Source organism: Electrophorus electricus, chromosome 1 (genome assembly GCF_013358815.1).
Source record: "Electrophorus electricus isolate fEleEle1 chromosome 1, fEleEle1.pri, whole genome shotgun sequence".
In the NCBI taxonomy this organism is placed as follows: domain Eukaryota; kingdom Metazoa; phylum Chordata; class Actinopteri; order Gymnotiformes; family Gymnotidae; genus Electrophorus; species Electrophorus electricus.
The window spans coordinates 3,797,293-3,919,188 of NC_049535.1; the positions used below are offsets into that span (position 1 = coordinate 3,797,293).

At 41.1% G+C, this 121,896-nt stretch overlaps 15 protein-coding genes and 3 long non-coding RNA genes across 22 annotated transcripts in view; 7 read left to right on the plus strand and 11 right to left on the minus strand.

The window, feature by feature from the left end:
• The window catches only part of sirt3 (sirtuin 3), a 3,181-nt gene extending 3,146 nt beyond the window's left edge, over nucleotides 1–35 (minus strand). The window contains exon 1 of one of the 2 annotated variants that reach the window (XM_035527310.1): nucleotides 13–35. The gene's annotated coding sequence lies outside the window, so the exon portion shown is untranslated. The other variant, XM_035527308.1, reaches the window with a different exon arrangement.
• A 417-nt stretch (nucleotides 36–452) lies between these two features.
• On the plus strand, nucleotides 453–6,761 carry LOC113578388 (26S proteasome non-ATPase regulatory subunit 13-like). Its single transcript, XM_027011601.2, has 13 exons — nucleotides 453–687; nucleotides 972–1,050; nucleotides 1,133–1,167; nucleotides 1,267–1,322; nucleotides 1,666–1,709; nucleotides 1,793–1,879; nucleotides 2,804–2,975; nucleotides 3,129–3,208; nucleotides 3,763–3,888; nucleotides 4,051–4,113; nucleotides 4,648–4,728; nucleotides 4,908–5,024; nucleotides 5,130–6,761. The coding sequence occupies exons 1-13, from the start codon at nucleotides 587–589 to the stop codon at nucleotides 5,223–5,225; spliced, it is 1,137 nt and encodes a 378-aa protein (XP_026867402.2). The 5' UTR covers nucleotides 453–586; the 3' UTR covers nucleotides 5,226–6,761.
• A 765-nt stretch (nucleotides 6,762–7,526) lies between these two features.
• Nucleotides 7,527–15,020, plus strand: si:ch211-146m13.3 (junctophilin-3). Its single transcript, XM_027012979.2, has 5 exons — nucleotides 7,527–8,788; nucleotides 10,550–11,312; nucleotides 11,525–11,649; nucleotides 11,779–13,106; nucleotides 13,409–15,020. Exons 1-5 carry the CDS (start codon nucleotides 8,407–8,409, stop codon nucleotides 13,487–13,489), a joined length of 2,679 nt encoding a protein of 892 aa, XP_026868780.2. The 5' UTR covers nucleotides 7,527–8,406; the 3' UTR covers nucleotides 13,490–15,020.
• A 796-nt stretch (nucleotides 15,021–15,816) lies between these two features.
• On the plus strand, nucleotides 15,817–20,960 carry LOC113578475 (zinc finger protein 319). Its single transcript, XM_027011741.2, has 2 exons — nucleotides 15,817–15,964; nucleotides 16,944–20,960. The coding sequence occupies exon 2, from the start codon at nucleotides 16,978–16,980 to the stop codon at nucleotides 18,748–18,750; it is 1,773 nt and encodes a 590-aa protein (XP_026867542.2). The 5' UTR covers nucleotides 15,817–15,964; nucleotides 16,944–16,977; the 3' UTR covers nucleotides 18,751–20,960.
• Nucleotides 20,961–21,201: 241 nt separating this feature from the next.
• On the plus strand, nucleotides 21,202–25,258 carry csnk2a2a (casein kinase 2, alpha prime polypeptide a). Its single transcript, XM_027011474.2, has 12 exons — nucleotides 21,202–22,283; nucleotides 22,397–22,508; nucleotides 22,586–22,687; nucleotides 22,905–22,955; nucleotides 23,108–23,167; nucleotides 23,264–23,347; nucleotides 23,467–23,577; nucleotides 23,684–23,785; nucleotides 23,890–23,990; nucleotides 24,196–24,344; nucleotides 24,569–24,660; nucleotides 24,750–25,258. The coding sequence occupies exons 1-11, from the start codon at nucleotides 22,174–22,176 to the stop codon at nucleotides 24,640–24,642; spliced, it is 1,056 nt and encodes a 351-aa protein (XP_026867275.1). The 5' UTR covers nucleotides 21,202–22,173; the 3' UTR covers nucleotides 24,643–24,660; nucleotides 24,750–25,258.
• A 386-nt stretch (nucleotides 25,259–25,644) lies between these two features.
• Nucleotides 25,645–31,719, minus strand: LOC113578290 (uncharacterized protein KIAA0895-like). The gene is made up of 7 exons (XM_027011460.2): nucleotides 31,540–31,719; nucleotides 29,782–30,586; nucleotides 29,552–29,695; nucleotides 29,326–29,458; nucleotides 27,412–27,717; nucleotides 27,219–27,316; nucleotides 25,645–27,139 (listed from the first exon to the last, which is right to left on the minus strand). The coding sequence occupies exons 2-7, from the start codon at nucleotides 30,547–30,549 to the stop codon at nucleotides 26,978–26,980; spliced, it is 1,611 nt and encodes a 536-aa protein (XP_026867261.2). The 5' UTR covers nucleotides 30,550–30,586; nucleotides 31,540–31,719; the 3' UTR covers nucleotides 25,645–26,977.
• Nucleotides 31,720–39,812: 8,093 nt separating this feature from the next.
• Nucleotides 39,813–41,538, minus strand: LOC113577983 (beta-1,3-galactosyltransferase 1-like). Its single transcript, XM_027010928.2, has 2 exons — nucleotides 41,504–41,538; nucleotides 39,813–40,944 (listed from the first exon to the last, which is right to left on the minus strand). The coding sequence occupies exons 1-2, from the start codon at nucleotides 41,536–41,538 to the stop codon at nucleotides 39,813–39,815; spliced, it is 1,167 nt and encodes a 388-aa protein (XP_026866729.2).
• Nucleotides 41,539–55,069: 13,531 nt separating this feature from the next.
• On the minus strand, nucleotides 55,070–58,177 carry LOC113578954 (potassium voltage-gated channel subfamily G member 4). Its single transcript, XM_027012527.2, has 3 exons — nucleotides 58,099–58,177; nucleotides 56,764–57,562; nucleotides 55,070–55,918 (listed from the first exon to the last, which is right to left on the minus strand). Exons 2-3 carry the CDS (start codon nucleotides 57,505–57,507, stop codon nucleotides 55,070–55,072), a joined length of 1,593 nt encoding a protein of 530 aa, XP_026868328.2. The 5' UTR covers nucleotides 57,508–57,562; nucleotides 58,099–58,177.
• A 9,137-nt stretch (nucleotides 58,178–67,314) lies between these two features.
• On the minus strand, nucleotides 67,315–69,215 carry LOC113577992 (beta-1,3-galactosyltransferase 1-like). The gene is given in 3 exon segments (XM_027010940.2): nucleotides 67,315–67,795; nucleotides 67,798–68,663; nucleotides 69,181–69,215. Coding segments are annotated over 3 exon segments (1,164 nt in total). The 3' UTR covers nucleotides 67,315–67,532.
• A 6,366-nt stretch (nucleotides 69,216–75,581) lies between these two features.
• LOC118242362 (sulfotransferase 2B1-like) lies at nucleotides 75,582–77,075 on the minus strand. The gene is made up of 5 exons (XM_035533144.1): nucleotides 77,061–77,075; nucleotides 76,589–76,694; nucleotides 76,399–76,496; nucleotides 76,037–76,221; nucleotides 75,582–75,771 (listed from the first exon to the last, which is right to left on the minus strand). The coding sequence occupies exons 1-5, from the start codon at nucleotides 77,073–77,075 to the stop codon at nucleotides 75,582–75,584; spliced, it is 594 nt and encodes a 197-aa protein (XP_035389037.1).
• Nucleotides 77,076–78,140: 1,065 nt separating this feature from the next.
• On the minus strand, nucleotides 78,141–84,929 carry dpep1 (dipeptidase 1). The gene is made up of 10 exons (XM_027011899.2): nucleotides 83,750–84,929; nucleotides 83,404–83,530; nucleotides 83,203–83,335; nucleotides 82,905–83,055; nucleotides 82,444–82,513; nucleotides 82,003–82,179; nucleotides 81,081–81,165; nucleotides 80,920–80,995; nucleotides 80,597–80,732; nucleotides 78,141–79,735 (listed from the first exon to the last, which is right to left on the minus strand). Exons 1-10 carry the CDS (start codon nucleotides 83,869–83,871, stop codon nucleotides 79,550–79,552), a joined length of 1,263 nt encoding a protein of 420 aa, XP_026867700.2. The 5' UTR covers nucleotides 83,872–84,929; the 3' UTR covers nucleotides 78,141–79,549.
• A 1,364-nt stretch (nucleotides 84,930–86,293) lies between these two features.
• Nucleotides 86,294–90,709, plus strand: sult5a1 (sulfotransferase family 5A, member 1). Its single transcript, XM_035531320.1, has 6 exons — nucleotides 86,294–87,243; nucleotides 87,482–87,690; nucleotides 89,279–89,405; nucleotides 89,493–89,590; nucleotides 89,767–89,947; nucleotides 90,256–90,709. The coding sequence occupies exons 1-6, from the start codon at nucleotides 87,105–87,107 to the stop codon at nucleotides 90,447–90,449; spliced, it is 948 nt and encodes a 315-aa protein (XP_035387213.1). The 5' UTR covers nucleotides 86,294–87,104; the 3' UTR covers nucleotides 90,450–90,709.
• LOC113577829 lies at nucleotides 89,914–93,494 on the minus strand. Of its 2 annotated transcripts, none has more exons than XR_004776649.1 (5): nucleotides 93,444–93,494; nucleotides 92,170–92,267; nucleotides 91,788–91,891; nucleotides 90,305–90,440; nucleotides 89,914–89,998 (listed from the first exon to the last, which is right to left on the minus strand). It is a non-coding gene; the product is annotated as an uncharacterized LOC113577829 (long non-coding RNA). The 2 variants fall into 2 exon arrangements; XR_004776647.1 differs by having other exon boundaries at nucleotides 93,280–93,475.
• A 669-nt stretch (nucleotides 93,495–94,163) lies between these two features.
• Nucleotides 94,164–96,862, minus strand: hp (haptoglobin). Its single transcript, XM_027010702.2, has 4 exons — nucleotides 96,733–96,862; nucleotides 96,150–96,211; nucleotides 95,261–95,532; nucleotides 94,164–94,766 (listed from the first exon to the last, which is right to left on the minus strand). The coding sequence occupies exons 1-4, from the start codon at nucleotides 96,738–96,740 to the stop codon at nucleotides 94,257–94,259; spliced, it is 852 nt and encodes a 283-aa protein (XP_026866503.2). The 5' UTR covers nucleotides 96,741–96,862; the 3' UTR covers nucleotides 94,164–94,256.
• Nucleotides 96,863–103,627: 6,765 nt separating this feature from the next.
• Nucleotides 103,628–107,952, plus strand: LOC113578591 (trace amine-associated receptor 13c-like). Of its 2 annotated transcripts, XM_027011951.2 has the most exons (3): nucleotides 103,628–103,717; nucleotides 106,302–106,654; nucleotides 107,069–107,952. In XM_027011951.2, the coding sequence occupies exons 2-3, from the start codon at nucleotides 106,396–106,398 to the stop codon at nucleotides 107,935–107,937; spliced, it is 1,128 nt and encodes a 375-aa protein (XP_026867752.2). In that variant the 5' UTR covers nucleotides 103,628–103,717; nucleotides 106,302–106,395; the 3' UTR covers nucleotides 107,938–107,952. The 2 variants fall into 2 exon arrangements, with proteins under 2 accessions (XP_026867752.2, XP_026867761.2); XM_027011960.2 differs by lacking the exon at nucleotides 103,628–103,717 and having other exon boundaries at nucleotides 106,090–106,654.
• A 303-nt stretch (nucleotides 107,953–108,255) lies between these two features.
• Nucleotides 108,256–112,757, minus strand: LOC113578600. The gene is made up of 4 exons (XR_003410776.2): nucleotides 112,500–112,757; nucleotides 111,970–112,042; nucleotides 109,573–109,669; nucleotides 108,256–108,337 (listed from the first exon to the last, which is right to left on the minus strand). It is a non-coding gene; the product is annotated as an uncharacterized LOC113578600 (long non-coding RNA).
• A 336-nt stretch (nucleotides 112,758–113,093) lies between these two features.
• LOC118242270 lies at nucleotides 113,094–115,702 on the plus strand. The gene is made up of 2 exons (XR_004776730.1): nucleotides 113,094–113,129; nucleotides 114,097–115,702. It is a non-coding gene; the product is annotated as an uncharacterized LOC118242270 (long non-coding RNA).
• On the minus strand, nucleotides 115,285–121,318 carry dhodh (dihydroorotate dehydrogenase). Of its 2 annotated transcripts, none has more exons than XM_027012557.2 (9): nucleotides 121,263–121,318; nucleotides 120,207–120,419; nucleotides 119,650–119,849; nucleotides 118,264–118,346; nucleotides 117,715–117,899; nucleotides 117,385–117,498; nucleotides 116,725–116,878; nucleotides 116,479–116,638; nucleotides 115,285–116,056 (listed from the first exon to the last, which is right to left on the minus strand). In XM_027012557.2, exons 1-9 carry the CDS (start codon nucleotides 121,278–121,280, stop codon nucleotides 115,921–115,923), a joined length of 1,263 nt encoding a protein of 420 aa, XP_026868358.2. In that variant the 5' UTR covers nucleotides 121,281–121,318; the 3' UTR covers nucleotides 115,285–115,920. The 2 variants fall into 2 exon arrangements, with proteins under 2 accessions (XP_026868358.2, XP_026868350.2); XM_027012549.2 differs by having other exon boundaries at nucleotides 117,715–117,902.
• Nucleotides 121,319–121,896: the final 578 nt, after the last annotated feature.

A 121,896-nucleotide genomic window follows, 5' to 3' on the forward strand; every position in this document is an offset into this window, starting at 1 on the left:
ATACTATCGTACGATATCGTAGTCGTTCCAGTGACGTAGACTGACGCAACACCGTAATAGCCTGTAAGTATTAAAAATGATCTAAGCAGGAATGTAGAGATTGCAACAGTTTCTTCCCCAATAAGCAAAAGGCTACGTGTTTCATCATCTATAAAGTTAAAAGCATGCAATTTAAATGTATACTAAGAAATAACCGTGTTTCGCTGTTGTATGTGTGCTACTATTATGATGCTTTAGGTAGAAAGAACAAATCTCGTTGAATGAAATACCGTGTTTTTTGGTATACTATACAATATAAACGGAAGTGGCGATTGATTTATACATTTTTTTATACATGTTATTTACTAAAAATCAAAAACAAATTAATAAAATGAGCCAGACAGTAATGTTAAAACCTACGGCTTTTCACGTCGAATCTGACGAGTGACTTTTATTTTCAAATTTAAGCTCCGCACCATGCCGGAAGTTGCTTGAGTGCTGCAGGATTCGTGTTACACGGACGGCGAGAAGTGTGTGTGTGCGGTGCCTAACGTTGCATGTCCTCTGCGCCAGCAGTACTGGCTAATTAATACAAGACGGATTCAAGATGAAAGACGTGCCAGGGTATCTCTGCTTTCAGCAAAGGAAAAGTTCCACCCCTGAAATGGCGGCAGAGTGGCATGCGCTTGAAGATTTGTACAACAAAAAGTAAGTTGCGTTATGTGCTGCCTGCCAGCTTATGTTACTTAACGTTAACCCTCTTTACACAAACGTGTCCTTCTTCATGGTTTAGCAGTTTGTATGGGTGGTTACTGGTCAACAGACTGTCCTCGTCCCGCCGTCTGAGGCTAATGGATGCAGAGGTTTTTTTTTTTGAGGGGGGATTGCATGTAACGTTGTGTTATGCATAGCTAAATACATTATGTTTAATTGAGGGGAAATGAGTTAAAATTCGGAGATCGTGTTGGCAGTATGGCATTTTTAATTCTCAGACTGTGGCATCAGTTGACTCTGAAGATGACGGAGTTTGTCAAGGACCCTTACTTTAAAAGTGGCGACAGCCTCATCCAGGTGAGTGGTAACCTGGTAGCTCCCGTGTGAGAGTCGTTTATGTTCACCATCATCTAATTCGCGGCCTTTTCTCTGTCTCCAGCTCTATGACAACTTTCTGAGTGATTTTGAGCACAGGTATACCAAATGTCTAATAGATTTAATATAGTGATTTTTAACAGTTTTTATTTGTCTGTTCAATTAATTGGTGGTGATAACCCCTGTTGGTGTTTCTAGGATCAATCCACTATCTCTGGTGGAAATTATTCTCTATGTTATCAGACAAATATCAGGTAAGTAACTATAATACACATGAGCCAACCATTTGTAAACCTTAAAGGGGACAAAGGGTGGTTATCGCAGTTGTTATTTTATTTTGTAGAGGTCCATATAATTTTTAAAGTGGAACCACAAATTACTGAGCAGCCGTAACAGGGCTCACAGGTTTTCTTGCTGCTTAAAAAACCCCGAAAACACCCCAGTCAGATTGTAGCATTCTATTCTAGTTTGAGATTGCTTTATTTTCCCAGAAAACTAAAATGAGATGGAGGCTAAATGAAATAGCGTCCACCAGAGTAATTGTAGCTATGCTATAACTGATCACCATGGCTCATTATAGACTTCATCTTCTGGCAGATCCGAATGATGCGATCACCTTTCTTGAGAAAACTAAAGAAAAGGTATGTGACAGACAAGATAAATTCTCACATGACTGTGGGATTTTCAGAGCGTTCCTGTTTCCTAAGTCCTATTGTGTAAACAGGTAAAGAGCAACGAGGAGGCTGTCATCTTGTGCAAAACATCTATAGGGAGTCTGAAATTAGAGATCAGTGACCTCGCTGCAACAAAGGTAAACTAACAAAGCTCAGAAACTCGTAGAATAATAAAATGAGTCCAGGTTGGTGAGTAAATCTGAATTTGGATGCATGCTTAAGGGTCCAACCATTAATGATGATTAATTTGTTCTAACTGCATTATCCCACATATATAGGACTTAATGTCAAAGCAGATGTTCAGATTTTATTAGGTCAATGACTGAAATATCTTATTGCTCTGTTGTTTTTATTCCACACTACTGCCTTTTTTTATGGGATTTTTTAACATATTGTTTTCTTGTCACCTTTATCTTTTCTGAGGCCTCGGTTGATTTTGCCAGCCTTGTGCCCTGATGACCAGAGGGGAATAGTAATCCTTTAACAGTATCTCATTATATTATATATTATTTTGGTAGGACACCTTAAAAACCATTTAAAAAAGCTTTTGGAATATTGAAAATGGCATTAAATGTTTCCAGTGAGGTCAATATGGGAATGTATATTTGTATTTTATCTGAGTAAATGTTGAATATATGAAAGGCAGTGTTTACCTTATTGTGACAACTCTTGCTGTCTTCTTTTTTGGATGTCTTAGTTTTTAAAATAGTACTAGTAGTGGTATTGGTTAACCTTTTGTCAAAATAATAATACTGATTATCAAAAGGGCACAGCAAGGGAAAACAAATACATGAAATTTTAGATTTTGGTCTTTTATTATTAAAAATTGTGCAATGATATTACACATCAATTTTTTTTTATCACCTATAGCATGTTAAGCATGGTTCTGTATGTATTTAATACATATCCTGTCATTGGGGAAATATTGCTCTGCATGTTTTGCATAGCCCTTTATTTACATTTCAGTTGGATGCATCCGGTGATGCTTTGCAGATAACATGATTTTGTAAATAAAATCCCTTTTCACAGTCGGTTATTGAATTAGATTTTGTGGTTTGCAGAAATTGATCGAGGAGGTTGAAGAGATGCTGAATAATCTGCCTGGTGTAACATCAGTTCATGGGCGCTTCTATGATTTGTCCAGCAAGTACTATCGGTTTGTTGGAGACCATGCGTTATACTACAAGGACGCCCTACGCTATCTTGGCTGTGTAGAAGTGAAAGATTTGTGTGGTATAATATGCAGTCTTTTTTTTTTTTTTTATATGTCTATATTTTGTTTGATGTTGATTTGTACATGAATATTTCAATTTCCCAGACTCTTGTCTTTTTGTGTTCTCCTTGCCCTCACAAAGTAAGGTGACTGATTTGTTTCTATGTTGTTAGAAACAGAGAAACAGGAGAGAGCCTTTACTCTGGGACTAGCAGGACTGCTAGGAGAGGGGGTTTACAATTTTGGAGAACTTGTAAGTCTCTTCTGCTTTCACAACACATCTGTTTTAGGCAGTATGTTTGGGGCAGTGGTAGCTCTGTGGTTAAGGTACTTGACTTGTAGTCAGATGGTTCCTGGTTCAAGCCCCGCAACTGCCAGGTTGCCACTGTTGGGCAACCCTCAATTGGTCAAGTTGTACTCAGTCATAATTGTAAGTCACTTTGGATAAGCGTCAGCTAAATGTAAATATTTGGAAGTTATCATACTGACTGGTATTGCAAATACTGTTATTTCAGAATGCCAATGCTCTTAGCAATAATGTGCTGTAAGCATCGTGACCAACCTCAACCATTTCCAAATGAATTTTTTGATGGTGTTGGTTCATTTATGGTATTCATAAAATTTAAATTATTGAACAATTTAGGTAAAAATTAAGGTCTTAATTGTGCCACATCAAGGGGTCATAAATGTAATTTTGATATATTGCTGGGCATATCGCAATATGCCATAATCCATATTGTGCAACCCTACTAAATGCCAAATCCTTTTGTTATATCAGTGTATAATGTAAGCATATTTCTTTATCAGCTGATGCACCCAGTTCTGGAGTCTTTGAGAAATACGGACAAGCAGTGGCTTATTGATACCCTCTATGCTTTTAATAGTGGCAATGTTGTCAAGTTCCAAGCCTTGAAGTCAGCCTGGGGCCAGCAGGTAAGGTTTCACATTCTCCAGAAGTTTGAAATGTTAAAAATGTACAGTGGTTATTTGGATCAACATTATAGGTGTACAGGCAAAGAGATCTTGTATTTTGTGGAGCTTGTCCAAATAGATTTTATCTCAAGTAACGGATGAGGACATATCTGTTCATTACAGCCAGATCTAGCAGCTCATGAGCCCAAACTGATGCAAAAGATCCAGCTGCTTTGTGTGATGGAGGCAAGTGTTTGTTCTTCAATTTCTTTTTTCTTTTTTTCGTAACATTCCCTGTTTTAAAGCCTAACACCAGCTAACTGCCTGCCTTTGTGCTGCTGTTTATTGCATAAAAACTGCTAGTAAAGGAATTCTAGAAAAAGCAGTGTTCAATCATTAAGCAAAATTAGTGGCAAATCATGGCATGGACTGGCAGAAATGTCTGAGAAGTGACTCACACTCCATTGCCTTTTATTCTTTATCCTGTCTCTTAAAAATTGTTCAAAAATACTTTGGTACTGTCAGAACTCAGGAAATGCTGACCTGTGCCCCAATAACTCTCCCAATAAAAATAAACGTTGACATCTTCCCATACTGTTAACAGCCATTGACAACAAATAAGAATGTTCTAGCTGGCCAGCTTCAACAACCATGTGCATTGTATAATCATGTTTCATGTTAGCTTCACAGTTAGCTGGTGCTAGAGTACCCTTTAATATGCTGGATATACTTCACAACTGAGTAAATCTATAACTTGCATAATTTCTTATTCTTCCTTAGATGACTTTTACACGACCTGCCAATAATAGACAGTTGACGTTCCAAGAAATAGCACAGAGTGCACATATCCCAGTGAATGAGGTGATCTGTGCTTTCATCTCAAATTCTGTCCATCAATTGATTTAGTATAATTTTACATACATATATGACCGTATGTAAACTGAGCATTGGCACTTAATCTAAATCACATTTAATCATCCTCTGTGTCCTCTCCCATAGTCCTACATATATTTTTAAGTTCACATTTTCCACATGTGCAGGTGGAACTGCTCGTGATGAAGGCGCTCTCTGTTGGCTTGATAAAGGGTAGCATCGATGAGGTGGACCAGACTGTTCACATGACATGGGTTCAGCCAAGAGTTCTGGATCTAATCCAGGTAGAACTTTTCATGACACTTACTAAGATTGCGGATCCGAATGCTTTCTCTGCTTTGCTAACATGTTTGAATGTGATGTGACTAAGCCGACTTTATTTCAATTAGATTAAAGGTATGAATGACCGTCTGGAATTGTGGTGCAAAGATGTGAAAAATATGGCAGTGTTGGTGGAGCAGCAAGCCCAGGACATCCTCACTTAGAGCAACTTGCCAGTCCTTCAGATCTTACATGTCTACCATTCCCTTTACTGTTTACCCAGTGTTTCATGATGTTTACAACTTACATTTTCAATGTGGAGTTACCTTTGTTTGTATTAATGACTGGTATCTGTTAATATAAGTTAATGTTTTGGGTTTTTTTGTTTTTTTTTCCACTGGTTTACTGTGCTGATTGATCTTTTGTGTTGTTTTGTTATTTTTTCCTAGAAGAAAATGACTTGAGATTCCTTTAATGTGTTTTGCCTTTTTTTTCATAAAACGGGTCCTCATATTTCACACAATATTTTGGGTTTAACCTGGATTAGAGAAGAAGCCATATTTATGATTTTTACTTTAAGTAAACAGCTACTTTGAAAACAGTTCTTTCACTACTTTCTAGTAGGGTTGACTGACTAAGATGACATGCATAATTTCACATATAAATATCTGAGAAGCATATATGCTGTATGTATTATAATGAACTGTTATGCCTATTTGAGGTCATTGGGTGAGTCAAAAGTGTACCTCCATGTACAGCTGTTGGGAAAATCTTGCATTTCTCAAGAGCTGTAAAGTGACATACTTCAAGGTCACACCATCTGCTCTATTATCATCTTTATTTTTCATTCACTGAGTTACAAAACTATGAAACAATGAAAACCGTTGGCATGGTGAATTAGGAATTTAACCTCAGCTGTGTATCCTACCAGTGTGGTGGTTAAAGTATGTTACAGGGCTGCAAAGTGAATTACTAAGTAAATCATATTTTTAAAATATTCATAATGTTACGTGCTGGGCTGCACATATAACAGCAGCTCTATTAGCTTAATATTTGTAAGCAGATTGTAATAATGAAACTACTACAGTTGAAACGTTTGCTGGATTCACATGTTTGCATGCAAATTTTAAATTGGTAACTTAACATATTAAACAATTTTAGCTGGTGAGCTTTAAGTTATTAAACCAACCTGCTTTAGTAGACGTAGGAGAGCAGAGAATTCTCTAAATGTGTAGAGATGCTTGCCAATCTAGGTGTGTATATTTTACTGTGTCTTCCTGGTGGTTGACATGTAATGTGTGAAAATTCTCAGCTACACAGATAAGATCTGACTAAAATGAAGAAAAGATGGTTTCCAAAGAGTAAACTTTTAGGTCTACTTTCACCTTCTACTATTAAAGCATTAGACCACACTAAAACCATGGCCCACCTAAACATTTCACCTCTAAGCTGTGAAAGTAGAAATCTTGTTGAGAAAAATATTTTTGTTTTCTGATTGTGGAACTAATGACAATACAGCTAATGTCACTCAGATAATTGCTGGAGAAATGTTTCTTCTGTGTTTGCTGTTTTGTTATTCAATGACCACATTTGTTTACATTACTCGCAGTGTACACAATACTTTCAACAACTCTCAAAGTTAGTTTTGTCAAGTTGGCACCTTAATTTAAAGCATTAAAGTTGTATCAACAAAGATAGTTATTCCAAAGAGGTGTACTCTGTACTATGATTAGAGGTAATAAATGTCTTAAGCAATGTCATGTTTATGGATTTCCTGGGAAAGACTAAAGAATGACATTTTGTCAGTTATGTCAGAGGTAGATGTCAGTCAATGTTTTGTTGGGGTTTTTTTTTTGGGGGGGGGGTGATCTTTAAAGCATTATAGCCTACCTGAATTGCTAAAACATCTCAGAATTTGCATTTTGTTTACCAGCAGACATAGAATATGTTTTTCTATATTTGTACATAGTATCTAAATGTACATTTTGGTTGATCTGTCTTTAATGTTTGCTATTGCAGGTTTCTAATTGTGGACATTGTGGGGTATTTTGTGAGTGTGTGTGCTTTGAGTGTCTGTGAAATCATCCTTAATTCAGTTTGACAGACATGTGATAATGTGATTAGTGAAGGTTGTAAATATACTTAATGGACAATTTCAATACATGGAATAAGCCAACAATAGCCAACATATTATCTTAAACAATAATATATCTACACAAAATAATTTATAGGGAAAAAAATGGGTGTTTTTATGAAGTATGAACCTTAATATTGTCACTTAATATATTGGCCTGCTTAAAACTAAATGTTAGAATCAAATTCACATGTTAATAGTGTAGATATATTAATTACCTTATTTTTTTAGGGTTAGTGTAGTTGGCAAATTAATATGTTTTGGCAGAGAGGTCAAAATGAATAGTGCATATGCGTGTAAGCTATGTAGCTGCAGATGGTGTCTCAGACTCTTTCCCTTTAAGAACGAGGACGAGGCGCATGAGTGGGGGAGGGTATTGGCTGGGGTGGAACGGTCCAGTAATGAGCACATTCTGAGCATCATATGGCTTAAGACAATACAAGATCCATTTCTTTATACATGTCTTTAAACCAAAAAGACAAAGGGGCTGGGAGGGAACCAGATCCTTCGCATTTTCTTATCTTTTCACCACAGTCTTCCGGGGAAGGAGCTTCACCTCTACATCACAGCGGGAGCGCAGAAAGGGAACAGAGAGGAGCAGAAGCACTGGGAAAATGCAGTGCCAGATAGGTCTTGTTAGGTGCATGACTGAGGAAATGCTGTATTTTTGTATTTAGAGCATGATTTAGACAGGAAACCTTGTTCTCTTCCACAGCTTTAGGCTCCTACTGGTCAACAATTACCCTCTGGTATATCATCATTTTTGTGTGCCGGTGCAGTACGTTGTTGGGGAGGGGGAGAGCGATGCAATGTCTGATTGAGTGTATCAATGCTGCTGCTGTGTGGGTCTGTGTGGCTGTGGGAGAAAAAAAAAATTGGGCCTTGTTTGCCTCCGGATCTCCACGCACGGAAAGCGGAGGACGGATGTGAGCTGCTGCCCAGCAGGGCCGTGTGGGGAGCAAGGGAGAAGCACACCATCTGCATGCTCGTGGGAAGAAGCAAGCATAATAAAGGCATCCATTACCCCAGGCCTGGCACTGACCGTGAGGAGCTATAACGCAGGAATGAGGGCCCGATGAGTTTGGTTGCTTCCCCTTATTTTGACTGGACTTTAAAGGAGCCTTCCCCCTTCTTCGCTTTATGCTGATGAGCTACTTGAAGGTTGGGAAGTGAAATCATTTTAGCATTTCTAATACTATCACAGTCTTCCTTTACTGCTATTTTCTGGGTTTCCTTGAGATTCTGAGGATTTGCCAAAACCTGTTACATGCATGTCCACTGGAGGCAGGTTTGACTTTGATGATGGGGGGTCGTACTGTGGAGGGTGGGAGCAGGGTAAGGCTCATGGCCGAGGGGTCTGCACAGGGCCTCAGGGCCAGGGGGAATATGCAGGGGCCTGGAGCCATGGGTTTGAGGTTCTTGGAGTGTATACATGGCCTAGTGGGAACAGTTACCAAGGAACCTGGGCACAGGGCAAGAGGCATGGAATTGGTGTGGAGACGAAAGGGAGGTGGAAGTACAAAGGGGAGTGGACACAAGGATTCAAAGGGCGCTATGGGAGGCTGGAGAGCACCAGCAGTGGGGCTCGTTATGAAGGAACTTGGAGCAACGGATTACAGGATGGTTATGGCTCTGAGACTTACTCTGATGGAGGTGAGAGTATTCCCACATCTATCACTGCTAGTTCTTTCATTCAGAATCTTTTGGAATTTCTGATACATCTCCACATATGTATAACGAAACTAAATTACTAGGGTGACAGTAAGTCAATCAAGTGAATTATTTTATGATGTCTATTTAAGTGGGCGTGTGGGTGGGTTGTGGGTGTATGTGTGTAAGGTAAAAAGTGCTATTGACAATTATGTAACACTGCAGTCTAAATTAGTATAGACTTGCTACATTTGTTAGTTTTTTTTAAATGATACACATTGTATGTTTACATCGACTCACTTTGACAGCCCAGTAAAAAGGACCTTAAAGTTAATTTTTGAAGCGATAAAAGCGCCACCATTACTACTACACCATGTCAGCCCATTTCTACAGCAACATCTACACAACCGACGCCTCTGTACAGTAAATTGCCATGGAAACCCAAAGGCAGCGGGTCATTGTGTCACCAGAGACTCTTGTGTTCTGAAATCTGATTGGATGTTTCCCATTTTGTGGTTTTGTATCTAATGTGTAACAATATCCGTTCATATATGAATGCGGAAAAACAATACTACGGCTCGGGTTACATTAGTACAAGACAGACGCACAGAAATGTTTTAATCTCACTGTTTTAAAATTATTTAAAATAATCCATATAACTACAGCTCGTTTACGTCTGAAAGCCCTAACAGAACACATTTATTGCTAGCGAGATTGCCGAAAACCAGGCACTCGATCGAATGTATTGAGATAGCAATACTAAAAAACGAAACAAGCAAAGTCTAACTGCCAATCAAATATGATAACAAATGTATTTATATCTTATTTTACCTACTGCAGGTTTAAACAAATGATTATACGAATGATGACTCGGTGCCAGATTGTCAGGTATCAAGCCATTGTTAAATTTCAGCACCATGGACAGTTACGCAGTGACAGTCACGGATTAACGTTAATTTGTGTAAGGAACCATGTGAGTTCGCCTTTGTTTAACGTAATTTTATTGTGTGGCTCTCGGTGCTTACTTATGGACTGATGACGGATGAATAACTAAGAAAAGGCTTGAAAAATCAATACCTAGAAATGCATGACATCGATTCTAAGGTACATCATTTGGTCTTACATCAGGTTCACAACTTTTGTTAGCAATCTTAATTCAAAAACAAATGTATGTACATTAGCTACGTGAAATTGCTACAGTAAACGAGAAAGAATTTTCTAATTGAGAATAATGGGAAAATGCCTGTACAAATTATAAATGATATTTTATTAGAATCTAATTTATTATTAAAATTGCAATGTTTTATTTTTTAAACACATCTCACACTGATCAGCAACACCACTGTTATATAGATAATGTATAAATTATATTATAAAGTTTCAGAACTGAATATATTTTAAGACTAAAATGCAGACTAAGGAGACTAAAGTGCTCAAATTAGAAAAACAGTTGTTGATTTTTTTTTTCTATAGCCCATCAAAGTATATTTTAAAACATGATTTTATTTATATATTTAGACAAGTTTTCAATTAATTTGTTTGGGAAGTTGTAAAAAAGCATCAGGCTACAGGTCATAGCCAATCCCAGTAGAAAAGAAATCGCATTCATTATTTCATGTGGAAGGTTTATAGCTATAAAATGTAATACATATACTTAGCACTCATATTTACTATCATACATACACACATAGTCTGTATGTGTTAGTACTAATACTTGGTGTGTTGTGACCAAGTTTGATTTTCTCTGTTCTGTCTTTCTGCAAGGCACATACCAGGGACAGTGGTTAAGTGGCATGCGACATGGCTATGGGGTGCGGCAGAGTGTGCCTTATGGCATGGCTGCAGTCATCTTTTCCCCTCTACGCACCTCCATAAACTCCCTGCGCTCGGAACACAGTGAGGGAGCCCCGACGCCTGAAGATGGCCCCGCCATGAGTGGGGCAGCTGGGAGCCCAGTGGGACGTGGAGGCTTCGTGCTTTGCGCCCAGAGTGATGTGGACAGGCAGAGAAAGCGGAAGGGCCGTTTCCGGCAGTCCATCCTGAGTGGCCTGAAGCTGCGGCGCTCTGAATCCAAGAGCTCCCTGGCTAGCCAGCTAAGCAAGCAGAGCTCCTTCTGCAGTGAGGCAGGCATGAGTACGGTAAGCTCGGCCGCATCCGACATCAACTCCAACGTCAGCCTAGGGGAGGCGGAGGCAGGAGGCAGTGTGGATGCCACAGTCACCGAGACGTACGTGGGGGAATGGAGGAACGACATGCGAGCAGGGTGGGGCGTCAGCCACCGCTCGGACGGGCTGCGCTATGAGGGCGAGTGGGTCGGGAACAAGCGGCACGGCTATGGCTGCACCACTTTCCCAGATGGGACCAAGGAGGAAGGCAAGTACAAGCAGAATGTTCTGGTGAGTGGCAAGCGGAAAAATCTAATACCTCTGCGCACCAGCAAAATCCGGGAGAAGGTGGACCGTGCTGTTGAGGCTGCTGAGAAGGCTGCGGAAATCGCTAGGCAGAAGTCCGAGATTGCATTGTCAAGGTAGGTCCAACACCTGACTCATCACGTTTTGATTTTAACTCTCAACTAAGCATACAGCTTCTAAAAACTCTAGCAACAACAAAGCTGTTGTATGTTCAATATTTGTATTAGCCAATTAGAACATGCTTAATAATACATAAAAAATAATATGTCATGCATAAAAAGGTAAATATTAAACTGGAGATAGTCTTTATTAATACCACTTGCTGCAGATCAAGCCATGCCCGTGGAAAAGCTGAGGCAGCAGAGGATGTTGCACTGAGGGCCCTGGAAGAGTGTCGTCTCGCCCGGATTATTGCCAAAGAACTCTCTCCCTCCTTCCATCATTATGGAAATGGTGAGAAAGACTCCACAAGACAAACACTTTCACTTACTGTATCTCTGGCTCAGTCTTAATTGTGAAGTATAGTAAGAATTTGCAGTTTAGAGAATTACTTACAAGTGATGTCTCCATGCCATTCACCAGGACTGGAGTGCCAGAGACCAAAGCGTCAGGAAAGAAAAGAGAAAGACATGGAAGTGATCTCCACTGGAACTGACAGCCCTGAGCTCTGCACACCAGACACAACTCCCCCAGCCCAGACCCCAGACCTGAGTCCTGCCCTGAGCAGCCCTTCCACACCACCCTGCAGCCCACCTTCTCACCGTGCCAGGAGCACCTGCTTCATGCGCCAGAGTGCCATGGATGAACAGGGAGGGGCTGAGATTCAGGTCTTGGTTGAAGGAAGAGGCTTGGACAATGGAAGAGGCAGCACCAACAGCTGGACTACTGACATGTATCCCAACAGGCGGGGGAGCAAGGGAGAAAGTAGCCGCTCCACCACTCCATCCCTGCTGGAGGAAGAGATCAGCCACATCAATGGACATGACCAAAACTCCTCCACTCACCACTCATGGGAGAATGGCTCTTCAAATCACAAGTCCAATGAGCGTGTCTCCTCAGATAAGGGATGGGATCATGTGCCACCCTGTCAAAAGCCCTGGAAGTATGCATCCTCAACTTACAAGTCCAGGGAACATACAGTCTCTAATCATAGAGAATGGGAACATATTCCATCCAGTCACAACTCTGTGGACCACAACTCTTCCAAGCTTAAACCACAGGTGCACACATATTCCAATCACAGGGCCTTGGGTCGTAATTTATCCAATCACAAAACCCATGATCATTCTTCCTCCAGTCACAGGCCAAAAGAATATATCTCCACACAGGCAAAACCACAAGACCGTGTATCTTCCCATTACAATCCTCGAGAGCATGTATCTTCCTATCGCAAGTCACACGAGCATGTCCACTCCCATCATAAACTAAATCAGTCCTTAAACAATCATACAGTTGGTGAATCAAGCTTGAATGACTACCAGCCACCAGAGCATGGAGTCAACAGCTCCACTTTGGGATGGACTGTTGAGAACTCTTCCCATTGGATCCCCTGCCACACAGAGCTGCCAGAGAAGGAGGACGAAAAGCTGGACGACTACCGGGTTGAAATGAGGTTCCAGCCCTTAGACTCCATTTCCCAGCAACACTTTGGCTCGGGCACAGAATGCCCGAGTCTCCAAGGGCACAATTCACAGAGACTGCGTCTGCGGAACCATGAAGGCAAAGAGTGGAGCCTGGCAGCCAGGGAAGGGTCCATGGACTCTGTGCAGATGCTGGACAGCCTGAATGTCGGGGTAGATTTGGAAGAGTGGCCTTTGCACAGGGACGTAACCCTTTCGCCCCCTTTAACATCTTCTCCGATCACGCTGGAACAGGATGGCGAGCATCTGAACCTGATCAAAACCAACTCAGTAAGTACACAGCCACAAATAGGGTTCTCTTTGTTTGCAGTTCTCCAAGGATGATAGATCTGCAGTAAGTGGAGTGATCTGCTGCTTATCATTGTGAACAGCTGCAAATGTACATAGATTAGCATTGTCATTCTTATTATACTGAGTACTCTTCAAAATAATGATCAGATTAAGAAAATAGAAGAAATTGCATGTGATTTGCAGTATGTTTTATTTTCACGGTCTCAGATGAATTATTTAAATGTTAAATATACCTTTAAGGATAACTAATTCTAAGTTATTTTTCCTGTTCCTTTTTGCAGGGCTCCAGCTCAGTCCTGGTTGTCATGGTGATTTTACTCAACATTGGTGTAGCCATTTTGTTTATTCATTTCTTTATTTAAACATAATGGCCTAGAGAATGTTACTAACAGCACTTACTATTAACAAAAAGTAAGATATGCACATGATGCACATTTAGCACCACTTCTTTATGTAAGGAACCCAGAATTTACGTTGGTCACACCCATGTACATTGGACAAGTCCATGTAAACTGTAAGCTTATTTTACGGTTCCATTAATTATATATTTCTATTATTATCCATTAGGTATCTTTGCTTACTTTTTCCTTATCCATAATAAAGGCCCATCCACAGTATTATTTAGGACTAAAAATAATATTGCACATATTTAGGTTTTAAAGATACAATATTTGCCTGATATAATTTGCCTCATATCTTTCAGCTCTTACAAAGCTATTTCTTTCCTTTTCACGGCACATCAGGCCTGATTCTTTTCTGAGCAGTAAGATCGTGTAGTTTAGTGAGATGGTCTTGTGGTCTTATGTACAATGATGTTGTAGCGCATGTGAGGTCTAGTGCAAAAGGCACTGATATGTAACTAGCCAGTCCAAGACTACACACCCCCACTAATATCCCAGGGTACAGCCCTACAAAAACGCTGCAATCGCTCATAAGTTTATGCATCTAAAACCTCTCATATCCATAACCAGATTTTGCATACTCTGTAAGTCAGAGGTAAGAGCTATCTTAAAGGGCTTCATCATGATATATTTTCATCAGAACCGAGACACACACATGCACAGTGAATGGGATAAGCTTGTAGCTGTCATGTTCACTGATATGATCCCCTTTAGCATTGTCACTGAATGTCAGCACAATTCCCTCAGTCGCTTAGTTTTACTTCACAGTATACACAAGTTCACTAGATATACACTACTATGCTGAACTCGCTACTAAAGAAAATAAGTTTCTTTGTAAAACACATCATACTTGCTATATGACATGAACCACAACAGAGGTACATCGGTGATTGAGTGTTATGCTCTGTAAAATTTGAGACTGTTACCTTTTGACCACTGCTTTCAATATATATATTCTGTATTACCGAATTAGTATCTTTTAACAGTCTGCAAGATATAATTGATAATGCTGAGTGCCTTTTTAATTAAAAAAAATCATCCCAGCAAGCAGGCTTTGTATAGGTGACAATGCATACAGAAGTCATACAAGGAGGCATGGAACAGTCTGTCTCTATCCCAACCCATGTTTGATCCGATTGAGTTGGCTTTCGAACACTGAGCCTGTGGAGATTTTTACAGCATGTTTGTTGGCCTGTTTTATTCTGCTGTTAATCTGTGTGAATTTCTGCCTGTCTCTCTGTCCAGCAACTTTAGGTGACAATAGGGACTGAAAGCAGTGTAAAAAAATGCCAGCTTACGTTACTCAGTGGGACCTGACTGAAATCGTCTAAATTAATGAATGATAAACTGCTACTGTATATTTTATACTACTCATCCAGTGACATCTTCATGTTGTGAAATCATTGCATGCCCGCGCATGCCTTTTCTTACGCAATGATTTATGAGGTTGTTTCCAAGTTATGTGGAAAAATTAATAAAATGTTTGAGGTTATGATATTCTCTGCTTTTTCTTAACAAAAAAGAGAGAGTAAGAAATAGAAAAACACAAAAAGGGCAAAATACAAACATCGTGGGCGAGTGTTTAAAACCGTGTAATGCGAGAAAAAAATGGAGCAGGTATATGATCAACGGATACTGAATATTTTTTTAGATTAGCTAATGATAGGCTATATCTGTAGAGTGTAGATTACTAAACAAAATTTAAAGAAACAACCGATCTACACCATAACAGTTTGTAACGGTTGTAGTTTATAGTTTTTTTTTTATTGCAACGCAATCGGTCATGACTAATAAATCACCAGATGTTGCTAAAATTGTCTAAATCTGTTACTAAAATAGTCTAATAGTGACTTGCTATGTCTCCCTCTATGGATATGCTGCTGTACTCCAGGACCGATGCTCTAATAGCTATAATAACAGGAGCGATGCCGTTCCACTGTCTGGACCCGCGGCACTGTGTGAAAGCGTGACTGTGAAACACTGAAGCGCCACGGAGAATTTAGGGTCCTGCTCAAATAAGCGTGTCATATTGCACATCGTTTCAATATTCCGATAAAAGGCACACATTATGTTTTTATTAAAAAAATAGCATATGATCGCTTCTGATTTCAAACGTTTTTTGTTTTAATTGAGCGAGACTTTTACTATTTTGAGTGGACTGTTTATGTCGGTTTTACGTAGACGCATGCAAAGCTCATATAAAAAACACGGTAATATCATTTAAAATATGAATTAGGATGTTTTTCTCTTGTTTTGAATCCGCCCATATTATCTGGGTGTCAGCCTTGTTCGGGGGGCTGGTCAATGAGGTCCGATGCGTCACATTTCTTTGGGCCTTCTAGATCCCACCGGCAGCGGATCGACTGCTTTCCCCCCCTCGACCAGAACCGTCTTGGGTTTTTTTTTTTGCGCCATTTGGATCGCTCCGAAAATAAGGTATTGAGTCGGACGCGACGAAAAACACGGCTAACGAAATGTTGCGACATCATATCCCTATATCGATGTACTGTGTCTGTCTAGCCACATAGTGAAGTGGGGAGCCCAGGGCTGGCGTCGCTCTGGGGCTTCTGCACGGCCTTTGGGACTCCTGCTAGCCAGAATACGCTCTTTGCGCCTCTCACCTATCGTACTTTGTGCAGTTTTGCATGCGCTAAGCGTTATTAGCGCTACCAGTCGGTTAAAACAAGGGCATTAGCCAAGCTAAGTGTGAAGGCTAGCAGCCGATGTACAATTGCTAGGCAGCTAGCTAAAGTTGGCGTTAAGAAACTGCGAAAATTGCTGATAAAACGCAAGTTTAACCAGCACTTTGCAGCCTGAGCCTAATTTTTGACTGTTTGTTGCATCGACCAAGCATTTGTTCTTCTGTGGAAAAGCCGAGGAGTGTGTAGATGTATTTTTTTCGGGTTTCACCTATTTCTGTTGGCTATAGTAGGCTAGCAGGCTTAAATCTGATCTGCGATTTCAGAGACCGTTTTAACCCTATAATAACATGACGTGAAATGGTAACCCATTATATTTTAGACATGGAAGATTGACTTCCTAACTACTGTACGCGATATAATCTTCACTGAAAACGCAAAAAGGGTCAATTTCTGTGCGCACACATTTGTCTTAACAGCTTAGTGCAATGTGTACGGTAAAGATCATTTAAAATTATCTAACATGCTATGCCAAACCAAGTGCATACTACAGAACAATGCACAGAAATATAATTTGAATAGTTTCAAGTAAGTTGACCCTATTTCTTTCTTGGCATGCACACCACCAAATTCCATATGCTGAGAAGTTCTGCCAGGCTGTTAATTTCATATGAACCTAGAGTGATAAAAAAAGAAAATTACATTCACAGGCCTTTCCATTACATTTCTGGTGAAATCCCCATAGTACAGCCCCCTTGTCGTTTATAATTGCCCAGGTCCCACTGTGCACTGTGAAAGCTGAATCCATACATGTACAGCGGAAGGATGACGGAGGCATGGCAGCAGCAGCATGCAGTGGCCCCTCCACCTGTTGCTCATCCCCTTCTTCAGGGAGCAGAAAATCCCCTGGGCAGCGCGGTGTATGGCATCGTCCTGCCGGCCGACCCCGCCTTGCAGCAATCCCAGCACAGCCAGCACGCCCAGCAACACCCGGTGCCGGCCCAGCAGCCCTCCCTGCAGGTGGGGAGCGAGGGTGGGCATAAGTGCGGAGCCTGTGGCCACGACATATCCCACCTGGCCAACCCACACGAGCATCAGTGCATGGTGAGCCAGGATCGCTCCTTTCAGTGCACCCAGTGTATGAAGATCTTCAATCAGGCCACTGACCTGCTAGAACACCAGTGCGTGCAGGTGGAACAGAAGCCCTTTGTGTGTGGCGTGTGCAAAATGGGATTCTCCCTTCTCACCTCTCTGGCACAGCACCACAACGAGCATGCGAATGGGAACAACCCCATGAAGTGCTCTATCTGCGAGAAAACCTACAGACCAGGGTCGTCGTCCTCTAACCCACAGCAGGCGTCCACTGGGGAGACCTCCAGCGGTGGGGCAGCCATGGGCTCCCCATCCTCCACTGCTTTTCAGGCCTCCGACAGGCCCTACAAGTGCTCGGTGTGCTCGAAGGCGTTTCGCCACCTGTCCGAGCTCTCTCGCCACGAGCGAGTGCACACAGGTGAGAAGCCCTACAAGTGCAACACGTGTGAAAAAAGCTTCAGCCAGGCGTCTCACCTGGCGCACCACCAGCGCACGCACAGTGCCGACCGCCCATACAAGTGTGCCGTGTGCGAGAAGACCTTCAAGCACCGGCAGCACCTGGTGCGTCACATGTACGCCCACTCGGGTGAGCACCTGTTCAAGTGCAACCTTTGCGAGCTGCACTTCAAGGAGTCATCCGAGCTGCTGCATCATCAGTGCCAGCCGGCCGGCGAGCGGCCCTTCCGCTGCACGGCTTGTGGCAAGAGCTTCAAGCGTCCGTCGGACCTGCGCCAGCACGAGCGCACGCACTCGGAAGAGCGCCCGTTCCAGTGCGAGGAGTGCCAGATGAGCTTCAAGCAGCAGTACGCACTCGTTCGCCACCGGCGCACGCACAAGAATCCCGCCGACCGCCCCTTTAAGTGCAACCAGTGCGACAAGGGCTTCCTGCAGCCCAGCCACCTCCTTTACCATCAGCATGTGCACGGCATTGAGAGCCTGTTCAAATGCGCCGCCTGCCAGAAGGGTTTCCGGCAGTCCGGGGAGCTGCTCCGGCACAAATGCGGCGAGTCCGGCTCCGGCTCCGGCGCTGCCGAGAAGCCGTACAAGTGCGACGTGTGCGGAAAGGGCTACAAAAAGTCATCAACACTGCAGCGGCACCAAAACTCCCACTGCACGGAAAAGCCATTGAAGTGTTCCCTGTGCGGCCGCCGCTTCCAGTCCTCGTCTGACTTTGTGCAGCACCGCTGCGATCCAGCTCGCGAGAAGCCCATGAAGTGCTCGGACTGCGAGAGGCGTTTCAAATACTCGTCCGAGCTCCAGAGACACCGGCGGGTGCACACGGGCGAGAAGCCATTTAAGTGCCCTACCTGTGACAAGGGGTTCAAGCAGCGTGAGCACCTTGCCAAACACGGCATAGTCCATTCACGTGAGGCCCAGTTTAAGTGTGTTTGGTGTGGGGAGTGCTTTGGAGAGCTGGGGGCCCTTCAGGAGCATACAGTTCAACACACCGCAGAAGGAGGGGGCTACCCAGTAGCCCCATGCATACAGTAGCAGCTTAAAACCTTGGGCTCTCTAGCTTCTTACCTCGTTAATGAAGCCACGAACGTATAGCGCAGACGTTAGAAGTATGACGCTCTTGATAGGATGCTAATTCTGCTCTAACGTATTTTGTTGCGTAATTATAAAGACAAGAAATAAAACCTGTGATAGGATTTTTAACGTTTCATTTTACAATAATACCAGTATTCCTTCTTCCAGCCAAGCCTTAAAAAGCTTAATCTGGATAGACTAAAAACAACAACAAAAAAAACTTGCCTCAGTAACCACAAAGCTGTACCACCTGAATGTTCAAGTCGATGTAATGGTTTGAACAAGTGTATTTCCATGTTTGTGGCACATATTTGTGATAAGGAGTCTTGCCTCTCATTTTGATGACACATTACATACTTGTGGGAGGTAGAGTAAAACAAAACATTTAAAAGGTATTAGAAGTCTTAACGTCAAATTCAAATAGGTCAAAAAGGCTAGTGATTCTGTTTAACCCTACTCTCTTTGGTATTTGAAATACAAAATATTCTGAAATATAAAAATAGGAAGAATTGTGTGCCCATGTGTGTGTTTGTTACCCTTTCAGTTTTTATTTCAGTATCACTGAACTTAATTCATTCACTGTGTCAGACATTTAGCACATCATAGTTCTGCTGTCATCTTCAAGGTTGACTACAAATACAAGGGACACTTGAGGATTTTTGAAATTGGATTTCACTGGCTGGAATAAATTATTGGGGCCTGTGATTGACAAATTGGTTGCCTTTTGATCCTGTGCAGTATATGTAAAACCTCATGCTTTTCACCAGCCATAGTACTTGTATATATTAAGGCTCAGTATAGTGACTGTAGGTATGTATCTGTAACGTATAACTCCTAATGCCTAACCCATGATGTAACAGGGTATGTGTATGCATGAATAGCCTAAAATTTGTATGTTAATATTTTATGTTGTAAACTGTCACCGGTGCATATTTTGTATGTTCTCTTATAGGCAAAAGAATTAGTTACTCTCGAGTATTGCAATCTATGTGATCAGCAAAGGTGATTTTTTTTTTCCCCCTGTAGTTACTATGGGAATTTAAACAATTACCAGTAACACATTTGCTGGTATGCTTACAGTTTACAGTAACACAGTGACTTACTTTTGCTTTTGACCTGCCTAGTAACAGCATGTCTGTCCTATTTGGATAAAACAAATAAACAGAAGGGGTTGTTACTGCTCAGTGATGCTCTAATATTCACAATACTGTTCAGAAATTGATGTTTTTGTAATTATATTACTTGAGTACAGTGGTAGAATTTAGTGTCTGTGTATTTGCACCATACTGTAAACTTTGTTTCATTGATCATCTCTGAGGACAGGGCTTACTTTATTATAGTGGATCTAGAATGATTACATTTATTATAAGACACAATGTTACATTTATTTGCCATATATTTGTGTGTGTGTGTGTGTGTGTGTGTGTGTGTGTGTGCGCGCGCGCGCACGTGCCTGCTTCCCGTGAGTTAATGGAACTAATCCCCCTGAATTGTCATGCCTTTGTAAAAGTCGCTGATGGGTAACATCCCATGATTTAATTAGCATCTTATTACTAAAATAGTCAACCAATATTAAAAGGATTCTAATGCATTTTGGTTGTATTAAGTAATACTACTGAGTACTTTGTGGTGTTATTTAATTATAAATCAACTAATGTGTAAATTTGGATAGAATTGCACCATAATGCATCAACAATTGTGCTGATCATAATTATTCATACAAAATGGCAGAAGACTCAAGCAGACAAGATGTCTGTAAAGACACATCTGATTTTAAAACATAATTATATATTACATTTTGTATTTGTTGATATCAGCAACTGCACCGTGGATGATCTAAAGAGGCTGCAGGCTTTTGCTCCAGCCCTTGAAAGCTCTGCCCCTTTCACTAATGACCACACCTCTCTAACCAAGAAAAGATCCCAAGTAATGAAGCCTTATATATTTAAATTGAATGTCATAGATATTAAAGCAGGATTACAACTTTCCCAACCCTACCCCAAGCCATCCTCTCATTATGTTTATTGCTTACACCCTCAATCAATCCGAAGTGACTGGCGTATGTAAATAACCCTATATGTAAAAAAGATCATAATCGTGCACAAATATCTTCACTCGTGTACCATCACATAAGGCTACATGACATTAACCAATAAATGTTTGTAAAGATAGATCTACGAGTCATTTTCTGTTCCTTTTTAATTTATGAGTATTTCGTCATTTTAACAAGACCGAAGAATCGCAAGACCATGTAGGAAACTCGTTCAATTTCATTATGCGTCCAGATTGCCTCGATGAATCTCGGCATACCTTTCGTTTGGAAAATAACTTTACCTGGAAGTGTATTGAGTACTTCCGGCGCCCTAATCTAACCCCAGATAGAAGGGGCTAAGCTAGCAAAGTAGTGAAGGGACCCCTACACCCCTCGGCAGAAGCACTGGGTTCCCCCCCTCCCCCCCAGGATTTTTGGTTAATATATTTTCTGTTAATAGACTCAGACCTCTTAGGTGCATTTCGGGTTGGTAATGACAAACTAGCCAATAAGGGGGCAATTTCTCGAAATGACAGTTTAGAATGAATGTCATCCTAATAGCGTTACACGAAAAAAAAACCCGTCGCTGAGGAATCGCGCTATCTAGCAAGCTAGCGTAGCTAGGCAACTGTGTTGTTGAATCTGGCTGGATAGTCCGCTATCTAGCTAGGTTCTCACTCTTATTACGAGCACTCATCGGTGTTAAATGCAGCTAGAAACCATTGACCAGTAGAGAAATCTGACCAGCCTGCTGGTCTGCGTTTATTGTCAAACGCCATTACAATTTCTTGCTAGCTAGCCGACTAGCCAGCAGTAGCTAACGGAATAACCAAACAGAGCAGATTTGAATTGATTCACCGTCGTCGTATTACGGTAAGATCTATTAATTTGCGTAAGCGTACAAGGCCGTCTCCGTTTAAATGAGAGAGCCAGCTACATATTAAGTTAATTAAGATAGCTAGCGCCACAGATGTTGCGTTTCATGTCAATTAGCTAGCGAGCTAGCTAGCTGTTAATCAAGCGTCTGTTTTTCACGTCACTGCATGGCGAGCTAATTAGCCAGCTATGCTTTCTCGCATTTTCATCAGATCTTACTGACTAGTGTTCTTACGCTGGCGTTCTGTCGGAAAACGAACAGTTTGCTTTTAATCAAACTGGGACAATCCTTAATCGTTGCACAGGCGTTGTGGTCATGGTCCCCGCTGCATTGCAGCCGTCTTTCGTTGGAGAAATCTGTCGCGAATTCCTATTCTGAAACATCTTGGTATAAGACCCCTCAAAAAAGACGCTCGGCTTCTCACTGCTGCTTTGGAAGTCTTGTAGTTAGTGGGGGAAAGGCAGATCAGTTTCCCATGCCCGCCATGCCTGGTCCGGTGGCCAGCAAAGCACGGGTGTATGTTGATGTCAACACTTTGAAGAGCAAGGATTACTGGGATTATGAAGCACATGTGCCTAGTTGGAGGTATTAAATGTGTTAATTTATCAAGTATTGGGGGTAAATCATTTGGGATGCTGCATCTGATTGAGACACACTCTCTCTCTCTCTCTCTCTCTCTCTCTCTCTCTCTCTTACAGTAACCAAGATGACTATCAGTTGGTGCGAAAGCTTGGAAGAGGAAAATACAGTGAAGTGTTTGAAGCCATCAATATTAATAGCAATGACAGGGTGGTAGTTAAAATACTCAAGGTGAGGTGTGAAGTGATGTGTGTACACACATGGAAATTTGCATATAGCTCCTTTTTCACCATGCCCTGACTTTTCAGCCTGTCAAGAAGAAAAAGATCAAGCGTGAGATCAAAATCCTGGAAAATTTAAGGGGTGGAACCAACATAATTCGCCTTGTGGACACAGTGAAGGATCCTGTGGTAGGTCCTGTGGTAGTTAATGTTCAGTACTCTTGAAACATGTCTAGAGCTATCTGGCATGTATGGGACTGAATGATTCCCTATGGCTAAGGCAAGATTTGCACAAGAATTCATCATCATATTCCAAATTTTAGATGCTTGCTATATTTATACTTGATTATACTGTAATAATTCATATCTTGATTGTTAATGAATATTATGTCTGTACTTCATGTAGTCTAGAACACCTGCCCTTGTCTTTGAGTGCATCAATAACACAGATTTCAAGGTAAAAGTACTACTATTATTAAAGAACTTTGAGATATCTCAACAGAATTGCAGTTCAACAGTAAATGTTGCCAGTATAAAGAACATCATAATATTTCTGGTGGAAGAAGATGTATTTGACTTAATTCTCATTGTCTTAATTCTTATTTTTAGGATCTGTACCAGAGATTAACAGATTTTGATATTCGTTTCTACTTGTATGAACTTCTAAGGGTATGAGCATACTATATCATTGGTTCTGTTTTTTCCCCACTTAACTCAAATTTAAATGAGGATTCTCTTACCTGTTTTGTTATGGTTTCTCTCTAGGCTCTGGATTACTCTCATAGCATGGGGATCATGCATCGGGATGTAAAGCCACATAATGTCATGATAGATCACCAGATGAGAAAGGTAACCGCTAATGTTGTTTCTAATATCTTCAGGCAGCTGATAGGAAGGAAATGGGTAACTTATGGATTCACTCACACACACACACACACACACACACAAAAATTACTTATGTGTTTTAGTTGCGTCTGATAGATTGGGGCCTTGCTGAGTTCTATCATCCAGCCCAGGAATATAATGTAAGGGTGGCCTCAAGATCTTACAAGGGACCAGAACTGCTGGTTGACTATCAGGTATAGTGTTTCAGCAGTACTAGACAAACATGTTTTTGTTGTTGTAATGGATACTTCAGTTATTTTGGCACAATGAGAAGTCTTGAATATCCCAAATGCTTTGTAGATGTATGACTACAGTTTAGATATGTGGAGCCTGGGCTGCATGCTGGCCAGTATGATCTTCCAGAAAGAGCCCTTCTTCCATGGCCAGGACAATTATGACCAAGTAAGAGCCACAAAATTGTGATATGCACTAGACATATAAACAAATGGTTGCTTTCTATAGATTGTACAAGTGGGCAATGACTGAACTATACATTGTTGCTCCAGCTTGTCCGCATTGCTAAGGTTCTCGGGACCGAAGAACTTTTCAGCTACCTTAATAAATATCACATCGAATTGGACACACGCTTCAAAGACCTGCTTGGACAGTGAGTTTTATTTAATGTACTGCATCTGAGGTGATTAGCGTTAGATGAAAGATTTGTGACATTCACAGAATCCTCAGTGAACAACACTGATACCAGTTAATACTGAATGTTATATCTGAGCATTTGTGTTTCATTGTGTTTCAGCAGTATAGGTTTAACACCCTTTTTTTTTTTTTTTTTCCCCCCAATTAAAAAAACTCTGCAGGCAAACGCGGAAGCGTTGGGAGCACTTTGTTCAGCCGGAGAATCAGCACTTGGTGAGCCCCGAAGCCCTGGACCTCTTGGACAAGCTTCTGCGTTACGACCATCAACAGAGACTGACTGCCCAGGAGGCTATGGAGCACCCCTACTTCTGTGAGTCTACCCACACTGTCTTCCATTTTCCATTGCTATGTCAGTCCCTCAAGTTTCTTGTGAATATTTAGCTTCTGTGCAGAATTCAAGCATAGGGTAATTATAAATATAGACAAGTATGTGGCTCTTGTCAGTGTTGCTAGAATGTGCTACAATTATTTTACTTCACACATCAAGTGAAAGGTGAGTCCAGTCTCATGGGGGTTGCATATGTCTGTGTGCAGATCCAGTGATGAACGGACAGTCTCTCTCAAACTCAGATGGCAGTCTGGCAATAAGCAGCTCAACCGCAACATGATGATCTAAAAGCTAAAAGGTAAAGACTGTTTGCAGCAGTGTGCTCATTTGAGGGAAGAAGTCACTGTGACCTTTGTAAACCTTAATTTCTTCTCCTCCTTCTTGCAGGAGAACCTTTTTACCTCAGTGTTTGGCAGAGCCCCTGCGTTTCAGGTGTAAAGCTTCACTATTGGAGCAAGAAGTCATTTAGTATCACATGTACAGAAGGGACACACAATGGGCTGGCCAAATCCCTCTCCTCCCCTCACCTTTCTTCACTTTGTATTAGTGCTGCTTGTTACAGTTACCCAAATACCAAAAACTGGTATTCGTTCTGTCCCCCTTGTCTCCTCTATAATGCTGTACATCTCTCAACAAAAAATAAGGAAAAAAGAGAAATATAAGATATTGTGGTTGGGAAAGAATGCCTGCTCTTTCCTCATGACTCTCAGGCTCCGTATGACTGATGTGGGCTCAGGATCCAGGTTGCATTATGTGCTGGAAGATTGTGTTGGTCAGTGACTTGCCCTGCTGAAATGTGCGCAGATTCTAAATTATAGTATTATTGGGTATGGAGGCTTTTCTGCAATCTATTGAAAAATATCATATATTAAACAAGAGATGATAATTTTTAACCAGTTTGATATGCGAGTGTGTATTTTTAACCTTTGTGTTTGCTGGTGTCATGGATGTTTCAAATATAAACAGTGACAGTTGTGCTGCTATTAAGGAACCAGCTGCTTCCTGGGGTCTAAATTAAGCCTAGCCCTTAACCTAAAAAAGCTTTTAATGGAGAAGCCCAAGTCATAAGTTACGGTAAGTCACGGCGTGACTGGGGTAGCCTAATCATTGCAAGTAATACTGAATACACTGGAAAGTTTGTAGGTAATTAGAATTAGCAAGTTGATTTAATATGTTAAGAGGGCTACAATGCTTTTAAGACCTTTTGAAGTTTTATGCCCATGATGGCACACCAAACCTAATTCACTTTATTCATAAACTCCAGAATTTAGGACGACAGTGGTGAAGTCTATACTATTTTAATAAATTGCAGAGTATTTTGAACATGAAATGTGCATTGTCCGTGCAGTACAGAGAAGATTACTATAGTAAGTTTAATATGTATTTTCAAGCATACAAATGGCCACTACAGATGAGTTCTCCACCCATCTAAGGCACATCCACATCACCTCCTCACATCTCTTCCTGAGTCCATCACACTTCCTTCTGAAATGTACAACACTGAGGAAGCTGCAGGCAATGGGCCAGATCTGGTTGGTTGTGTACAGGCATTGAGAGCAGAGGCTGCAGTGGTAACTGGCTTACATGAGCACTCACATCACATTAGCATGAGAAATGAAGTCCACCAAGGGTGCTCCAAAAAGAACAATCGCATCATCTGTCCATATTGAACTACAACCGGTGGCCTTTTCTATGTTGACATTTATATAAAATGGTGTCATTTAATAGGGTGAAAAGTCAATTGCACTTAGTGGTGTTTTTCCCCTCAATGACACGACCATGGTTCACAGCCACCATGGAACTTTTTGTTGAACATCCTTGGTGTCCTTTTGTAATACTACGGTGTACAACAATGTACTCCTTCAATGGAGATATAAAGCTAAAACCAAGAACATTCAGTTTTCATTATGAATACAAGAGTTAAATAAATAATAAATACTTGCATAAATACATATATACTGACAGTGGTTTAAAAAAAAAACTAGCAGTGTATTAAAACTTCATTACAGGAACTACATTAAATACAATGTTCATGTAGAGAACACAAGGGAAAGTGGGGTCAGTGATGGAGTGTGAATGGTACTTTAAGTAGCTCTGGCTTGGCTAGGAGCTTTCATTTAAATATGGAAATTGATTTATAATAAGTGCAGCCCTGCCAAAGCAATTAAGATACCTTTGAGCTTTCATTAGCCTCTAATTAATTGGCTACCATTATTATACAGTATTTTTGAGGATTCAACCATTTGACAAAGGTATACTGTTCTGAGAAGTTGACAATCTCAAATTGTAAACATAAATATTGTGGATGTGGTGGCACTTCAAGAAGCTTTAATAAAAACTGTTATCACTTCACTGATACCAACATGGTCAATCCATTGTAAAGACCTCTCCTTGGACATAACCACCAAGTGTGTACCAGCATGAAATGCTGTATATGTGAAATCTGATGGTGATACTGATAAAATCCAGGTGGAAATGAATCTTATTTTCTTTTTCTTTCGGACACTGGTGTCACTCCTGGAGTGATTCAGTTCGATTGTGATGGGCATATTTGTGAAAGGGAGGCAGATGTTCAAATCTGCCCACGTTCTCCGGCTGTCCGGCTGCCTGAATACTCAGGGAATTAATTCTTGCAGCTCTGCATCACTGAGCTCATTGACGGTGACAATGTGGTCGAGCTGCTGCCGGTACCGTTCCTCATCCCGCATGAAGTGAGGGATCCTTGTTCCACGGAGAATGGCATGGTGGCGAAGTCGCTCCACGTCTTCGTAAGACACCTGCAGGAAAGATTTCCTTCAGTCATAACTCTGTGCCATGTGTGCAGTGATACAATCAACTCCAATCAATAAAATGTACCTTTCCCAGTGAGGTTAGCATCTTGAAATCTATATTTGTCCTATGGCGTAGAATTCTTAGGATTCCATCAAGATAAACCTGATCTTTACTGAAGCAGCCTGTAGGTTAAATTATCAGTGCAACACCATTAAGACATAACACTCAGAAAAAGGTAAAGTGTCGAAAGTGTGATTGCTGTTCCATGTTTCTTCACCTGGTTTCGAGGTATCTGTTTGTCCCCGTTTGGCACGGAGGCAGTATTCCCAGCGTACAGCAGGGTCCTGGACGAAGCGAGCGATATGACTGAAGAGCTGGCTGAAACTCATCCTGGCTGCATGGTGCACGGTGTAGTACAGGAGGGCAGCTCGCCATAAGAACGGCTGTTTCCGCAACAGCACACTGTGCAGGCTGGCCAGGCCTTCCTCCGTTGGATTGGCTGGCCTCAGTTCAAACTGCTTTCTGCCAACAGCAGTGGCCCAAGGCTGCATGTTGTTGTTCACGCCTCGTATGTAATGTGTACCTGAGAGCGGGGATTTAAGCAGATCAGCAAGAATGTTGCAAGCTGCATCAGAAAGAAAGAAATCATCACAATGAACATGTATGTGTTCCTGTGTCTGAATCTAGAATTTACTAAAGCTTAGATTTAAACTAGACTGCCACATAACAGACAGCTGGGGACTGAGCATTCTCTGCTTCAGCTCCTAAAACATTCCCTAAGCCATCTGCTGCTCTGATACGATCACTACATTTAAAAACAGACCCAGACTGGCTTTCCATGACCAATTGTTCCCATAACCTTAATGACCCCCAGTTTAACTTGGTCTTAGAGTTTTTCCATTATTCTTATTGTTGTTATTATTATTATTATAAACATGAACAACAAGAATAACATAAATAACAACATCAGCTTTGTTCTTTGTAGGATGTCATTTTAGAAAACCTAGTATGCATTAAAACTAAATAGAAAGAAATAAGCAATGTAAAGTCAACAAAAAGCTAATTTTAGATAAAATTTGACCATTGGCTGGTTTACTGAATTGGCTAGAATAGATCTTTCATCTTATGACAACTATACATATTTTTTCTGTTTTGAATGCCTCTGCAAAACTCAATGAATGCCTTTTTACCCCAGAACTATGGACTTAGAACACAACTTAGAACATCAATTACAAAGATGAGAGAATGGTAGCAAGGACATGAAAGAGCATGAGACCTAGAAGGGGGGGGGCCAGGGAACTGGAGACTAACGAGGGGGGCCAGGGAACTGGAGACTAACGAGGGGGGCCAGGGAACTGGAGACTAACGAGGGGGGCCAGGGAACTGGAGACTAACGAGGGGGGCCCAGGGAACTGGAGACTAACGAGGGGGGCCCAGGGAACTGGAGACTAACGAGGGGGGCCAGGGAACTGGAGACTAACGAGGGGGGCCCAGGGAACTGGAGACTAACGAGGGGGGCCAGGGAACTGGAGACTAACGAGGGGGGCCAGGGAACTGGAGACTAACGAGGGGGGCCAGGGAACTGGAGACTAACGAGGGGGGCCCAGGGAACTGGAGACTAACGAGGTGGGCCAGGGAATTGGTGATTAATGAGGGGGGCAGGGAACTGGAAACTAATGCTCAACAGACACGTGGCCTTGCCTATGCCAAGTGACAACTGGAGGGGGGTTAACTTTTTCCCAGGGAAATATTTTGTAATATTTACAATTACAGATAAGAAGGATTTTTATTTATGTTTTGGTCACCCCCCCCCCCCCCAAAAAAAAGGTTTTTCACTTTTTTTGATGTATGCATTACAATAAGACATTAAAACAATTGTTATTCTGCAAAGACTACTGCAAAAGTAATTACAAAGACTGATAAATATCTCAGTATACTTAATATTCATTTGGAACAGGAAAAAAATGACAAACCATTTATACTCACCAGCCACCAGAATTGCATTATTTATTGTTATTTATGAACTAATGTATTATTTATTTAAAATACCTACTTTGTATATACTTACTGGTAACCTGTTTTATAGATGCATTTTTATAAGCAATAACAGACTGTTGTCCATCTTTTGGCACAAGAATCACGTAGATGGGAAGTTAGCAAGTTGTTTTACTGGAATAGTTAAAGTTCATACCAATCTCATGTCTTAGCATCCCTTCTAGCCAGTGTTGTCTTGCTCCAGACAAGTTGATTGTCAGAGTTGGCCTACAGCTCTCTACTGTCATAACAGCCTGGGACAGGAGCTCGTCAGAGAGACACACCACCACCTTGCAGGAGAACCCAACACCAGTCAAACAAAAGAATGGGATTACATAAGTCAGTCATTCAAGCACAACATGCAGAAAGAGAAGTATACACACCTCACCCACACAGCCCTCTTTCTGTAAGTACTTGCGTGCAGTTGCCCACACACGACTCTTTGGTAACACACTTCCTCCTGTAACTTCTTCAAAGTTCTCATAGTTGCCAAACCTTCTCAAAACACACTCCATAACACCAACTGCCTGGAAACAGGAATAAATATTGTATTGGATAAACTGAGCAGTACTATAGGGTGTTGATGACACTTGTGAGTCCTAAATAAACATACCTGGGTAAGAAAAAGGGCAGAGCCTTCATTGTACTTCTCCAGGACGCTGCTGGGCTCTGAGCAGGCATACTGAAACTGGGGCTCATATTTATAATCAGACTGGAAAAAGGTCTGACGTTCCTGCTCGAGGTTTATAGGGCGCAGGGCCACTAGCAGGCAGGGCCCACGCGGAGTAGAAGGTGTGGTTAGCGGTACAGCCCCGACACCTCTGGCAATATGTGGCAGGGACATAGCTGGTCGGATTCGTCCTCTGCCCCCTCGGGGGGTCGGTGTGGAGTTCATAGTGCAGGTGCTCTCGCTGCGGCGCATCCAACTTCCAGGGCCCAGGCTGGGGCTCGTCAGACTTCGCATGGGGGGCGACGGCGCCCCACAGCGCCATGGGGGCTGCAGCACCTTCCTTTCAGACTGTGGATTGGTCCGAGGGAGTTGAGGTTTGACCTCCAGGCTGAGGGGCCTCCGGAGCTCCGCCCTCTTTGCAGGTCCATCCAATGGCTCTGTTCCTCGGATGCTGCTCACAGCTGCAGCCTGGGCTCTGAGCTCCGCTGGCGTGCTGCAAGGCACGCCAGCGGAGGGGTGAATCTGCGGCCCATTGTAGAGCCGCCTTTCCCTCTGGGTGATGCTACTTGCTCTGGCTCTGGCCCTGGCCCTGGCCCGGACAGGTCTGAGCTTCTCCAAACTGGACTCCACCTCTTGAATGTCAGCACTGGTAGCTGCCATGCCCTCCCCATCAGCCTGCTCCATACAGTTCTCTCCCAGATCCAGGACCATTGCAGCAGTCGTTCCACAGTCAAGCGTTGCTGCACCCCTGCCCACAAAAGGATATATGCTACACCACTTCTGGACATTGATAAAAATGAATGAAATAACAGCTCAGTAGTGTTCCCTATGCTAGACCAGTGTTATTCAACCCCTTCCTTGGGAACCAGTATCGGACCCATATTTTTTGCTCTATTCCAGTTCCCAGTACAACTGGTTCAGGTATTCAGTGTTACAAATGGCTTGATTCAGATGTATTAGGATATAGCAAAAACGTGGGCTGTATAGTAATTCACCCTCTTAAAGCTTTAAAAGTACTTAAACAAAGTAATCTTAGTATTAGGTTTGTACAACTTGGTATAATTTGTGGAATTTTGTGGAATTTGTCCATTAATGAAAGCCTCCAAGACTACTGATGAAGGTCTATTAATTTGTGTTTGAATGCATCCCAAGAACTGTTGCATGCAGAGGCTCATGATACACTGTAGTTTGCTCACTTTCAGTGCTTTGAATCATCAATCATAATATTAATAATATTCATATATTATGCATTTAACAAAATAGTAAGTAGCAAGAGTTCGTTTAGTGGTACAGAGAACGGGCAAAGGAATGGGAATAAATTTTTAAATGAAACAATAGTTTTAATTTCTGGACATAAAAATCATTAAAATAAGTATGACCAAGAAAGATTTCGACGAAGAAACCGCTACGTTTTGAGTCACAATGCAATACCCTACTGTATAGAGTAACGGAGTCTGAACTATTGAATGAGTTTTCATTTGCATAAACCGCTCCCATATAGATAAGACAATGTTTTTAATAACCGCGGTAAGAATGAGTAGATAGTATGCTACCTGATTTCACAACACATGTATGACTGAAATAATCTCAGTACTTTAGAGTTTAACATGTAATGACACCTTGTCGAAACGGGATGAATAAAACATGCCACACAATGAGTAGAAATAACGTAACGTATTGTAAATGGGCTCTATCACATACCATGCAGCCTTTTCTTGGTGGGGCGAATAAACGGGCGTCAACGAGTGGTCGGTGTGTGTTTAATTCATGGTTACATTCCGCGAACACTCTCAAAAGCAGCGGCTAAACCTCCGGAACAGACAAGCGAGCAATTTGGGTTTGGGAGTGAGCGGAGCAAGAGAATGGCCAGGATCGCGTTGGAACAAATGACGCGCTGGCGCAGCCAAATGACAGAACCGCGCACGGACGTTCTCTCTGCGTAAGCACGCACTGTCCTGCTTTCTGCACGCACAGTCCTGTCCTGCTTTCTGCACGCGCAGTCCCTGTCCTGCTTTCTGCACGCGCAGTCCCTGTCCTGCTTTCTGTACGCGCAGTCCCTGTCCTGTTTTGTTTGTTTTTTTTTGCACGCACAGTTCCGTCCTTGCACGAATCAAAATGCATATATAAACGGACAACATGTGAGCTGGTTTGTCGTAATAAATGTAACATTCAGAAAATGCATTGCTCCATTGTTCACCCCTGTTCCCACACCCGTGTACTTATTCAGTTTCAGACTACAATAATATAATATATTGTACTGACTATAGTGTCAGTCGTCCCTGTTTAGTTTAGTGACTGGAGAACGTGAGACTAAGGGATTTAAATAAACGCCCCGCAAACAGATAATAATTAATAATGTTAAAAATAGTGAATGAACAGGTGCCCTGTCAACATCTTTCTCGTTTCATATGAAAATAACTCTCACCATGCAAACATAGTTTCACATTGAGTGCATGTCATTAAGACTTTACAATAACCGCCAATGCACTGGGACACAAAACTACCAGTTTAGAGCAGGTTTGCTTTACTGAATTATATATCAATACTTTTGTGAGAACTGATAAAAAGTGTAAATAAAGTAACAAACTCTTCCATAGACTACACAAATTAAAACAATGCAAAACATAATCCACAAATTATTATCTACACACATGGTATTTTTAGAAGTTGATCGAGATAAAGGAGAACAAGTAATGTTTAAAGTTATTAGGTATGAGGAATACTTTTAGCTTACTTTTAGAATGTGTGCAATGCTCTGTGGGTTTGTATTTGAATAACTTGGCGCGCACACACACACACACACACACACACACACACACACACACACACACTCTGGAAGGTTGCCAGTTCAAGTCCCACTACTGCCAAGTTGCCACTGTTGGGCCCCTGAGCAAGGCCCTTAACCCTCAAGATGTACTCATTCATAATTGTAAGTCACTTTGGATAAAAGCATCAGCTAATTGCTGTAAATGCATGCATGGACACACACATGTACAAATAGATGTTTGCACACACATATATACACAAAAAGAACCCTGATATTTCTTTTGTTATTTAACTTTTGTTTATATGTTAAACATGCTATGGTCATGCAAGTTCTGCATACTGCAAGTTGAGTTGAGTTTCCTTATAGACTTTCCTTATAGCAGGGACTTTCCTTATAGCAGGGACAGGGAACCAGGAAAGTGGGAACTGCAAAAGTCCTGCAAAATATACTCTTTTTTTCCCAAGCAATCATAGTTTCTTCACCATAGAGAAAGTGTGTGGGGATTTTCAGGATACCTGGCACAGGCACAGTGAAGCGGCTAAGCAGGAAATAGGGATTTTCTTTTTTTACTATTCAGTTTTGTCATTTCTACTTTTCAATGGAAAACTGTACACAATTTTCCCTGCACACAATGCTTGCTCAAACAGTTACTCCCAGTTCCCACTTCACCAGCGAATGCTTTGAAGACAGGTGTTCACGATATCCAGAGATTTTCCTACTTTAGCTTGGATGTACAGATTGCAGTTTCTTATAGTTTTAACTGCATGATGAATTGCATGATGCCATCATTTCATGAACATACTTAATATGTAAAAACCTCTACAATGCACTGCACCTCTCTGTGTTTAACATATATTAACACATAACATGTATAACAGTAACATATATACTGTTAGATTATCCTTTTATAAACCTTATTTTGTTTTATCTGCAAGCATCTGTTTCTATTCTGTAGCAACTGAGCATTGTGCTCTTAGAAAATCACTAGCTCTCAACTGACTTCCCAAGGAAAACACAGAAGATCCTTGGAGCAAAGTAATGTTACAGCAAAAGGTACGGCTTTACAATTAAAAAGTAATAGAGGAAGGGCCACTGGAAATATATATTTAATAGTATGCTCCTATCCACACACACACACACACACACACACACACACACACACACACACACACACACACACACACACACACACACATTTACTAAAACTTTAGTTTATTAAAGTGATGCTGCAGTACAATTTACCACAGGAATACTTAAATTAGGCAATAAAAATTACCCGGAATATTTTAGTAGTCTGGACAACATAATCCTTTTTACACTATTATTCTCCATGGTATCTACTAAAATGCTTAAAACAATACCACAAACTTCAAAATGCTATTTATTCATTGTGGAAAAGGTTTGTCATCAATTACGTAAATCATAATAAAATAATTTAAAATTGAAAAACATTGTAAGAAACCGATATAAAATCAGTTCTGAACTTAATGAAACATTTGAGACATTTGGTAAAACCATTATCATAATGCTGAACGTTGCTAGGCAAGGCAAGCGACGTTTATGGTAGTATAAGAATGTTAATGCTAAATAACAATGATGGTCTGGCTCTCAAAGTGTACAAAGAGAAATGTGAGTCTGACGATAACACCACAGAGTTTCAACCAGAAAGTGGCACATGCAGAAAAAGGATATACAGCATAGAGGAATTTCAGGCTATGCAAGTTAATACAAAGGTAAAGACAGATAAATTATAGAGTATAATAAATTGCATTCTGTTTAATGTATATCAGATTATGATATCAACGTGAGATCAGAAAAGGAATCAATAATTAACCCATCAAATTCTAATTTTAATACATTAATAAATCAAGATGTCACGAACGGCCACCCTCCTCACGTCCCTGACGTCACGGTTTCCCTGTCTTCCTGCACTCCCTTGTTCCATGCCTTAGTTTCGTTTTCTCCACCCCGTCTGTTCCTCTACTCCACTCCTTGTCTTAGTGTCCACTGTCCCCATGCTCACCTGTATCTGTTTAGTGTCTGATTGTCTTGCTTATTTAAGCCCTGTGGGTTGATCTTCTGGTTGTTGGTTATGGTGGTAAGTTATGGCTTTAAATTTGTTTATATTAATTGTCATTGCTTTCCTGTGTACTCCAGCTGTGTGTTAGATTACCCTTGGCACCCCTTAGCCTCTTTTTTTTTTTTTTACCCTTTGTTTCCTCATGAAAAACTGCCTCCTGCATTTTGCATTCTACCTCTTCTTCCTGCCTTGTTCCTGTTGGAAGTGTAACAACTGAGCCTTAAACCAAATATGCAGCAGGAGGACCTCTCGGTGCTATGTGTTCAGCCCAGGCACCCCCACACAATGGCTTGCTCTCAGATGGGGACATGGATTACATCAGGGCCCTGCTCATTATTCTTTGGGAGGGTGAACCATTGGCACTACCCTTGTGTATGGCAACACCCAGTGAGTAATGGGGAGGGTATGTCAATGGAACATATCATGCAATGCTGTAACTACCTTCAGCACCTGACCTGCCCTGATCTCCTCCTCCCCCCTGGAGTTTGTGAAGGTAGTGTTTTTGAGGACACTTCTCCAGGGTAAGGTGCTCAAGTGGGCCAACATTAATCCTCTAGCACAGGGTTCAGGAGACTATGATGTTGGAGGGTTTCTTCCAGTTGCCCTCTACATGATTTGCTCCTCCTAGTCCACCAACTGTGGCTGCCAAACTCCCCATCAGTCCCTGTTCTGGTCCCTGCTGAGAGGGATGCTGCCCGGCCAGTCTCTGCCTCTGGTGAGAGATGCTGCCTGGCCCGATCCTGTTCCTGATGCCTCTCAGCCCCTGGCATGAGAGGAGCTGCCTAGCTGGATCCAGCCCCTGTGTCTTGAGTGGCGCTGCTGAGCCTGATCCAGTTTCCGGCACAAGGGATGCTGCTACCCGGGCCAATCCAGCTCCCAGCGCGAGATGCAACCCATTCTGACAAGTCCTGGACCCTGGTGTGAGTGCCACTAATCATAAGCTTGTTCCTGGCCTATCCTTGCCACCCAGGAGGCCTCAATTTGTTCTTGTTCCCTGTGTCAGGTCTGTGCCTGTAGGTACACCTCTGGATCCCCCTGCAGTGCCACTGACCACTGTAGCCATGCCTCCAGACCCTGCAGCACCACTGAGCAGAACAAGCCCGTCTTCAGGCCTTCCGGATCTGCCGATGACTGACCGGTGCAGCTGTACCTCTGGACCTGCTGTCATTGACCACTGCAGCTACACTTCCAGACCCTGCAGTGCTGCTGAGCAGTGCAGCCCCCTCCACAGGTCTCCTGGACCCATTGCTGACCAGCGCAGCCATGCCTCTGGACCTGCTGACTGCCTTAGCTGTGCCTCTGGACCTCCGCAATGTTGCTGAATGCTGCAGCCATGCCTCAGGACCTCCTGCACTGATTGCTGTAGCCATGCCCTTGGGCCCGCTGCAGATGAATGTTGCATCACTGGACTCGGCTGTTCCTAGAATGGAGGCCATGCCAAGTCCCAGTGACATGTGCCAGGCCTGTCCCTGTGGTTTCTCCAAGACTCCCCTATACCCCTAATAGCTGCATCAGGTGTGCTCCCAAAGACCTCTAGAACTCCTTCAGTCACACATCACAGTAAGCCAATGACACTTAAAACCTCTTCGTCAGCCTCCTGGACCCCTGCAGTTCCTGCCACTTGGGGCTGGCACAGCCATCTCATTACTGTTCCCTTGTCTGCTTCTGTGTCTTCAGTTCCTGTGTTGCCTGCTCCTGGTTTTGTCCTTGTCCCTGTTCATGTGTCCATCCCTGTGTGCAGATTCTGTCCTGTTCCTGTGCCTCTCGTGGTTCATCCTGTTTGCCTCTACCCTTGTTCCAGTGCTTCTCCTTTCTTCTCCTAACTCTGTGCCCACCTCCTCTTCCAGCTGTGTTGCTGGTCCAACTCCTTTTCCCCATCCTACTTTGTCCCTCAATCTGTCCCTGAGTCCCATACATGCCTGTGGTCCTACCCCATCTCCTGTGGTTGTGATCCTGGCCTGACTTCTGCCTCTGTTTGCGCTGTCTTGTTGGCCCTGTCTCTGCCTAGTGTAACCCTTGTTTCCTGCCTGGTCTTTGACTTCCTGCCTCTGTTTCTACATCTGGTTCTTGTCCTGTTCTGGCCATTCCTTCTCCCAGGTTTGTCCATCTGTGCCTGCTCATGTCCTGTGTTCCACTCCTGTTCCTGTCCCAGCTCCCTGTCTTGTCCATTCTGTCAGCACCTTGTCCTGTTTGTCAACAGGGTGTGTGACAAATGGCCACCCTCCTCACATCCCTGATAGTTTCCCTGTCTTCCTGCACTCCTCAATATCACTCCTTGTTTTAGCTTCCACTGTCTTATTTAAGCCCTGGTTGTTGGTTGTGGCAAGTTGGCTGTCAGGTTTGCCTTATGCTTGTTTTATTGTTGCTTTCCTGTGTACTCAGCCATATTTACCCTTGGCACCCCTTAGCCTTTTTTTTTTTTTTTTTTTTTTTTTTTTTTTTTTTTTAAACCCTTCCTGTTTCCTCATGAGTCTGCCTCCTGCATTTTGCATTCTGCCTTGTTCCTGTTGGAAGTGTAACAGTAGGCTGCTTTAAATATTAGCTGAAAATTTGTCAGCACATCTTTAAACTACTGAATTGAAAGAATGAATAGTCATTTGGGTAAGGACTTGTTTACTGTTTTGTACATTGTAATGTGGCAATGTTAACATGGCATCATGGCAGAGCTTGCATTCAGTAGATTGGTAGCATTGGAAAAAGTCTAGATGCAGTTTACAAAAATTGCACAAACCCTACACTAACCACAGAAGTGTAAATTTATAATCCTGTTCAAAAATTACCATATACCTGAGAAATCAGAGTATAAAAGTTTTACACAGTAAAAAGTAACAACATGCATAAAAACAAAGCATAGGCCTAAATGTCTCTACAAAGAGGACAGTTCAAGCATGATTGAGTGGGTGAGACTGTCTTGCATCACAGTGAGAGGAAGATCTTTCAGTGTTGTGCTGAGGCATAAGTATCTTGTGAAGAGCAAGCACATCAACATTTCTATTCAGAAGGGTGGGATCACAAATACTTTAAATACACAGAACACTTGACATGGCTGAGCTGAGAATGAAGAGGTGATTTGACAATGACTGGGCCCTTTCATGACCAAGAGATTTCACTTTGACTTAATTTTCAAAACTCAGTTTCAGTGTGGGTGATTTGGTGTGGACTAAGTTAAGAATACACTTCAGTAGTCCCATCCATCTACTTATCACTAAGGGAAAATGTAAAGAGCTGGAGGAGCTTTCTTGTGGGATTAAATAGGACTGTAATCAAGACAGAGGTGTGTAAGGTTAGGCTTAATAGACTGGTGATTGGCCTCCAGCTAGGGTTGTGCAATGATTGAATGGGTATGTGTCGCTGGCTGTTAACCAAAACTTCAACATCAAAGCCACTGCACATCAAAGTGTTAACTGAGAAAATGGGTCTGAAAACATTCTGGTGGGCAAAGGCATGAAGATGCATTCATGCACATCATTATTATCTTAAATTCTATGAGGATTTTACATCACTATTTCAGGTTTTTCAGAACTGGAATTATAATCATAAATTGTGTTGAGAAGGCATGCGAAACACCTTAATGTCACTGATCCTTTCAAGTACAACTATCCAGTTGTACCTGTTTTAGGCATTAGGTGTTTTGCTAAAAGCTTTCACAAATAGGGTATATTTGGTTGAATTCTTTTTTTTGCAGTATAGATTCAAAATCAATTTAAGATTGATAATGTTTTAATATTTTAGTCAAATACCATAACACTTCATATGGAGCTGGTGGTAGAGGGATGATTAAGCAATATTGCAAACTATGCAGTTGTACCTGTTTTAGGCATTAGGTGTTTTGCAAAAAGCTTTCACAGATAGGGTATATTTGGTTGCAAACTATTTGTGAAACTGAACCCCTATATGAAAGCCAAAACAAGTAGACTACCAAGTTGACTGAATTTTCAGTGAAACTTTCCCCCCTAGCCACACTGACAGCTGGCTGTGAAAACTTACAATATATCCAGAATCACTTTGCTTTCCAAATGTGCTCAGTAAAATGGAATTTAACTTGGCAGAACAGTTTATGAACATATGTAAAAATCCCAGAATATACAAGATTTATATCCATTACACAGCTAGTCAGTTAATTGCAGGAAGGTAAATTGCTTTGACTGCCCTCAGTTCTAAATCATATAGAACACAGTAAAATCAGTATTAAACCTAAGTGGAACACTTTTATTTTGTACTTTTTAATTTTAGACACAAAACTACAAAAAAAAATGGGGGCTAGGAGAAGTCCAAAAATAGTTTCTCCTCTCAACTCACTTTCCAAAAACAGGCACTGTGTCTTATTGGGAGAAAAAGCCACACCTCCACTGCCATACTAAAGATGATGTAACCATGTACTTTTTGTATAAACATAATGACCTCATTGATAGCAATGTAATCAACCTTCTATTAATTCTAGCAAAGTCCATATTTACACCAGCCAATTCTCTGAGCCACATTGTTTGGTTTTCTGAATACATTTTTATGAATTGTTTGTTTTGAAAAATTAAAATCCAGTAAACATTGCAAAGTTCACAGCACCTTTAATATTTGTGCATTTCTACCCTTTTTTTAGCTTTATTACATCATTTTGCCCCATACATTTCCTTTTGCTATTTTTCATATTTTGTCTTGTTGTTGGTTATTATAGCACTTTAAACTATTAATTGCAATAAAAAGGTTACTAGATTAATGTTTAAGACCACAGATAGAAGATTAGAAAAGAACCTAATAACTGTTATAGTAGCCGTTGTTTCTGTAGTTGTGTTTGTCAGCTTTCACCCAGCAGGTGTCAGGCAAATTCATATTCCTCATATTCCAGACTGTTTACTCAGTGGCAAAACACATTATGGCACTGTAGCATTTGGAATTTTAGAGTCAGTCTCCAATACCAATGTTTAAGGATGATGTCGTTTAATATTAGAAATACTTATAGAATAATTTGGGAAACAGATTATTCATAACACTACAAGACTTCAAAAAGAGCCTTGCGCTTTACACCAAAATAAAATAACCTTCTGTCAAACCCTATTGTGCAAATCCTAATGCACATTTTATCATTGAGTAGATACAGGCCCTAAATAGGTTTTACTCAGCCATTCATAGTTAACAAGGAGGTCCTGGCTGCATAAGGTCTTTCCAAGAGTTTATTTGTTCTTGTATATTCCTTGTTGTTGTAGCAATGAGTTTTGAGTAACGACACCGGTCATAAGGGACAGGGACCACATGGAACAGGTCTCCTGGTGAGTTAGTAAAAGGCATTCCCAGATACCTCATACAGAGCCCTAAATAAACATCTTCAATATACACAGCCTTCACATGCTTGGCTCCTTCAATAAACTTTTCTGGCATATCTAAAGAAAATACATAGCCCAGGCCCAGGGCATAGGGTGGATAATAGTCTTCTGGGAAAATGTCTTTTGGCAGATACCATTTGGAGTGGGGATCTCGGAGTACCATGCCACTACTGGCCACAAGCCCTGTGATGTAGGTCTGCCTGGGGGCCTGGAGAAGTTTATTCATTAAAGTGTTCACGTTAAGGAACATATCAGAATCAATCTTCATAGCATAGGAGGCATTTCGGCAATGTGATGCCAGCCATTCCATAATCACCATAGTCTTTATGGTAAGATTAGTGTAGGTGTCCAAGAAATCACTCTGCACAATATCATGGTATTCCTCACTCTCCTGGGATACATTTTTCTGTTGCTCATTCCTCGCTTCTGGACTGACGTCACCAAGCAGAAAGAAGAGACTCACCACCTTATCCATGACCACTTTCTCAGTCCCCCACGTACTACGAACAACATCTCGAGCTTCTCTGTTGCCTGGTGCCACAGGCACCATGAGAACCAAGAAAGGATTTTCTTTACGACACCTCTCAGGTTCATTAAAAATGTATCGGTAGCTACAAGGATAGGCCACGTGATATGGTGTTGCTGGCTTACATGGTTCTGTCACTGATACTGATGTCAATTGAGAAGACAGAGCAGAGGGGTCACTCACTGAAGCAATGGCAGTAGTTGTCCACAAAGGAGATGTAGTGTTGAAAGTTATATTTGAAGCCCCTCTTGTGATTGTTGCATTGTATAGTATTTGAATAGTTGACATCCAAATTTCTGAGACTTCTGAGAGGTTCACATAATAGAAGACCAGTAGGGCCATAACCAGTAAAACAAGAAAATAAACACGGAAATGGTAACTTGGACATTCAGATCCTATGTCCAGCCAGCTCTTCCTGAAAACAGAATGTAGAACTAGACTGAATATTTCATGTTGTATATTTAAGGTTGTAAAAACAATTTTTTTTTAAAGTAACATTTTCTTTTTTTAACATTTATTGATATTTTATTTATGGATACATTAATAATAAAGTACTAATTAATTGTTTGTATATTACTAAATTAAACTCAATGAGGAATACATATGACTAAAAAGAACATTAAAAATATCCACACATTACAATAAAAAAAATCTATTTTGAATATAGTACTGCTCTAGATAACCTGTGTCTATTTAACAAGTTGATATTTGAACTCATAGTTACTAATCCAAAACAACCCTATGTAGAACTATTAAAACAAATAATTAAAGTCAAACCTACAATTCACTGTAAAGCCTATAGATTTATTTTGTTTTTAGTACAAGTGTGTATTACAGAGCAATACAATGCTCAACCCAGAATTATCTACAGTTAACAGTATACAGTTTTTTCTAACCAAAGTTTAAAAAAATTAAATACAAGTGTATTCAGAAAAAGCAAATCAGTCCTTAGGCAGAATAATTATACTTCATACCTTTTTTCTCCTCTTGTGCTGGCTTCCTCTACCATCTTTTCATTCGGACTACAGCACAGGACTGTTTTGTAATTTGCCGCACCTTTCTTTGAAGTACACCAGAGAAGAACTGCTTTTAGAGGTGACATGATCCCATGCAAATGCTGCCTGGTGTCATACCTCATTTATCCACATCCTTCCTCTTCCTAGGTAACGTTTGAAAAATATTGTGAAAACAAAGATTACAATATTATATTAGTTGATTCTTACTCCTGCTGCTTTGGAGTCAATAAACTGTCAAAAAAGATATGAATGTACTTGTCCAAGCATCTTCCCAGTTTAATTGTGCCATGGGTTAGTAACTATGGTGCAGACTCCTGAGATTGAGGTAGTGCCTTCTGAGATGTTATTTTCCCCTCCACCACCATAAATCTGTCTCAGGGGTTTTGTTCTTTTGTGCAAGCGTGAATGAGTTTACAGTCCCATTCGCATTATATTGGCTTATCAATGCTTATGATTAACTGTTCCCAATAGCTTGCACAGAGTAGGCTTGTCTTGCTAAACCTGTTTCAATTTTTTAAAAACAAGTTGGCTTGATAGGCTAGAGCACTAACCACTGAGCAACAGTGGACAAGCCCCTCTCCTGAGGTCAAAAGGGAAGAAAAAGAGAAAGAAGCACAGAAGGGGACGCTTCTGCTCAATATTCAACAGTAAAATAATACAGGGGAACAACACTCCCGCCCCTTAAGTATACAATTTCCCGGCAAAGAGGCTGACGCGTTTTACTAATCGAGGCTTCGTGAAAAGTAGCCTTTGCGAAGACATTGTATAAGCAGGTGTAAGGCGTATAAGCAGCACCTGTAGGCAAGCACGCGGCTGATTGCGAATTAATGTACAGCGCGCGGCCTGCCTCTGGTGGCTGCAGGCCGGCATGTAGACGGCTGATTTTCCCCTCCACCGTCCTGTTTAGTCGTTTATTTTTATTCGAACCTCCATAGTTCTGCGGAAATCCACTGCTTTTGACAGGCTGTGCCTCTGACCAGAGTCTGTGAGAGGAATAATAATTCCGCGCATCGCTCGAAGTATTGCGCAATCATCCCGCTCCGAGGTGTCTTACTCTGGTTCCTCGCTCGCAGCGCTCTGCAGTCCTTCCGTTCCGACTCCACCTCCCACTCCTTACTTTAATAAAGCAATAAGCCACGAGATATTTTTTTCCAGAGTGAGAAAAGTGTAAATAAATGTGAGACTGGACTATATATTTTTTTGCATTTGCACAGCTGTCCTAAAGTAGGCTAGCTATTTTAATGAAATGTTTCTGTGAATAGCCATGATATATTGATTTAGAAAAAACTCCGTGACTCAACTTCTTAGATATGTTTATTACTGCCATCCTATGGGTTAACCTGAATTATAAAATGCATTGGTCTACAAGCAACAATTTTAAAATATGCCAATAGTCAATTTCAAATATAATACATGCACCTAAAATGTTTATTATTGCACTTATGTTAAGCACACGGACACATTCAATATTTAATTACATTTTAGTCTCTTTCACGATTTATCAAAATACTAAACAATATATACATTTACAATATACATACATAATATATAAGTGACGGGCAGGGACGACAGCGAATAAAGAGTGTCTCTATTCGTCATTAATAAAGACAACAAAACAAAAGGCACAGCGGCGAGCTCAAAAAAGAAAAGGCAAAAAAAATTCGCTTGCAGCAATCGCTCGAAGCGCAGAGGGACATGCAACACTCGTTGCGTCGGGCAATGCGCGGAACTAGAGGAGCGTGCCTGTAGGATTTGAAACGGGAGAGAATAAATAAGGCACAGGTACTCGTGGTTAATAATCAGGTGATTGGGTGTGTGTCAGTGGCTTTTCTGTTGGGTGCCTTGCACCATTAGTGCTCCGGTTATAACAGGAACCATTGTTGCCTTCACCTTCCACATCTTTTCTACCTCCTCTGTCAGGGCTTTGGGATTTCTTGAGTTTCTGTTTTCCTTGTTCCTGATGTTGCTATCCTTGGGACTGCAACATCTATCACTACGGCCCTCTTATGCTATTTGTCCATCACTTCTATATCTGGTTGCTTAGCCGCTGGGTAGCTCAGTGGGTTATGCCACTGACTTTAGTACAGGAGGTTAAGGGTTTGAATGAAAGTATCTCCTGTGGGCTCCTTTGAACTAGTGCTTTTAAGTTGCCTGCTTACCTCATTAGTAATGAAAGTTAAAAACAAGGGAGTCACATCAGCTCAGATGTTGCCTGGGTTAGCAAGGTCCATGTCAGGTGATGGGTGATAAGTGTCCCACAAGTGCAATCTGATGAAAAGTAGCCTACTGGAATAAATACAAGACACTCATGGACAGTCGTGGAGAATAGAGGACTGTTGGAAGCAACCCCAGTATGAAAAGACATATGCAGAGCATGTGGGAACTATATGTATGTATACACATATACACTGAGGTGCCGGCTTATAGGTAACTCAGTCTATAACAGTGTGGAATTACACAAAAGAGGGATCTGAAACTGCCAATCTGCTGTCCAGAAGGCTGACTTCATCTCAGCATTAGCATCCCTCCACTTCCTGGCAATAACAGAAACATGGATCAACTCTGAGAACTCAGCGACACCGGCTGCCCTGTCCTCTGCCTTTTCATTCACTCATTCTCTGAGGCGTCTTGGCAGGGGTGGTGGCACAGGTTTACTATTGTCTTGAGAGTGGTGTTTCACTCCACTTTCCATCTCCTCTTTTGAATTTCATGTCATTAGTGTCTTTCCCCACCAAACGTCTTATCATTGTCATCTACTGCCCTCCAGGTTCCCTAGATCACTTCATTGATTAACTTGACATCCTCCTGAGTCAATTCCCAATTGAAGGAAATCCACTCATTCTCCCTGGAGACTTCAACCTTCCATCAGACGAGCTGCATTCCTCCTGCATCCTTCCGCTGATGACAGCATTTGACCTCACCCTCAACCACTCTTCTCTAACTCACAAAGCAGGCAATGTTCTGGACCTGATCTTCACCCGTACCACCACAACATCAGACATCGCAGTCACCCCCCCTTCGCCTCTCAGACCATCACTTTCTATCCTTCACTCTCTCCCTTCTCTTTCCATCCAGTTCTCTCCATCATGTTCCTCCTCCATCCATTGCAATCTGCACTCCATAACTCCCTCTTCCCTTACTTCTACTATTTTGTCCACTCTTCCTCACCCTGACTCTCTATCCTCTCTCTCTTTGGATACAGTTACAAATTCTTTCATTTCTACAATCTCATCAATGAATCTTCTGTGCCCTCTCTCCTCTAGACCTGCGAAGTCCACCCCACCTGCTCCCTGGCTAACAGAAACACTTTGCTGCCACAGGAGAGAACTAAGGACTGCAGAGAGGCAGTGGAGGAAATCTCACCTAGATTCAGACCTCACCTCATACAAGTCTCTCCTTTCCAAGTTCTCACTGGAAGTAACATCTGCAGTCATCCTACTACAGAGAGAAATTCGAATCATCATCTGATCCATGCAAGCTCTTCACTATTTTTTTCTTCTCTCCTTAATCCTCCCCTCCTTCCTCATCTTTTACTCCTGAGGATTTTATCACCTTCTTTGAGCAGAAGGTTGCAGCAATCCGCCAGTCCTTTTCCTCTGTTCCCACGCCTCCAACCAACGTGTATTCCCCAACATCCAACTCTGACTGAAGACCCATCAATTTGCAGAATATTTAAAGGACAACTGACACTGCTCCCATATTGACTGACTAAATTAATACTTATTGTAGGGTATTGTTTATGTTGTTTAACAAACTCCAGCACTTATTGTTTATAGCACTTATCATTGTTTAAGATAGAAGTACTAAATACACAAGGTCTAGGTATCAGCATTCATCCCTGTATTCTAGTTCATTGGTATGTTTGATTCTAAGATACTGTCCTAGGATATATTCTATGAGTAAATGATAAAGCACTTTTTTAGTCGGTCTGGATAAGAGCGTCTGCTAAATGCTGTGTAATCTGGTGAATTAATAACCTGACAGTCCACAATAATACACCTATAAATATTACACCTTATACCAACAGGCACACATTGGATGATTTATATTAAGGCATCCTCATAGCTGAGTTGAGACACAACAGCAGTGCCAAATAGACAAACATTACTAACTACACATTAACTCTTTAGTTTGGCTGGTTTAGTCATGCTTCTACAAAAATCAAGTGTGTTAACACTAATTGTACCACACCACTATTTTAAACAACAGCCAGCATGAACTCCCTTTCAATAAGAATGTTAATACTATGTCTTAAATAACTGCTGTTAAGAAAACCTAAAAAACAATTTTGATGCCAAGATAATCTATGCAGTTAGTTGAGCATTTTGAAGTTCTCTGTTCCATGGCTACAGTATGGCTGTGGCAAGATGGAGTAGTGTGTTTAGTGTGAGAACTCATGTCATTTCATGTACAGGACACAACTGGTTTTGTTTCATTGGATTTTCAGTTTTTATTATGCTACCTTTATTTGTTTATATAGCATATTGTTTGCTTCACTGGCTTCATTAGAAATCATTTTAATAAATACATTGTGTTTTGGAGCTCACACCTTCTGTCACAGTTGTCTCTCAGGCGCAACTGCAAGGTTCCTATAGCCCGTGTGAGCCTTAGGAGCTGAGCGGGTTCTGTGTATGGATGTTCTTCCAGGGTCACTCCTCCTCTTCCAGTGGCTGTACTGCAAGTCACCCAACTAGGTTCAGTTTCTGTTCCTGGTGTGAAGGATGGCACCCAACCAGTCTCTCTTCTTGGCGTGAAAGTCGGTTCTTGCTCCCATGCCTTGCGTCAGACCTGTGGACCTCCCAGAGTCGCCTTTGCTAATCGCATCCAGACCTGCTGAACCTGCCTTCACTGATCCCCCCCCCAAACCTCCGGACCCGCGGGATGCGCTTCCGCTGATTGCCCCAGGTGCCTCCATACCTGACACACCCACGGCCAGACACAGCTGTGCCTCTGGACCTGCCTCCTGTCATGTCTTGCTGTTCTCAGCAAATGCGTCCGCCTCATAATCACTTCACTTAACACCTTTATTTTTTTAAATTAAAGGACTCTGTGGAGGGAAACTTTTATTAAACATCGAATCCCAAATATCAACCAATCTAATTTGACAAACAGACAACACGAAGTGTCTTGCAATAAGAATGATAATACTATGTCTCAGTTGCCATTGATCAGAAGACTTGAGTGCCAATGGTTAAGAAGACAAAGCTAATATGTGATGTATGTAAACCTTATCAAACATTATATATACCTTTAATTTCCATTATTTAAATGTTCTGCCTTGGGTGGAATCTAATATGCACAAATAACTGTGCTGTGGTACTTGCAGAAATTGACATTGTGTTATGCAGGAAAAAAGGTGGTTGGCAAAAATGTGATGGATATAATAGAAAAATGGTTTACTTGTAGAAAATGAAGGTTTCCTGAGTGCTTTTTTGTTTGTGTAATGGAAGGCTGGTCTCAAAATATATATGTATATTGATGTAAATGTAATATATACATTTATGCAAATGTGACATAATGTATAAAAGGGCTTGGTGATGTGTAGCAGTATATGGAGATTTGTTAAGCTTGCTCATTTTGGTGTTGTGGTTCTCATGGCACCACGTGATTCTATTTTGGTTTTCCTTTTGCCCCAGTTTTGTCCCCTTGTTTTGTTTATCTCCATGCTTTAGTGGGGATTACTTTCCCCACTAGTCTGCCTTTGTATTTATATCCCTTGTCTGCTTTTTTGTTGTTCTTTAACTTCCCCTAGAACATATTCTCTGAGTTTCCTGTGGGTTTTTTTTTTAGCTTCTTTCTATATGTTCTCTGATTTCATGTATATTTCCTGTCTTATTTATCATGAACTGTTACCACTACCATCATTCAGGAATTAACCTAAATAAACATTGCTTATCAACAAGTTTGTGTCCTACTTTCACTCACTCCACATTACACACAGTTACTTTAAACACAATGCCCAAACATGAAGGTGGAGCAGTCAAGACAGTCCCAAAAACATGTCACTAAAGAAGAGACTTGTGCTTGACATGAATTAATTATTTTGAACCTCTGCTATCATGTTCCCTAATCATGGTAAATCTCAGCAACTAGGATAAATGCCAATCACCACAAATTAGTAAATTTAGTCTAAACATGAAAATAAACCAGGCATGACAATCCCCATTATAACAAAACTGAAGAGGACACTTGAAGAGGACAAAAATATATTAACGATGTATGTACAATATATGTATAATATGTATATATACGAAATGTACAATGTATATATGGATATGTGTATGTACACAATGTACAGTTCCAGCTTACAAATTTACAGATTTAGAGTCACATGGTGGTGGTTGTCCCCACAGTTTATCAGTTTCCCTGGTACAGGGCCTGAATGGCCTGTGGGAAGAAGCTCCTCTTCAGTCTCTCTCTATTGGTCTTCAGGGAGCGAAAGCACTTCCCTGACCTCAACAGAGAGAAGAGCCTATTGTTGGGATGGGTGGGGTCCTTCACAATTCTTCCGGCCTTGGTCTGGCACCACTTGTAATAGATGGTCTGCAGGTCAGGAAGTTCCATATGAGTGATGTGCTCTGCTGAACGCACCACCCTATGGAGTGATTGTCTGTGCTTGTCTTTGTATCTATCAAACTGATAAAAGTAGTAGTAGTAGTAGTAGTAGTTGGTACTCAGCACAGATGTCTCTGTATTCTATGCCAGCCACTTGGTTATGGCGTTCCATGTACACTCTGCCCTCTGTGCATTGTGAGGAGTTTCTTTGTCTTGATGTCAGTGGCTTCTGTCTCCTCCATAGGCCAACTTTTTATACCAGTGGGATATCCGATGACTAGCAGAGAGTATATGTGTTGTTAGCCTGGATCTTGTTTCATTGAGTTGACTTCTCAGGACTTGCCTCATTCTTTGTAGGTATTTAGCTGTAGCTGTTTTCATTGTGGTCTCTTCATGATTCCTGTGGGATTCCAAGGCACTTGTAGTTGCCCTCAAAACTGTTATGTTACCATCTGGGCTCTGTGCTAGGCACCTTCCCTCTGCTTGTAACCGTCCAACCACACTTGATTTCACTGAGGAGATTCAGGCCTATGCAAAACAGGGACAAGGCATCTCCTTGGTAAATCCTGCACATGATGGTGACTTGTGTTGTTGGCTTGAATTTTGCCTCGAGTTCCTGTGAAGGCTTTTAGAGTCCTGTTGCTGTTATACAGTCTCAAGCATTCCAGAATCCATGTGTAGTGCACTGAATCATAAGCTTTCTTGTAGTCAGTCCAGACAGTGCACAGGTTGGTCTGTCTGGTCTCACAGTCTTGAGTGACAGTTTTATCCTCCAGTAGCTGGTTCTTGGCTGTCACATATTGAATCATGCATCTACTCACCTTAGCCACAATGATGCCTGACAGGAGCTTCTATGTAGTGAAGAGGCAGGTTATTGACCAGAAGTTTGATAGAACTACCCCTTTCTGGGAATCCTTCAGGATCAGGACTGTCTGGCCATCAGTTAACCATTCAGGGTGGATACCATCCATTAGCAGTTCATTCAGCCAGTAGGCATGGACCATATCAGGCTGTCCAGTTCTTCATACTTAAGATCCTTTCTTGGATATCTGCTAGCATGATGGTTACAGGATCCTATTCAGGGAGGTTGCTGTGTCTGCTATCAGGTCTTCTAACCACTCTGCATTGTTGCTGTGTGATGCTGCCTTCTCTCATATGCCTTTTCTGTATCGTTCAGTCTGCAGCTTTGGTGGGTCTGTTCTTATGCTGTTACCCTGTACACATTGGATAGATCATGAGAGAACATCCTGTTTATTCTCCTGGCTTCTACTTCTCTTGTGTAGCTCTTCAGATTGGCAGCCCGAGCTGTTAATCTTTGCTTGGCTTCTCCAAGGCCTCAGGTATATATAAGCTCTTCACAGAGACAGAGTAACATGAGCTCCTGAATTTTTAACAAAATTTTGATCATAAAGTGGGCAAACTGGGGAAATAACCTGAAAACATTGGATATAACACTACTAGAACCATTTATGAAGTTTTAATTTTTTCTAGCAAATCTATCAATAAAATATCAAAAACAAACTCAGTTCTTCAAACAAAAAAAAAGACAACTACAAGATGATTACAAGGAAAAAAACTACAAGAAGACAACTGAGCATGGACATCAGCAGAAGAACAAAGAAAAATATAAAACAAAACAGGATTCAGGACAAGAAATTCTGCAGTAAGGTATGCACCACTTTTGAAGAATATGCTTAATAGTAAAACTCTTACAAGAAGAGGCCAAATTTCTTATTTTAACTAGCTAGTTGCTAGCAGCATAAAATACATGAATCTGCAGAAGTGCTCCCCCAGCCGGAATACAAAATAAATAAATAAATAAAAAATCATCTGTCACCATGGCAACCAGTTCAGTGCAGAGCAAAGAGGTGGAATATCCTGCCTTAAAGTGTAAACGTGCCAAGGTAAAGAAAAAACGAAGAACAAGTCCTAGCTGAAAATCTAGATAATCAAAAACAGCCTGATCTTCCACACTGCTGACCCATCTGCATGGAAATAGGCATTCTGCAATCTCTTCCCATTTGTTGTTAAGGCAGGAATTGGCAGAAGCAGAAGAATCATTGTGTGTGAGGATGGAAATATGGACACTGACAATCCTGTGCTCACAATCGCCTACTATACCACAGGCAATATTGATACAAGGCAACAATCTGGGTCTGAGTTTTGAGGAGATCTTCTCCCTACTGAGGTGGAATGAACTGGGGAGGGTGCCACTGCAAACAATACTCCAGCCACACTCCTCTCCTGAATCCCACCCATCTCTCCCTCAGACGGACAGCTGAGGGAGCATCTGACCCTGCTGGAATTGGACTCTGCTGAGTTCAAAGAGTTCACACAGGCCAGAATCTCAGACAAGACAATCAGCAACCCCATCCAGCAGCTCGGAGAGGAGGTTCAACAGCTGAAGAGGGAGAACCATACTGGCATAACTGGACTCAGAGAGAGCCTGAAAGAGCTCCAACAGGAGCTATGTACATAGAAGGGGTAACAAAAACAAGCACCCTGTCAAAACTTTCAGAACTTCAGGGACTATGCTTTAGCCTCCACACACACACCCTCAGACACATACACCAACAAGAAACAGTCACCACATCCATCAGCAGTGGAACTACAGAAATACCTGCCTCTGCTCATCCACCAAGCACACAAAATACAACATCCAGTAAGGTCTCCACACCTGACACCTAAACACTCCTAGCAGCAGAGTCCTCACCTACCACCAAGCCCTCCAGAGCCAACCCAGCAGAGCAGAAACCTCACATCCAACAGGACTCCAACAGGCAATTTCTAGATTCCCAGAAGCTCTTCAACACCAGGTGACAGTGAAGTGCTGACCTGGCCCATTGACACCTGAAGAAGACTTGGCAAACTGCAGTACATCATCCACAAAGGCACCAATGACCTTCACACCCTGTGCAGAAACACCACAGTGATGGCAATAAAGAGAGTGGAAATGAGAGCTAGAAAGGGGATCTAAGAGAGCCACATAGTTATCTCAACCCTGCTACCAGGTCTATCACACTGACACACATAATCTACAGTATCAACACAAAAAATACGTATGGCCTTATCAATTATACATCTGGCACAACACCCCACCATCACCCTTCAGGACATGTACCACGGGCTCCACCTACACAATAACAGCATGAGGACCTTTGCAAAGATGAATCTTTGTAAAGATGTTGCCTTGGGCTGCAACTCTGCATCAATAAGTCTTACTCCACCTTCGGGAATCCCCAGACCACTGCTTCTGTACATGCCAAGCTATGACCCTTTGTCACCCAAAAGTCACAGCAGGTGCTGGATTTCACCAGCCCCATGCTTGAGCCCCATGATTCCTCTGCAGCCACATGCTTACCTGCTTCACCACACCACACCACCAAAAAGGAAAATGAGACCGTACTACCTGTGAGGAAAACACCTTCAAAACTATCCAACCACATTTCAATAGTAAAATTAGTGAAATCACACTGCTGGTTAAAACTACATCAAAACAATTGGCCTATCAGAAACAGACACATACCTCTGTGCTGTCTTCATTCCTTCAAAATAATCCCCCTATTGTGATGAGGAGTATGTCATAAACCTAAACACCCTCCACACAGAAATGAGTCACTTTCAGGCCCATGGTAATGTGCTGGGAGATTTCAATGCTTAGATAAGAACAGAGCCTCATTACATAGAGCCACTCATAGGCTCTCTGGGAAGAGTCATATATTGTTCATCCTTCTGAGCTAGTTTGGTAGATTATGCAATCACTAACAGACCCCAGCACCATTAATGCATTCACTGTTAGGCAGCAATCCCCTTTGTCAGACCATAATCAAATTATTGTATACCTTACGATATCTGTAACGCGAGGTGGCCTGAGTGCCGCAGGGTGAGGGGCAGGATGCACAAACTCCAATGTCTGGGACATACATTTATTAACATTTAAACATACAGCACTAACAGCACTCACAAGAATCACACACACTTAATTCAAACAAGAAACGGTTAACATTAAACACAGACAAGAAACACCGGCGTGTCCACAAACAAAAGTCCTCTCACTGCACGTAACTGGCCAAACCACGTGCCTCATGGGAGGCGAGCGTTCCGTGACAATATCAAACCAAACCAACCAAACAACAGCAGAACACAGTTAACTATACACAATTCATTGGGTATAGTTTTATCATGGACAGCCATAAATCATGCAGTTAATCAATGCAGTTAATTCAGCTGATATTGCTGACAAAATCTATAACTTTAACAGCATAACTTTGATAAAAGCAAGAGCAGTGGTAAATGTCATATTAATCTCTTCCTGGCATCTCCATGGCAACGCCCCTGTTAATTTACTTCCTGGTTTTGTTTCCTCATGTTTTCTTCTTTTGGTTTATTTTGGTTCCACATTCTAACTACTTCAGTACCCACCTGTTATTTGACCCACCTGAATCATATAAGTCTCCATTAGTCTCTGTATTAGTTACAAAACATAGTTTGGAGGCCAGACAGACTATCCAGATGGTGAAACATCTTGTAGGGTGTTATCCCCTGTTGCTGAGAAGTCATGGAGTGTACAAACAATAACGACCTCAAGATGTCCAATTACAAGATAGTGAGTTGTATAGTGTAAACAGTACAGTGATCTGACGACTTTGAAAGTCATGTAGTGTGTCCATGGATTAAGCAGAAGTAGGTTATCTGTTTTGTTGCCCAGAGACTGCAGATCTGAAAGGAATAAATACAGTAAACAGATCTGAAACCCATGTAATTTCCTCCTTAAGCCTGGGAGTTTAAACAGGTCCAGTGCTCATGTTTACCTCGTGTCAGACCTGGGTTTGAGTCCTGTGCTGGCTATCTGTCCATGAGCTGAATCTCAAGAGAGAAGAATAAAGTTAAGGTTTTGGAATGGGTCTTAATCCAGTAGAAATGTTGTGGAAGGACCTGAAGCAAGCAGTTAATGGGAGGAAACCCACCAACATAAGTGAGTTGAAGGTGTTTTTTTACTGAGGAATGGACTAAAATTCCTCCAAATCGGTGTGGAGGACTAATCCACAGTTACCAGAAACGCTTAATTGCAGTTATTGCTGCATGCCAGATACTGAAAGCAAAGGTTTACATACTTTTGGCACTCACAGATATGTAATATTGGATCATTTTCCTCAATTAAAAATGACAGTCTAATATTTTTGTCTCATTTGTTCAATTTGTTGTTTTTTTTTATTTACTTTTAGGACGTGTTACAATCTCATGAAGTTTTAGGTCAAATTTATATAGAAACATCTTAAGTGTTCACAAACACATTACAGGGAATTGGTGTTGGCAATCTACTGTATCTGGTTCTTCACTCTGGTTAGTGAGTACTTAAGCGACCATGGGTTTTTGTGAAAGGTGCTTTATAAATCTAACATAATAACAATAATAATCATAATAATGATAATAATAATAATTATTATTATTAATAAACCATTTACATGACACTAAATGCTATCTAAAAAGCTGAGCCTCACATGATTTCAAGATAACACATGATTTATTACAAACTAATCAGTTACACATTACAATTGTTTAGAATGCAGCATATAAAATATTACCTTAATGTTACCTCTAAATGTTACCTCTAAAATGAAAGACAGAAAGAGAGATGTAAAGAAATAGTGAGGGAGTGAAATGTGAATAGAGAAAGTAAGCCCAAGGGGGAGATTTCCTCAAACCCAACTCCTGAGTCGAATAGCTCTGCCCCACCTCCACTCTCCACACCATCTTTCCCCCAAAACCCCACCATTCCAGCCTCAGACCTCTTTCAGTCTTATCCTGACCAAGAACTGAGTTTGCCACCACTAACCAACAAAAGCAATCGCATGCCGGTATCACCCCACCATAGGACAACAGCCTCAGGAAGGCACACTTGGTAAGACATTGATTTACAGTCGTGAAGAATAGCTGATGATTTGCTGGTTATTACCACAGCTGGGATATCACATGAGTGAACAATGTGATGTGACCATACTTATCTTTGCAGTCGGGGTAGATGAGAACAAAACTTCATAGATCAGAGTTTGTCCTACAATATCAGAATAAGTTGCCACAGATTTTTAAATAGTTAGCTAATGCTTCCTCTCAATTACTTTTTATGAATTTATTGGTTAAGATTGTGCTAATGTCAACATCGACCTCAAAAACCTCAAACCTACATCCTCTGACAATATGCTTCAACATTTTGGTTGTTTTTCTTGTTTGATCAGTATATGACTAAACAGCACAGAATTCACAAAATACAGAATGAGTAACAATGGGTATAAGGAAATGTACCTGACATTCAAAGCCACACTATATTAGTAAGATTACAATCAAGACCACATAGTTTACCCTCTAGATGAATCCATAAAGCTTGCAGCACTTATATTGAAAATGGCAGCATTAGGCAGAAGATAAAGACACACTGTGGTCTTGACAACCACATTTTGTAGGCACACTTGTATCAAAGGACTCACAGATGCTTAGCATGAGATTTTTACATTCATCACCAACAATCATTACATTTACCTGAAAATCTGTATATTTACCTAATACTTTTATCCAAAGCAACTTACAATTATGACTGAGCATAGCTTGAACAACTCAGAGTTAAGCACCTTAGGGCTCAGGGGCCCCTACAATGGCAGGGCTTGAACCAGTAACCCTCCATTACAAGTCAAGGACCTTAACCACTGAGCTACCACTGCCAACAGCATGAGTGATTCTGATACCAGATGAGTGACAATGATACCAGAGTTACTTAACTGTAGTGAAGATCGTCACTGCAGTAATGCTAGTCACCACAGTACTGTTAGAGACCATAAACAGAAAAATAAAATAAGCATTTGCAATTACACCTGGATGTGATGTTTGTAGGCTGATCTCAGTGTCCAAGGTTCGGTCACTATCACAATCGTCCGGATGCATGACATTCCCTCGTTGCAGCATGTAATACATGTCTCAGCATGCTGTATGTGTGATGATAGGTTGGTGAGAGCTAGTCCCATTCTCATCATTGCAGCCTTTGTTGGTGTCTACCTGTAACCAAGCATGAGGTCTTGTCTCTGACTTTCTTCTGACCTCTTCTGCAGCACTTGCAGCAAGGAAGGCAGCTCTCTCCTCCTTGTAACTCACAACGTGCTCTTGCTTGAGTTCACGGTAGGAGCAGGAGAAGACGTGAAAGATGGAGGTGGCTGGGAAGGCTATGATGAGGATGCCACTGAGGATGCTACTGAAGGCCACCACCTGGCCAGGGATGCTAAGTGGCACCATGTCGCCGTAGCCTACCGTCGTCATGGAGATGACAGACCACCAATAGGAGGCAGGGATGCTGCTGAAGCTGTTGGGCTCCACAGGTGGGCCGACAGCCAGCTCGTTCTCGGCCAGGTGCACGAGGGGGGAGAAGAGGGCCACAGCCACAAACAGGAAGAGCAGCAGTAGACCAAGCTCGCGTGTGCTCCTCTGCATGGTCAGGCCCAGCGTCTGCAGGCCCAGCGAGTGCCTGCCAAGACGCATCACATACAGGATCCGAAGGGCACGGATGACCCGTAAAATCAGCCCCAGCTTGTCTAGGTACCCTCTGCTTGCCCCTCTAGCAGTGGGCATGCCCGGACTCCTTTCTTTCTCACCAACCACCAGGGAGATGTAGTATGGCAAAATGGCCAGCGCGTCAATGATGTTGAGTGGCTCACGAGCAAACACTAGCTTGCTGCGAGCCTGCATGAAACGCAACGCCAACTCCAAGGAGAACCAGGCCACACATACGGTCTCCACAATAAAAATGTGCCGACACCTTTGCGAGCATTCACCCTGTGTGGGAAGAATGTTAGCAAATCATTTCAACCTTGCCTATTGTGAAGGAAATATTGTTGTGTTTCTTTCTCTATCATTGTAAAGCGTGAGAAAGCTTAGCATAAGATTAGAAGAACAGGACGTTCCCTAGAGAACGTCCTTGAAGAAATACACTCCTTCCAAGGAGTTATCTGGTCTCAGCAGAAGCAAACCCTCCCTCGTTCTCTCGAACGCTACGGCTATTATATAAGGGGAGGGAAATCACCCAAAGGGGAGCGAAGCAAATAGGCACGCTCATTTTTTGAAACTAATAACTCAATAAAATCTTCTTATCCACATCTGACTCCTTGTTTGCTGAATTTCCACCACACTATACATGGAATTTTCATAATATATACACAAACTAAAACAGATTATGTATTTCAAGGGATAGTACAAATCTACCCGCCACTCATTTTTTGTTACTAACATTTAATGCTATATAAAAGTATGTGCTTCTTGGGTTTGTTAACATCAGATTATTTACTACTCTACTAAACCCCACAGCCTCAGGTCACTACCCAACATATCCACTGTGTAATTTGATTGCCACTTGATCATTTTACTACCAAGTTATTTCCTGTTAATTTGGATCAGTTAAGTTTTTAACTGTCTGTAACTGTTAAGAGTTGATCAAGTACTGCCAATACACTGCCATCAAGTCTCTAGTACAGCTCCCTAGCATAGCAGTCAGAGCACCCTGCCTGAAGTGACAGGGTGTGATAGTGTCTGTCAACATTTAATTCATATTCATAATATTCATATTCATAATATTCATATTCATAATACCCCCGAATGCTGACCACTTGAGTCTGCGTACCCACCCGGCTCTCTTCCTCTCTGAGATCAGGCATGGTGCTGATACAGAGGCTGATCACTGTCACAGCGATCATGACCACCGAAAGGCAGGCAAAGCTCTTTCCCATCCATCCAGAGTGAGGGTTGTCCACGGCCTCCCTGAGCTGACTCATCACACTGCAGATCTCCTCGCTGGCGGGTCCTGAGCACAGCTTCCGGCTCCTCCGCTCCTCCGTCCTCTGCTTGCACTTAGCCACCTCCTCTAGGCAGCTCAACATGCGTCGCCGGCAGCAGCTCTCCATGTGTGCCGGGTCGATGCCCCAGTAGGTGAACTCGTCAGAAAGCGAGATGGCACACGACTGACCCAGCAGCCGCAGCTTGCCGGCGGCCAGGAAGTTGAGGATGACGCGAAAGGTGGCGGCACTGCGGTCGAAGAAGAACTCGTGCCGTGTCTCATCATAATCATCACAGAGGAGCGCAATCTCCTTGGCCCCACGGCAGTGATGCAGCTGCCCCAGACGAGAGAGCGGGAATTCGTCCAGCGTGCTCCAGGGGAATGTGTAGCGGTCTCCACCCACATTGATGAGGGCCAGCCGGCTGTGGTCAATGCTCCCAACGGAGGAGGGGTCACGCAGAAACTGGGTCCTCTGAAAGTACACCCCTTTGGCAGTCTCCATCTCCAGGATCTCAGTGAAAAAGTGGTCGAGGCTGCTGTCATCAGTGCTGGCCGAAACGTTGCTGAAGTCATTGGTATTACTGATGATGGGCATGATGGCATTTGGCCAAACAAATACAGGATCTGTAGGAAGACGCTGGTGTCTTCACCTTCAGGGCATTCAAATTAGAGGTGTCAAAAGAGGAGCTTAGCAGTGAAATCTGAATAAAATATAATTTGGAGATTCATAGCTAATAAACATAGCATCTTCATATAATTGCTTTATACTTTATAATTTCTCCATATAATTTCTTTTTACTGTGTCTACTGTCTGTGTGTGTGTGTGTGTGTGTGTGTGTGTGTGTGTGTGTGTGTGTGTGTGTGTGTGTGTGTGTGTGTGTGTGTGTACGTCAGAGAAAGAGAGAGAAGTGTTTGGTAAGGAACACCAGTATTCGTTGCTGATATTTTTCCCATTACGAGAGTAAAACATAAACAAACCTGTTTATATGGAAAACAACCTTTGATGGACTACAAATCTAACTGCCATTGTTTTAATCATAGTTTGTGTTTGGCCCAGACACAAAAAATGCCTTACAAAACAGACAAAACTCGTAAAGCACGTGAGTCGCTTGTCGACTAGTAAGATTTTATTAGATATATATCTAAAAAAAATAAAAATAAACAAGGAAACGAATCTTGCACTCACCTTATGCGCCAGAAAAAGTGCTGGGTTTACTGTCCAAAAACATCACAGCTCGAGCACAACTATAATAATACTCCCTACCATCAAGCAAGATAAATAAAATGAAGAGAACAGCTAATACCCTTGGATGATATAGTCTAGAGTATGTGGAGGCAGATCTCTGTCCCGTCGTGTTTAAATCTGATCGCGAAGTATCACTTCATGCGGTGTTGCCAACGTCTACAAACAATTATGAGCGGCTGCTGAATGCTGCTTACTTTTGTGCATCACTTCTAATCATTTTTACAAAGTGGAAATAATCTGCCGATTGCACAAACATAGCCCCAAATCTCTTGCAAATCCGGGTAAAGCAGAGATTAGGTGAAAAAGAAACATCCGCTAATGTCGGAAAATTGTTATCTCGTTAAATGTTTTAGACCAATCCTGAAGCGTGCGTGCGTGCGTATATATGCGTGTGTGTGTGTGTGTGTGTGTGTGTGTGTGTGCGCGCGAGAGAGAGAGAGAGAGAGAGAGAGAGAGAGAGAGAGAGAGAGAGAGAGAGAGAGAGAGAGAGAGACAGAGACAGAGAGAAAAGAGTGGCTTGGTATTAATTTACTCATTATAAACATTTTAAATGTTTTTAACTAATAAAGGGTATTGTTTTTTAAAGCACTGGATGCATTAGGCAGTTAGAAATGTTTTTTAATTCCTGCTTTAACGGAGTCATTGAAATCTGGGGACCACAATGGCTTGGCCTTTGATTTGAAGAGATAATGATTGCATCACGATATCATTCGGAAAGAGAGTAATTGACATCTTAGAGACATCTTAGAGTTTTTCTCAACAATATAAAAATTAGTATATAAATGTTCCAAGTGCTCTTAGCTTTTGTAGTTGATGGACATCTTTACTACACCCCTGTTTGTTTTTCAAGCCTGGCTTTTATGTCATTCCATTTGCCTGCTCTGGGTCTCAGATTACTTGTAATGGGATGGCTTAACCATACACAGGAAAAGAATAGACTGTTGTGGTATAATATTCTACTTACAGCATGCATCGTTTTACTTTTTTTTCCCCAGTTCTCAAATAACCTCACTGAATAAATGTGCTCCAGATGCTGCCATACAACAGAACAATATCATGTCTATAACTCTGAATGCTGTCACAGTAAAATGCCTTGTAGGGTTCTGTACTGTAAAGCCAATTAAACCCAACACTGAATTTAATGGCCATTCTGAGGGAAAATACCAGAACACTCAGATACCATCCATGCCGTTTGTGGTACATTCTTAATTATTAAGCTGTTACTTGTTAGGCTGCCCATTGCTTGCATGTTGCAACGGTTACTATCTTTACATAATTTGGACTGTTAATTCACTCACCATGTTACCTTGCATCTCTATGTGCTTTTGGACTGATAATATACTTCATATGTATTGTCCAGTCCTCTCATACTGTTGTGTGCTTTTCAAGAACCAAAAGACACTTGAAACAACATATATGTCCAAGGGGCGCATGTAGATAATAAACAAAAGAGGTCCCAGGACTGATCCTTGTGGAACCCCTTGAGAGAAGAGAGATCAGTTTTTTTTGTACACTGCGTAGCCATTCTGTACAATACTCTCTACTCTCATTTGGCACTGCTTTGTACAGGCCTGGTCTGACCTCCGAGTGGGTCTCTAATTTCATGGCAAATAAAAAGCTGCATGGGCCTTCTGACCCCATTTTTTTGCACAGAAACCCTTTAAATGTGCACGTCCTCCTACTACACCTTGTTTTTTTTCTTCACTACACTATGTGTAAATTAATACCTTTAAGATAAATAATTAAATAATTGGTTACAATTATCTATCCATGCCTTACTGTGAAGTGAGTAAAGTTATTTATGATTCATAACTTACTATTTATATCTGAAGAAGGTTCCAGGAAGGTTTTTCTTACTTGAGGTGTTTTCCACTAGATGGAGATATTATTTACGTATAGATGAAAGAACATTTCTTTGTGTTAAACACAACACAAATAAGGCATCGTACAGCACTATTCATATTCTAATAAATTAATTTCTCTGCCCATGTTATAATCAGTATCAGCAACATTTGATAGGTTTTGTAATATTCATATTCTTAAACAAATTTAAACTATTCATTTAAAGCAGTGCTTGATGCTGGCTTCTACCTTTTGTATTTCTACTTTTTACATTTTTCTCTTTGGCCTACTGTGACCTTTTCTTGCATATTGCCATGTCTCACAAGCTCGTTGTACTCTTTTCTGCTCTCCATATCGGGTTCTAGGTGATTCAAAATAAGCCTATATTACCCAGGGTGCATTATATGTGTATTCTTATATGTATGTGTATTGTGTGCTTATATTTATACTTATTGCCACTTTTTAAGTGTTTCATTCAGAAGTAAAGCTAAAAATGTCATTGTGTAGTCACTGAACGTACAATAAAGAACAACTTAAAACTTAATTTCAATTATTAAAGTAATAGAAACCACTAAGCCCGTAATGGAGAACTCTGTACTATCAAATCTATCTATAATATATCAAAGAAAGATGTGGAATCTCTGGCTTCCTTGTTTTGTTTTTTTTGGTTTTTTTTTTTGCGAGTCCACGGGAATGGAGGAACGAGGCTTTGCCCTTGCTAGCCAGAGACCTAGCCGGCTCCAACGAATCGCCGTCACCACGGTCCTCGGGGTGCTCTTTGGATGTCCTCGGTTCTGGCTCAGTAGCCTCAGATGCCACCCCCCCCCCCCCCCCCCCCCCCACCTCCGGAGTGGACGCAGACGCCGGTCGTGGTCCTGCCGCTAGAAAGTCCATCTTTCGCCGAGGGAGCTGGTGCTCTGTGGTGGTTGGTCATTCTGTAACATTGGCCCGAGGACACACAGAACAGGACACACAGACTCCCTCGATTTAATGAGACGTTTAATAACCGAAAACACTAATGACACTTGTGGCACTCACTTATGTGAGTATCGAACAGTATAGAAAGGAACAACAACATATCATGCTAACAATATTTATACTCAAGAAAACTACACTATTATTGAATCATAACTGAAAGCTGGATGAGTCTTGAAACATCCTTAAATATGAGGTGAAGTAGAAATCCAGAAGGTTGTTCATGCAGTGTTTGGAAATATTTTTGCTAACACACAACAGTTGAGCTAAGCAAATGGAAATCAGGTTAAACTTCAATCAAAACTAGTTGAGTGCTTATATCTGAAATACCAACTTCTATTTCTAAGAGAAAAGCAGGCCTTTCTCAAGCTATCGCCTTAGGCTGAAGTATCTATTATATTGTGTATACAGTATAATAAAGTATAATAGATAGGGCAACTACTAAGCTTAGGAAACAATGAGATTGAGGCCAGAGTCAAGACTACAATTTGTACACTTGGAGACAACATGCCTGCGGTGCAGTGCTGGTCTGGGCTGGGTAGCCATAATCTGTCCTGCAGGGGTTTTGGACTTGTTCCAGAGGAATGGGTGTGTCCTCTGGAGTTGTGTTGCTCAGTCTCTCTTGTACCTGTTGACACAAAGTCTGAAATCTGGGATATTTTAGTTCTCACCCAGTGGAAAATTTTAATACTGGGTTTAATTATTAGTTTAGGTTATATCCAGAGTGACTTACAAAAGGGCTTTGTCATTTATTCATAGAAGATATCCTAGTACAGTACAGTACGTTAGAATCAAACATACAAATGAACTAGAATACTGTAGAATACATGGATGAATGCTCATACCTAGAAGTACAAAATACATAAGGTCTATCTTAAACAATGATGAGTGCATTAAACAAAAAGTGCTAGAGTTTGTTAAACAACATAAACAATACCCTACAATAAGTATTAATTTAGTCAGTCAATATGGGAGCAGGGTCAGTTGTCCTTTAAATATTCTGCAAACATAATATGGCCATAGCTTACCCACCTGAGCTAGCAGGGCCCTATTTTAACACAACCACAAAGAGTTCTTGGTAAGGTGCACAAACCAGTAGAGTAAAGGTGATACAACTGACAAGGAGTGCTGATTCTCAGCCTTCACAGTCTCCAAAAGCAATCTGTATAAATATGGGTACACTTTAGCAAAAATAAGTTTAATAAAGAATAATCACCACCCTGTACCTGTAATATATACAACTACACTCGACAGCTCCAACATTACCAATTACAAACAGGTATCACTTCTCTCTTTCCTCTCAAAAGCCCTTGAATGAGCAGTTAACAATCAATTACCTCTTTTCCTCATCCAGAACCAGCTGCATGACATCAATCAGTCTGGCTACAAACCAGCACAATAATTTGCATTTATAGCATTTAGCTGACACTTTTGTCCAAAGCAGCTTACAATTATGACTGAGTACAACTTAAGCAACTGAGGGTTAAGGGTCTTGCTCAGAGGCTCAACAGTGGCACTGCCCTTCATTCAACATTCAACAGAAACATCCCTCATAGCTGTCACAGGGAAACATGCTGCTAAATGCTGCTACTGTTTTGATTCTCTCACAGTAAACCACAACATTCTCCTCTGGGTTCTCGACTTGGTGTGACTGGTTCTGCATGGAAATTGTTTCAGTCCTATCTGGAGAGTGCTAACATGCAGAGGATCCACATCCAAACCATGTAGACTCTCCACTGGTGTTCCACAGGGGTCAGTATGAGGCTCTCTTCACTACTCTTTGTATACTCATTCTCTTGGTGATCTAATATCTTCTCATGGCTTCTCCTACCACTGCTATGCTGATGACACTCAATTATTTGTTTCTTTTTCATCCTCTGACATGCAGGTCTCCAGATGTATCTCAGCATGCTTGACTGACATTACATCATGGATGACAGGCCACCACTTGAAGCTCAGCCCCAGTAAAACCGGTTTCTGTAAATCCAGGTACCTCCCAAGCCTTACCATGACCTCACAGTTTCCTTCAAGAACTCCCTGGTATCACCATCTGAAGATGCCCATAGCCTGGGCATAACTTTGGACAACCAGTTGTCATTCTCAACTTATGTTTCAAATCTAATTTGTTAATTTAAGTTACTTAATCTAAGTTTAATTCATAATAATTTACAAAAAATTAATCAGAGCTTAATTACTTCTTAATTAATGCTTAATTACTCTTAATTACATTGGCTACTAGCAGCAAGCATGAAGTCCTCAGGGTATCTGTGGCACATTCTGTGAATTACATCAATCTGTTCCAGGTTTGTCTGACTGCATCTTTATATTAATTGTCGCAGGGAACATATGCTGCCCAGAACTGAAGTTGAGGAATGAGATTAAACTAGATTTCTCATCTTAATCCTGTTATATTTCTCTCTCTCTCTCTCTCTCTGACTACATACCTGTGCTGCAAGGCAGCCCTTTTTTATCTTCGGGAATATTGCCGTGTGTGAAATTGAGTGTGTCAAGATCTACAGACTCAAGCTTGTTGTTGAGCAGTGACCTCAGTGGCCATGGCAGGTCATTGTGCCTGTGGTGTGCCACAAAGCACAAAGTTCATTTGCTTTGCTTCAAATGAACCATATGCAAAGCATCTTTTGAAAAAAACAGCATTTTTCGATGTAGACAGTTCCCCTACAGTACCATACAAATATTACTCAGTAATCGCCATCAAAACAGTGGCTTACAAGTGCGACAAGGCAAGGAGCAGGATATACAACTGTCTCTTGACATAAGAAACATTGACAAGACAAAACACGAAATGTAAACAGTTATGGCACTCAAATAAAACAAACCAGTGCAGCATTATCGTCACAGTTGAAACAGTCAATAAACATGGTTCCCACAGCACGTGGCAGGCCATACCACATGGTGTGTGGGAAGGGGAGCATACCCTTACAGTAACCCCCCCCCCCCCCCCCCCTTCAAGGATTGGAAGCATGGCAAAGACCAGCCACGGCAGCAGCCTCATCAGGACCCATCTGAGACACACAAATGTTGCACAGCATCCTGTGATGGCCCGAGTGTCGCAGTGCAAGTATCAGAATGCACAAGCATCTGTAATGGGAATCACTTAAAACGAACCAGTACAGCGTGATAAGGACAATGAATGATAACAAACACAAAAACATAAGCATGACTATATGGGTGCTGAACAAGGAACATGCACATGAACGTTAACAACAACCCGCTACAAACACAGGGGTTTAAAAACATACATCAATGTCATATGAACAAGGTGCAGGTGTCTCATAACAAGGGGGGGCGTGGTTATAAACAAGAGGGCAGTCACAATCGAAACATTCAATAAACATGTAACATGTGATGTGTGGGAAGGGGAGCATACCATTACACCCAGAGCATACGTGATGATTTCACCTTGAGAAATCTTCAATAAGAGAGGATACAAATTAACGTATTTTCTGATAATTGTGTTATGATCAATAATGTGTATGATTTAGTATTACATACACATTACTTGATCATACACATTACTTGATCATAAGACAAATATAAACTCCTATATTCTAATTTTCCCACATTCTTCCCACTTTGATCAGTATATTGATCATAATGACTTCTAAAATCACATTTCTCTTTAATCAAATTGCGATGGTGGCAAGGAGTGGCCGAGAGGCTTGTGTGGTTGCGGGGAGTCTTTATTTTCCCTAGCAATGGACAGCAGCAAGTCTAAAGGAAAACAAAACAGCAATGCAAAGCAGTAGGACGCTGCTAGCAATGAAATTGCAGTAACTCTCATGGCAACATGGCTTGCTTGAAGCAGTGAGCAATGTGCAGCACTGGAGGAGGAAACCTGTGTGCTTTAATACAGAGAAACCAAACTAGAGACACAGCACATGAGAGTTGTGTGTGTGTGTGTGTGTGTGTGAGACTGAATGGGTGGGCGTGTCCTTCCTCCTGTGTTCCAGCGCACTTTGACAGAACACCCCCCTCAACCCACCTTCATTATTCTGGGCTGTACCCTTCCCAGTCCCAGGTGTGTGCCCAGGTGATGAGTACCGTTCGTCATCGTGGAGGGACGTAGAGACGATTCAGTGGGCTGCGTGGCTGCAGCAACGTCTCGGTTCAGGCGCTCGCAGACTGCTTCCACGAAACACAACGGGGGGAGAGCTAGCTCTCATCTGGTGGGTTTAGCCTCATCGCTGAACTGATGGAAGAGGGCGTCTGCCTTCAGGTTCTTCAATTCCGGTTTGTAGGTGACCTGAATAACAACGAAAGAAGTATACGAACCAACGAGCCTGCCTGGAGTTAAGCCTCTTAGTGGTATCAGTAAGGGTAATAGCAGTGCTACGACTTCCCCATCAAAGTACTTTGAACCAGGCCTGACTGTTTGTCTGTTTGTCATAGGCCACTCCCCTTTTCAACCACATAGCTCTCTCTTCAAGGCTGACCTGTATGTCGACCCTTGGATGGACAGGTCAGGGTAAGACGATGAGGTTTAATTTTCACAACATGAAAATATTTGCAAAATCTGTCCAAGATTGGCTGCCATTTCAGCTGCTACCAGGATACCAAAAGCTTGATACTCCCTAAGGACCCTGTATTATTCACATTAGTGAAAAATTAACAAGTGACTGTAAATGATGCATGGAGACCAAAAGTCTTTACTGTGAGAGCAGTGAAAAGAGAAGAGAGCTGTCAGTATACGATCCCTGTTATTAGTGGCTATATTGCACTTCAGACATCAATGTGTGAATGTATTTTTCACATACTGGTGTCATAAAGCACATTCTTGATTCCATTGCAGAGACAAACAAAATGTGTATCAGTGTTTCAACCTTGATGTTCCAAAGTTCCCCATACAAAGCAAAACTAATGCTACAAGTTGTTTTGTCTTGTATGATTTGTTCAAGATGCATTTTGTCTATGTGCAGTACAGTCGTGTATCAGGCGTTTTGCTGAATTTTTTGTTGAAAGGCTTTTTTTCCAACCTGTCTCTGTCCAGCATGACATTAGATTCATTTATTAGAAACTCTTATTTCTAAGTGTTATAGCCCATCGGTTACCATGGTAAATTTGCATTAACCATCACCCAGCTCTTCACCACTATTGTGCAACGGTGAGCGGTAAGGAGGCAATCAGCAGTGGTGGATCCGGGGGGTCCAAATGCTTGGCCACAGGAACAGACCTGGTAACAGGATGGGCGGCATCCACTGTGCTGGGAACCGGAACTGGATCAGGACGGGCGGCATCTCTCACACGGGGAACTGGAACTGGATCGGGATGGGCTTTCATACATCCACCAAACACAGAAATGCAACCATTCAAATAACCATAAACTCATGGATTCAAAGAAACACAGCCATTCGAATAAACATGCAATGAAGTCAAAAATGCTGGATCAGATATCGATATGTGAGGCAGTGAGGCAGTTGTACCGAGCAGAGATGGACAGGCAGACAGAGAAAGAGATAAAGAGAGAGTGCATGCCTTGAGGGTTAATAAAAAAAAAACAGATCAGGCAACATTTAAATGCAAGATATCTGTAATGGCATCTCTATGGCATTATCATGTCATCTCTAATTTTGTTACATAGAAGTACTATTTGAATAAAAAGGAACTAGAGTTCTGAAAAAGGAAATTTGTAAGCAATGAAAAGAGACAAGTGGATTATTAGTCAGTAAACATACTCTTGTGATGCAAGGAGGCTAACCAGGATGCGGGGAGAAGTCATGGGAAACAGAATAATATATTTACACAAAAAACAAAGAACGTAGCACTCATGCACACGTAAGGTTAAACACCGACAACAAGAGACTTAAACAAGAGACTTATATGTTTGTTTAAAAACACTAAAATGTCCAGTAAACATTGTGAAGTTCACAGAACCTTTGTACATTTTACCCTTCATTTTTAACATTAACATATAATTAAAATGATATTTTATAATTTTGCCTCATCGATTTTCTTTTGCTATTTGTGATATTCTGCCTTTGTCTTGTTGCTGGAATTAATGCACTTTAGGCATTTAAGCATTTAGGAGCACAGATAGAAGATCTGAAAAGATTTTTGACTCTAATAGCTGTCATGGTAACCTTCTTTCAAGTCACTCTAGTTGTGTTTGTCAGCTTTCAACGAGTGTGTGTCAGACAAAATTCATATTCCAGACTGTTTATTAAGTGGCAAAACATATTATGGCACTTAACATTTGGACATTTTGAGTCAGTCCCCAATACAATAAGACAAATGATGATGTGATTTAATATTAAAAAAATACATGAGGTGAAAATTATGCCATAGTATAAAATTACTAGTTTTTGCGGTCATTGCCTCCAGCTATTTCCAAATACTTCCCCACCCAGTGCGTGTGAGGGCTATTCTCATGTACTCTGGTATCATCTGTCTCTTACCCTGAAGCTGTCTAGTCTGACTTCCTGTCAGGCAGATAAAGATGCAGACCAACAATACGAAAGGGGTACAATGTCCTCAATTGCACCTTTTATCATCACTTGGTTCATACAGGCACTAAATAAGTTTTACTCAGTTGTTCATTGTTAACAAGGAGGTCCTGGCTGCATAAGGTCTTTCCAAGAGTTTATTTGTTCTTGTATATTCCTTGTTGTTGTAGCAATGAGTTTTGAGTAACGACACCGGTCATACGGGACAGGGAACACATGGAACAGGTCTCCTGGTGAGTTGGTAAAAGGCATTCCCAGATACCTCATACAGAGCCCTAAATAAACATCTTCAATATACACAGCCTTCACATGCTTGGCTCCTTCAATAAACTTTTCTGGCATATCTAAAGAAAATACTGGCCCAGGCCCAGGGCATAGGGTGGATAATAGTCTTCTGGGAAAATGTCTTTTGGCAGATACCATTTGGAGTGGGGATCTCGGAGTACTATGCCACTACTGGCCACAAGCCCTGTGATGTAGTTCTGCCTGGGGGCCTGGAAAAGTTTATTCATTAAAGTGTTCACGTTAAGGAACATATCAGAATCAATCTTCATAGCATAGGAGGCATTTCGGCAATGTGATGCCAGCCATTCCATAATCACCATAGTCTTTATGGTAAGATTAGTGTAGGTGTCCAAGAAATCACTCTGCACAATATCATGGTATTCCTCACTCTCCTGGGATACATTTTGCTGTTGCTCATTCCTCGCTTCTGGACTGACGTCACCAAGCAGAAAGAAGAGACTCACCACCTTATCCATGACCAATTTCTCAGTCCCCCACGTACTACGAACAACATCTCGAGCTTCTCTGTTGCCTGGTGCCACAGGCACCATGAGAACCAAGAAAGGATTTTCTTTACGACACCTCTCAGGTTCATTAAAAATGTATCGGTAGCTACAAGGATAGGCCACGTGATATGGTGTCGCTGGCTTACATGGTTCTGTCACTGATACTGATGTCAATTGAGAAGACAGAGCAGAGGGGTCACTCACTGAAGCAATGGCAGTAGTTGACCACAAAGGAGATGTAGTGTTGAAAGTTATATTTGAAGCCCCTCTTGTGATTGTTGCATTGTATAGTATTTGAATAGTTGACATCCAAATTTCTGAGACTTCTGAGAGGTTCACATAATAGAAGACCAGTAGGGCCATAACCAGTAAAACAAGAAAATAAACACGGAAATGGTAACTTGGACATTCAGATCCTATGTTCAGCCAGCTCTTCCTGAAAACAGAATGTAAAAAAAAAAAGTAACATTTTCGTTTTTGAACATTTATTGATATTTTATTTATGGATACATTAATAATAAATTACTAATTAATTGTTTGTATATTAATAAATTAAACTCAATTATGAATACATAATGACTAAAAAGAAGACTAAAAATAACCACACATTATAATAAAAAATGTATTATGAATATAGTACTGCTTTAGATCACCTGTGTCTATTTAACAAGTTGGTGTTTGAACTCATAGTTGCAAATCCAACACAAACATATGTAGAACTATTAAAACAAATAATTAAAATAAAAGCAGTGCCTAGCATTTAACTAAGTAAAGCCTATAGATTTATTTTGTTTTTAGTACAAGTGTGTATTACGGAGCAATACAATGCTCAACCCAGAATTATCTACAGTTAACAGTATACAGTTTTTTCTAACCAAAGTTTAAAAAAATTAAATACAAGTGTATTCAGAAAAAGCAAATCAGTCCTTAGGCAGAATAATTATACTTCATACCTTTTTTCTCCTCTTGTGCTGGCTTCCTCTACCATCTTTTCATTCGGACTACAGCACAGGACTGTTTTGTGTCATTTGCCACACCTTTCTTTGAAGTACACCAGAGAAGAACTGCTTTTAGAGGTGACATGATCCCATGCAAATGCTGCCTACTTACCTCATTTACCCACATCCTTCTTCTTCCTATGTAACATTTGAATAACAGTAGTTTGCATTTACAAATATTTACAATATTACAAATATTTACAATATTAAATTTCTTGATTCTCACCTGCTGCTTTGGAGTCAATAAACTGACAAAAAATGAATGTTTCAAACCTTACACAGTGGTTCTCAAAGCGTCTTCCCACCTTAACTGTGCCACAGGTTAGTAACCATGGTGCAGTCTCCTGGGGTTGAGGTAGTGCCCTCCGAGGTTTTGCTTTTTCTCTCCACAGCCATAGATCTGTCTCAGTGTTCTTTTGTGTTAGTGTGAATGAGCATCACGTTCACATTATATTTATTTATCAGTTCTGTATATGGTTAACTGTTCCCAATAGCCTGCAGGTTTTAGGTTTGGCTTGCCAAACCAGTTTACATTGTTCTGTTTTTAATTAAGTTGGATAGCTAGTTCTTTTTATTATTTTTAATTCCCTGAAAAATGTTATTCCTGCTATACTTTTTAGAATAGCACTTAAGAAATGTTTATACTATACCCCCCTGAGTTGTGTTTATTTAGCGAGATTATCAATAGCATCTATCCCTCCATTTTTTCCCCAATAAACTTACATGGGGACATATTACTCAGTTTTTTCATCCCTTGCTTTTTTCATCCCAGCCAGTAAAATCTGATTCATATTTGTATAGCTTCTTTTCTTGCTAATGTAATTTATAAACTGGAACTAAACATAGCCCTTTTAAGCAGGTGACCACCCACTAAATAATTAATAACTAGCCACTTCGCATTTCCTTTCACACACATGCACACACACATATCAAGACTGGTTATAAAAATGTAATTAGATAACAATCACAGATTGTCGGTCACCAGGCGATTCTTGGTTTAATTTAAAACTTTTTGTTTGTTTCTTTTTCACCTAATCTCTGCTTCACTCGGGTTTTCAAGGGATCCAGGGCCTTCCCTAAAAGATGTATTACCAGAAATCTCAGGCTGATACACATATGTAATCAGCGTTCACCAGCAGCTCATAATTGTTTGGAGACTTCGGCAACACCGCATTAAGTGATACTTTGCAATCAGTTTGAAATATTAGCTGTTCGTCACCAAAATGTGAAAACTCTTAATTGTATTTATTTTGATGATAAGGGAGTACTTTCTAATTGGACTCAAGCTGTAATGTTTTTGGATAGTAAACGCACACTTTTTCCTGGCTCATAACTGAGTGCAAGATTCGTTTTTTTATTTTAGATATATGTCTAAACAAATCTTACTAGTAGACAATGGACTCACATGTTTTGCCCATTTCGTAACAGTAAGGCAAATTTTGGTTTGCGCCTGAGCCAAACACAATTAAACAACTATGATTAAAACTATTATTTCTGTTGGGCAGGAACAAGCAGATACAATAGGATGTCCAGGATTATTTTCTTTATGAATTTTAGGGAGGAGATAGAAACTGGTACAGTGAGGATTATCCACAATAAGACTTTATGTAAAATCAGGGAGGTGCCCTGCTGAAATGGCATGATTAATATTGGATTGGATGGTAGGTTGTAACTGTGGAGTGATGTCAGAATTGTTCTGCCTATAAAAACTAGTATCAGAAAGCTGCTTGAAAGCTTCCTTCTGTAAAGGTCTTTTCTTCAAATGGCAACAGCTCCACCCTGATCAGGTGTCATAAATATCAATGTCACTCCTTTTGTTAACATTGTTAAGTGCAGAGTATTCTTTGTTTGGTAGATTAAGTCTTTTAGCAGTTTTTTTTATGTATCTTACTATTTTCTCTTTAAAATTAGAGATGTAGAGTTACTAAAAATGTAGTAAGCTATACAAGGTTTCCAGAGAGACAGGAAGTTTAAGACAAAGGGCCTTTATACTGTTTCTCTGGAAACAGTAGAAACTGTTTCTCTCTACATCTCTATACATACATACATACATGTTTTTTCAACTCAAGGTGTTCTCCACTAGATGGAGATATTGTTTGTATTTAGATGAAAGAACATGTTAGACAGACACAGCAAATAAGGCATCGTACATTGCTAATTATATTCTAATTAATACATTTATTTACATATGTTATAAGCAGGATAAGTAAAAATTGGTAGGTTTTGTAAAAATACATTTTGTATTTGTAATAAACAGATTTAAGCTATTTGTTTAAAAGTAGTACTTGACTTCTATCTTTTACACTTCGGCATACCATGAATTTTTTATTCAACATAGCAACATAGCAACATAGCACTTCAACTATATATGCCTTTCTGTCCATAAGAACTACTGAAGCAGTAATTGGCTTCTACCTTTTACACTTTGGCGTAGCGCTACTTTTTCATGCGTACTGGCACTTCTAACAAGTTCCCTGTACTCTTTTCTGCCCTGGATTTCAGGCTCTAGGTGATTCATAATGAATTATAAATTGCATTACCCAGGGTGCACAATGCACCATGCAACCCTTGGATTCTCATTCTTTTATTCATTCATTCAAGCAAACACAATTCTTTCTCTGTAATCCTTTATATTTTCAATAGTACATGGTTGATTAATAATTATTTTGCAGCGCATGGCCTCCCTCTGATGGTGGCAGGCCCGCAGTGCAGACGGCCCGATACAGTTGCTTTTTCACTCCTGTTTAATCACATGCTTTATTCATCCCTATGTCCTTCTACAGAAATCCACTGAATTTGACAGGTCGCGCCTTCCCTCTGACCAGAATGAGTGTAGCCGCAGAAGATTCCGAGCCTTGCCCAAATCACTCCGCTCCATCTGCGCAGCAGCGTTTCTTATTCGCTCTCAGCGCTCTGCAGTTCCTCCGTTCTGTTGTCTCCATCTCCAACTCCTCGTTCACCGCTCAAGCTAGGAAAAAATGCTTCTGTTTTAATAAAGCAATAAACCACGAAAGGTCGTGCGTTACAGTGATTGGCATGACGTGTCATGATTTATTGATCTGAAGGGAAACTAGCAGTAGGCTGCAAAGGTTTTTTCATTTTTCCTACTGTGCATAATGCAGCAACATGTCCCAGTGCAAAACCTGTCATGCTTTCATGTCCACAAGGAATAGTTGATATGCTCACAATAAAGCATAGCTTTTAATGGAAAAGTAACAGTGTACACACATTGTAATAATAATAATAATAATAATAATAATAATAATAATAACATTCATTTGCCAAACAAACTGGAGGCTGTAGTACCTAAAACATATCATATGCATAACAGAATCTCTATGCATGTTGTCTGCAAACTTAAGGACCTTTACAGCTTGTTCCTTATAGACACTGTCACTTGACAAGATGCTGAAGAGAAGAGGTGAGAGCACACAGCCTTGTGGTACTCCAGTACTGAGGGTCTGACCTCTTTTCCTAACTGTACCTGCTGTCTCCTGTTTGCCAATGTTACTGTCACCCGCATTGTACTTGAAAACCAATTGTCCTCACAGAAACGTATGTATGTCACCATGGTGTCCATGTATTCATCTAATCCATCTATCGACCTTTTCAAAGGCAGTCCAGTTTGTGGATTTGGCGTTTCAGTGTCTCCACTGGTCTAGCTTTTCACTGTAGGGACAACTGTAGTCTTGGTTTTTAATTTTTACTTGTATTTTGGGATGAGGTGAATGAGATTGTGGTCAGAGTGTCTGAGAGCTGTGTGTGTGAAGGTGCGATAGGCATTTTTAATAAAGGTGTATGACTGTTAGAACATTTTCCATACTTTCCAAATCAAGTATGAGTTACTTGACAAGTATGAGTTAATAATACATGACAAGTATGAGTTAATAATGATGTGTTTGTGTGTGTGTGTGTGTGTGTGTGTGTGTGTGTAGGTTTCCAGATCTTTATTCCAACTGAAATATGTTTCAGGAAAAGTGTATTCAAAAACAACAAAAAAGCCAAATTCTTAACTTTAGGTTACCATGGCAAGGTAACCCAATCTTGGGTTAATCTTGTGTTAATATTGTGTTATGTCAAAGGTCAGGGAGCTAGTTAGTGAGTTTATTAACAAAGGTTCGAATAAGGAAAGCCAAGTGTGTGGGTGTGTGCACATGTTTGTGTCTGTGTGCATGTGTATGGGTACTTTGATTAGCTTGTGTGCATGCGTTGTGTACATATAAGAGACCCTGTGATTGAGACTCTCAGGATATGGTTGACCAGTATCTGCTTCCTTGAGACAGCACGAGAACGTGAGTCAGAGAAGCAGCTGAGCACACACTGTCAGCTTCTTCGCTCTACCTGTCTCCAGCCTCATCCACACGCCTACTGCGGCTATGGCTATGATTTTCCCATCTCCCATTGATATGACAGTCATTGACAGCAAAGCGTTCCGCACTTCATGTGTCAGACCAGATTAGAAGATTGGATAGGGCTGGAGTTATATCAGCACTTTCTGACCTTTCTTAAAAACAGCCTCTTCATTCAGTGGGTGAAAAATATTATACTATGCATGACTGAAGTTAGTTAAAAAGCAATTATAAATCTATATTTAACCTACAAGTATGTATTTGTGAGAAATAATGCATTCATTTTTGATCCATATACAAGGATCACCTATAACAAGGTTCTACAAACTGACTCCAGGCTGCCATGTTCACTTTGCTGATATAAACACCCAAATGAGAGAGAAATGATATGCAGTATATCAGAAGGTAAGTGCATTTGCAGGTGCACTTCCCTGGGTTAATCTGATGCAGTACACAGCCTGCCAGAGCAGGTTGGTGAGAACGGCCCCCATAGGGAGACATTTCCCACTGGCACAGGGCCTAACACTATTCTTCTTCTGCTCTAGAGAACTGCTCCAGTGCACTTGTGACACACTGAAAATTAGTTACATATAATTTGGTGTAACACAGTGGTGAATCACTGTGTTACACCATTTCACTGCAAGTTATACTGTGTATGACTATGTATGTGACGAATAAGCCAAACTTGAACTTGAACGTCCGCTACCAGGAATGTGGAATTTCACAGAATTTCATAATATACTGTTAGTGTTATGACAGATGCTTTCTGGTACCAGATGGAAATAGTCATATTCCATACATTCTTGAGAAAGGAGAGGTTTTGTATTCTGTGGTGATTGTATTCTGCGGTGGACAAAGACATTGCTCTGAGACAGACACAAGGAAACTTAACTCTTATTCACAGACTTTGTGCTAGTTTTTGTTAAGTAAATTCCATGTAGTCAAGTACAAATTGGAATTTTTGAACATTCTGGATGAGGTTAAACTTGTTTTAGATGAATATATAAAAATAATGTTTTAATGTGCTATTTTATTGTTTGTAATTTTGTGAAGTGGGCTTTGGGTGTGTTCATAACCTTCTTAAAAAATGTATATTTTGGAGCTTCAGCTTGTTATTTGTGCATCTGAAGGGGCCGATTCAGTATCAGAGGACATTGTTTAATTTTGTCAGTTAACGTTAACTTGTCAGTTAAGATTAATAAATGTAGCAATTTTAAATCATAGTTCCTATGAGTAAGGCTTCACTTTAATTACATGAGCACTTTAATCAGAAAATGAAAGGTTTGATGTTGTTCTCATTTTGGAGCTGCATACATTTCAGGACTTTTGTGATCCGTATACATAAATGTGTTATTAATGAATGACTTATAGAATCCAACGATTATGTACGTTGTGCTTGTATTAATGTACAGATCAGTACGTTGAAAAGAGTAGTAGTCTACCAGACAGCTTGAATTCACAGTCACAGGAGGTTCAGAGATAAGGGGGAAAAATGAAGCATAAGAACATATGGTACAACTCAGATGGCTGATACAAACGACATGTTTTGGAACAGAAATTCTATCAGATAAGATAAGGAAGCCTCCCCAAATCTGCGCTGAACTATCAGCTATAGCAATAGCAATTTTGGTGCTAATTCAACACCAGGGATTTGGCTGCGTCTTACTGACTCCACAAATGCACAAAGACCACCACAAATGGACATTTGTATGACATTGCAAGAAAATGTATTGATGATTAGTGACTACACAGACATTCATAAGTTTCACAAGGTCTTCTTACCTTGCTAGCTTATCACACAATGGTAAAATCATTTTATGAAATCAATGCCCCTAAATCAAACAAAGCATCTATGATTCAGCTAAAATCCTTGTTTCCTCTGCACAAACATCAAATATTTCACATCCTGTAGGCAACTCAAGACGTAAGTACAAAATACCTATGTGCTCAATTAACTGTAATAAGTAATAATGAGACACATGGAATGATTATTCACACAGAGATCCATTATGCAAGGTTCTGTTCCAGGATGTGGTGAGCCTGGTGGTGGTCTGGGTCTCTCCTTGACTTCAGCATTGGCTCCTGTTCTGGGTTACACCACACAAACGTCAGAGAGGTGTCCGCCATCCTGGAAGTGTAGATGGCATCAAAGGTGCGGCTTTGTTCCTCTGAGAAAGTGTTTACCCAGTCTTCATATATATATATATATAATATTATATATGGATATATATATATATATATATATATATATATATATATATATATATATATATATATATATATATATATATATATAAATATAATATTATATATGGAGATATATATATATATATATATATATATATATATATATATATATATATATATATATATATATATATATATATATATATATATATATAATATTATATATGGATGGCATATCGGTTGTCAAGGAAAATCTTATGTGATGTTCTGGATGCTTACCTTTCCTCATAAATTTGCTCTTCCTGTGGTCCATGATTTCCTGGGGAATAAGTGAGTAATTCACCATGCAGTTCTTCTTCATGCTGCTAAAACTGCAGCTCTTCAAGGTGCTGGTTAGCTCCTCCTCCACAAGAGGGCACTGCAGGAATTCACGCACTCTCTCCAAAGAGGCATGTAGAGTCTATCAAAGTCAAAGCCAGAACATTCAGCCAAATCCATGCCAAAAGGAAGTTCAGGAGGAATAATCATAAAACTGCAACCCTATTGTTTGGATTAATTCAAATCCTGGTTTGTCAGGTGTATAAACTGCCTGCAGTTTATGAATAAGTAGACAGATTATAAAGATGGATTATCTAACCTGTGACATCTCTTCATATGTGACATAGAGGAAGTTATGAATATTTCTTGCATTGTTGGTCCAACCTTTCACATGATCAAACCAGGAACCATAGTGCACTAAAATATAATGAAGAAGCAGACATTTATATATAACCAAATCACTGTGCTTAATATCATAACTGAAAATGGGTTTTTTTGTGTTTTTTTACTAACCAGTCCCCTCCAGGTGCCTGACTCTGGCAGGAACTTGGCCATCTTATGGAAGTAGTAATAAGACACAGCCACATCTTTAGGGTTTCTTGCTACATATATGACCTGAAAAACAAAGGGTCATTTCAAATGGACCTTCATTTTGATACATGATAACACTGTTTCAACAGTGCTGGGCTGCAATGCTGGTAATGCGAAATTTTTATTTTTATTTTTTCCGTGAAATGCAAAAAAGTTTATTGGGGAAAACAAGATCGGATGTGCCTTTCTGAACAGCGTAGAGTGAAATGGCATACTTTGAAAAATTATATATATATATATATATATATATATATATATATATATGAAAAATATTTGGTGTTTTAGTAGAAAATTAGCAAGAAAAAAAAATTAATGGTTAAGTCTACTGTGTATATAGGGCAGAAGATATAATGAGTTTCACATTAGACTGTGCTCTTTTAAATCTCCTACAGCAGAGCAGCTCATGTGGTCAACGCTGCTTATCTGTACTGATAAGACATCTTTTTCCACTAGGTCATAAACATCATTAATTTCGTGTGCAAATGGTTGCTTTCCAAGATCATCATCTATAAGTACATTGATACTAAAGCTTGATACTCCCTAATCGAAAAGTAATGAGTGACTGGAAATTATGCATAAAGACCCAAAGTCTGGAAATGCTGCATGGAGACCATATACTGACAAGACAGCGGTCAGTATATGGTCCCTGTTATTTGTGGCTGTATTGTACTTCAGATTTTTCACATACTGGTGTCAGCAACCAGATTCTTGTTTGGAGTGCAAAGAAAAACAAAATGTGTGTGTATAACAGTGTTTTAACCCCTAATCCTTGATGTTTTGTTCAAGATGCATTTGGTCTATGTGCAGTACAGTCAGGCATCAAACGTTTTGTTGAGTTTTTTCAATGTTTTTTTTCTAGCCTGTCTCTGTCCAGCATGACATTAAATTCAGTGCCTTTCAGAAGTATCTCACACATCCTGTTTTCGGCAAGATTGCACTCACATGTCTGTTGTCACAGGTTTGTGCATTGCTGCATATTAAGTTGCATTAAATTGATTACTCTTTAGTCTGCTTTTTATAGGTACTATGATTTACAACACCATATTTCTCTTCCTGAAAATCTGAGGTCTGCTGACAACCACAGAGCCTTCAAAAAACACACTTATTTAAAATTACATTCAGTTAGGACTTCTAAATACTTTTAATTGTTCTTGTATTAACTTTATTTATTTTCTTTCTTTATTTTATATATATATATATATATATATATATATATATATATATATATATATATATATATAGAGAGAGAGAGAGAGAGAGAGAGAGAGAGAGAGAGAGAGAGAGAGAGAGAGATACATACATGATACATACATACATACATGTTTTTTTTTAACTCAAGGTGTTCTCCACTAGATGGAGATATTGTTTGTATTTAGATGAAAGAACATGTTAGACAGACACAGCAAATAAGGCATCACACATTGCTAATTCTAATTAATACATTTATTTACATATGTTATAAGCAGGATCAGTAACAATTGGTAGGTTTTGTAAAAATACATTTTGTATTTGTAATAAACAGATTTAAGCTATTTGTTTAAAAGTAGTACTTGACTTCTATCTTTTACACTTCGGCATACCATGAATTTTTTATTCAACATAGCACTTCAACTATATATGCCTTTCTGTCCATAAGAACTACTGTTTCTCATTTGTCAGCGGATTTTACAGTAATGTCTTCATATTTAAAAAGTCATAAGTGCCTACTTTTCCCTTCTAGATATTTTTACTGTTTGTACTTCATTGAACTTATTGTCCGTTTCAACGTTTGAGGCTTACTTGCCGCGATGAGTAAGATTTTGTAGTCACAGAATTTTAAACTGAGATTAATTGTACCTGTCCTTGTTGGAAAGACTACAGACCTGATGAAACCAATGGGCTCTCTGCATGGATAGCTTTCTCTGTCCTGGCCCAGCTTTTTCAACCTTCCTAAATGTATTTGTCATAAAAATAAAGGCAATTGGAATTTTTATGTATAATATGCAAGAGTACCTTGGTGTGAACTCTTAGTATTTAGCCTCATTACCAAAGAGTTATTGACTTTCCATATGACCTGCCAACCTCGAATAAGTCACCTGAGCATACCAACAACTTTCTCTTTTACAAGTGATTGTCAAGGAAAGTCTGGAAGACTGAAATGTTCCAGTCATGTGAGATCCAACATGGTTCTTTTCAGACCCATATTGTTAATTATTTATATACAGCCCCTTGGATGTGTAATTCACATATCATAATGCAGGTCATTTATTGTGGATGCTTTTTGCATTTAATCACCACAGAAACTTCGTTCTTATTCTTTGAAAGGCTTAGTTAACAGTGAATTGATTAAAATGTATTATACATGAACATGGTTACATGAAATCATAAGACAACCACTGAACATCAATATGAACATTTGTTTATCTTTGTGGAACTATGAAATTCATACAATTATAAATAACCAGCATTAATTTTCTGAGATCACTGAACCTCACCAAAAGAACAAAGCACAGTAGTTAATGTTTATAATATTTTTAGTAAACTATCATAAATCACTTATTTCTGACTTATTGATTATTCTATGTATTCTCCAAAACTATACTCTTAATAAATCTTAAATGAAAGCTGGATGAGTCTTGAAAAGTCCTTGAATATGAAATGATGGAGAAATCCAGAAGGTTGTGCATACAATGTTTGGAAATACTCTGTTTTCTTTTTGCTAACACATAATATGAATGTAGCTTTTATACTGTGTAGTGTGTAGTGTTTCTATAGGAAATACCTTTGCTCTTTCCTTACTATCAAACCTGTGTATAACTAAAAAGCAGCATATGTTACTGCAGTAGATTAAAGATATCATCTGATAAAACCTGTATATTACAGTATGATAGGTAGGGCAACTACATAAACTTGGCAAACAGTGAGATTAAGGCTAGAGTCAAGACTACAACTGGTGCACTTAGAGACAACATGCCTGCAGTGCTGGTCTGGGCTGGGTAGCCATAATCTGTCCTGCAGGGATTTTGGACTTGTTCCAGAGGAATCGGTAAATCATCTGGAGTTCTCTTGCTCAGTCTGTCTCTGACCTGTTGACACAAAACCTATCCTGAGTCTGAAATCTGGGGGCGTTTTAGTTCTTACCCAGTGGTGGATGAATCATTTTCATGTGTTTTGTTTCCTTTAACACAGCGGAAGCCCCCGTCTGGTCCAGGTGACACAGGAAGGGTAAATGGTGGGTGCACTTCTCCTCAGACATGTAGATTTGCTGAGTTTGCCGGTATTTGAAGGAATGCACTGACCAGCTCAGCTTATTTAGAAACTGTCTGTGTGCGTGTTTCTGACTGAATGTCTCATGTTCCTCCTAGACTAGAGCAAGACGTGTGTCAGCTCTGACTCCCTCTCTGACATTCATCACAGTGTCTGATGTTTCACACAATGAAATTAAAAGATATCCACATAATTCAAAAGTGTGATTAGCCTCCAGGATTAATTTATTCTACATGCCTGTTATATGTTCAAATGGCACAAATACAATAATTATATTTCGGAAGAACATGAGTTTTAATATTCAGTGGGCTTTATTATTAGTGGATGTTATATGCCCAAATGGAAAAGCTGAGCTTTTGGGTTTCACTGCTATACATAATAAAGCTTTACTATCTCAGACAACCATGTCAATATGACATGAGCATTCATGTTGCATTGAGAATGGTTTAGCATCTAAATAATGCTTGCTCACCAGTGGTCATGTGGTCAGAAACTGACTGGTGATGAACAGCTAACAAACTGTATGTATTGTGCATGCCAATAGATGGGTCTGTAATTATAACTTATAAAATCCACCTATGGGGCCAATGAGCAGATGCAAAGGCATTTTTTAAAATGGCAAGTGAATGTCTATGTGTCCTCGGTTTGTGTGTGTGTACATTAGAGAGCCCTGTTATTACCTTCTCTGCATCTTTGAACACCCTGAGCAGATTCCTCCCTAGAGCATCTTTGATCTCGTCCTCAGTCCAGCCACGTCTCAACAGCTCTGCCACCAGGTCCGGATACTTTGAGACGTCACCCAGACCAGTTGGCACACTGTGTGTTTTGCATGTGTACATGAATGCTCAGTATCAGAATTACATAAAAAGCCTCTCAAAACAAGCTAATGAGCATTTTGGTATGATTTGACACTGCTTAATAAGGGAAACTTCTACAGTTATAGAATGTCACCTGGCCAGTTTTTATGAGACAAGTTACATAAAATATCCTTAGGCACACTTACCTGGTCACACCATCATAATCACCTCCAAACCCTACTGTGCCAGAACCCGCTACCTTCTTGATATGCTCAAAGTGGTCTACATTTGACATGTGGAAAAGGGGTATGGTGTTAAACTGCTGAAAGACTAGATAAATGAGGTTACCATTACAATTCTGACTCACCAGCTACATCGGAAAGGTTTGCGGTCGGCCTACATGTGATGTAGTTGTTGTAGAAATTAACCATAACAATTCCTTTATTTTCTTCCTGAAATAAACACATAAGAACAAGATCAGTCATGTTTTTTAGAAGTATTGGAAACAATGTAGCTACCAGTAATTACCAGTAACTGTCACGATCACTCCCTCCCGGGTTCGGTGTTCCGTGTTTTCCCTGCCTTGTGTTTTTTTTTTCCATGCCATAGTTTCATTTTCTCCGCCCCTCATTTTATTTTCCACACCTGTCCCTCGTTAAGTTCATGTATTTAAACCATGTCTTGAGCCCTGTGTTTTGGCTGTTCATTTGAATGTTAGGCTCGATGGTTGTATGTTTATTTCATACGGTTGTGTTGGTTTGTACTCCGTGTTTCCTAGTCTCTGTGTTTTCTAGCCCTGAGTTTTCCTAGCCTCAGTTATAGCCTGCTTGCCCGTTTGTCTTCGTGTTTTTGTTTGTTAGTCATGTATCCCCGTGCTCTCTGTGTCAGCGCTGTGACCCTGGACTGCCTTAACGACTGATTTTGGATTTTCCCCTATTAAATCTCGCTCCTCTCCGCACATACGTCTGCCTCCTTACTGCTCAACGTTACAGTAACTCTCTCCAAAATACTAGAAGTCCTTCCTACATTCTTAAGGAAAGTAATCTCTATGGTCCAACTCCTGTTTTTCATTACAAGAGTAAATCATAGACGGGTAAAAATATATCTCCTGTCTGGTGTCTGTCTTGCAGATTGTGTTAATCATAAAAGCACTTCAATATGCAACAGCAATATGAACCACTTATCAGGTTTTCTCAGTCCAGGCCAGTACATGTTACATTTTATATTTTAAATCTGGTTTCACAACACGTGAAGTTAGCTGAGTTAGTTTCAAGAGTACAAGGCCTCACCACTTTCTTAAGCACATGGTCTGGCACATTCCTTTCATGAGGGCAGATGGCATAGGCAGAGGAGTGACTGAAGATGACAGGGGCCTCGGAGGTGTCCAGCGCCTGTCTCATCACCTGCTCAGACACGTGAGACAGGTCCACCAGCATGCCCAAGCGGTTCATCTCCCTGATCAGCCTCTGTGAAAACAAAGGCATTGAAGAACACTCGGGCCTCAGCAAAGGACATTCTAGCTCATGTTACACGGGTTCAGTTTTCCCTGCCAGCAAAGCTGTTTGCACCGATATTTACACACATGGTGTCGACGACGGATGAAGGGACACACGTACATGTGCAAAATGTGTGGAAACAGGACTGCAAACATCCCATCAGTCCAAAAATAGAAGAAAGAGAGCCTTAAAGTGCCTATTATGGTGACTGGTTTGTCGGAGTGATGAGTTAACCTTGCCAAAGTCAGTAAGGCCGTTGTGCTGCACAGGTTCCGACCCTGAATCCACCAGCCAGTTATCTGACCTAAAAGACAAGATCAAAGGCACTCAGATTAAGGCAGTTCTAGTTGTTTACTATTTTAGTTGTTTAATGTCTTATGCAGTGCTGTCTATTGTCTTCATTGCATGTTGTTCACTGTAACCTCTTGCGTAAGCAAGGAATCTCCCTTGAATTTTCCATTTAAACACATTGTTAGATTCCTGTGAAACAGGTCCTGGCGATTACGGAAGTAGTTAGGAATCTCACTACCTCAAGGCCAGTTTCTGTGTTGTAAAAGGAAGTTCAAATGAATATTCTAATGAATTTATATCCATGGCTTGTCTGATATCAGGTTTCCTAAATCAGTAACAGTTAGAAAGCCAGTCTAAAGTGATGACATGCAGCAGGTCCAGGACTGCCTGCCTGTACTTCTCACCAGGGTGTGTTACAGCTGTGTGTGAGGGTGAGATAGCGAACACCCAGCTGGTACATGCTGCGCAAAGTGCCCATGCTGCTGTCTATGGAGTGACCTCCTTCCACACCGATCAGGCTCGCTGTCTTATTCTGGGCAAAGGCATCCATTATATCTACGATTCCAAGACAAAGGCTAAAGTGAGTTTAGTCTAAAGGCCAATTTAGTAAGGTTTAGTGGGATTTTATTAACTTGTTACTGTATAACCTTTATTCATAATTATTAACAAACAATCAGATCTTAGGGGGAAATGCTTAATTACCTTGGCTACTAGCAGCAAGCATGAAGTCCTCAGGGTATCTGTGGCACATTCTGTGAATTACGTCAATCTGTTCCAGGGTTTGTCTGACTGCATCTTTATATTGAGTGTCACAGGGCACATACGCTGCCCAAAACTGCAGAGGAAGACCAGGTTTCTCAGGTTATTTCTGTACTCACCACCCCCCTCCCCCTGCATACATACCTGTCCTGCAAGGCGACCCTCTTTAATTTTGGGAATATTGGTGTGTGTGGAATTGAGTGTGTATAGATCTACAGACTCAAGCTTGTTGTTGAACAGTGACTTCAGCTGCCATGGCAGGTCATTGTGCCTGTGGTGTGCCACAAAGCACAAAGTTCATTTGCTTTCTTTCAAAGGAAGCATAGGCAGACAAAACAACAAAGCATCTTTGTGTTGACATTTATTTAGCCTACAGCAACACACAAAATATTCCTCAGTAATCACCATCAAAACACTGGCTTACTGCAAAATGTCTGTGGCCTACAAAAGTCTGTTTATAGTTAGAAGAAATGGTGGGGACGTATCTTACCCATCTATCAGTGGAGCCTCAGCCATCAACCGCAGTGCTTGTTCCTTTTGTTCATTTGTTGTGGAGGTGAACACAAAAGCCCAGAGTACCACATATAGAGCCCTGATGCACAACATGTTCATAACATGCTTCAAAACTGTCTCTTTTGTGCTGATGTCTCTGTATCAGGCAAAACAGACTGCAGACAGTGTCAGAATAGTTGTAGTTCACAGCAGTTACAGCATTTTGTTGTGTGTTAATGTATATGACAGTCATAAAATGACAAAAAGATACTTGTCACACAGCCTCATAAATGTGCAGTTCTTTTGTTATATAAAAAGGATAATAAATGACATAATGGAAGTTTGCGTTTGATGTTGTAGACCAGAGTCCATGTCCACTCAGCACATGTCCCATCTAAATGTTGCCTTTATAAGTGACTGTTGCACAATCTGTATAGCACTAAGTGAAAAAAAACTATTTCAACTTATTCAGTTGATTCCACTGACGGCCAGATAAACAATCCAATCCTTTAACATGTCTGTGGATGGTTTGGCCTTTCAAAGAATAAATGACAAAGGCAACACTGTAGCATGAAAACAAATATTTGAACATTGAATGATGAAGACAAAATATTAGGGCTAATCTCTCTTTCTGGGTTTATGCCATGTGAAATGATACATTTGTCTCGATTTGTCACTGTCTTTATCACTTTGCATCACCTTGCCATGATGACACTGGTATCGGTGGATTGTTTTCTTTTGTGTGTGTGTGTGTGATCCTGATGTAGATCCTCACCTTTTAAAGTTGCCATATGAAGCAGTACAGATAAAAGAGAAAAAAAAATATTAATGGTTAAGTCTACTGTGTATATAGGGCAGGAGATGCAATGAGTTTCACATTAGGCTGTGCTCTTTTAAATCTCCTACAGTGAAGCAACATGTGGTCAATGTTGCTTATCTGTACTGATAAGACATCTTTTTCCACTAGGTCATAAACATCATGAATTTCTTGTACAAGTGGTTGCTTTCCAAGTTCATCATCTATAAGTGCATTGATACCAAATCTTGATAACCCCTGAGCAAAAATTGATGAGTGACTGGAAATTCTGCATGGAGACCCAAAGTCTGGAAATGCTGCATGGAGACCATATACTGACAAGACAGCTGTCAGTATATGGTCCCTGTTATTTGTGGCTATATTGCACTTCTGATCTCAATAATGTGTCAGTGTGTTTCCCACATACTGGTGAAAGAAACCACATTCTTTTTGGAGTGCAAAGACAAACAAAACGTGTGTGCATAGCAGTGTTTCAACCCCTTACCCTTGATATTCCAAAGCTCCCCATGCAAAGCAAAACTAATGCTATTTTTGTCTTGTTCAAGATGCATTTTGTCTATGTGCAGTACATTAATGTATCAGACTTTTTCTTGAATTTTTTAGCCTGTCTCTGTCCTCTTTGTCACTACTGGGCTGGACATAAAATCAGACAATGCAGCTAGCACATCTGCAGGTAGGACAAGCTTGTCTTTAGCACTAAGAGGACAGCATGTCATTAAATTCAGTAGTGATTCCCATGTAGCAGTTTCAGTGTGTAAGGTGGGATGGAACCCAGAGCAGCTAGGTGATGACACCGACAGCCTACTGGGAGAGCAACCACACCCTAATGATGGTGGGCCCGTGTACAGAACAGTTAGATCTTGGGACAGGTAAAACAAGAAAAAGATAAAGACCCACTAGACTGTGGCAGCTATAAAACTACCTGTGCGTATATCGCCCTTCAGAGGAATGGAGGACGACAACACTAGAAAAAAAAACTAAACACCACGCTGAGCATGGGAAAATGGAGAAGCAAGGACACCATGGGAAAGATGGCATCCCTGATGCCCTGGAAAAACAAAATAAAACCTCCCAAACAAAAACAGAAAACAGGGAGGAACTGTAATGGCTAAGGGGAGCCTCAGGGGAGAGAGGGGACGTGTAAAAACATGGACACCCTCACAGCGCAGAAGTGAGGTATAGCACAAGGGCTCACAGACCGCCATACCCGAAGTTTCCGGCTAGGCGCTTGGCTCAGAACTTTGGCAAAGACCCAAGACTGAGTGACTGGGCCACTAGGCTTATATAGGCCTAGCGAAGATGTTGGGCATTAAGCCGGATTAGTGACGTGCCTGACTCGAGGCCTCCCTCTGGTGGCCGGAGGGGGCCTCGGCCTGGCACAGACCCTTACACAGCGCCCTTCAGAAGCATCCTGCACCTCTTGTTTTTTGCAAGCTTGCACTGAGATCTTTCTGCCGTCTGTTGTCAAAGGTTCGTGCCTTACTCTATATTAAGTTGCATTAAATTGATGACACTTTAGTCTACTTTTTATAGTTACTATGACGTACAACACCATATTTCACTTCCTGAAAATCTGAGATCTGCTGACAGCCACAAAGCCTTCATGAAATACACTTATTTAATACTATATTCAATTAGGACTTTGTTCTTGTATTAACTTTATTTATTTTTCTTTTATCCTTTTATTTTAAAAAAAACCCAAAACATTTTTTCTTTGACAGCCCTTTGTCACTTTATTCGATTTTGGTGAAGTACTTTAGCATCATACAGGCTACCATCTTCCTTCTTAGCATTTGTGGGATCACGTGTTTGTGGTGTCCTCTGTATTTCAAATGCCTTATATGTCCTTCAAGGATCAACAAAGCATTCACTCTTTCTTTCTTTTTCTTCTTTGTTATGTAATTAGAAGGGAGATTTCATCTGTTGGTGTGGTGAGAAATTTCGTCTGGGTCTTGCTGTGACACCCGTGAATCTTACCTGACTGAGCTTATGTTATTGGAGAACATCTACCAGTCAACCAAAGATACCTAAGAGCCTTAAATATCAAACAAATCTTCTTAGCTGGGCAGATATGAACAAGGTTCATCTTTGCTTCTACAGAATGCCTCTAGATGCCTTATTTTTAACTTACAGTAAACAAATATGTTTTGGTATGTAGAACTAGTATTTGAATAGAGGAACTAGAGATCTGAACCATGACAAACAAGACCAGTGAGGTTTACTTGTTAGAAAAAACACTGTATACTTTATACTGCTGAGACCTAAATAACAATGACGCAAGAGTCCTCATTTGAGGAAATTATCTCTCTTGAGGTGAACTTGATTGCATATTATGAACTTAATGGTTTCTCAGGTAATTTCCGCCAGATCGTTCTAAGTATTTCCCCACCCCAGTGCATGCAAGAGCTATTCTCATGTACTCTGGTGTCATCTGTCTCTTCCCCCATTAAGTATTTAAGATGTCTAATCTGACTTCCTCTCAGTCACACACAGATACAGACCAACAACACACACACACACACACAAATCTGCAAACATGGCTCGGCTGGATGTTACAGAGACCTTCCATGGCATCACCTTCCCTGGACACCTGCATACTCAGGACAGCCTCCACTATGCTACTCACTTCAAATTTCAGGATACAGACACATTGATTGTCACATACCCCAAATCAGGTAACATCTCTCATATGCTTGTCAGGTGGATAAGCTATAAAACTATTTTATTTTAAATAAACTGTTCCCTATTACGATTTCTTTGAGGTGTATTTGTGAAATATGTCAAATTTGTGTCAATATATGTCAAATTTGTGGTTTTATTTAAAAACAAAACAGGAAGTAGTTTCATCAGCAATTATATTTTGAACTGAAGGTTGTCTAGGTTAATGTCTACACTGCCTGTTCAACACTGTAGGAACCACGTGGATGCAGGAGATTGTTACTGTGATGTCATGCAAAGGAGACGCAGTGAGGGCTCAAACACAGCCTAATTGGAATAGGGCTCCCTGGCTGGAGCAGTACTACTGTCCAGATGTCCTGAACGCTTCGCAAGAAAACCGCATCCTCACCACACATCTGCCATATAACCTACTAGCAGCTGCCCTCAGTGGCTCCAAAGCCAAGGTGACAACACGCCATAGACAACACATACACACCCACACACACACACAAACACACACATCATGCAAAGTTTATTTACAGTTTGGCAAGTCATAATAACCTATAGTCTCGGTCATCAAATCAATAAAATTTGCGTATTCAGGGCAAGTGTTTTTTTATATACATTGCCTGGCCAAAAAAAGGTCACCACCTGGATTTAACTAAGCAAATAGTTAGAAGCCATTGGATAATTACTGCAAGGGTGATTATGTGCATTTCCACACGCACAATGTGAAGGGAACTCAAGGGATTGGGACTAAACAGCTGTGCAGCCTTAAGAAAATGACTTACCAGGGAGGCTAACTGGCAAAAATGGCTTCAGTTTGCTATGGAGCATAAAGATTGGACTCTGGAGCAATGGAAGGGTCTGGTGAGTCCAGATTTACCCTGTTCCAGAGTGATGGGCGCATCAGGGTAAGAAGAGAGGTTGAAGTACAGGCCTGTGGGGGCAGTGCTATGATCTGGGGTTGCTGCAGTTCGTCAGGTCTAGGTTCAGCAACGTTATGTGCCCAAAGAATGAGGTCAGCTGACTACTTGGATATACTGAACGACCAGATTATTCCATCAATATATTTTTTCTTCCCTGATGGCATGGGCATATAGCAAGATGACAATGCTAGGATTCATCGGGCTCAAATTGTGAAAGAGTGGTTCAGGGAGCATGAGACGTCATTATCACATATGGATTGGCCACCACAGAGTGCAGACCTGAACCCCATTGAGACATTTTTCTTGGGGAAAAATTAATGCAACTCTGGACATAAATAAATGTTGTAAAAATGCAGAGGCTTGTGGAAACAATGCTACAGTGAATGCATGCCGTAATCAACGCTAAATGCGGTCCAACGAAATATTAGAGTGTGTGACATTTTTTTTGGCCAGGCAGTGTATCTCCAGAAGGTTCGTTGCACAACTTTGGGAATTTTTGGAAAATAGTGAATGTGCCCAGAGATCTTTCAAGATCTTGATCTTGAAATGCAATTACAAAAAATACCTTCACTATCCAGTCTAGTTCAAATTCATTCTCAGTAAGAAAGAAAGTGTTATAAGATAAGAGTCAGCAGGGGCTACATTAACCCTAGGACTTGACCTAGGGATCAAGAATTTTCAGTGGCAAGTCTCCCTTGGCCCAGCAGTTTCGTTCAAGGCTAGCTTTAATTAATATCTGGAAAATCAGCCCTGATAACAATAAACAGTATTCATTAACAACGAAATATAATAAAGAAACATGGGTGTTGTCACCCACTACATATTAGTCATACTTGGCTATTATCATATTTGTTCTCACATTAGTTCTTGCATCTCATACCAGCAAGAGGTTCCAACATAACTAGAAATGTCAAACATTAATGCTGAACCCCCCACCGCCCCCGCACTCTCTCACACACACACACACACACACACACACACACACACACACACACACACACACACACACACACACACACACACACTCACTCACATATTTTACCAGCATTGCAGCCCAGCACTGTTGAAAGTGTTATCATGTATCAAAATGAAGGTCCACTTGAAATGACCCTTTGTTTTTCAGGTCATATATGTAGCAAGAAACCCTAAAGATGTGGCTGTGTCTTATTACTACTTCCATAAGATGGCCAAGTTCCTGCCAGAGTCAGGCACCTTTTCTGAGTTCCTAAGCGCTTTCCTGGAGGGGACTGGTTAGTAAAAAAAATACATTTTCAGTTATGATATTAAGCACAGTGATTTGGTTATATATAAATGTTTGCTTCTTCATTATATTTTAGTGCACTATGGTTCCTGGTTTGATCATGTGAAAGGTTGGACCAACAATGCAAGAAATATTCATAACTTCCTCTATGTCACATATGAAGAGATGTCACGGGTAAAATAATCCATCTTTATAATCTGTCTACTTATTCATAAATTTAGAATTCCTACAGGCAGTTTATACACCTGACAAACCAGGACTTGAATTAATACAAACAATAGTGTTGCAGTTCCTCTTGAACTTCCATTTGGCATGGATTTGGCTGAAAGTTCTGGCTTTGACTTTGATAGACTCTGCGTGCCTCTTTGGAGAGAGTGAGTGAATTCCTGCAGTGCCCCCTTGTGGAGGAGGAGCTAACCAGTACCTTGAAGAGCTGCAGTTTTAGCAGCATGAAGAAGAACTGCATGGTGAATTACTCACTTATTCCCCAGGAAATCATGGACCACAGGAAGAGCAAATTCATGAGGAAAGGTAAGCTCCCAGAACATCACATAAGATTTTCCTTGACAACCGATATGCCATCTGTTGTAAAAAATATTAGTAAGCTTTTAAAATCAGGATAAAGTGCTATTACATGGAAAGATGTTGGGGTTCTACATTATATATATATATATATATATATATATATATATATATATATATATATATATATATATATATATATATATATATATATATCCTTATATATATATATATATATATATATATATATATATATATATATATATATATATATATATATATGCTTTATTCAAGCTCTGATTCCTTTCTTTGAGCAGGTAAAATTGGAGACTGGGTAAACACTTTCTCAGAGGAACAAAGCTGCACCTTTGATGCCATCTACACTTCCAGGATGGCGGACTCCTCTCTGACGTTTGTGTGGTGTAACCCAGAACAGGAGCCAATGCTGAAGTCAAGGAGAGACCCAGACCACCACCAGGCTCACCACATCCTGGAACAGACCCTTGCATAATGGATCTCTGTATGAATAATCATTCCATGTGTACTTATGTACTTATGTCTTGAGTTGCTTACAGGATGTGAAATATTTGATGTTTGTGCAGAGGAAACAAGGATTTTAGCTGAATCATAAATGCTTTGTTTGATTTGGAGGCATTGATTTCATAAAATGATTTTACCATTGTGTGATAAGCTAGCAAGGTAAGAAGACCTTGTGAAACTTATGAATATCTGTGTAGTAACTAATCATCAATACATTTTCTTGCAATGTCATACTAATGTCCATTTGTGGTGGTCTTTGTGCATTTGTGGAGTCAATAAGATGCAGCCAAATCCCTGGTGTTGAATTAGCACCAAAATTGCTATTACTGTAGCTGATAGTTCAGCGCAGATTTGGGGAGGCTTCCTTATCTTCCTTAAGCACATCTTATCTGATAGACTTTCTGTTCCAAAACATGTCGTTTGTATCAGCCATCTGAGTTGTACCATATGTTCTTATGCTTCATTTTTCCCCCCTATCTCTGAACCTCCTGTGACTGTGAATTCAAGCTGTCTGGTAGACTACTACTCTTTTCAACATACTGATCTGTACATTAATACAAGCACAACGTACATAATCGTTGGATTCTATAAGTCATTCATTAATAACACATTTATGTACACAGATCACAAAAGTCCTGAAATATATGCAGCTCCAAAATCAGAACAACATCAAACCTTTCATTTTCTAATTAAAGTGCTCATGTAATTAAAGGGAAGCCTTACTCATAGGAACTATGATTTAAAATTGTTACATTTCTTAATCGTTAACTGACAAAATTAAACAATGTCCTCTTATACTGAATCGGCCCCTTCAGATGCACAAATAACAAGCTGAAGCTACAAAAATATACATTTTTTAAGAAGGTTATGAACACATCCAAAGCCCACTTCACAAAATTACAAACAATAAAATAGCACATTAAAACATTATTTTTATATATCCATCTAAAACAAGTTTAACCTCATCCAGAATGTTCAAAAATTCCAATTTGTACTTGACTACATGCAATTTACTTAACAAAAACTAGCACAAAGTCTGTGAATAAGAGTTAAGTTTCCTTGTGTCTGTCTCAGAGCAATGTCTTTGTCCACCGCAGAATACAATCACCGCAGAATACAAAACCTCTCCTTTCTCAAGAATGTATGGAATATGACTATTTCCATCTGGTACCAGAAAGCATCTGTCATAACACTGACAGTATATTATGAAATTCTGTGAAATTCCACATTCCTGGTAGCGGACGTTCAAGTTCAAGTTTGGCTTATTCGTCACATACACCCAGGGAAGTGCACCTGCAAATGCACTTACCTTCTGATATACTGCATATCATTTCTCTCTCATTTGGGTGTTTATATCAGCAAAGTGAACATGGCAGCCTGGAGTCAGTTTGTAGAACCTTGTTATAGGTGATCCTTGTATATGGATCAAAAATGAATGCATTATTTCTCACAAATACATACTTGTAGGTTAAATATAGATTTATAATTGCTTTTTAACTAACATCAGTCATGCATAGTATAATATTTTTCACCCACTGAATGAAGAGGCTGTTTTTAAGAAAGGTCAGAAAGTGCTGATATAACTCCAGCCCTATCCAATCTTCTAATCTGGTCTGACACATGAAGTGCGGAACGCTTTGCTGTCAATGACTGTCATATCAATGGGAGATGGGAAAATCATAGCCACTTACTGGGCAGTAGGCGTGTGGATGAGGCTGGAGACAGGTAGAGCGAAGAAGCTGACAGTGTGTGCTCAGCTGCTTCTCTGACTCACGTTCTCGTGCTGTCTCTAGGAAGCAGACACTGGTCAGCCATATCCTGAGAGTCTCAATCACAGGGTCTCTTATATGTACACAACGCATGCACACAAGCTAATCAAAGTACCCATACACATGCACACAGACACAAACATGTGCACACACCCACACACTTGGCTTTCCTTATTCGAACCTTTGTTAATAAACTCACTAACTAGCTCCCTGACCTTTGACATAACACAATATTAACACAAGATTAACCCAAGATTGGGTTACCTTGCCACGGTAACCCAAAAGTAAGAATTTGGCTTTTTTATTGTTTTTGATTAAACACTTTTCCTGAAACATATTTCAGTTGGAATAAAGATCTGGAAACCTACACACATGCGCGCACACACACACACACACACACACACACACACACACACACACACACACACACACACACACACACACACACACACACACACAGACACACACCATTATTAACTCATACTTGATTTGACCTGGTCTAATTAAAGTAAGGCATACCAAGTTTGCTGATACTTGCTGAGTATCAACATTTCATTAATGTGACATGAAAATGGCAAAATGTACTGACAAATATTGCTGTTACTCATTGTGGAACTAACAGTTCAAACACATCAAAGAGACCAAGTTCTGGATAAGTGCAAATTTATAAAAAATTCAAACATAAATTTCACCTCAAAGAGCTCAGGTTCATGTTCAAATCTTATTATTAATTTTTTGAAGATATTGGTTTGAGTTCAGTCAATAGCATGAATAAATAGGCCTAAACAAATAAATACATAGTATACAAACCTTTTGCCAATACCAATTAATGCCAATACCAATAAAAATCACTTTTTGTTCACAAAAGGAAATGTTGCAGATTGTGAAAAAAGGTTTGTATTTCCCTTTTTCTTACTCATTTTGAAGAAGTCTAAAATGGGACCGCTATTGTGGCTGTTCATTTATTTCATCTTCATTTTCAAAATATGTTATTTCGTTTAATTCAAAAACATATGGAAGAGACTATATTACCAAACAAGACGAGGCAGCTTTTATCCATTATGCAGACAAAAGGTTGCATACATTTCCTGAGGTTGTTAGATATGCCCCAAACGTAGCCATTCTAGCTTTTTGTGCAATTACGCACAGAAAAATGCATTTGCTGTGAGAATAAGAGAAACTGGAGAGAAACTGACCGTGACACAGCTGAGAATATTGCATACACCAAAGTGGCACATGCATGTGAGTGACCGGATTTCATTAAAACAAGAAGAAAAGAAGAAATAAAGCATGCTTTTGCAAAAAAGTGTGGGTAAGATATTGCGCTGACTCAGGCACGCAGAGCAGATGCACTTAACCAGATAGCAATGCCTGACAGACTTCAAGCATCAGAAAGCAGACGTTGATCCAGCAATCCAGTATCTTATGGACAGTGCTGGAAATTCCAAATAGAAAACAAATTATGCTAAACAAATTTAGCCTACTTGTTTGTCATCTTTGGTTTCTATGCTGACCATAATATTTTGATTTCTCACTGATCAGAAACTAGTAAATTAGCAACTGGTAGTAAAAACAGACAGAATCAGTATTGAAAGATTTCCATATAACAGTGTAGCACTGATGTAGAAGTAAATGAGAATGCCATTCTTGCCAAAACATCAGCTCTTTGGTAAAAGCAAAGACTTTTTCAAAAGACTGATCCAGAACAAAGAAGCAGGAAAGGAACTGAAACTAATGTGGAGGACCCACAAAAACAGACACAGACAAGGAGGGTGGAGCACTTTCACACACAAAGAAAATGAGCAAAAACACTATTTAATCATGACATATTTCTATTAGGAGGACATTTAAAGCATTAAAGTATTAGGAACAACATTTAAAACATTACATTTGAGCTAAATAATTGAACAGGACACTTCAGAATACAGAAATTTATTGACGTTGAATACACTTGGAAAATAAAGTGTGCAGTTAATCCACCCACATGCACAGGTAGAGCAGTGATAAATCTATAACATAGCATTCATGATTGAAGTGCGAAGAGAGGAGAATCTCTCGAAGTCCCCCCTCATGACACTGTGGATCCAGGGCAAGTAGGCGGACACCTTTGTGTAGACAGCCCTCTTCCCCGTGCTACAAGTCTTGTCATTGGAAAGTATGCCGCCGGCGTACACTTGGCCTGTGTCGGGGTCGAGAAAGGCTAGAGCTCCACCTGCATCCCCAAAGCAAACGTTCTCACTGTACTTGCTGGGTTCTGTACAGAGCGTCTTCTCCCCTTCACACTCGGAAGCAACAGCCAGGGAGATAAACTTCAGAGTTTCCGAAGGAGTGAGAAGGATTCCCCAGCCCCAGCCAGCGATGACGCCCCGCTGCCCCTCTTTGTCAGCCAGGTCTTCGCCTCTCTCCGGAAGGGGGATAGGGAAGACGGTGTCACTGAAGATCACAGGTTCCTTCAGCTGAATCAGGGCAAGGTCATCATCCCAGGTGTTGTTGCTCTGGAAGCCTGGATGTAAAAACACCTGTAGGCAATGGGAAGTAGGTATTTTAGAAAGAAAAATTAAAGCATTTTCACACAGATACTTGAATGGAGAAACATTATATAAAAGTCCCTTCACCAGTACTTTTATTGTGCCTAAATGTTTTGTGTATTTCAGGTAGAAAGATCCCTAGGTACAAAATAATGCATATATGTTGGCAAATTCACAGTTTAATGAATACTGATTAGTACAATAAAATAGGCTTGGTAGTATTAAGTATTTTATGTATTCTAATCTGCTGAATTTTGTAACTTTTGTTAAACACATTTTAATAAATAAGTGAATTATTAATTCATTCGTTTTTAAAAAGTGGTAGGCAGAGGAGTCACGAGAGACAAGCCAGCAATAATAATAGTAGGGATAGCAGCAATCCAAACCGCTGCTATTTTTGCTATTGTTTTTAGCTTTAACTGTCTGCTAAATGCCGTAAATGTAAATGTAATGTCTGGCTAGCCATTGATGGCCCATGTATTTACCTTCTCCACTGCCACTTCTGTAGCGGGACCAGCCTCAGCCTGTCGGGAAATTCCTAAGTAGACCTTGGGGATACGGGGTGTTTCCCCTCTGGTGTGCTCTCTGCTCTTCCTCACAAAGAGGTTCCTGCCCGCAGTCAGAACCCAGCGCGGAGCGATCAGTGCTCCTCCCGCAAACCCCCCGTCCAGTATGTTCTCACTGAGGAAGACCATGGCCTGCCAGGGGACGTGAGTGGAGACCAGGGAGCCTCCTACCATACGCTTGCCCCTGTGCACTGCACAGTACATACAGCAGTCGTGAGCGTTCAAACAACTAGGAGCTATAAAGAAACTTTTTTACTCTTTTAGTATAAAAGATAATCCCTGAGTCTCCTTTTTGCTCTGTTAGAAATAAATTCAGGTTCCACTTTATGTGCAAAGGCAGTTAACAGAGCCTTCAATGAACACTTGAATACTAAATAAGAGTAAGGTCTGTTATTTTAGCAGCAGCCACTTTGAGAGAACTTATTTGATTATTAAGTTAATATTTGTCTTATTTGATCCTGCATTGTTGTGGTACTTGTGCAGAAAAAAAAAAAGCATTGCATCTGGCTTGTAAAATAGCCATGTATACACATACATATATATAATACTTTTTCAAGTTCTGCCACATCATTCAGGAGAAATGGATTAACTTTAATAGTGGCTATGATTTCTTAAGAGCTATTCTGTTGTTCTACAAGGCTCAATTCTCACAGGCTTATCATGGAAGTGATCCTGACAGCCTGAAAGACAGCAATGTTTCAGAAGAATCCATGACAGGAATAGCCTCAAATGTACAGTATGAGGTGGTTGTGCTGTCCACAGTAGAACCAAGCTACTGGCACAAGGAGCACTTAGGGTTACTTGTTACCTGAAAAGCTGTTCACTGACAAACAGATGGTAGAGCCCACAAGGAAAACTGCCACAGCTAGCCTGGGAAGAACCATAAGGAAAGAAAACTTTACACACAGTATAGATACACAACATACACAACAAACCACAGGAGCAGGCTGTTGTATTTCAAGAAAGTCCTTGTCTCCTGGTTAATAACAGTCAGTACTGGCGCTAACAGGAGTTTATTTGCAACACTTTGGGGTGAATTAAAGTTTCAAAACACAAAATCACCAAAGGAAAAAAGCTAGATGTGGCTTTCCTTTCTAGCAAGGTACAGAGTTCTTTCAAATTTTGTATTTGAATGCCCAATCTGGGATTTTTGAGCCTGCCCAAAACCAGCTTTGAGTTCACTCCGAGAGGCAGTGACGCACATACACTGTACAGTTTAGTAGACCAAATCTTGCAGCTTTGCTTTTGTCTAAAGCCCTAAACGTGATTTCACATTTGCAAATTTCGAACAATTTGCATGACCCAATTTGCATGACCCAATTCGCATGAAACAATTTGCATGAAACAATATAAATGAATAGTAGGAATAAAGAAGAGAAAAGTGACCATACCACTTCATGATAAGATGTTTCTTTGGCAGAAGTGTTCAAAGAAGCAGCTTCTTTTATTCTGGAAGCAGGCAGAGCTTGAAGCCAGAGATCGTGGCTTAGTACATTTATACCTACCAAACCCGTTTTCCCAAAAGTCCTATACACGTCACACATTCACAAATTTCACAATCAGAGACGCTCCAGCCTGGCATAGCATAGGGTTTGGGCCCAGTCCGCTGTGAGTAACAGAGCCAAAGGAAAGACCCGGGGTCATCAGAGCCATGCAGGCTCCCTTTGGCCTCCGTAAATTCCAGTCAGTGGTGCAAAGCGCAGCCAAAGTACACAAGCAGAACTCTGCAGCAAACATGCATGAAAATTACTTTGTACTAGTGATCACAATGTGACCCCAATCAGGTGCTCCTGCAGCTCATCGTTGCCCTGGATTTGATTCCCAGGGAGCACACGTGTCCTACTGGCAAAATGTATGTTTCTCTGTATAAGATTACACATACTGCTGAATGTCGTAAGTGTAAACTAGGCAATGCTGTGAGTGTTTTTGGAGCTTACTGCAGTACTGGTAATAATATAATAATATTTGATTTAGCAAATAGAACTGAAAATTCGTGGAAAATCTGAATTCTTTAAAAAGAAATTGATACACTAATTATTTGAAGGAATTCACAATGTTATGATTATTATTATTATGATTACTATTACAATTTACATTTATATAGCACCATTCTCATACTCAAGGACGCTTTACAAACATATGTATATTAGCTTTTACAATTACTCACACACCGATGTCATAGATCTCAGCAACTTCTGGTAAGTTTCACAGGTAAACAGGGTAAACATCTGAATGTCTTGCAAAATTCTGCCATTTTTTGTCAATTGTGAAAGAAATCAAGCTTGTAGGTTACAAATGTGGCTATTAGCCATGAGTCAGAGTGTCAACAGCTATGACAGGTCCAGGTGGAAATGTTCTAGGGCAAAGTCCAGCATGTCATCGTCTCTCCACAGGTTTCACTCGCAGAGTTCTCTAAATAAGAACCCTTTCATTTACAATATCTGGTAGATGTACCTCACCTCAATGAGTGTAAAAATAATTCACACTGATTTTTTTTTCACTTTGTATGATATTTTATTGAAATGTAAGTCTAACAGTTTGGGAATAGAGGATTTTTACTGGATTGAGATATTTAAATTTTTGCATCAGTGGTCGTCAGTGAGTTTCTGTCCTTTTATCCTTGCCTTTTGTCACTGGCTTGATGAAAACTGTAACAAAGAATGTTACAATGAACATGAAAATATGGTAAGAAAACAAGACTTCCCAAAGCAGTTACAGGTAACTGCAAATTAAATGTCTCATCATAGAAACTTTTTTTTTTTGTTCAAAATGCCCCTCTGCACACACACATAAATAAGAATGTTGGAAAATTACAGAATCCTCACTAATATTAAGCAAGCTGTTGCTGGGCAACATATAGCCAAATATAAACATAAGCTAATACTGTTTCCTTTCTTGTGATGAGAGGTAGCAAATTAAGATAAATGCTAGTTTTGAACTAAACACTTAAAAGGGTAATTTAAGGGTGTAATTATACTGTCATTTCCTATATCACATGAAATGGAGCATGTTTGGAGTTAAGATAACAGAAAGATTTAAGATATATGATAGGGGTAAAGTTATGTACATTTAGATAAGCTATCTATTAAGAAGCTTACATAGGCTTTCGACACAGTAAAATAACATACAGTACAACATTTATTAGTATAGTTAATAGTATGCAGAATAAAGATTATACTCAAATGTTAAGCAGAGTCTAAATGAATTATATTAAATATCTCTGTAATCCTCCCTCCAAACTTAAAAATAAATAACAGACATAAGAACTGACCTTTAGTAAATTAAAGAACCTTCTGGACATTAATTTAATTTACGCCTGATGAACTACTAAACCATTGACTTTCAGTACAGACTGACACAGGCGTATAATCCAAAGAAGCAGCAAACATCTTGTGACACTAAAGAATTTACTGTAATACTTAAAAGTAGTAGCAGTGAATACATAATCAGTGAATTCATATAAAACATCATCTGAATAACTCACAGATTGATCACCATTGAAATATGTTATGCATTTTATTACTTCTTTAATAGATATACAGCTAATTCGCAGTTTTCAGTAAAACACATTCTTAGTCTGTGAATTATTTGTGCTCTTTGAAATAATTATACTGTTACTGGTGAAGCATGGTTTTGGTTCAGTAAAAAGCATGTAGATTAGGTTAAAATGCAACTAAAATCCAGGGTTTTCACTCACCCCACCTGCATTGTTATTTTTCTTAGAAGATATATATTACTCAAAAAACAATGTGTATGCTGAATACAGGCGGAGGATATTGGTGTGTTCATGCAACACAAGCCTCAAAGCCAGCTTGATATCTAGAGGTAGCAGCCATTCATATGATGTTGATACAACCAGAGTCAGAAACCATATCCTAGCAACACAAGCTTGGTCATAACAATGAGCCAACTACTATGCTGATGTTGGTAAGCTGAGAAGCTTCTTCAAAACGTAGCCTTTTGATACGTACTACACCACAAAGAGCAAGGGGCTCTCGTTCAATGAAAATTTGCGCATTTCTAGAACTCCTCGGTAATACTGTTGGTAACACGATTGGCTTGGAGAAAGAAAACTCTGAGTGAGCGTGGGGCAGTCTAACAGGAAGGCTTTGTCGTTTTAGCCATAAATAACCCTCATTGAAAGTGACTTTCTGCTGCTGGGAAATGTGATTGCTTCATGATAAACACAGTAAATGCAGATGGTTGAGTTAAGTCAGCCCACATAGGCCAGTAGAAATGATAGTTGAGGTCCTATTGGACATAACAGGGAAGAATTTAATGTTGATAAATGGAAGAAATTCAAGTCGTTACCATGTTCACGTTTCCTTATACTTACTATTACATATGTACACAAAGGTTTCGATTACCTAGACTGCCACGGTTGAGGATAAGAACATATATACATATGTTATCAGCTTGTCTTGATGTTCACGAAAAAAAAAACCAAAGAAAAAAAACCTACTCATACACAAAATCTATTTCGAGTCAGCAGAATGGTAAGAGATAGGCCTTCTTACTTAATACGATGCCATGACCCGTCCAGCAGTCAGCCCCGCTACTGGGGATATGTAATTTTGTGCAACCAATCCAACCAATCTTGTACTTCAGTTGGTCACATTCAGAGCTCAGGAGCAGGTGGGAGACCAGGCACGAAGCGGCAGCTGCTGTGGGGAGGTGGGTCCATCTGGCTGCACCGGACCACCCATGCCTTGCAACAGAGTGTGCCGTATTCATCCATGTACTCGAACCCTACGGTGTGTCAGAGACACCACACTACTCCCACCCGCCTCACCTCCTGCCAAACCACACACACACTCAGCAGGAGGAAACAGCAGGAAATTGTGAAAAGGGGTCCAAGCTCACAGCAGGGCCTCAGTCCCACCCCCCCCCCCCCATCCTAGCCAACCCCATAAACTCCCTCTCATTATCAAAGTTCCCTCTCTCACTAGTGTTTTGGGAGACCAGCTTGAATGAGGAATGAGCCCTGGGCTTTCAGGACGCAACAAGGCGCACCATCAAGCCGCAAGTTAGGCAGCGATTTGAAGCATGCTTGCACTGAGAGTGTAATTGCTCTCCAAGTCGTAAAAGGGAAAAAAATTAATTAGGAGAATTTCTACTTTGTGAAGACAGCAGTGCATTCTGCTCTGCCATATCTGTACCCTGCTGTTCCAGGGTGAACCAGGTCATTAGATTGCATTCGTCCAGTAAAATCTTCTTATTTCCCTTCTCATTTCTTCTTTTTTGGACACCAGACTTCAAACAGGTTTGGTTCGTTCTCGCTCTGACTGTGTGTAACCTAACTGGATAAAGACATAGATAAGCAGACACATTAGCATGGTGATGAAGGAGATCCAGGCCAATGGGTGGTACGGGCTCTTAATAAGGCACTATTGATGGGGATGCGGTCTATTAGAGCCTGCAGATGCATTACAGATGCAAGTGGTTCAAGTGACCTCCAGCAGAGCTCTGAACATGAGCTCCCCACTAGGGGATGACTATGTGTCTCTTCTAAAAAGAATATTTTCCCCTTTTGCATTCTTAATTGAATATTGAAATATTGAAATCAGCCTGCTCACAGGGCGGCTCACACTAGCTACACACAGCCAGTCCTGATCTTGAAAACACTGCACATAAAAGTCATTCTTCTCTTCGTAATATGCAACAGTGATTACCAACTCCCAGTGGCGATGTGGCTTACGTTATGTGAATGTGCCCCAGTGTTCCAGTTGTCATTAACAATTTTTTTGTGCTGTCTCGCTGCGTCACTGTCTAGCAGACAGGTTAGTGGCTGCACATTAGAGTCCCTCTGACTTTTTTTTAAAAATGAATGTTTGGGAACAGCATGAGGTTTTTAGAGGTTAGCTGAATATTCATCTCTGCTATCTCTCCTGTAGAGATTTGATCAATGTGACTCTCGATATCTCATTAGCTAAATTGCTTTAACAGTCAGTTTGGCACTCTGCATTTATTTTCATTGAGCACCAATAGGCCTCATTTCTTAGCTAAAATGTGCAAAGCTCGCAATTTCATCCTTTCAATCTCCTGCTTGATCTGCTCCACCCACTCACAGAATCATGTCCACCCCATTCTGCGGACAAGGTGGTGTGTAGATTGACTGACACGTCATGTTTCACGGCCCCAGGCCCAGAGAGGCGTGTTCCCTACATGCCTACAATTAACTCAGTGCATTTCCTGCAGCACTGCAGCACTCTGGGACTGGTGTTGAGGTCCTGTGAGAACTCTGTCATCCTCCGCTACCAATGAGAAAGCAGTCGGTCAAACTCAGACAGACCCCCAGCAACAGACACCATATGGCACCACTGAGACTCGAGCTCAGGTCAGGCATAGCAAGCCTGTCCCCTGACGGGTCAGAAACTGAAGTTGATCATAACATAGACTCTACTGCCACAAAAACCTTCATGCTGTTACGTGTCTGAATGAGGCAGACGCGTGCAAATCACTACTGATAAGGCTTTATTGAATAAGGGCATTCCCGATACGTTGTCAAATAACAGGCAGTGGTCCAAAACAAAGAACCAGGAGTGCAGGCAGAAGCGCCAGAGGGCATATCCAGAAAACCAATGTATTAGAAAGGCAAAGTCTGAGACACAAAAATGCTGACTAGAGAAAAAACACCACTCAGTATGCTAAGGGGAACCAGAGCAATACTTCAAAAAGACTGCAAATACGAGAGAAACAAATACACAAAACTAAATAAACAAACAGATGTACACAATTAGAAAGCCCGGGATGACGATCTAGGTAGACAATGCTGTGAGGTGGGTGCAGGTTCCGAGTCTTCTACCTGATGGGAGGGGAGATGATGGGAAATCCAGGCCGCGGTAGCCAAGCTGGTAGGAGGTGTGACACATCCACATGACTGCCACTAGAGTGCCTCTACAAAGATGTGCGGATTTATATCTTATGGACCCTGCACATTGCAGTACGTTAGTTATCATTGCTCTAGGTTCATCTGCAGTACTGGAGCATGTCCACATTACAGAATTAAAATGTTTGCAATGTAAACAGTTAACGACGAGCAATGTGAAAGAAAACAAGTGTAGACTAAATGTAAATGACAGGCAATGTAAATGAGGATTCTTCAAGGCCAGTGCTTTTTAATGTATATGTTCTATTAGTCTATATCAAGCAAAAAATCTGATCTGAATAGTAGTAAGTAAATGATTTTATGAATGTTGTGCAGGGCATACAAATCCTGCGACAGCATACAAACAAAATAAAATTATGCAGCATTTGCAAATCACCATGCACAGGCAGAATGTGATGCCATATAGAGTAAACATGATGCTGGGAAAAGAGATTGTGTAGATGTGAGCATGTTGACCAGTACACTCTAGAGGTGTTAAAGATGGTGGTTTCTTTATTTCTTGTGTGCAAGTTCACTGTTAGAAAGAACCATGTCATTTGAACTATGCAAAGAAGAATAGATTTCAGAAATAAATATTATAAGTGTGATTTTCTTAAAAACATGTTGCTTCGGTGAGTTTACCTTATGACTATACAAATATCATAACATGATAAGTATGCATGACATTGACGTCAACTTGGGAATAAAACATTTATCACCTGTACTGCAAATCAGTTTTTAATTTCTGATTAGCGAGGGGTTACATGCAGGCAGATTTACATGCTAGTAGAAGAGAATGAAAGTTATTTGGCTGTAGAGATAAAGAACTGGAGCTGGACACTTGGGTGTGTATGAATGTAAGCACATTGTGTGTGAGGGGGTGTAAGGTGGAGTAGTGAAACAGATATAGGTCACAGAAGGAGAGAGAGAGAGAGAGAGAGAGAGAGAGAGAGAGAGAGAGAGAGAGAGAGAGAGAGGGAGAGGGAGGGAGAGAGAGAGAGAGAGAGAGAGAGAGAAAGAGAGAGAGAGAGAGAGAGAGAGAGAGAGAAAGAGAGAGAGAGAGAGGAGACTGTGGAGCTGTCATTGTGGGCTTGAGTTTGAGCAGGGGTAGTGAGAGAGAGAGAGGGTGAGAGAGAGGCTTGAGACAAACAAATCAAAGGGACAGATCATCACATGACACCAACACAGCAAAAGCACTTTTTCAGGGAGGAGTGTGAGGAAGAGGAGGAGAGAGAGAAGCACGAAGGAAGAGGGAAGGGGGAATCCCCACTGTGAAGCAGAGGCAGCTGAAGTTGTAAAGACGACCATTAAAATGGATGTGCTGCCCATCACACCCTGCGACATGTGCATGTCTGCCGGAGACAGTATGAAATGCCTGCACTGGCCCTGGACCTAACTCCACATCCATACTAGGCTCACACAGATGCATCGCTACATCCATGGACTCGACTCTGTCCCCTCACATGTCAAGAAATAACAATCTATTTCCCATCAGCCAGCATTTGCAGGTAAGTATACTGGCTCAAATGGGGATATATTACAAATGAGATACTTGGATTTGTAATTTTATTGTCTAGACATATTTATAATATTTATAATATTACCTTCATTTCAGTTCAAAGAGGACAACATTTGTAATTTTCTTTTAAAAATTACATTAAGTAAATGGGATGAAACAATAGTAGTATACAGAGACATAGTGAGTTCCTGTTTTGGGGAGGTTATTCTTGCTTTCCTATGTTGTTATTCCAGGCTAAGCCCAAGCAAGATAATGATCTCTTTGGCATTCGTGTCCTACAGTATTGCGATTATCAGAAAATGAAACACATACATTTGCCTTGTGTAAATGTTGTTATTTATTACTTATTGATCGCAGACATATTCCGTTTGTTTTGGAATATGAACAAAAAAAAATTACTCTGCAACCAGGAGTGGGGTTATAAACATGCTGTATGTGATTGTGTTTAGACGTGAGTGTTAAAACCGTGAGCTCAGCTGAGTGTTATTTTACTGCTCATTTTGTATATGTTGTAATCAGTTACAACTATGCTTGACAGCTTCTAAAATGAATTCATCCAAACCAGAGGATCGGCCTAAAGGTGAGAGGTCAGCGGTCACAAATTAGTTATTTAAGAGTAGAAATGGCAAGAGAGAAATGGCTCTACTGGGCTGCAGGGGTCACACTGCCCCTCACTGTTATACGACAGGACTGTCTACCCCAGCCCACAGCCTGTTCGCCTTGCGTGGGCCCTTCTGTCTCACTGAACCAGCACCGTTCCGGAACCACTGGGCGGCTCTCCTCCACACGCAGCCGCTATATACCCAGCCCCTCCACGCATCACCTACCTCACCTCCTTCTACTCGGATTGTCTTGGTTACTGAGTTTGTTCTGCAGCCTGTCCCGTGAGCGAGCCCTGCACTTTTAAAGCCTGTTCATGTCTTATTTATTCAGCCAACGCACACATACAAACATCACACTCAGAACATTAGGCCGAGATTTAAACCAAGCCATTTATGGAAATGCAAGACACGGGGAAAGTTTGCTAAAGCACGTGTGTTGAGGAGATGCAGACTTGTTAGACAAAGAGGCGGAGTAAGTGCTTGTGCGTGTGTGTATGAGAGCGCTCGGCTAATCGCAGCATTGGAGCCCCTGCCCTGGCTCGGTTCCTGTCACCAGTGGTCTCAGCTAGCTGCCTCCTCCAGCGCTTAATATTTCGCTCGCAAAGTTGATGTCGGCGCGGCTGGCCACGCATGCCTAACAGAGCAGCTTGGGGCGGCGTGCGCGCCGTGTAGACAATGTCGCGGTGTAGCTCTGAAAGCGAGGTAATAGCAGAGGAGGTGGCTGAAGTATTGAAGTGGCGAGATGGGTAGAAACTGCACGCTTTGCACACCAGGACAGCGTCTGCACACTGTCTCTGCCTCTCTGTGGCTGCCAGGGTGCTCACACGCGCACACACATATTAGGGGAGTGTAAACACGTGCAGTAGTTCACAGAATCTTATCTATGTTCCCACACTGGTTTTCTCTGTGCTGCTGTGCTCCTTTGCATGAGGCTGCAGCGGAAATGAGGTTTTCTCACACTTGCAACAACAACAAAAAAGTCTCAGAAGTTTTCTCAGCTGTCAACTTTCATTGTCTGTAACGGAATAGATCAGCAAAAATCGGGTTTACACAATTTTCGCCAGATGTATTCGATCATCAAGGATATCTTCATTGTCTAATTTTCTCCTTTAGATTTGCAGTGGAACAAGGCCTAAAGTAGCTAGCAAGTAATGTAATCAATTAGAATTTTACAAGTGTCATGCCAAAATCATCAAAACATTTACCTCAAATTGTTATCTATACAAAGGGACAAAAGTATCACACAATGTCAGAAACCACAAGTCTGTTTCACATTAAGTAATAGCTCGATGTGGTTTGGGGCAGATGTGTTAGTATTTCAGCATGCAATGTTCATGATGTTCTCTAGTGAGTATACATTTCCCTTGTTGGTAATTATTCTTTTAACACCTGAGACCAGTCAGTTCCTTCATGCATTGTACTCAAGAAAACAACATTGGGAGACAAACAGAAGAGGCCAAGGTTTCTGCTTACACTAACAAAGGACCTCTGATTCCTTTCATCTAAACACAAAGACAGATTAAGTAAAGCATGAAAATTGATAAGAGTTATCAGCTAGATTTAAACAGAAATACAACACAAAAGATTTGGCTGCCTTGCCACTCAAGAGACAGAGATTATCATGGGGAAATAACATTGCCAGATGTAATGAAGACATGTAGAAGCCTTTAAATTGGCCTTGAAATTCTCTCATTCAAACTGTGCTATTATTTATTGAGGGTAGCCACTTTTACTTTCACAGACATGATGCACTGAAACAATGGTACATAAAATACTATGTATAACCATGGCAACATCTGATTTTGCATTATGGGTAAAAATAGACAACGTTCTCATTGCCATGTCGCAAGCAACCAGATAAACCATTAGACATTTTGGTATTCAATTATATTCAGTTCTATTCTTCATGAGTTCCCTTTTCTGTGGGAATGCTGAATACACATCTTTTTTCATTCATTTTTTTTCCCGCAGCGTTGCCGTCAAGCAAAGGAATCAGACGCCAGCCGCGGGTCCACTTGGGATCTTTCAGCACCTTTCTCTCTAACGGATGGCTTGGTAGCACGACATGGCTAACGCCAGCGTGCCCTGGGGGACCGGGGTGCTAATGGGCCTCGCGGACCCCAATCAGACAGTGGACGGCTCGGCGAGAGGGGGCCTTCCTCTGGTACCGCTCTGCACCATGTGTTGCTGTGGCCTGCTCAACCACGCACTGACCGTGGTATTCATGGTCACCTTAGCCTTCGCCATCGTCATCGGCAACGTGGTCACGCTCACGGTCTTCATGCAGACGCGCCAGTCCCGCACGCCACAGGGTTACCTCAAAGGTGCCAGCTAAGATTTTCACACTACGCTGCACGCATTGACTTTTTAACAGAGCTTGCAGTCCAACTTGCAGTCCAGAAGAGGGCTGTATGGAGCACATTTGGATAGAGTTTCTGACAGCAGGGTCAGATCGCTGACTCATATGAGCATAAATAAATAAAATTTCAGCTTGCACAGATAACCAAACCAATATTAGAGAACGTGAGATCAGTTTATTCTCCTTAATTTGTGTTTATGCATAACAAAGCCTCCGTACACCTTTCAAAGGCCAAAAGGACAGGACAAAAAGCAATTAGTGAAATTTTAAATTTGGCATACATGAAGTTCCACACATTTTATACCTAACAAAATGAAATGTTGACGAATGCTTGCAGTCCAGTGCTAATGTATAATCTCTATACGCTTCTGGTTCCCAGTATCCCTGGCAATAGCTGATATGATTGTGGGAGTCTTGGTGGTGCCATTCTCGGTCTACACTGAAATATCGCTCATGGTGACCAGTGCTCCTCCAGTGTGGTTCGAGGGTGGAGCCGCAGCCCCAGCGAGAGGCGGCTCTGGCTCCACCTCCTGGCAGCCGTGCATGCTAATTGGCCCAGTATTTGCCAGCTGTACCTTCGTGTCCATCAGCACCATTTTCCTCATGACGGTGGAGCGTAGCGTGGCCATCCTGCGGCCGCTGCACAAGGACACACTGGTGACACGACGGCGGACGTTGCTCCTCATCCTCATCTCGTGGGTGGGCAGCTTTCTGCTGGCCAGTGCGCCACTCGTCCTGAGCGCCAACTTAACGCTGGAGTACAACGGGTGCAGCCGCATGTGCAACTACGTGCCGCAGCCGGCCAACGCCAACGTCATGCTGCTCTTCCCTGCTTTCGACTTCACCTTGCTAGGTGGCACGCTGGCCGCCAACGCACTCTCCTTCACCTGCATCCGCCGCTATGCCCACAAACGCAAGCGCTTGTCGGAGGGCGGCCAGGGGCCGGAGGCGGCCGCCAGTGGGGGCAGCAGCCTCCACCGGCCTTCTTTCTCAGACATCAAGGCAGCCAAGACCATCGGCATCCTCACGTTCGCCTTCACCGCCTCATTCTCGCCCATCGCCGTGTTCGTGCTGGGAAACGTGGTGGGCCATGTCTGGTGCGATTTCTCCTTTTTCGCCTTCTGGATCCTGACAGGCAATAGCTGCTGCAACGTCATCATCTATAGCATGCGGGACCATCGCTTCAGGAAAGGGGTGACGCTACTCTTTCAGAAGGACCGCTCACCCCCGCACTCTGAGAAGAGCTAAGCTGCTCAGACAGGGAGCCATATACGTCGCCGCCTCCATCTCTGTCTGCTGGGTTCCCGCTCAAGAGAACGTCAGAGTGCTTTTCAGGAATACCATGTACTTCAGGGACCAAAAGCGATCTAAACTGTGCCATGGCCTAGATTTTATTATTTAAATCTAAAGAGTCGTGCCATACTTGATGATCAACAATTTGGCAGAGGCAGCATTTTAAAAAGATTAGATTTTGCACTTTATTCTGCCCTTTAGGAGTGGATTTTTTAATTTTTTAAGATATCATTAAGGGCACATTTTTTATCTGTTTTTCTGATTTTCTGTTTTGGACTTGTGAAAGTGTGTGGCTTCTTATCTGTAGAGATGCACTGGTTATTCAGATCATTGTTGACAGAAGCCTCTCAGGATTCTGTTTTCAGAAGCAGAAAGATAGTTGTCTTATTACACAAATGGCATTTGTATTTATTTACCACTAGTGCAGCCAAAATGCTTTCCTGTAAATTAGTGTTGTTTTACTCTTCCACTAACAGATTGACATAGTAGACAGTGCTTAGCTGATTAGCCTAAATTCCAACAGGCAACTCTCTTTGGGGACTGTAGTATGTCATAGAACACAGAAATGTTCAACCAAAAAGACAAGTTTGGGCTGAAAATCAAGGACCATTGACTCTGGTCTACAGTACATTCAGGTCATCTCCTTTGCAAATCTGCTGCATATGAAATAATTTTTATAATGTAATTCTTTCTATTACAAACCAGTAAACTGTTACATTTTCAAAATGCGTTAATATCATTAAACAAAACCACAAATTTCTGTTATGATGAAACACTAGCAAACTAAAAAAAATTCCACACCCATTGAAACTTTATGCTTAATCTAAATCTAGCTGCAGTTAATTTTCTGTGGATGCAACAAAAAGGTTTAACTAACGTGATAAACATTGCCTGAGTATTTTTGCTGTGATCTATACTCAGAACACCATAATGCATTTTCTTAGTGTTGCATTGTTCATTAGCTGATGATTTCAGTTTTTTTTTTTTTAATAAATATGTTTTCAAATGCTGTTTTCTCAGCATATTCACTGAAGCTAATATTACGAGACAGATCATCTGGCAGCCCAGTGCTTCTGTGTTCCGTCTTCTGTCTGAGCTGCAGGACTAAAGTATCTCGGGTTACTTTAACCACCTCAGGATTCAACGTTTTACTTGTTGTGTCTAAGAATACAATACTGAAGGTGTGTATGCACAGTACAGTGCAGACAACATGTAATGCATGCTACATGGGCTACTGAATGTAATTGGGCAATGTAAGTGAATTGTATGATTTGATTTGGACAGTTTCTTCACATTCTGTCCCAGTAGGTGACCTCCCAGTTGGTTACTTCAACATTAGCCAACAACAAAACAACAGTAACTGGAACACGATTTCTTTGATGCCCCCGATGCGAATGTAATACAAATTCTATCTTCCTGGTATAAAATATTCAGTGCATATGATATGTTCCAGATATCGCATTTAGTCAGTATGTATGCTTCTTCTAGGAGCGTAAAGAACGCATATACAGATGCCAGACATGCCCTGATGTGTGCATATAAAGAAATGCATTCATAGCAAGAAGCTACTTAAATAGCTGTGAGTCTTACCTCAGATCATGCCAGTTCAGGACTAATGATGAGAAGAACCTTGAGGAGTTCAAACGCAGCGTCCCAGGGAGAGGGAGACACAAGGACAATAGCGAGCCTGGTTGAGGAGACAAGACGAAGAGTACTCATCACTGCAGTCCTATGAAACACATCAAACCTGCAGGCATATGCAGCCATTCCCATCGCAACGGGGTTAAAGGAAGGTACTCTGTGAAGGACAGCACTGAGCAAGAAGTGGGAGACAACAGAGAGCAAGAAAGGCCATAGAAATTCAGAAACAAATAAGGAAACCCAATAACATGCAACACTGCTGATTCAGAGGTTCATCAAACTTTGAAACTTAAGCCTAAACATCATCTAAGTTTCACTGCTGTATATCTTGTGGCTACTCCTACTACTGAATTTTTACAGATGTGTTTTCACTTTAAAATTTTGCAGTGGGCACACTGGCAATGACATGTTTCTATACGCATAATTGGCCTGAAAGAATTGCCTCATGCTTTGAGTCAGCGCAACGTTTGTATGTAGGAGAGAATCTTATTGGTCCGTATTGTTTGCTTCCCCAACTGTGTCGGGTCACAGTAGCATGATGTAACGGCTGTCACTTTCGCCTGCTTTTATCCCATTCACAAACAAATACGTGAAACAGCAACGCCGTTGGCAAGGAGACAGTTCAAGATGCAGTCAACACCTTTTTTCCCGCAGTCTTTGTCTTTTTATAGTCCATATTCAGTTTGGGATCTCTTAAGGGAAGATACAATTGAACGCAGGCCACCTGTGGCCTTGAATCACTTGTATTTACAGGCAACAGTGGCAGCATCACAGACTTGCTGCAGGGCAGACAGTCACTCGCACTAACCCCTAACCACACCACACCCCCACACCCCTCGTCAGAGCTGCAAACATAAACAACCATAATAACCAAGACGCGTGAGTCATTGGGTTTAGGCATGCTCAGCTGGAAATGATTAGGATGAGAATGCAGAGAGGCCTTGGAGCTATAATTTCATCAATGTGGACTGAATCTTAAAAATAAGTGGAAGATTCATATAATAAACAAACGAAAAGAAATAAATGTAACTGTAATACACAAAGATACAACACCAAGAGAGCAAGAGAGGAACATTTTCCTTCCTGTGAGGACATTTACAGAATATAGGCAGAGCCTCTCAAAATGAAACAGAAGACTCAATGCTAACTCTTCCAAGGGCACAGACTTAGTAGGTTAACTGCTAAACAATTTGCATAGAGCTGAAATTGCAGTAGGCAAGGACATCTGTCTCAGAAAGGCCCACTCACAATGGCTTTTATATTCAGTATGTCTATAAATGAATGCACAAGCACTTCTGTCAGTGATCTAAATCTGGTTTTGAATCTTAGGCAAAGAACAGACCATTATTTATCTTGCAAAAATGATTTACTATACCAATTTGCACATTAAATACTCTCAGCATGATTGGCAGATTAACCACATCCAGGAAAGTATAATAATTTAATGTGGCCTATCTCTGGCCTCTCAGTTCCCAGAAAAATTGGGCGCACAGAAAGAAATAATAATAATTTTTTAAAAACCTCATGGAAAAATAAGCTGAATATTTCATCAGTATAACAAATTAAGGGGGAGGTGAGTGCGTAGGGCATGAGCACTGGGTGACTTACCCCATGGTAAGTGTGCAAGGACTGGGTGTCCTCAGAGAGAAGGGGCCCTCTGACACCTTCTGATTCTCATACACTTGCCACACAGATTACTCCCTTAACCATCAACTCGTAGGTACAGGCAGAAGTTAAAACAGGACAGGCTAGCTGAACTGAAGTCAGCACCCTGGCAGGCTAAGATGGCCATCAATCACTCGACAAGCTTTCAATGACCTTGTAACCAAACATCTCCAAATAGTCTGTACACTGAACGCTTGCCTGCACTTCACTGTACTCACAGTCATGGTTTGCCAAGGAGAGCCTGTTTCTAATTTCATGACCCCAGCACTGTTATAATCCTCTCCCGATCTTTCAGCTGGCTTTCCTGGCACATTTGCGAGATGGTAATTGCCAGATAATGAAACAGCTCACAAGCGTCCAGTACTAATACAGCTGGAAACAAACTGTACCAATGGAGCCTTCATACTTATTAAGACTCGGGCTCCATAATCCGAACTCTCACTGGAGTGCACACAGTGCTGGAGTGAGGCACGTGAGCCGCAGGACAGGACTACGTTCCTGTTACTACGAAACGAAGTAGTGGGTTAATATTTTGTGCACTAATTCGCCAAGCCTGTACTGTTAAGATCATAGTATAATGTTAGAGTGTCAGTGCGTAGTGCGCAATGCTCAAGGTGAGACTGGTGAGCCGTCAAGGGTCAGTGAGCAGTCCGGTACTGAAGACTTTTCATTCGGTCTTACACTAACATGCTGTCACCAGAAGAATCTGTCACCAGCAACACCTGCAGCTGTCTGCTGTAACTCTTCATCCCTTCTGTAAAACATTTCAAAATAAAATGCAAAAATGTATTTATTGTTGTGAACCATATGTATTTAAATAAATGTAAATAAATAAACTACAACATATATGAGAGTATGACACAGATTATGTCATACACAGAGTATGGCGTGCTACCAGTTTGCTATCTTAGATATCTGTCCTGTTTGATCTTTGAATGCTCCAGAGCACAAACTCTGAAACATCACTCAGGATAACTGAGTGAACTGCTTTGGGGGATACTAAGCAGATGCAATTAAAGCTGAAACTATATCAACTCCATTCTAGTCAGGATAAGTACAAATGTAAGAATTTTTACAAATGTAAATGCTCCGAAATGTTCCCAGCACCTGATTAGCACCCCCTTTTCTTTGCATCTCTGGCTCCCTTTCTCTCTACAGCCAGTGGTCTTGTTAAATCAACATGGATAGTCTAGTATGCTCCGAGCTGCTACCTCTGGTCAAGACCCACAAGGCTGACAGGCATGCAGGGGATTATGTCATCATGGGTCCAGGCGAACAAGAACAGCGCACGCTTCATCGCCCACGGAGTCAGCTAGCACCCGCCTTCAGGCCAGCCATGTTCCCAGCTATCTGGCTTCAACGTGCTTCTCCACAATGCGCTCCATGTGTTTGAGACACGACGCCAAGAAGCCTCAGGGCAGAGATGATTGATGTCAACATGTCTCCTACTTTAGCGTTATTATTAGACAACACGATGTGTTGGTTCAAACACATCCTGAGCAAAATGCGCAAACCATAAAGTAATTGTTCTTGCTTTACTTTTCATATAGTCAATGGCAAAGTGAAAAACATAAGTTTACATGTACTCATGAGATAGTGACTTTCACTATCCACCCTTAGGCTGGAAGCTAAGCTATCCACAGAGCTATTGTCACATGACTCAGTAGAAGACACTTTCGCTCTTCTGCTGTAGTTCACTGGCTACCATTTTGGGACTGCACCAGACATGCTATCCTTTATAAAACGTGATGAAAAATCTGTCATATGGAATAGCTTTACACTGACTTTGTCTATGCATGCACATTGTCTGGAGGTGTTCCGGTAAATGTCAGGCAGGAAGGGTAAGAGAAGGTGGGGGTTTCCTGTTTGGCTCCTTTAATCTGGCTGGGCTCACTGGCCTGGGTGAAATAGGAACATAAAGAGAATGGCACGGTGAAATACATACAGTCGTGGCCAAAGGTTTTGAGACTGAAACAAATTTTGTTTTTCATAAAGTTTACTGCCTCAGTTTTTATCAGATGTTTATATGGTATATAGTGAAGTACGATTACAAGCATTTCATAAGTTGTTTGACTTTTTATTGGCAAATACATGCAGTTTAAAGCAAAGACGTCTGCAATTCACCTTGGCATGCTGAATATCAGCTACTGGGCAAAATCTTGCCTGATCAGTGCTTGGAGTTGATCAAAGTTTTTGTTTGTCCACCCTCTTTTTGAGGACTGACCACAGGCCAAGGAGAATGGCAGAAGTCTTAAAAAAGAAGGGTCAACACTAAATATTAAGACTAGATGCATAGGTTAAAACTGTATGAAATGCTTATAATTGTACTTCACTACACCATATAAACATCTGACAAAAGGATCTAAAAAAAAAAACAGGCAGTAAACTTTGTGAAAACCAAAATTTGTATCAGTCTCAAAACCTTTGGCCATGACTGTATTTTGAATGAAGAGATACATTTTACTTTTGATAATTAAGAATAGCAGTTGTCCTCACAGAAAAATCTCTGATTCCACTGTCTGTCCCAAGTAAAATAACCTTAAAAATCTGAGCACTCATTCTATATATCCCGTATGCATGTTTTGTATGTGTATGTTTATATGTACGATTTATATTTATGTTTTACTTTCATTCTTGATACTCAAATAAATTTTATTACATTTAATACAACTGTACATCTTTAACTCAAATGAAGGAACACTTCTTGTGTTCTTCTCTCACTGTTTCAATCTCCCTGCTAGCAGTAAGCATCAGTCAAACATAAGAGACCTGTTCACAAGCTTCATAGACCTGTGTCCTCCATTTCAGCTGGGTGGAGGATCCATGACAAGAACGAGATCCATTGTCTTCTGCATGATTCAAGACAGAGGGGAGAGGCTGAGAGAATTGGGATGGCATTCCAGCCCTTGTCTACGTGGTGCACGTTGCATCTGACAGATACTCAATCAAGATCTGAGAATCTCGCCTGGGTCCAAGTCGCCCAAGTTTGGGGTTCGGCGCGAGAGCTCGAGAGTGGATCCGTGCCAGTGCACATTTGCTGGCGCATCAGCAGGTGCCCTCCAGTCAAAAGCAGTGCAGGCAGCCACGGCCAGGGATGCAAGAGCTCCTCCAGGACGTATGTGACAGTATATACTCCCAGCATGGATGACATCCAATTACCCAGTGAACACCGGGGCGCAGCTCTTACGCTGCTGATTACTAGCCCTCTGACATAGCCCTGAGGCTCCTGCACAGGCATGAGGTCTGCTGAGGAGATGAGCAGATGAACTGAAGCCTGCGAGAGCTCTGCTTTCACTGCTCCCCGATGTCACAGCACTGAACGGGGCACACTGGAACATAGAGGGGGTATTATCAAAATGCGCCGCCGATTTTATCTGGACAAACGCTGCAGGATGCCAAAATTCAAACTGTTTAGGAAAATACAGTTGATCAGTTCTACAACATGGTTTCCAAGTAAGCCTATATACACCATTATTTATATTTTTTGGTAAAAAAATACTAAAAAAGCCTGAGGTCACCTCCTCAGCTCTTATTCAACCCCAGTATACATATATACACAGATTTACTATCATCACTGTGTCCACCTGTGAGATACACACCTTACCCTTTTCATCCATTTCCGTCAGGGAGTTGTTGGATGGTGATGTGTCTGTGTGTGCCCTGTCTACCAACCTACCTGGCTCTTCCCATACAGGACGTGAAAAACAGTAGCTGATGAGAGTGATGCTTAGCAAAGTGATGGGAGTAGCTGTGGATTGGGAAGAAAAAAGAGAAGAAAAAATAGGAAACGTCTTCCTAAAACTGACCCAACCAAATTTTAACAATAACAATTTTCTCAGTTGGTTACAATTGTATGTAGAGAGTCTTAAATAAACACTCACACAGTAGATGGACAGGGGAAAGAAAAATGAAAACTGCTTTTAGATCTACGTAAGCAAGCCTGTGGAAAAGTTCCTCCTCACATTTGAACTGGTATATAATCAACAGTTGAGGAGGTTTTGAAACATAAGCAAGACATAATTTATTAGAATAGACACATTTCTGTGCTTTAAAATGTTCTGCACTTTATCTAAATACATTTCTATGTACCAGTAACAATGACATCATATCTTAACAGAGAAATGTGTGTGCACAATTAATTGGTACCCATGTGAATTGTGGCTGTAATATATGACTACAAACCACATTTAATATTTGTTCAACATTTGTCTTTTTTTTTTTTTGGTAAGAAGGTAGTCCTGACATTACTTAGCAATTCTATAACCTCAAAATTATTTGAACATTTCTAAGACGCATCCTGATATAGCAGGCTCAAATCCCTGCCAGTCATCTCCCTTCCACCTGAACAGGCTCTACTGCAGCCAGTACTTGAATTAACGCAGAGCTGATTGTTTAGACAGGCAGTCACATTAGATCAAAACCATCCCCCCCGACACCTACGCAGATGATGTATTCCTTTAAGTCTGTGTAGCCGTCAGTCACTATACCAAGACCAAAATGGAATGCAGTCACATCAGCCCAAGACTATGTGACGAACCAGCAAACGAGACCAGCTAATGACAGTCAGTTCCAGTTCGGGTAGTTGGCATCTAACTGTAGCCAGAGTCATTCCCTTCCAGACCGCCCTGGAGCCTAGCTTTCTGGCTTTCCCATGGGATCAGGACGTGGACGAGCAATGTCCTTCTCGGGAGTGTACGATGAAGCTCCACCTTCACAAGCCCTGTGATCGGCGCCCACTGCTTCCGACACACTACTGAAGCCTTGTGCCCTGCAGAAACCACACAGTGCCTCACGGGTCAAGTGACAGCTGACTTATAATTAAGAAGTAGGTTTGTACATATTTTAAGTGTAATAACACCCTTACTCATGAATAGGTAATATATACTTATATATGTAATATAAATACATTATATATATATATATATATATATATATATATATATATATATATATATATATATATATATATATATATATATATATATATATATACACATACATACATACATACACACACACACACACACACACACACACACACACACACTAAACCATGCCTGAAAACAGATTCAAATTCATAATAAATATATCATACGTTTCAACTATTTTAGTTTGTGAGACAAAAAAAAGTTTTTTGACCAGTGTAAAGTACTGGAAGAATATCGGCGAATCAACGGCAAGAACGCTCACATTAAGAGCTCATGCAGTTCCCTCTTGATCTTGCTGACGACCGGATGGCCGTGGAACACCAGTGCTGTGTAGAGCTGCACCAGAGAGGCTCCAGCGCGGATCTTCTCCAGGGCGTCTCGTCCGCTGGCTACTCCGCCCACTCCAACTATAGGCACCTTCCCTGCAGGCAAGCATTTAGAGTCGTCGGCGAGGCGCAGTGCATGCTGGGCCTCGTGGACCCTCAGGAGGGCACGTTTTTGTTTTTACCTTTAGTCAGGGCGTACATCTCCCGTACTGTGCGTGTGGACAGCTCCCTGAGGGGCAGGCCGCTCAGCCCCCCGGCCTCCGTCTTGTTGGGGTCCTGCAGGCTGTCCGGTCTGGACACGGTGGTGTTGGAGACTATTAAACCATCCACGTCAAGCTAACAGACAAAGGTAAGCAAGTCAACACAGTGTGTAATTTCATGTCTTAAGAGATCTTTGTTTAGTATATTATGCAGAGTACACTGTCTTATACAGAGTACATTGTCTTCTTGTTTATGTGGATTTAAACAATGGGGAGCTGACACTCATAAAAACTTTTATACCAGATAACACCTAATTATACTACAGGTTTTTCCCCAAAAAGCTTTACTGAAGAATCCAATAAATCACTGATATGTTAAAATGTTACTTAGCTTGCTAGCTAATAAATATGCCTGTTGGGTTGTTAATAGACCTGAACAGCAATTTTTAACAGGGAAAATTTGAACATGCTAGATTCAAAATAATTAGTAATCTTTGTCACTATTAACATCATTACAGTCATCCTACATTACAAACCACCAAGGTAGAAACTAATGTTAGTTTAAAATAATCATTATTGGATGCATTCCATCTGTATAACTACTTGCTATATAACTAAGTATAGAGCATGTTTATAACTGACCTCTGTGATGACTTCAGCAATGTCCTGCTTGTCCTGTTCAGAAAGATCAGGTGCAATCTTTACCATTACTAGTGGTCGTCGTGTCCCTTGCAGAGAGTCTCGCTCTTTCAGGACCTGTGCCCGCCCACACACACACACACACACACACACAAATACATCACAAAAGAACCTTTCACCAACTAAACTGCTTTGAAAATGCATTCCAGATTACATAAAAATAGAATACATCACGAGAACAATAACAAGGAACACTAACACTCAGTGAGGAGAAGGAAACCAACCAACTCCCAACTGCAGCACAAAGCCATTGGCTTCGGAAGTCTGCTCTACCTTGGCCAGCAGATGGTGCAGTTCTTCCTTGCCCTGTAGATTTCTGAGGCCAGGGGTGTTAGGGCTGCTGACGTTCACCACCAGGTAGTCGGCCAGAGGGCCGAGAGCCCGCACCCCCTCCAGGTAATCGGCCACGGCGTCAGTAGACAGCTTGTTCTTGCCGAGGTTGATGCCAAGTGGCTTGCCTGCTGAGGGAGCACAAACAACCCAGTCACGGTGGGGCCACCATAGCAACAGCACAGTCAACACGTCCTTAAACGACCCTGTTGCAGAGCGGGGCGCCAGCACCCTCGACACTTCCTCAAACAGCTGCAGAAAAAGCAGGGTGTGTGTGGGGGTGTATGTGTGTGACAGGCGTTAGCAAGAGCTCACTTTTCTTAGCAGGTCCTATAACACCGCCGTTCAAGTGGGAAAATGGAATTCCTGGATTACCATGTGTTTCCATTTCATGTCAACATTTGTCAGGGTTTCACAGCAAAGAACAAATTGCAACTGTAAAATCATCTACCATGTGCAAGGCCAGAGGACGGGACACATAGTCAGGTTTACCTTTTGTGAGTTCTGACTGAACGTCTTCTCTGGCTTTTAATTTTTCATAAACGGCCAAAATGCCAGAGCTGTTGAACCCATATCTGAAACACACACAAACACACACACACTGTCAATTTGTTATTAAGGCTAATTTAATACCAACCAGTGAAGTCTGATATGCGGTAACCTTCAAAATTTTCAAATCAACTTTAAAAACCTTTAACATTAGGTTGATCAAATTACTAAAGCATCCTTCAAAGACAAATTAAAAGTATTTCAGAATCAAATATGAAGCATATCATTCTCAAGGCAAACTGTCTCACATCTGACACCATTTGGCTCACATTACTCTCAGGTTGTGTTTTTTATCTTGTATGCTTTAGGAAACTGTGAGATTTGGTAGTCGACTATTAATCCGTAACCTAGCTGACATCTTTCCCATCAGTCTAAAATGACAGTAATTGGTTTTGACTGCTACAAAAACATGGGCAGGGGATGGAATCCTCTGGAATCCTCCCTGAATTAAGAATCATGCTCAATTACTACGGCATCAGTACAATGACTGTAAAAGTGCAAAGCAAGGAATACAAGCCGTCAGTAGCTGTTCTCAGAGAAAGGTGTCAAAATACCACAGGAGAGGGTGTATAATGAATGTTACGCAGTATGCGTACCTAAAAACGGATTTGCCATTCAAAACCCTCAGCAGTGACACTGAACTCTTACGTTGACGAGAGCGTGCCCAGCGTCTTTTAATTCCCTAGGAGGACCCTGCCGGATCCTTTGATACCAGTGTGAGACACATGCCAAAGCAATTCCCAACTGTGAATTTTAACACAAGTCATACAGCACAGACCCATATTTTGTGTTTACATTCTCCATACTTGTCTGTATGTCAGAGTGAAGTGCCAGCAGATGTTACTAATTCCGCCAGGTCAATTTTGAAACAAGCTGAACAAAGACTGCAACTCATTTACAGAAACTGTATAGTCACTTGACAGAGTACACAATCACTTCAGCAGAGCTTTAGGCCTGAGAAAGCATAATAACGGATTTCATGAGGTAAGTTACAGCTCATGCAGTCCCGCATGCAGTATTCCAGCACCAGTTTTCATGATATGTGCAATAGCCACAGGGGTTCTCTGTTTTGCACAGAGGCCCATCACAAGGAACAAGCTTGTGCCCCTCAGCATATCTGGTAGAATTTCCCATCTGCCATCAACTGGCCATTAAAGCAAAAATGAAACAAACAAACAAGCAAAATGGTGTTAGAAGAAAAAGACGGTACAGCTGAACCTGACACACTGGATTACACTGCCTAGCTGTAAAACAATACTTCCCAGGCAAGGTCCCAGATTCTCTCATGATGTCATGTTTTGAGGACTGGATAGCAGCCCTAACGCACACCTGTTAATGACCGCCTGGTCAGCCTCCAGTCTAAACAAGCGGGGCTTGGGGTTGCCCTCCTGGGGCTGAGGCGTGACCGTGCCCACCTCCACGAAGCCAAAGCCCAGCTGGTAGAGGGCATCGACTGCCTCCGCATGCTTGTCAAATCCTGCTGCTATGCCCACGGGGTTCCTGAACCGCTGACCCATCACGCTCACCTCCTGGCCAAACAAAAGTGGCAAGCAAAACATGCACAGAGCAGCACTGTCTTGCAACAATGGGAATCATGTCTGGGTAGTATTAGGCTCACTATCTCAGACAGCTTCAATGTACAACATAGCTTCAGTGTACGACATCTAAATCTACAGATGCTTATAATCACAGTTATAGCAAGTAACAGATGAACGAGTAAAGGTAGCAATACGGAACTCTACATTGTGGTACACCATAGTCCCACGTACAGTGTTTTATGGTATACGATCCAGGGTTAGTATAAAGCATAACAAGCATTCCAATGTCAATTAACACAATTAGGTTCCAAAGAAACCCAAGCAAAGCAGAGTACTCCGGGCACTGACCAGTGAGGCAGGATCCTGGTAACGGTTTCGGGGCACCAGCCCGAGGCCAAGAAGGCGCACGCTCATGACGTGGGCTGTCTCCGGGGCAACCAGCCTCCGCAAGGCGGGCATCAGAGTGGCCGCATAGAAGTGCTCGTCCCCGCTGATGGTGAGATAGCCCAGGAAGAGGGCACCACCACACCCCACGATCTTTACTGCCTCCTTCAGTCGCTCCTGTGCAAAGCAAAAGACCAGCTGGATGATCTGGGCAGGATATGCAGTGACACACTTTCAAATGTCTTATACTGTTTTCAACAGTGCATGCACTGCTGCACTGCAGTCTGTCACATGATATGAGCATGGATATCGTTTAACAGTATTATCAAAGTGGGCTAACCTGGAATAAAAATTGGAGAAAATAACAGATGCAGTCTGTCAAGAAAACTATTATCAACAACCAACCATGTCATTCAATTACTACTGAGATCCTTAATTTAGCATTTGTCGCAACCCTATAACAGCACAAAGCACTCTTCTTTAAACTTCTTTAAACTACTGTCCATTCCTGCCCATACAGAGCGTTTCTTTATCTTGATGTCAACAGGTCTATAGATTTCTTTGTGTCAACGCTCACAAATATCTCAAGTAGTGGGATAGTACTCTGGTACTAATCTGGGGGTCTTAATTGCGCAATACTGGTGGATTACGTGCGGGTGCAAGCATAGAAGAATAGACCGGGGTCATTGAGATAAATCTCACCGGATTACGCAAAACGATGGGGACACCATCTAACTAGACAAATAGCATTTATGTACGTTCGTGAAAGGTTGAGAGACAGAGACAGAGCAGAAAGAAAAAGTTATCTGGCTAGCGCGAAGCTTCCGTATATTTCGCTGTGCCATGTGCAGCATTCTGTGGAAGACTGAATAACGTTTGATGTTAAACGTGTCATACGTTACATAGTTATGATTGCTGTATAGTTATAATTGCTGTATCGTAATGTTTTTTTTCTTTTTGATACGGCTGCAGCAGAGTTGTGTTAATGTTAATAAAATAATTTAGAGGAGGACTATTTACCTTCAGCAGTCCCGCCATGGTGGCTCACGTTATAAATACGGCGGACTAAGTCTTCCCACTGCCTGAAGGAGTTCTCGCGATGTTTGGACTCGCCACGGCGCTGCGTCGCTGCCAAGACCCATCCAAAAATCGCTTACCCAGGAACACCCAGCGCTTCCATCTTCAGTTCCTTACTGTGCCACATTTACACCACTTTTGCTATATATTGGTGTTACAAGACATAGAAGAGTAGCACACATCAGACGCAGCCATGGTCATGGCCTGTCTTTACGAGATGATGGTGTTCTTTGTGTTAATTACTTCATTTGTATGGTTACACATTCATTAACCATTTTTTGCTCATGCAGGTTCATGACTGAGTTTAGCAAAAATTCTTACATTTTAATTAATTTTCTGTCTACAAATTACTTGGCATATTTCTTAACTTCAAATCTAGAAGTCAGACCTTAGGTTAAGACAAGTTAAATCAGACTTTGCATGTAGTTTGAGTGTCTCCTGTCATTTTCCTAATGAGGTTAGCTCACATTCACTGTTTTCACAAGAAGAGTTGTGCCATTTGCCTAAGACGGGACAGAAACTCCTTGTTTTCCAGTCTATAATCTTCACTGCAAGGAAAGTTTGCTTTTCAGGCCTT

Excerpts from the sequence above, each read along its gene's own strand:
- LOC113578388 (XM_027011601.2), top strand. The coding sequence starts at position 587 with ATGAAAGACGTGCCAGGGTATCTCTGCTTTCAGCAAAGGAAAAGTTCC. Across the intron at positions 688-971 it reads GAAGATTTGTACAACAAAAA|ACTGTGGCATCAGTTGACTC; the intron begins GTAAGTTGCGTT and ends TTTAATTCTCAG. Across the intron at positions 1,880-2,803 it reads GTGACCTCGCTGCAACAAAG|AAATTGATCGAGGAGGTTGA; the intron begins GTAAACTAACAA and ends TGTGGTTTGCAG.
- si:ch211-146m13.3 (XM_027012979.2), top strand. The coding sequence starts at position 8,407 with ATGTCCACTGGAGGCAGGTTTGACTTTGATGATGGGGGGTCGTACTGT. Across the intron at positions 11,313-11,524 it reads TCCGAGATTGCATTGTCAAG|ATCAAGCCATGCCCGTGGAA; the intron begins GTAGGTCCAACA and ends CACTTGCTGCAG. Across the intron at positions 11,650-11,778 it reads CTTCCATCATTATGGAAATG|GACTGGAGTGCCAGAGACCA; the intron begins GTGAGAAAGACT and ends GCCATTCACCAG.
- LOC113578475 (XM_027011741.2), top strand. The coding sequence starts at position 16,978 with ATGTACAGCGGAAGGATGACGGAGGCATGGCAGCAGCAGCATGCAGTG.
- csnk2a2a (XM_027011474.2), top strand. The coding sequence starts at position 22,174 with ATGCCCGCCATGCCTGGTCCGGTGGCCAGCAAAGCACGGGTGTATGTT. Across the intron at positions 23,168-23,263 it reads ACTTGTATGAACTTCTAAGG|GCTCTGGATTACTCTCATAG; the intron begins GTATGAGCATAC and ends GTTTCTCTCTAG. Across the intron at positions 24,345-24,568 it reads TATGGAGCACCCCTACTTCT|ATCCAGTGATGAACGGACAG; the intron begins GTGAGTCTACCC and ends GTCTGTGTGCAG.
- LOC113578290 (XM_027011460.2), bottom strand. The coding sequence starts at position 30,549 with ATGGTCCTGGATCTGGGAGAGAACTGTATGGAGCAGGCTGATGGGGAG. Across the intron at positions 27,317-27,411 it reads AACAGATACCTCGAAACCAG|GCTGCTTCAGTAAAGATCAG; the intron begins GTGAAGAAACAT and ends TTTAACCTACAG. Across the intron at positions 27,140-27,218 it reads TGCTAACCTCACTGGGAAAG|GTGTCTTACGAAGACGTGGA; the intron begins GTACATTTTATT and ends TCTTTCCTGCAG.
- LOC113577983 (XM_027010928.2), bottom strand. The coding sequence starts at position 41,538 with ATGGTAGAGGAAGCCAGCACAAGAGGAGAAAAAAG. Across the intron at positions 40,945-41,503 it reads AGCACAAGAGGAGAAAAAAG|GAAGAGCTGGCTGGACATAG; the intron begins GTATGAAGTATA and ends TTCTGTTTTCAG.
- LOC113578954 (XM_027012527.2), bottom strand. The coding sequence starts at position 57,507 with ATGCCCATCATCAGTAATACCAATGACTTCAGCAACGTTTCGGCCAGC. Across the intron at positions 55,919-56,763 it reads TCAGAGAGGAAGAGAGCCGG|GGTGAATGCTCGCAAAGGTG; the intron begins GTGGGTACGCAG and ends CTTCCCACACAG.
- LOC118242362 (XM_035533144.1), bottom strand. Across the intron at positions 76,497-76,588 it reads CACCTGGAGGGGACTGGTTA|TGCACTATGGTTCCTGGTTT; the intron begins GTAAAAAAACAC and ends ATTATATTTTAG. Across the intron at positions 75,772-76,036 it reads AAATTTATGAGGAAAGGTAA|ATATGAAGACTGGGTAAACA; the intron begins GCATCCAGAACA and ends ATATATATATAT.
- dpep1 (XM_027011899.2), bottom strand. The coding sequence starts at position 83,871 with ATGAACATGTTGTGCATCAGGGCTCTATATGTGGTACTCTGGGCTTTT. Across the intron at positions 83,531-83,749 it reads GAGGCTCCACTGATAGATGG|GCACAATGACCTGCCATGGC; the intron begins GTAAGATACGTC and ends GGCACACCACAG. Across the intron at positions 83,056-83,202 it reads GCTTGCTGCTAGTAGCCAAG|ATATAATGGATGCCTTTGCC; the intron begins GTAATTAAGCAT and ends TTGGAATCGTAG.
- sult5a1 (XM_035531320.1), top strand. The coding sequence starts at position 87,105 with ATGGCTCGGCTGGATGTTACAGAGACCTTCCATGGCATCACCTTCCCT. Across the intron at positions 87,691-89,278 it reads TCAGTGGCTCCAAAGCCAAG|GTCATATATGTAGCAAGAAA; the intron begins GTGACAACACGC and ends TTTGTTTTTCAG. Across the intron at positions 89,591-89,766 it reads CATATGAAGAGATGTCACGG|ACTCTGCGTGCCTCTTTGGA; the intron begins GTAAAATAATCC and ends TGACTTTGATAG.
- hp (XM_027010702.2), bottom strand. Across the intron at positions 95,533-96,149 it reads GTCAGTGAACAGCTTTTCAG|TGCACAGGGGCAAGCGTATG; the intron begins GTAACAAGTAAC and ends TGTACTGTGCAG. Across the intron at positions 94,767-95,260 it reads CAGAAGTGGCAGTGGAGAAG|GTGTTTTTACATCCAGGCTT; the intron begins GTAAATACATGG and ends CATTGCCTACAG.
- LOC113578591 (XM_027011951.2), top strand. The coding sequence starts at position 106,396 with ATGGCTAACGCCAGCGTGCCCTGGGGGACCGGGGTGCTAATGGGCCTC. Across the intron at positions 106,655-107,068 it reads GCCACAGGGTTACCTCAAAG|TATCCCTGGCAATAGCTGAT; the intron begins GTGCCAGCTAAG and ends TCTGGTTCCCAG.
- dhodh (XM_027012549.2), bottom strand. Across the intron at positions 116,639-116,724 it reads GATGTACGCCCTGACTAAAG|GGAAGGTGCCTATAGTTGGA; the intron begins GTAAAAACAAAA and ends GCTTGCCTGCAG. Across the intron at positions 116,057-116,478 it reads GAACTGCATGAGCTCTTAAT|GGCACAAGGCTTCAGTAGTG; the intron begins GTGAGCGTTCTT and ends TGGTTTCTGCAG.